This window comes from Pleurodeles waltl, chromosome 11 (genome assembly GCF_031143425.1).
Source record: "Pleurodeles waltl isolate 20211129_DDA chromosome 11, aPleWal1.hap1.20221129, whole genome shotgun sequence".
Taxonomy (NCBI): Eukaryota; Metazoa; Chordata; class Amphibia; order Caudata; family Salamandridae; genus Pleurodeles; species Pleurodeles waltl.
The window spans coordinates 794,294,170-794,438,348 of NC_090450.1; positions in this window are offsets into that span (position 1 = coordinate 794,294,170).

Here is a 144,179-nt window from a genome sequence, read left to right on the forward strand (position 1 = left end):
CCCTCGACCCATCACCTCCCAGAACTGGGTTAAAGGACCATTCAGCAGTGCCAAATTCTCTGTGTTCTTGGTTGTTCCATACCTGACCTGGATCATTCTCAGCTGAGTCTCCAATGTGCGCATTTGATTTATGATGAATTTGATTTAAAGACCCCATCCTTCTAAGTGACTGAGACAACACAAATAGAAACCTTAAAAGCTTTCCAGACTGTAAGGTACAAGGATATGAAGCCCACATTTATGTTAAAAACTTATTTGATTGCTGACGTCATACCAGCTCTAAATACAGAATCCTCCAGAGATGCAGAGGTCAAGCCCCAGGGCTTCTGAGCATGTTGTGGTTCCGGTAGTGCAAATTTCAGTTTCACTGGTAAATAGTCCAAGAGTGCTCAGAATAAGTAGTCAATAGGCTGCACCCAGAGAATTGTGTCAGGTAATTGCAACCAGAAGTCAATACAAGAGTGTGTTGTGACCCGAGGAGTAAAAAGAGTAAAATGGGTCACTGCCATAGGCTGAGGCAACTATCAAACATGTGATTTGAGTTAAAGGTTATATGGAGGGCTTCACAGCATTAGGGTTACAAACCCGGCATGGTCTGTGCAATTCAGGGTAGGGTCAAGTGCAGAGTTAAAGTCATCTCCCCATAAAATAATGCCACTCCGTTGGTTTTGATAATTTTGTGCTCTATTTTCAATTAAACCTGGAAAGTCCATGGTTGGTGAGTAAGAATTAATGAGGGTCAAAGGGGTGTTCTACAAAGACCCCCTGGGTATCCCTCCTCAAAGAATCCAAAAGGACAAATTCAACTCAAAAACACAGGGATTTCTGAATCAGCATTGCAAAACCTGCCATGCAGGCACTGTATGAGGTAAAGTAATTTGTGTGACTTCAACAACATGCAGATGTAAGGGCTTATCTTGGGAGGGTCGGTGTGCACCTCCTGCAAAATGTCGATCTCCACCTGGTGTCTTGAGGCATGTCATGACCATTTGTTATTTCTTAGGGTTCCCTAGTCCTCTGATATTCCAGGTAGCTATTTTAACGGTGTGCAGCAACAGATGCAGAGAAGCACGGTTGTGATAAGCAAGCAATCATGTTCAAATGCACTCACCAGTATATATAAGATACTACTAGCTTCAAATACCCAAAAGTAAGTCGTAAGTATAAGAAAAGGGAAATAATAAAATAAGAAATTGGAACACATGCTTCCTCCACACACAACACCCAGTGAAAAACCTCCATTACTCCAACAAATTTAAACCTGTGTCAAGCACAAAAGGGGCTGGAATCATTGCCAACTACCACAGCCCAAGATCAAATGATTGAATACACCTTTCAGGTACATCTTATCTCTAGAATCTCAGTTTGAGCCACCAGTAAGCAAAGGCATTATGTGCAGTAGTGACATCCCCGGTCACCTGTGAAGAAAACAACCACCATCTGCATCATCCTCATATAGGGAATGTAAAAATGTCACAGGAGGCAAATTTGCAGGGAAACCCTTCTACTACCACTTGTTATGTTACTACTATGTTTATTGAACATCACTGAGTAGGTCCTCTGAAGTAGCATCTAATTTATCCCCTTTATTTTTGAGTTCTTAAGCTATGTGTCTTTATGTTTCATTGCATCTTTTGGGGGAAGTGAAGAATATAATTCAACCCTCCAGTTCGACTCCAAGCTCAGCTCGGTAGATCATTGTATAAGGAATGCCATTAGCTCTGAAAATGTTCTTGAATTCTGTGAACCCTCATCTGGATTCTTGTACCATGACTGTCAAGTTCAGGTACATGGAAAACCCATGCCCTGGAATGATAATTGACCCTTTTCTCTAGAGAGGTGCAGGGTATTATCAGTCCTGGTAGTTCAAGAGTTTTGGAATGGTGGTGTGAGGAGGTGTGTCCGGTGGGGGTCTGGGTCCAAGCGATCTGTGGGCTTTCTTGACTATGAGGCATTATGAAAAGTTTTCCTTACCCAGTGTGTCTGTAAGCAATCACACAAAGGTCTCCATCTTTTCCATGTCTGTGGATTCTACAATGCTGACTATGTAAATGCTACTATGCCTAGACAGGACTCAGAGGGGGTCATTACAACATTGGCGGTAAAAGCCGCTTACCGCCGTGCAGAAGACCACCAATACACCGCCACGGCCGCGGAATTCCGCCACAGCTATTATGACACACATCTCGGAATCCGCCGAAACTCAGACACCCACACAACTCCGCCACACCAAAGGTCAGTGTTAAACTGGCGAAAACAAAACCTCCACCTCCACGGCAACAGAAACACGCCCATGCTATTACGACCCACGAATCCACGCGGCAGTCTTTCAACCGCTGTATTCCATTGGCGGTACACACCGCCGCCCTCAAAATACACACACATCTCCAAAACACCGCCACATTGGACAATTCAAAATACACACACCTGATACACATACACACACCACTCCCACACACCCAACACAATATAAAACACACACCCACATCACCCACAAACCCCTACGACCAAAAATACAGAAAGAAGGCCAGAGAGAGAGCACAGAATAGACAATACCACCACACAGAGGCACACAACACCATCACCCACACAACATCCACGCACAAAACACCACACACCACTACACATCACTACACTCATCACCACATACACCACCTCACACATCACACACACCACCCCATGGCACGCCAAAGACACCCCCGGTTTTCCGACGAGGAGCTCAGGGTCATGGTGAAGGAAATCCTACGGGTAGAGCCACAGCTATTTGGCTCACAGGTGCAGCACACCTCCATAGCCAGGAAGATGGAGCTATGGCGCAGAATAGTCGACAGGGTCAATGCAGTGGGACAACACCCAAGAAATCGGGAGGACATCAGGAAGAGGTAGAACGACCTACGGGGGAAGGTGCGTTCAGCGGTCTCCAGGCACAACATCACGGTACAGCGGACTGGCGGCGGACCCCCACCTCCTCCCCCACAACTAACAACATGGGAGGAGCAAGTCTTGACCATCATGCATACAGAGGGCCTCGGAGGAGTCGGTGGAGGAATGGACACTGGTAAGTCAAATCTTAACTATCAGATCCCCCACCCTACCTGCATGCTATCACACACCCCCACCCTCACACCCTCCCCTATCACACCAACTCCACATTAATGTACTAAGAACACAAACCACACATCCCAACAACAAGCCCTGCATGAAACAACTAAGCATGGTCACCCCTCACCAAAGCATGCTCACTGCACATACCCAGAACAACCCCCTAACCATCATCACACTCATCACACAAGCCCCCACACAGGAATGCTAGCACTGGGGTACACGCTCACCCACCCATTGCACACCATGACACACACACATGCAATAATCATGCTCTTATGCCCCTGCAGGATCACGAAGGACCGTCACCACACCGGAGGGTCCAGACATCTCCACTCCACCCACAGAAGAGGCCCACAGTGACGATAGCAGCTCTGCCCTACTGGAGCCTGATGACCAGCCTGGACCATCGTGGGCCTCGGGACAGTCGGTTCCCCTTGCACAGGCACAGCCCAACACTGACCTTCCACCCTCTGGTAACACCAGCACAGCACCCACCCAGCGGGCCCAAACCTCCGTACCCAGGACAGGTCAATCAGCTGTGTGTCCACCACTACAGGGAACCCAGGATAACCCACCATCCCAACAACAACAGGGACCTGGGGGCAGTGGTAGTGGGTGCACGGTCCAGGGGACGGAGGCACAGGAACACAGGGGAACTGGGAGGGCTGCCGTGCAACAGGGGGCGGACAGGCCCAGGGAACCCACTCTCCACGAGGCCCTCTCCTCCATCATGGGAGCATACCACCACTCCCAAGAGATGATGGCGACGGTCCTGGTCAAGTTTCAGGAGACCCAGCGCCTGCAGGAGGAACAGTATTTGGGCTTCAGGGAGGAGCTCAGGACCATCAGCTCCGCCTTGGGCACCATCGTAGGGGTGCTGAAGGACATACAGCAGACCTTGAGGGACACCGTGGCAATCCAAGGGGCCCCTGACACTAGCCAGGACGATGAACTGCCCACCACCGCCGCCGGTGCTAGTGGACAGGACGCCCTGCCACAGGACCACCACACCAGCACCCCACCCCCTGCAGACGGACAACCACCACGCAAGCGGTCCCTGAGATCCAGGAACAGGACAGAGCAAGATGGCAAGACACCCGCCAGCAAATGAGACCACCCTGATTGTCCCCCCACCGTCCCACTTTGTTAGCCTGTCCATACTTAAACTGCCCCAGCTCCACTTCCTATGCCCAGATGGGCAGTGCACCTGTGAGACTAATAGACTGGACACTGCCATGGACATTCCTCCACCATCACCCATCACCATTTTACAACCCCCCTCCATCTTTGAGCACTTAACCGCTTCTATGCCTTGGACGAGATGATCTCGTCCAAGGCTGCAGTTCCCCTGTGCCTTGGACGAGATCACCTCGTCCAAGGCACAGGGGAACTTGGGGGAGCGCTAGCGCGCCCCCCGTGCACCCCTCTCCCCCCCAAGGCGGGGATGGAAGGGGAAGACCTTCCCCTTCCACCCCCGCCCCCCCGTGATGTCAGCGCACGAGCACGCGCTGATTTGTCACAGGGGCCTCCCCCATCGCGCTGGAAGCTCTGCCTATTTTGATGAGGCCAATCTGCCCCCAAGGGGGGCAGAAATCACTAGACACCAGGGAGTTTTTTCTTTGCGTGAATTTCACGCAAGGGGAGCGACCCATCAGGCAAGGGTCACTCCTCTGGGGGGCAAACTGTATTTAGACCATTTCTGCCCCCCTGGGGGCAGATTGGCCGAGTTTAGGTCAATCTGCCCCCAAGGGGGCAGAAACCTCTAGGCGCCAGGGGAATGTATTTTTTTGTGTTTTTTTTTTTTTTTTTTTAGAGATGGGGAGCGACCCATCAGGCAAGGGTCGCTCCCCTGGGGGGTAAATTGTATTTAGGCCATTTCTGCCCCCCTTGGGGGCAGATTGGCCGATTTTAGGTCAATCTGGGCAGAAACCCCTAGGTACCAGGGATTTGTTTTTTGGCGCCAATGTCACGCAGGGGGAGCGACCCCGTATGCAAGGGTCGCTCCCGGGGGGTGGGGGTTGGGAGGGAATTTATTTTAGGCCATTTCTGCCCCCGGGGGGTGGGGAGGCAGAAACCTCTAGGCGCAAAGGGCAAATTTTGTTTTGTGTTTTTTTTTTTTTTTTTTTTTTTTTTAGAGATGGGTAGCGACCCATCAGGCAAGGGTCGCTGCCCTGGGGGGCAAATTGTATTTAGACCATTTCTGCCCCCCCTTGGGGGCAGATTGGGCGATTTTAGGTCAATCTGTCCCCAAGGGGGCAGAAACCACTAGGCACCTGGGATTTGTTTTTTGGCGCCAATGTCACGCAGGGGGAGCGACCCCGTAGGCAAGGGTCGCTCCCGGGGGGGGTGGGGGTTGGGGGGGCAAATTTATTTTAGGCCATTTCTGCCCCCCGGGGGCAGAAACCTCTAGGCGCCAGGGCAAATGTTTTTTGTGTGTTTTTTTTTTTTGTTTGTTTGTTTTTTTAGAGATGGGTAGTGACCCATCAGGCAAGGGTCGCTGCCCTGGGGGGCAAATTGTATTTAGACCATTTCTGCCCCCCCTTGGGGGCAGATTGGGCGATCTTAGGTCAATCTGCCCCCAAGGGGGCAGAAACCACTAGGCACCTGGGATTTGTTTTTTGGCGCCAATGTCATGAAGGGGGAGCGACCCCGTAGGCAAGGGTCGCTCCCAGGGGGGGGTGGGGGTTGGGGGGGCAAATTTATTTTAGGCCATTTCTGCCCCCAGGGGAGGGCAGAAACCTCTAGGCGCCAGGGCAAATTGTTTTTTTTTTTTTTTTTTTTAGAGATGGGTAGCGACCCATCAGGCAAGGGTCGCTCCCCTGGGGGGCAAATTGTATTTAGACCATTTCTGCCTCCCTTGGGGGCAGATTGTGCGATTTTAGGTCAATCTGCCCCCAAGGGGGCAGAAACCACTAGGCACCTGGGATTTGTTTTTTGGCGCCAATGTCACGCAGGGGGAGCGACCCCGTAGGCAAGGGCCTCTCCTGGGGGTTTGGTAGGTTTCCCTAGGTGCCGGCTGAGCTACAGGCCAAACTCCACAGGTAGGCACCTTGCAAAAAACACCTCTGTTTTCTGTGAAAAAATATGTTGTGTCCACGTTGTGTTTTGGGCCATTTCCTTTCGTGGGCGCTAGGCCTACCCACAGAAGTGAGGTACCATTTTTATCGAGAGACTTAGGGGAACGCTGGGTGGAAGGAAATTTGTGGCTCCTCTCAGATTCCAGAACTTTCTGTCACCGAAATGAGAGGAAAAAGTGTTTTTTTGGCCAAATTTTGATGTTTGCAAAGGATTCTGGGTAACATAACCTGGTCAGAGCCCCGCAAGTCACGCCATCTTGGATTCCCCTGGGTTTCTAGTTTACAAAAATGCGCTGGTTTGCTAGGTTTCCCAAGGTGCCGGCTGAGCTACAGGCCAAAATCCACAGGTAGGCACTGCTTTTTATAAAAAAATGTGATGTGTCCACGTTGTGTTTTGGGCCATTTCCTTTCGTGGGCGCTAGTCCTACCCACACAAGTGAGGTATCATTTTTATCGGGAGACTTGGGGGAACGCTGGGTGGAAAGAAATTTGTGGCTCCTCTCAGATTCCAGAACTTTCTGCCACAGAAATGTGAGGAACATGTGTTTTTTTAGCCAAATATTGAGGTTTGCAAAGGATTCTGGGTAACAGAACCTGGTCCGAGCCCCGCAAGTCACCCCATCTTGGATTCCCCTAGGTCTCTAGTTTTCAGAAATGCACAGGTTTGGTAGGTTTCCCTAGGTGCCGGCTGAGCTAGAGGCCAAAATCTACAGGTAGGCACTTCGCAAAAATCATCTCTGTTTTCTTTCAAAAAATTGGATGTGTCCACGTTGCGCTTTGGGGCGTTTCCTGTCGCGGGCGCTAGGCCTACCCACACAAGTGAGGTATCATTTTTATCGGGAGAATTGGGGGAACGCTGGGTGGAAGGAAATTTGTGGCTCCTCTCAGATTCCAGAACTTTCTGCCACAGTAATGTGAGGAACATGTGTTTTTTTAGCCAAATTTTGAGGTTTGCAAAGGATTCTGGGTAACAGAACCTGGTCCGAGCCCCACAAGTCACCCCATCTTGGATTCCCCTAGGTCTCTAGTTTTCAGAAATGCACAGGTTTGGTAAGTTTCCCTAGGTGCTGGCTGAGCTAGAGGCCAAAATCTACAGGTAGGCACTTCGCAAAAATCACCTCTGTTTTCTTTTAAAAAATTGGATGTGTCCACGTTGCGCTTTGGGACGTTTCCTGTCGCGGGCGCTAGGGCTACCCACACAAGTGAGGTATAATTTTTATCGGGAGACTTGGGGGAACGCTGGGTGGAAGGAAATTTGTGGCTCCTCTCAGATTCCAGAACTTTCTGCCACAGAAATGTGAGAAACATGTGTTTTTTTAGCCAAATTTTGAGGTTTGCAAAGGATTCTGGGTAACAGAACCTGGTCCGAGCCCCACAAGTCACCCCATCTTGGATTCCCCTAGGTCTCTAGTTTTCAGAAATGCACAGGTTTGGTAAGTTTCCCTAGGTGCTGGCTGAGCTAGAGGCCACAATCTACAGGTAGGCACTTCGCAAAAATCACCTCTGTTTTCTTTAAAAAAATTGGATGTGTCCACGTTGCGCTTTGGGGCGTTTCCTGTTGCGGGCGCTAGGCCTACCCACACAAGTGAGGTATCATTTGTATCGGGAGACTTAGGGGAACGCTGGGTGGAAGGAAATTTGTGGCTCCTCTCAGATTCCAGAACTTTCTGCCACAGAAATGTGAGGAACATGTGTTTTTTTAGGCAAATCTTGAGGTTTGCAAAGGATTCTGGGTAACAGAACCTGGTCCGAGCCCCACAAGTCACCCCATCTTGGATTCCCCTAGGTCTCTAGTTTTCAGAAATGCACAGGTTTGGTAGGTTTCCCTAAGTGCCGGCTGAGCTAGAGGCCATAATCTACAGGTAGGCACTTTGCAAAAAACACCTCTGTTTTCTTTAAAAAAAATGGGATGTGTCCACGTTGCGTTTTGGGGCATCTCCTGTCGCGGGCGCTAGGCCTACCCACACAAGTGAGGTATCATTTTTATCGGGATACTTGGGGGAACATAGATTAGCAAAACAAGTGTTATTGCCCCTTGTCTTTCTCTATATTTTTTCCTTCCAAATATAGGATAGTGTGTAAAAAAGACATCAATTTGAGAAATGCCCTGTAATTCACATGCTAGTATGGTCACCCCGGAATTCAGAGATGTGCAAATAACCACTTCTCCTCAACACCTTATCTTGTGCCGTTTTTGGAAATACAAAGGTTTTCTTGATAGCAATTGTTTACTCTTTATATTTCAGCAAATTAATTGCTGTATACCCGGTATAGAATGAAAACACACTGCAGGGTGCAGCTCATTTATTGTCTCTGGGTTCCTCGGGTTCTTGATGAACCTACAAGCCCTATATATCCCTGCAACCAGAGGAGTCCAGCAGACGTAACGGTATATTGCTTTCGATAATCTGACATTGCAGGGAAAAGTTACAGAGTAAAACATAGAGAAAAATTGATGTTTTATCCATCTCAATTTCAATACTTTTCTTTTTCAGTTGTTATTTTCTGTAGGAAACCCTTGTAGGATCTACACAAATGACCCCTTGCTGAATTCAGAATTTGGTCTACTTTTCAGAAATGTTTAGGTTGCTGGGATCCAGCATTGGTTTCATGCCCATTTCTGTCACTGACCGGAAGGAGGCTGAAAGCACAAACAATTGCAAAAATGGGGTATATCCCAGTAAAATGCCAAAATTGTGTTGAAAAATTGGGTTTTCTGATTCAAGACTGCCTGTTCCTGAAAACTGGGAAGCTGCTGAGTTTAGCACCGCAAACCCTTTGTTGATGCCATTTTCAGGGGAAAAACCACAAGCAGCCACTTTTTCCAATTGTTTTGAAAAAAACGAAATTTTCACTGTATTTTGGCTAATTTCTTGTCCTCCTTCAAGGGAACCCACAAAGTCTGGGTACCTCTAGAATCCCTAGGATGTTGGAAAAAAAGGACGCAAATTTGACTTGGTTAGCTTATGTGGACAAAAAGTTATGAGGGCCTAAGCGCGAACTGCCCCAAATAGGCAAAAAAAGGCCTGGCACAGGAGGGGGAAAAGGCCTGGCAGCGAAGGGGTTAAATAAACACCCTGGAACCACAAAATATTCTGGAGTCAGTCTATGATTTTGTAAAATGTATGATCAATGACAGTGTCAAAATGCTTTTTTAGTTGTTAAGGCAACATACCAATGTCACACATCACAAGTCCTTGAATGATGCATGCAGATGACCCACGTTGGTATCCACACCTGTGAAACCGTAATGGAAAGGAACAACTCAGTTACCAAATAATCCCATTAAATTACACACTGGATAGAGTAAGACGTGTGACAGTGAATGTAATGTTAAAAATGAAAATGTTCTCACCTGTGTGTCACTGCAAATATTGCTGTATGACTGACTCCCTGTTGTCGCTGTCTTCTTCATCCTCATCACTGTCCACAGGCTCCACAGGCTCCACAGCTGCCACAACACCGTCATCTGGACCATCCACCTGCAGAAAAGGTACCTGGCGTCACAAAGCAAGATTGTGAAGCATCGAGCAGGTGATGATGATCTGGCACACCTTCTTCGGTGAGTAGAATATGGAACCACCTGTCATATGGAGGCACCTGAACCTGGCCTTCAGGAGGCCGAAGGTGCGTTCGATCACCCTCCTAGCCCGCCCCTGGGCCTCATTGTAGCGTTCCTCTGCCCTGGTCCTGGGATTCCTCACTGGGGTCAATAGCCAGGACAGGTTGGGGTAACCAGAGTCCCCTAATAGCCACACACGGTGCCTCTGGAGTTGACCCATCACATCAGGGATGGTGCTATTCCGCAGGATGTATGCGTCATGCACTGAGCCAGGGAACATAGCATTTACCTGCGAAATTTACTGGTCTGCCAAACAGACCATCTGTACATTCATGGAATGATAACTCTTCCGGTTCCTGTACACCTGTTCACTCCTGTGGGGGGGGGACCAAAGCCACAAGGGTCCCATCAATAGCACCTAGGGCATAGAAGTCACCTTTCACTGTAGCCAAATCTTCCACCTCAGGGAATTTGATGTATCTCCTTACGTGTTTCAGCAGGGCAGACAACACTCTGGACAACACGTTGGAAAACATAGGCTGGGACATCCCTGATGCCATGGCCACTGTTGTCTGAAAAGACCCACTTGCAAGGAAATGGAGCACTGACAGCACCTGCACGTCAGGGGGGATTCCAGTGGGATGGTGGATTGGTGACATCAGGTCTGGCTCCAACTGGGTACATAGTTCCTGGATAGTGGCACGGTCAAACCTGGAGGTGACGATTAAATGTCGCTCATCCATTGTCAACAGGTCCACCAGCGGTCGGTACACTGGAAGATTCCGCCATCTTCTCAATTGTCCCAGCTGACGGCGCCTAGGAAGGACAACAGCGAGGATCGAGTCAACTTTTTACCAGGTATGTACCCACAGTTACACAGAACACGACACCAAACACAAAACCCTTCTTGTATGTGTGTTGAGTGTAGGCCTAACTATGTGTGACGCAGAAGTAAATGGAGCCATGTGGGACCCTGAAATGGCGGCTGCCTGACCTCTAAACAGGGACAATGTGATTGTGGGGTAACTGCGTTGGCGTTGCACACCGTCGCGGTCGTAGACCGCGGCGCAATGCTGCATTGGTTAACATTGGACCCTAGGAGTCCCAGGAGCCAATGAGGAAGTGCGCCGGCAGTGATGATACGCACCGCCGCGGACGTCACCGCCATTTTCTATCTGTTCAATCACTAGATACCTGATCTTTGACAGGAGGGGACCTACACTGCAAGTGCTGCTGTGACCTCGGTCTGGAAGCGACGATGGCTGTTGCGTCTGGAGAAAAGGGCCCCTGCCTTCACTGCTCAGGAGTTGGAGACACTGGTAGACGGGGTCCTCCCACAGTACACACTACTCTACGGTCCTCCAGACCAACAGGTAAGTACACTGGGAGCACATTGTATGGGCTAGGCCTGGGTGGAGAGGGCTGGTTGGAAGAGGGAAGGGGGCAGAGTTCAGGGAACATTAATGCATGTGAATGAATGTGCCACATGGCTAGGGTAGTGAGGGGGGCCACGCACATTGACGGTGCGGTTGTTAATGACTTCACTTCTTCCCTTGTGCATGTCATGTAGGTCAGCGCCCACCAGAAGAAGGACATTTGGCGTGCCATCGCCAAGGACGTCCGGACCCTGGGGTTCCACCAGAGACGGGGCACCCACTGCCGTAAACGATGGGAGCACATTCGCCGCTTGAGCAAGAAGATGGCGGAGGCTCAGCTGGGGATGGCCTCCCAACGTGGGAGGGGTGCCCGTTGCCCCATGACCCCCCTGATGTTCCGGATCCTGGCGGTGGCCTACACTGAGTTGGCGCTTGAGGGCATCACAGCAGACACAAGGGGGTGGGTACAACATCATTCTGCGGACTTTGCGCGCAGTGGAGGGGTCTGGGTGGGGGAGGAGTCCTGTGGGTGTACCTAGGCCAGGCAGACATAGGTAGACTAGGCCCCTCTGTAATGCAGGCCATGTGGCTCCCTACCCCGCCGCAGTAGAGTGCCAAGTACAGGTATAGATGCCCCTGTGGCATCCATGTGTGCAGAGGTCCACCATAGCCATGTAGGCCAGATCCCAGGAATTGCATCTGTAGAGGCCAGGAGCACGGCGTAGTGCAGGGGGCTGCTGTGTCTGTAGTGTCCGCCAACGGTCGCGGTATGCCATGCACTCAATCTGTCTTTCTTCTGTCTTTCCCCCCCTTTTTGTGCTCTCCATGTTCTTTTGTGCATCAGCATCATCAGGCGGAGGTACAGTGGCACCGGAGCACGAGGGAGCTGCATCCCACATGGCCTTGGAGGGCCACACCACGGACTCTGAATGCACCAGTGGGACGGAGGGCGAGGGGAGCTTCACGTCGGCCACCGGATCACCAACCAGCGACACGGACTCATCCGATGATGGGAGCTCCCTTGTGGTGGCGGCACCATCTGTGCGCCCCACTTCTACAGGTACAGCTGCCACCTCCCCTACCAGCACCGCCCTCCAAGCAGCCCCTCAACGTTCGCCCCGTGCCCGCTCACCCAGGAGAGTGGGCATCACCTTCGCCCCAGGCACCTCAGGCCCTGCCCCAGTCACCCCTGCTGCCCTCAGTGAGGAGGCCATTGACCTCCTCAGGTCCCTCACTGTTGGGCAGTCTACCATTGTGAATGCCATCCAGGGTGTAGAAAGGGAGTTGCAACACGGTAATGCATTCCTGGAGGGCATTCATTCTGGTCAGGCTGCCCTTCAGCGAACCCTGCAATCTCTGGCCTCAGCACTGATGGCAGCCATTGTCCCTGTGTCTAGCCTGCCCCCTCCAACCTCCTCCACCCAGACCCAATCCCCTGTACCCCAGCCTATCCCGAGCACACCATCAGACCAGCATGCACACACCTCTACACACAAAAGTAGCTCAGGCACACATAGGCACCACACAACCCACAGGCACACACGCAAGCATCACCCACGTGCGGACACAGCAACATCCACTGTGTCCCCCTCCTCGTCGTCTCCCTCCTCCCTCCCAGTCTCGTCTACACTCACACCTGCATGCACTACATCTACAGGCACCAGGACTCGCACCACAACACCCAGCACCACACCCTGCTCACCTGCACTCACCACCTCCACTCCCATTTACACGTCCCCTGTGTCCTCTCCCAGTGTGTTTGTGACGCCCCCTCCCAAAGTACACAAACGCGGGCACCCACACACCCAACATCCATCCACCTCACGACAGCCTCCAGTACCTGCACCTGCACCCAAAACACCTAAAGTGACACCTCCTACAACCACCTCCTCTTCCTCCACTCCCAGACCCCCTCCAACTACCCATCCCAGTGTTCGTCAGAAACTGTCCCTGTGTAAAGTTGACCTTTTTGCCCCCCCCTCCAATTCATCAGTCCCGTCGTAGAGCCTCAGCCAAAAAGCCTCCAATACCAGTAGTGCCTGTTCAAGGTGTGTGGAGTGCACCGGCCACCATGACTGGCAGTGTGACCCGGAGCCAAGGCACTGGCAGCCCACCCCCTGTAAAGGCTCTGAAATTGGAAAGTGGCCGACGGGACCCTGTGAAGACTCCTGGTGGCAAAACAACTCACAGGGGTTCCAGGTGGATTGCAGAGTCAGCTGTGACTCCTCCAAAGGTGGGGAAGGGCCAGAGGAAGTCTGCACAGCCTAGTGTGAGCAGCACGGCGAAGAAGGGCGGCATCCTTCCCGGCGGTAGGGACGCCACCGCCAGCACCGTCGTCACTGGTCAGGAGACCATCGCCAGAGTCAGTGCCCAGGAGGGCCCAAGTATCGTCACTGGTCAGGAGACCACCGCCAGAGTCAGTGCCCAGGAGGGCCCAAGTATTGTCACCGGTCAGGAGACCACCGCCAGAGTCAGTGCCCAGGAGGGCCCAAGTATCGTCACTGGTCAGGAGACCACCGCCACCGTCAGAGTCAGTGCCCAGGAGGGCCCAAGTATCATCACTGGTCAGGAGACCACCGCCGGAGTCACTGCCCAGGAGGGCCCAAGTATCGTCACTGGTCAGGAGACCACCGCCGGAGTCAGTGCCCAGGAGGGCCCAAGTATCATCACTGGTCAGGAGACCACCGCCAGAGTCAGTGCCCAGGAGGGCCCAAGTATTGTCACTGGTCAGGAGACCACCGCCACCGCCGGAGTCAGTGCCCAGGAGTGCCCAAGTATCGTCACTGGTCAGGAGACCACCACCACCGCCGGAGTCAGTGCCCAGGAGGGCCCCGGCTGCCACAGCCCCGCTGGGCAATGAGGGAACGTCATGCCACACACCAATGCCCAGTCCAGAGAACGTCATGCCACACACCAATGCCCAGTCCAGAACCGGCATGTTAAAGCACCGCTGAACAGTCCAGACACCGCCATGGCAAAGAACCGCTGAACAGGGCATGCACCGCCATGGCAAAGCACCGCTGAACAGTCCAGACACCGCCATGGCAAAGCACTGCTGAACAGTCCAGACACCGCCATGGCAAAGCACCGCTGAAGAGTCCAGAGACCTCCATGGCAAAGCACCGCTGAACAGTCCAGACACCGCCATGGCAAAGCACCGCTGAACAGGGCATGCACCGGGGAAGAATGAAATGTCCGCTACATCAAGCATCGTTATCCCATGTGCGGGTGGGACAGGGACGGTACAGGAACTTCCACGGGGAGACTAATCCAGTCTGGGCACCAGTCCCCCTCCAGAACCAGTGGAGGCTGTTATCTACTTTGGAAACTGTGGCTTTGCACTCCCCAGGATGGAATAGTGGGCAACCCACCCACTGTAGAGACTTGAGAGACTGTGGCTTTGCACTCCCCAGGATGGTACAGTGGGCAACCCACCCACTGTAGAGACTTGAGAGACTGTGGCTTTGCACTCCCCAGGATGGTTCAGTGGGCAAGCCACCCACTGTAGAGACTTGAGAGACTGTGGCTTTGCACTCCCCAGGATGGAACAGTGGGCATGGAGCCCCGTCGTGGATCTGGCTTTGCACTCCTCCGGCTGAGGTGCCCCCCCTTCCCTTCCCCCTGAGGTGCCTGTAGTATTTCTATCTGATGCCCCTGCAGTGTTCTCTCCGTGTGTGGACAGGTATCTTTTGTGGGCCTCGCTCATGCATTTTTGGACTAGTGGTGCACGGACATTTATATGTGCATATCTGCACTACTTCTCGGAATGTATATACTTTTGTATGGTTTGCTAATATATCTGTATATTTTTGTGGCATGTATATTGATACATTACAATGTTTGGACTGATTTCGTTTTGTCTTTGCTTTCTTCCGGGGGGGTTGTGGGTTGTTGATGTGATTTTTGTGAATGCTTTGGTGTGTGTGTTGTAATATGCAAGGGTGGGGTGGGAGTGTTGCGTGTGTGTGTCCCTAACTTTTGCCTATGTCATAGGTGCAGTACTCACCGTTGTCGTCGCCGGCGCTGGCCTTCGTAGATGAGTAGGAATACAAGGGCCGGTAGGATTTGGAGTTCCGGCTCCATGGAGTCCTCCTTCCTCGTGGGATGTGTTCAGGTGAGCGTTTTCCCCTTGCAGAAACTGTTTCCGCCGTGTTTTTATCCACGGAGAATCCGCCCCGGAAAAGGTGGCGTATTGGCAGGTTGTGATACTATGGGCGGTACATTGTCTTCCGCCTGTCGGTTGGCGGTGACCGCCGCGCTGCTTGTCTGTACTGCCGTCGCGGTCAGAGTGTTAAAGTGGCTATCTTTGTTGGCGGTTTCCGCCACAGTCATAATTCCAAATTTTTTACCACCGGCCTGTTTGCGGTCTTACCGCCGCTTTAACACCGTCCGCCAGGGTTGTAATGACCACCAGAGTCTTCATTCTTAGTAGCCACTTTGAAAACTTCTGTTTGTGACCTGAAACTCTGCATTCTGTCTCAGTAGAGAGGTCATCCTGATAATCGATACGTGACTTAAGGTGGCCTAAATGTATTGTAAGGATATTCAATTTGTCATGAGTTTGTTTAAGACTCCCCCACATCTCCAGAAGAAGCACGTTTACTTCATCAGTTTCCTACAGTACCTTGGCTGCATGTTCAGGTGTAGCACATGATCTGGCTCTACGAGGTATGAGAAATGTCAGCTTGTATTGTCTGGTGTCTGTCTTCCCCATCTCCTACAAATCCACAATCATCACTAATGATCACCACACTACACTTCCAATCACTTTCAATCAGTATAGGGCCATCAGGAGTAAATGTTTTATAGCCTATCAACTGTACTGGGAAGTGGATGCATGGGTCTGGGATGTTCAATAGTGCTCTGTCAGTTCCTGGGCATGTACCTAGACCCTGGGCTAGAAGACTATGCTGCCTTTTAAGTTAGCAAGTCATAAAGGAGAGCTTTGGTCACATTCTCATCTAGCAATCCTTAGTAACTGGAATAGAGTTAGTTGTTCAAGTAGAACTGAGGCATTCACTGCTTAGCATAGGTCCAGATTAGTAGGCTGAAAACAATCCAACATTCCTCCATGCCGCTGCACCAGATCTATTGTGGGCCCATCCTGCTGAAGGATATCTCAACCATTATAGCACTTTCCCTCCATTCTCACTAAGTCCGAGCTGTCCGCCTCAAGATGGAAAATCAGGTTCCCATACACACCCTGTGAATTTTTGAAGGGAATGCGGGGTGGTATCTTTTATTGTTTGATCTTGGGCGAGGCTTGTGGGCAAATGTGACTCAGCCATCCTAACGGTTTGCTGCCCTGGGCAACGCAACCGAGTTTATTGCACTCCTCCTACCAGGTCTAAGCGGTCCATCTAGGAAGTGGCAACCAGCACTCCGATGTGCATCCTAAAATGGGGGTATCAGCTAAGAAGTGTTTACCAAATCCAGCACAGCCATCCACCCCTCATTGCATCAGGCAACATACTGTCCTTTTGGGTACAAATATTCCATCAGATCTGCTCCGCAATCATCACAGAAGCTACCCAACTCCAATGCAGGCAGTATAGTACACCAATGTTGGCGATTCTGTAGGATACCAAATACCTTTATGGGGCAGAGAGTGGAGTCCCCCTTTCAGGCCATTCATCTCAGTCAGCAGATAACCATGCCCCTCCCTCAACAAACAGAACAACTGTTGGTTTCTTAGGGGTCTGTCAGTTCACTTTGTACACCACTGCTTGATTAAGAATCCTGAACATTATTCTTCTGCCCCACAACTGTTTCCCACAGTTATGCTGCCACCACAAAAAGAAAGAATCCCAGGAATGCAATACTACAGTGCTTCCTTTTCCATGTCTTCGGCAATGCATCTGCATGCCATCTCCCTTCACAATATATTCCAAACCCCCTAGTCCTGAAACATCTGAAACTGTTTCAAGAATTTAGTGTTATCTTGTATGGCTTATAATCCCATCAATATATCTAGAGGCAGGTGAGACTCCTTTGCTATTGAGTCAGCTCTTTACCCAAAAACATCAAGAAGGCAGAGGGCCCCTCAATATTTCTTTCAGCCAAAGGGATTCCAAAGTGTCTTGTCACTATTTTTGAATTTTGTAAACAGTTCAGCACTTCTTTCTGCTCTCCCACCTTCAAAAAGTCATCTATGTAGTGCAACAAATGCCCAGACCCCACCACTTCCAGTATTGGCCACTCAACAAATGGGCTGAACTTTTCAAAAGCTGTGCACACCACTGTAGATCCCATTGGTATGACCGTGAAAGTGTATTTTGTTCCCTGCAATTGTATGCCCAGTGGTGGCTTATTTTGTGGGTGAACTGTCAACATTCTAAATGTCAATTTGCTATTTGCCTTCATCATCTCAACTTCCATCCCACATTTCTGGACCATCCTGACTGCCTCATCTATGCTCACCAGACACTCTAGTTTTCCATATGGTCTATATGATCATTCATCAATGATCCTTCAGTCCACAGCAGGTGCTGTATCAGTTGCAAGTCTCCCTTGCTCTTTTTGGGACATAGGTCCTATTGGTGAAATCACCCAGTCACCAACTGGGAGACTGTAATTTGACCCCACATCCTTCCTACTGCCACTTCTTTTTCTAATTTGTCTTTTATTATAAATTCCCTTCTTCTGCATGACTTACGGTTTTCCTGCACACATCATCTCCCCACCCCCCTGGTATTCTGAATCCATTGGTAAAATTTAAATCCAGGCATATTGATGCCACCGGATCTGGGTACAACTTCAGCCATTTTAGCAATACCTATAATTTAATTTGCTCTACTACCTTTTCCTGTTATCCATTTTCAGTCTACACTTTCTCTGCCTCACTGGTAACTGACTTGACTGCTAGTGGGAATCTGCTGTTGCCCTTTTGGCATTTTTGTTGGAACTTACACAAATATATGTAACATGCCATATTGTAGCTAAAATAAGGACCCCTGGTGCCTAGTATCCCTGATTGTCTCCCCCCCACAACCACCCGGGTTGGTATGCCCTGGAAATTGCTAGAAGGGAATCTGCAACCTGCTCACCATGTGCAGTGGCACAAGTGGCCTGGTTGGAGTCATAAAGTACAACCATAATTTATAATGCACTTCTCTCCTTGCCTTGGCCGGGTTCTGGTGCCTGCAGGACCTGAACTTCTAATTTTACCTCAGACAAATCCTCAAGCATATACTCACTGACATTATCACATACATGTGTTTTAATAACCCAATACCACTTTCTGGTGTCTTCTCACATATGAGGTTTGCATAAATGGTGAACAAAGCAGTCCACCTTTTTATGTTTGTCAGCACTCTCGATATTTTTGCCAGTTCCTTCTCTTCTCCTTTGATCCTTCTTTGCATTTTATCTCCCTATACAGCAACTTGAATAAGCCCACATTTTCATTCTCCCATATCTTTTATTTCAGGCTCAGTAGATGACTTTCCAGGACATCCCTCACATCTATGTATGGGAGTCTCTTTCCTATGTTTCCTATGCCACTGTTGGTATCTTTATTTGTGTCAATTTTTCCTCTGTCACCTTTGTCCTGCCCATCACCTGTCCTGTAGGTCCCTTCGTTGCTCCTGCAGTCCCTTGTCTTTGAGTGTTCTGGTCCTTGTCTCCCTCTAACTCTCCAAACCCTGCTGGTTTTCATCACCCTTTCCCATACCACATCTTCTTTCTCACTCTAGCTTCCATATCAACCTTTTTTCTTCTCACACAGGCACTTTTTCCCATGTCTCCAGGGTGGTAGTCCCCCCTCCACGCAAGGTTGTATGGACAAAAAATCATGATGCAAAAATATTGTGTCAAAAATATTGTTTTAAATAATTTTGTTTGATTTAATGTTGTTTACTTAAATATAGTTGTAAAAATTATATTTTGTGTGTAATTTAATATGTATTAGTTATAATATTCAATTTAAGTGTTAGCACTGGTAGTATCATTGTTATTTATTTACTTTACTTTGTAATCTAAAATGCTCATTTTGTTTAAATTGGTTCTTAAAAATCTATAAAAGGAGAATACATATACAAACATATCACTCAATGCAGGATGAAAATGTAGGTGCAATTTCATCAGACATCTAAAAAGATCAAAAAGTGTCAGCATGCATCTAAAATGTAGGCAGAAAAATAGACACTTGCTTTAAAACCTGACATGGTTAATTAATTCATTCCTTTGTCTTTGACACTCTTGGTTAAATAATAAAACACAGTCATTAAAGCTTGGCATAGACACAGGGTCGAAATACTTTCCAAAATATTGTAACCTTTAGATCACTTGCACACCATGTTTCTCAATCTAATTCCACCCAAAAATATTTTTATAAACTGTAGGGAAATGCCTCTTTTTGCATGTTCATCCCCATATTTTCAGACTTATCCAGCTGGTTTTTTGGCTCCGAGTACACTGAGGTCTGCTAATCAGACCTCCTGGCCAGTGTTCTGACCCCATGCAAAGTATATGTCGAATTGGACACACCCAATTGGCAAGGCCGTCTTACTTATAAGTCCATAGTATATGGTACCCAGAACATGTACGGCAGAGTGTCCACTTAGGGCTGCAGCACTGTTTGAGCCACCTATCGTGTGACAAGTCTCAAAATGACTGCCAGCCTGACACTGAGGACTGGAAGGACAGCGTTATTACTGTCAGTTTGGCTTTGACATTTAAACTAATGACAAAGCCACCCTGCCCCTTTACAGTATACGTAAGACTCCCCTAAGGAGGGGCTAGTGAGCCCTATGGCAGGGACCTATATATTGTTAAGTGGGACATATGTATTTGGATATGTCTCGACAGCAACACTCCCAAATTGCTATTTTACTGTGGGTGAAGTTGGTAGCCCCATTGGCTAAAATGGGGTTACCAGGTGGCACCCCCCATCCGGCTATCTTTTGACTGGGACTACCAAACTGGGTCATGTGGGGTATCAAATTAATTGTGATATTAAATGTGATCCAATGCTCAGGTCGAAATTGATGTCACTATTAATGGTTGGTCACTTTTTGAAAAGTGACCACTCTGTGCTCTGCTCATAGAGTTACCTCATAGAGGTACACACACAGACAGCTTTCTGATCGCCTGGGGAGACATGTGAACAACTCTCAGGCTTGAGGACAAAGGCAGTGCCACAACATCGAGGTGTCATCTCTTCTACCAGGATGGCCCTCAGGCGATTAGCCTCAGGGCATGATTTAAAGGGGAAGCCACCTTTGATGGGCCACCTAGCCCCACACCCCTGGGGATGATGCCTTTTGTCTTTGTAGAAAGTATGGGGACAGGGCCAGAGGTGGGAAACTGATCCCAAAACCGGTTTTATCATGGGCGTGTTGTTCTCAGGTAGCCAAACATTTAGGGTGGGCTACCTTGCTCCTCACGACCAAGAAATGGTTGTGCCATCTTGAGGGTGAAGAATGTACCATTATGAGATAGCCAGTTGCCATACATCACAGGAACTTTGTCACTAGGCACAAAAGGACCCAGTAGCCCATTTTCTATGTCGCAGGACTCTTACCATGTTGCAAGAATGCTTGGTTTGGGCGGCAGTACCACTGCATGTGGGTGACTGAGTCAGTCCCACACAGACTGGAAGCTGTCAGCCTGACCTTCTCGGCTAGCTAGTAGCACCTCACCCAAACCTAAAAAGTAAAGGTGTTTTGTGGCAGCCTAAAAACATGACACTTTGACTCCTCTGCGAAGTTGTGCTGGAACAGATCTTCCCCCTTTCATTTGCACAAGTCTCACACATGCGAAGGTAGACAAAGAGATGCAGGATAAGTTTCAATCCATTTATTGAAGCAACTGCACTCTATGATAAAAAGGCATGAGCTCCAATTATTAGGAAGATGAAACATAAGACAGTGATGATTGTGGCCATTAGAGTAAAACAAATAAAGAGCACCAACATCCTAACATAATCACGAGCCAAGGAATTTCTACCAACACTTCTAGCATCTAACATGAGAGCACGGCAGTGTTAGCCCTTTTGCCTGTACTAGTCTATTGAAGGAACCCTTGACCCATACCTGAAAAGCAAGGGTCTGCCTGTTGTTCTGGTGGCAGTCCTCCTGGTTGGCTGGAAAGATAAAACCAAGATCAGTGCAGCTGTTGACAAAGTGGCACTCAGCGTAGGATGACTGGCTGGAATGTCTCCTTTACCCTTCTTCAGCCTAGGCAGTGTTTATATTACAAAATGTGTTTTGCTCTGAGAGCAGGCTCGACCCGATAACATGTCTATAGAGAGAAGGTTGATTCCTGAACTCTTGGACTGGCAATACCAAGTATGCTATGGTGTGCAATGACAGCCTAGAGTAGAGCACAGAATGAAATGTCATGCAAAGGAACTAATATCAATGTTTTCACAGAAAGGCAGCAGATTAGAATATAAAAACAACCTTGCTGAAAACAAAACTGTGCTAAAATATAATGAAATGAATAAACAAATAACAATGTGCATGAAGGTAAAATGGCACAGACCCCAGGCCTGAAGCTAAAATAAAGATGCTCAATCTAAGCGCTAAAAGGAACCCACGACACCCTTCCCATTGATGGTATAAGAGTGCATTGTCCAAGACCTAAAATGAACTACACTAAAACTAACTACTTAAAAGCAAGCTAAAACATACATAAAAGAGATACAAAATGTCCAAGTTGGCAAGCAGGCCAGGCCAAGATGTGCGACCAAACTCAAAACAGGACAATTTAAGAATTTTAGAAAAAATAACAGTAATCACGATCTTCCATGAAGTCTTCAAGCATATTGACGGAAAGGGAATCCAAGATGGAACCTCACTTAGGAAGGCGATAAATCCAGCAGCTCGTCAGATAAATGGTGGAAGGAGCACACATGTTCAATTGCCTCAGCCACAAGTCCGGCCAAGGAAGTAGCATTTTGTGCAATGCCTGATATTGAAGCACCAGGAGCCAGCAAAGCCACAAAGGCCTGTTCATAAAAGGCATCCTGCAGCAACTGTATTCTCATCGGACAGTTCTGGCAATTAACCCACATCGAGAACATCATCAGATTCACGTCCATAAATGGTACATATTGTAAGGCAAGACATACCTCTAGTGCAGTTTCAAAAGTGCACCACAAGCAGCAAAAGACACTCCACACACAAATAAGAACGGGTTGAAATGACAGCGACCAGTTCCGATCTAGTTCTTCCAAGAGTGGTGCTCCAAAGTACTGCATCATGCGTTCACAACACAGGTTGGCTAGTGGGAGCTCCATCATGACTCATTGTTCAGATGGGGCAGCCATTGCGAATCAAAAATAGCAACAACAAGATACTGCCAACTAATACAAATGCAATTGGAAATCTTCCAAAAACACCCAAAACAAATGAGTGGATGGCTGACGGTATTATTCCAAAGATGGTCTGGAAAGTGCTGACAAGATCAGAACTTGCAACCTTAAAGTGTACAATCCCAGAGGTGTTAAGGATGCGACTCATTCATTTAACAAAATGTTTAGAAAAGTTGGTATTTAAAAGAGACTGTGGGGGTCATTCTGACCCTGGCGGTCATGGACCGCCAGGGCCAACGACCGCGGAAGCAACGCCAACAGGCTGGCGGTGCTTCTGGGGCCATTCTGACCGCGGCGGTACAGCCGCGGTCAGAAAAGGGAAACCGGCGGTTTCCCGCCGGTTTCCCGCCGGTTTCCCGTGGCCCCAGGGAATCCTCCAAGGCGGCGCTGCAAGCAGCGCCGCCATGGGGATTCCAACCCCCTTCCCGCCATCCTGTTTCTGGCGGTTTTCACCGCCAGAAACAGAATGGCGGGAACGGGTGTCGTGGGGCCCCTGGGGGCCCCTGCAGTGCCCATGATTTTCAGTGTCTGCTTGGCAGACACTGAAAATCGCGATGGGTGCAACTGCACCCGTCGCACACCAGCAACTCCGCCGGCTCCATTCGGAGCCGGCATCCTCGTTGCTGGGGCTTTCCCGCTGGGCGGGCGGGCGGCCTTTTGGCGGTCACCCGCCAGCCCAGTGGGAAAGTCAGAATGACCGCCGCGGTCTTTTGACCGCGGTACGGTCTTCTGGCGGTTCCCGCCAGGCGGGCGGCTTCCGCCGCCCACAGGGGTCAGAATGACCCACTGTATCTCTGCAGAGGACGATGCCGCTTAGAGGTCATATGTTACACGGGCTGATGTAAGAGCCACATGTTTTTGAAACAAAAAAGCCTTCAGTCTGCTCAGCTTAAAGAAAGTTGCATTATAAGTGGAAATGTGAGGCCATACACCTGTTACCTTTATCTCAGGATTGGTGGGAAGAAGGTATGTTTCTGCAATAAGTCCCTACTTTAGAGACCAAAATTACATTAGGGAATACCTGGTCTCACCTCACAACAGCCTTGATCACTCAACATTAAGTAACTCCCATTAGAAAGCAACTGAAATACTGGGTGAATCAAAGGGACAGGCATACCCTTCAGATAACAAGTTTGCAATGGAAGCATTGCATGCTCCATGCAAGGAGACTAGTTTACAAATCACAGAATGGCGCTCAGAAGTCTTGCATTTGCTACCACTAAGAAAGACCTGTTTCTCACTGTTGAAACATTTGCATCGAAAGGTAACTCCTACACCATATGAAAGTAACTGTCTCCTAGGTGTTCAGATGAGCCTACAAGAAAATGTTTAAACATGAAGGGAACTCAAATGTTGAAATGGGCAGTTTAATCACTCCGGGGGTCATTCCGACCCCGGCGGTCCGGGGTCGGCGGGAGCACCGCCAACAGGCTGGCGGTGCTCCGCTGGGCATTCTGACCGTGGCGGTACAGCCGCGGCCAGAAACGGAAAGTCGGCGGTGTACCGCCGACTTTCCGCTGCCCATGGGAATCCTCCATGGCGGCGCAGCTTGCTGCGCCGCCATGGGGATTCCGACCCCCTCACCGCCATCCTGTTCCTGGCGGTTTCGACCGCCAGGAACAGGATGGTGGTGAGGGGAGTCGTGGGGCCCCTGGGGGCCCCTGCAGTGCCCATGCCAATGGCATGGGCACTGCAGGGGCCCCCGTAAGAGGGCCCCACTTTGAATTTCAGTGTCTGCTCAGCAGACACTGAAATTCGCAACGGGTGCTACTGCACCCGTCGCACACCTTCCACTCCGCCGGCTCCATTCGGAGCCGGCTTCATCGTGGAAGGGTGTTTCCCGCTGGGCTGGCGGGCGGCCTTTTGGCGGTCGCTCGCCAGCCCAGTGGGAAACCCAAAATGACCGCCGCGGTCTTTTGACCGCGGTACGGTCTTCTGGCGGTCCCAGCCAGGCCGGCGGCTACCGCCGCCGGCCGGGGTCAGAATGACCCCCTCCATGTATTACTCACACTAACAATGGTATTTCTGCCAAAGTGAAAGGCAACTTTTCGATGTTAAGCATGATGTAACTAGCTTCTTTCTTAGCCATTACCTGTTGTTTCCATGTCAAATTAAATGAAGCAATATAACTACTTAGAGTTAACGTGCTTCCAAGGCACACAGTCATTTTTAGGCACTTGTAACATCCAACTCAACTGCATAATGGACCGGTTGACTCTGTCCATGGTGTAAAAGTTGCATGTCATTTTGAAACAATGTTCTTTATCGTATAAATGCAGTTGGACATCTTTTCATACCATTATTAACAACAGCTAGAGCTTTCTCCAAAATGTTCTTATCTATTTGCCTTAAACGGGCAGCAGCTTCCATTTGCAAAAGCTTCCTAAATTCATTGCATATTGTATATAGGAAACGTTTTGAGCCTGGGTTTCTAGGACCTAACAAGAAATCTTGTAAGTCTACATCTTCAGAAGGAAACTAAGTTGTTCTTTTACAGCTGCTAATGTAGAAGATTTTAACCATTGTTGACAAAGTTTGCCCACACTGTATGTTGTCAAAATACCAGAGTGTTGTGTGGTGATGTAATGAGGGTCACGTCTGCTCACTCTAAAACCATGTGTGGAGTTAACAAAATGCACATGACAACCGTTTGTGTCCACTGGCCACGATAACCACTGGCTGGGATTTGAATTGAAAGCGTTGAATTAAAGGTGCTGTTCTTCAGTGAGATTTAAAATATTTTACTAGTTGACAAATTTAGCTGGTGAGGGAATACTGGGTGCATTCATTACTTTTATTTTTTCCAAGCCTAATCAAATTGTTTGTTGTATGGTGTAATTAAGAAATATAATTTGTAACGGAATAAGGCAAGCTCTAAACAAGCTCCTACCCTGTATTTGCTGATCTCGTGTTCCCCACACACTCTTTAAGTCAATCGTCTTCATCCAATACTCATAGCCCTCTGTAGCCAACTAGGAAACAAAGGAATCTGAATACATCAATTTGCTGTCTATTAGCAAAATTGTCCTTGCTTTTGTAGGGGGTAATTTCAAATATTAAGACTCAGCATCTTTAACATAATGCCCAGTAAAATAAAATACTTTTCTTCATATGTTTTTGAACTCCCCACTGGATGAGTTGGACAATGTTCCCATTGTGTATAGTTATAAACTATTCTTGGAGTACCAGCTTGGTGCAGAAAATGTTGTCCATAATAATTTTAACAGAACATTTCCCCATAATTTGCAGGGTTCACATAGACATCCTCACTTTCAAATACAGTATAATATTGAAACTCAGAAAGCATAGATTAACCAAAAACAATTCCCAGTGTAATAATATCATTCATTCATACTTTAAAGACATAAGGAATTTGAAAAATGCATGTAGAGCTGAAGGTATCAAACAGTACTTTATGCCAAACAATCCCTTCAGGATCTGAAACAGCTGAAATGTTCACAAGGGACAAGTCTGTTTGGTTCCTATATGAGGATAGGTTGGCTTTTAAAACCTCATCCACCAGTTCAACAGCAGAATGTTTAGGAAGATAAGAACCATGTATCTGCAAAAAGAAAACAAAACCAAAACCAATCCAAAGCAGAAAGTCAAGCAAAGTCATAAGTATCCACAGATAATACCATGGATGAACCAAATAGCCATGTTTAAGCCACATGTAGAGCTTACATGCTTTTGATACAGGTATTGTAGAGGTTCCTTAAGAATTGGAAAAAAAAGTCATCAATGCTGGCAATGTAACCAGAAGCAGTCGGTGAAAAAACTGGAGCAGGTGCAGAAGAAAGGGAAGTGGTAAATGTATCAACTGGTGGTTCCTAATAAACAATTCCATCCCTTTGTGATGCATTTGAAGGGTGCAAATTAAAATTTCTGACGTTTATTATCGATGATGTGGTGCAAGTAATCAACGAAAGTTCATCCTCTGTCCTCCCTATGCTTGAGGAAATAATTTCAGCATTGTTGAGTGATTGAAGAGATAACTCCTGGATAGTAGTGAGAGGGGAACGGGAACTACCCAGGAGTACTTGTGGTCTATTGTGCAGGACTCGCCACATGGTGCGATTTGTGGTTGCCAATTGAAACAAAGCTGTTTTCTTTAGAACCAGAGAATGGTGATGGGATGAGAGTTCTGGTACTGAGTATTCCAAAAACTGGAGCCAGTGCTCTGTAGGATGGGTCAAACTCCTTCTTCACAGGTATCTTTTCACTTAGTAGATCCCCAACTTCAGGAATACAGCCTGTAGTTGTTGGCAAATCCCTAATTCCCAAAGCAGCAGAGGCATGTGTAGATTCATTTTCAACACAGAACTGTTGTAATTCCTGCAAGACAATGACACGTTGATTTTTGTCAAAAGTTATTTCTACCACCACCGCACCTAGGCCCTCAAGATCTGGGACATACATAGGTATGCCAAACAGGACTTCATAAGGTGTACATCCTCCCAAAAACCTCCTGGGCAGATTATTTATTGTTCCCTGAACTCCATACAGGCGATGAAGCAACTACAACCTGAACCTAATATTCTAGCTATTAAGGATTGCCTTAACCTTTGGTTTTTCCGCTCCACAATTGTTTCCCTTGGAATGATAGGGAGAAGAGAAAAACCAATCATTGTCATGGTGTCTCTGAATACCCTGGAGGCAAAGGCAGGGCACTGGTCCGAATGGAATGCTAAAACTGCATATGTCCCTATGAAGACTTGCAAATCTTTCATAACAGTTTGAGCATCAGCCGATCTTTGTGGCCATACTCATAGAAATCTGAAGCAAGAATCAACAGTAGCAAGGATATATTTGTGTGCACTATCTGGTTGTAAGGGACCACAATGGCCCAGGTACGCACATTGTAATGTTTTGTTTGAAACTAAGAGAGGTGTCTGTGGTGGGTGTTTTATGGTTGAGCCTTTAGTTGTTGGAAAATGTTGCAACTAAGCACATTCTCCTTGGTCTGTTTGTATAGACCAGGCCACCAATAGGGTTTTTGTAACAGGGAGATGGTAGCTGAAGGATATTCTTTTGGTAAGGACTTGCCATCAGCCGAAGCTTTCACCACAGCCAATGTTTCATCATCCAGCTTTGTATGGGAATGAGTAATCGCATCAACAGAAGCCATAGTTACTGCAGGTTTGATGGCTTTGTCAGCCAAAGTATTTCCTACAACATATATTCCAACATGCTGGTGACCAAATGTAAGTACTACATGAGCCAGTGGCAGCTTGTATTTGAGATCTACCTTCCACCACAAGTATTTGTGTTTTATGGTGTTTCCTTTGGAGTGTCTGAATCCATTTAGGCACCAGTATTGTAAGTATTCATTACAGGACTGGACACAATAGCACAGATCACACCCAATCAAGGTAGAAAGTTCAGGGTCCATGTGTTCCAGTGTCAAAATGAAAGCCTTAAGCTCTGCAAGTTCTGCTGTGCAGTCCCCTTTGTGTCTGCATGTAGGAGTGTTAAGGCTGGAATTGACCAAACCCCCATTACTTCGCAAACAGCTGCTCAAGCTGCAGAGTATTGATGTTTGGTACCTACAGCTGATTGAGCTGAACCATCAGTGTAAATGATGATTCTGTATTGTTCAAGAAGCAAAATGTTGATGGACATGGGGTATTCAAGTTCATATTGAAGGAATTCTTGGGTCTGGTGATGTGGCTCAAAAACGCGATCGATATTAGGCCTGGGCAGAGTTTGTAGAGTTCCACTACGCTGAACTCCACGAAGTGACCAAAAAACTCTGCTAGGCTATGTGGCGTTCCACAAGCGTTGGGTGCATTAGGTTGCGCTATTTGTGCTGATTTTTAGAGGTGGGTGTTTGTCCTGCACTGTAAAATCAGCCTAAACGGCACCCCATGCCGAATAAAAGGTCATGTCTTCTTTTCTGCCGCTCATGTAGATTTTCTAATTCAGCGAGTTTCCTCAACATGAACAAAAGATTTCTCGAGGTAAGTGGCAGCAACCATCCGCGACCACCTGTGTTGAGAAATCTCGTCAGGAGGTGGTCCAGGTTAAGACTTCCCTCGCTCACAGTCACCAGCTTAACGTTGGCGAGGGTGAACAAGGAAAAAAACTCTGTGAGCAGAGCGGAGTTCACCGCCTACCCCTAATCAACTTCAGTGGCAGCCAGGGAGGTAGACCATTAAATCCAACGTGGATGTAATGCTTTTACATTTGGGAAGTTTGCTTTGGTAATAACCTCAAGGGCTGGTATTAGGGTAAGGACAATAATGTTTCCTTTGAGCTAGTGGTCTCTCCTTTATGACAGCCATTTGGACAGCAGTCAGTATTTTTTCTTGTGGGTGCAAAACACTGTTCAGCTTTGGAGTACAAATGTGATTTATATGCTACGTGTACAGTGTCACCTTCATTGAATGTAACATATCTGAACTGATAACACCAGGAATTGTCTGGATTACCAAATTTGTTTATTCTCACATGTGTGAAAGTGTTTTGCTTCAAGCATGTCCATCTGTAATGCTCTGAGAATTTATGTGTTTGGGTGTCCAATGTATGCTTGTGAAATTTGGACAAATTAAATCATAAAGTGGTTTTATACGTTATGCATATTCTGGAATGTAGGTTCTGCCAAACCTGAAGAAACCCAGCAATAACTGTAGCGTATTGATGGTATTTGGTGGTTGTAATTGTGTGCATTTCTCTTGGAATTGTGGTGCCAGGCTCTTTCCCTCACTTGATAGTTAATAACCTAAAAATAGGACAATTAGAAAAGCAACTTTTGTTTTCTTGAAATTGAATTTGTAGCCCTGTGTGGCAAATACCAAAATGGTGCAATTCACCCTGGCCACATGTGCTTTGAGATCATCATCTGTCAGACAGATGTCATCAACATAGGACATAGGACAATGCCCCAGGATCAATATTGTGCAATATTGATGTTACACGGGCTGAGAACAATCCTGGACTGTTCTGATACCCTTGAGGGAGCCAACAAATTTTTCTTTGAGAGCTGAGCACTGTGAAGGCACTTAGGGCCAGATGTAGCAAAGCTTTAGCGACTCACATCGGCGAAAATCGCCGTTTGCGAGTCGCTAAAGACACTTTGCTATGTGAAATGCATTTTGCGAGTCGGAACCGACTCGCAAAATGCATTTCCGAGTCGCAAATAGGAAGGGGTATTCCCTTCCTATTTGCGAGTCGCACTGGTATGCAATTTCATTTGCGACCGCGATTGCGGTCGCAAATGAAAGCGCAGTTACCATCCACTTGAAGTGGATGGTAACCCAGTCGCAAACGGGAAGGGGTCCCCACTACCTGTCCTGAAAAATACCGAAACAAAAGGTTGCGGTTTATTTTTCAAAGTGCAGCGCGTTTTCCTTTAAGGAAAACGGGTTGCACTTTGAAAAAAAATAAAACTGCTTTATTTAAAAGCAGTCACGGACATGGAGGTCTGCTGACTACAGCAGGCCTCCATCCCCGTGAGTGCCCTGAATCGCTATGGGGTCGCAAATTACGACCCACCTCATTAAAATTAATGAGGTGGGTCTTTGCGACCCCATAGCGACTCGCAGAAGGTGTCTGAGACACCTTTCTGCATCCTAAATTGCGACTTGCAATTTGTGAGTCGCAGGGACTCGCAAATTGCAAGTCGCAATTTGGGAATTTGCTACATCTGGCCCTTAAATCCCTGCTTTTAGGGGCTAGGTTTTGCCAGAAAAAAATATTGAAACTATGTAAGGTTGTTTGTATTTTTTGCACACTATGTTGTTGAGAAGTGCTGTGCTAGGTGAATTTTGTGTTGCAAATGTCTGTGCATGACTGTTTAAGGGTCTATAATCTAAGACTATTCAGGCTTATCCATAGGAAACAAAGGGTTGTTCATAGGAGAGACATTGGGTTCAATTACATCCTGGTACTCGAGTCTTGAGAGAATTTCCCTCATTGGTGCATTAACCTCATGTTTATTAGGATGTTGTAATTGTATTTGTGGAGTAGATCTTGTTGGTATAATGTCTCACTCCACAAGATTGCGGTACAGAGCTGGTGCTTGCACCAATGCCCAATCTCTAGTGTAAGCAACTCAACCCTCTTTGGACATGTTGAAGATGGCTAAATTCTTTGGCCACACTAAAGATGGGCTCTGAGGGCTAGGGATGTGTGTGAAGGGTGTACTATGGTAACCCTGGAGTCCTCCCACATCTAACACCAAAACCCAGTTTTAGGCAGTCCCTTTACCCACAACAGCCTCAGAGACAGACGTCTGCTAGAATAAAGCTGGGTTTTCAGCAAGCAGACACAGGATTCACAAAAATTGTTTTTGCCTCCAGCCTTTGCCCTTTGAAATGCACCCCAAATGTTATATTTAAACCCAGAAAGCCTGTCAAACAGGCTGTGACACTGTAATGTAAAAAAAGGCCCACTGTAATTGGGGGCCTGGGTGGTTGAGGGGACAAAAGTAGGGGCCTGCCCAAGTGGCAGCTAACATTTGCGTGTAGCAGGAGAGGCAATTTTGAAGTGCTTCCCAAGTGTCATGTGAAAAGCCCAGTACACCTGTCAAGCAGGATGTGATCTTCAAGTAGGATGTGCCACTTTAATGTCAAAATAGATCCTCCCCGCCCCCTTGCATATTATACCAGGTTAAGATAGGTCACCTCTGCCCATTCAGGTCAGCCTATCCGTGGGAGTACGTTCATATCCCATTCATGCCTATTTAAAAATTACTGGCTGGCTGAAGTGGAAGAGCAAAATGCAGATTTAGCTTTCAGGGACTTCAGGCTGAGTGAGTTTATAAAAGTTATTTTGTGTAATATTTAGAAAAATCTGAATTATCCATTGAAATGGATTTATAATAACTATTCAGAATAATTGTTTAATTATTTTTGAAAGTAGTCTCATTCCAGAGATACAGAATTAGTATTTAATATTCTTTCCCAGTGATTTTCTATTACAGACTTCCTATAATGAAAATAGCTTTGAGGGGCTATTTACTGTAAGAACATGTTTAACATTAAAGATTTGCATGTCCTACTTTTAAGTACAATGCACTCTACTTAATGGGTGATAAGGCCTATTTAGAGGTGAGTTAAAAATAATTAAAAGAAGGGTTTTGATTTGTCAAAAGGGGTTATTTTGACAGGTCGAATTTGAAGTTTAAAACGGCAGTGTCTAGTTAAAAAGGTAGGCCTGGAAATAGGTTTTACAGGGTTTCTGCAATTGGTGGCACAATGAGTGCTGCAGCCCACTGGTAGCATTTAATTTACTGACACTTGGAACCATATACTAGGGGCTTATAAGCAATTAAGAAAACCAATAAGGGGCATACTGAAGTTACCATGTTGAAAGGAGGAGCACAAGCGCCATACAACTTGTCAGTAGAGTTTAAGGGCACAGAATTCTACAGCCAGCAAAAATGGGGTTCTGCAAAAAAAGGCAAAATTAAATGTGGGGTGACCCAGCAGAAAGTTCAAATTTCCAACAGAACGTATAAATGACTCAAAGTCGGGGCGTGGCCAAGATGGCGGCGAGTGCAGTCGCTTGAATCAGAGCTCCGCACACGGCCTAAAATGATCCTGTAATCCCTCTGTACCCAGGTGTTAAAAACCACTAAACCTGCGTGTCTGGTACACCTCACTCTCCCGGGACCCCGAAGATTGGACCCGACTGCCGCCGCGGCTCGTTTGAGGCCCGGGCGGAGACAGGGGCGCCGACCTGGCGCGGAACCAAGCAGCCCGGTGGTCGGAGCTGCCGATCCCTGCGAGCAGGTACGGAGAAACTCCCCCGCAGTGGGCGGTGCCGACAGAGAGCTGCGGGGGCGTCCCAGGGGAGCCGTCCCTTGCGGAGACGCGTGTTGGTGGCGCCCAACCTGGCGGGAAGTTCGTGGGCCCAGTCAGTGGAAGATAGGGCCCGATTGCCGAGCGCATGCCCGCCGGCGTGGCCTGGTTTCGATCCAGCTGAGGACGAGGAGGGGGTCGCAGTGCGGGCCTGACGCGGACCGGTGTGTCTTACCGCTTGGAGCTGATACACAACAACATTAAACACCTGCGTGCCGTCGCACTCGGAAGCGATGCGGAGATGGATCCAGCAGTGCGGGACAAAGGACTCGGTCCCCGCTGGAGTGCACGGTTGGGCCGTCGGGCCTAGGACGAGTTATGGGGTCCTGCAAAGTGGGAAGCGCTAAGCGATAACTAATCCTTGCATAAAAAATACACCGGAGATCAGAGGTGGACTCAAACTACGCTGCGCTCTTTTAACGAAGTGACTTGGGGTGCCCCTGGGCTCAGGAATCAAGCAATGCGTGTTCTACTTACCCTGAGAGTTAATCACCATACCCATCAGCGAAGAAAGACTCAATGACACTTCTCCTTTTATATAATGATTAAGAGCAACGCTGATTCTATCCCTGCATAAAGTACACAGACGCGAGCGCTATAACGCGCAATTACCAATTGCAAATATCCGGCGCACGACTCATAATAATCGCTATACAGATGAAACAGCGCAGCGGGGAAAGTTGAGAAATGGACTAACTGCAATACACAAAGACCTCCCCCCGAAACCTCGAAATCAAAGCAAAACACAAATATTGGAACTGTATAAATCATCCACCTAAATCACTACTCAACGCAAAGTGCGTTCAAAGTGCGCGCCACAATGGTGAAGCCGAAACCACCGAGGGGTCATGTGGAGACCAGATTTGAGGACCCCCTACTGGTAGAGGGCACGGACTCACACTCCGCTGCCCGGCATAAAGTGACTGAAATGCTGGCTGCTCACTCTATACAAAGTGACAAGGTACTACAGGCGATATTAGATACTAAAACATCCCTAGAAGGAAAGATTGGTGCGATGGCAGTGGAAGTCACTATACTACGCACTGAACACCGAAAACTAGCGGACAGAGTCACCACCGTCGAATCAACTCTAGAAATGTCTCAAGCTAATAGCAAGGATATGAAAACCCGAATCCAACAACAGGAATCTGAGATAATACAGCTCCAAAAACGAGCGGAGGATGCGGAGGGCCGCTCACGCCTTAATAACATTGGATTTCTGAAATTCCCAGAGCGAATTGAACTCCCTAACGCAGAGTTATTCCTAGAGCGCTGGCTAAAAGATCACATATTGAAACAGGAGGCCTCCCCTCTCCTCTCAGTGGAGCGAGCGCACCGGATTCTGGGCGGACCCGCACATCCGGGGGTCCCCCCTCGTCCATTAATAGCTAGGCTATTGAATTACCATAATAGAGATCAAATACTAAAGGGCTTCCGTGCGCTGGGTCCTATTGATACTGAAAACGCAAAAGTCACGGCCTACCCGGATTATACAGATGAGGTCCAATGCAAACGTGCCACATTCGCCAAAGCAAAACAGGTACTACGCGACAAGAACTTTTCATACTCCCTCATATACCCCGCCAGACTACGCGTAGTGGATGGCGACAGGGCCCACGTCTTCCCGTCCTCAGAAGATGCCGGGACTTGGATCTACGCCAAGGGTTTAGCAGATCCCACTGATGAACATTTGGAGCAAAAGGAATGGTTACACAACAGACGCACAAGAAAAGTAAATCGAAACCCAGAACTGGGTCGCGTCTCACTGAAAAACAAGCAGCGGACGGGCAAGCCCAAGCTCTAAAGGACATCAACATGTTCTTGAACTCACAAATGCAACACAGCCGCGAATCTTGTACCACGGACTCAGACTCAGCAGGGACCCAGCGAGTTCTATCTAAAGACGAGTACCGCTTAGCAGTATGACCACTAAATGTTTCAATGTCATATAACATTGTAACCTGGAATGTAAGGGGCCTGGCAAATCCTACTAAAAGACGCAGGGTACACGCCTACCTCAGACGCCACAAGGCGCATATAGCTATACTCCAGGAGACCCATGCCACTGCACAAGAACTAGGGGAAATTAATAAGAGTTGGCCGGGCACTGTATATGGCACTAAAGTCTCAACATATGCGAAGGGAGTATTAATTTGGATCGCTTCAGGGGTCCCCTACCCGGTCCAAAACACATATATAGACACAGATGGCAGGTATGTCTGCCTCACTGGAGAGCTGGATGGTAGACAATTAATTATAGCCGGTATATATGCACCAAATATGGGACAAGGGGAGTTCCTGCGGGACATGTCTGCACAGATCTCGCAAGACCCGTCCATACCAATTATCTGGGGTGGTGATTTCAACAGTGTAATGGACATCTCAATGGACAAATCACACCCACCAATGGCAAGCGCCCCTAGCAGACGGGTATTTGAGATGCTAAGGTCTTGGATAACAGAATAGAGGCTACACGATGCATGGAGAAGTCTCCATCCCATTGACAAAGAATACTCTTTTTATTCACCGGTACACAACCTTCACACACAGATTGATTTACTTCTATGCTCAGCTACGATAACACACTCAATACACAGCGCCAAAACCCTATCGGATCACTGTCCTTTAATCGCCACACTGAGATGGGGCACTCAGTTATCATGAACTCCTTCATGGCGCTTACAACCCACCTTACTGTGCGACCCGCCCTTCCGGGAACAACTAGCTGACACCATAGCGTCCTACTTTACAATTAATAACCAGACAGCCACAATGCGCGCAATCGAGTGGGACGGACATAAGGTGGTAATCAGAGGCATGTGTATTGGGGCTGCAGGAGGTATTCAACACACTTTAGTCTTAGAGCTACATGACACTGAAGAGAAATTACGGAAGGCGGAATGTGAAGCAGCCTCAAACAGCGCTGCTAGCAATGCCACGATCCAACTAAAAAAACAATGGGGTGACATTGAAACCCGTTTGCGAAAATTCAACTATCGACACTTCACGGCGCGCCTACACGCCGAGGGTGATCGATCCAGCCGCATGCTGGCTTGGCTAGCGAAAGGGTCTCAGCGACACACTCCTATAAATGCCATTCGCCTAGATATAGGTGTGATCGTGAATACACAATCAGAAATAAATGACGCATTTAAGCAATACTATGCAACATTTTATCAGGCTGAACCCCCGCTCACAACACAATTAGAAGATTTTTTTCAGGACCTCCCATGTGAATCGCCTACCGGCAGCATAAGCCCTGGAACTAGACAAACCCATAGAAAGTGACGAAATAAAGCAAGCATTGCAACAACTAGCCCACAATAAGGCTCCAGGGGGAGACGGACTACCGATCGAGTACTACCAGACTTTCTCATCACAAATGCTCATCCGTATCTGACTATGTTACAGGAGGCACATGAAACAGGTCGTCTATCAGATTCACAATGTGAAACAACAATAGTAGTCCTCCATAAAAAGGGTTGTGACCCACTAGACGTACGCTCTTACCGTCCCCTGTCACTACTAAATACGGACTGTAAAATATTGGGCAAGGTACTGGAAAACCGTCTTCTCCCAATAATCTCCTCCCTGATACACCCAGATCAATCCGGATTCATACCCGGACGCAGCACTTCCATCAACATCAGGAACCTGTTGCGTTTGATAGCTGAAACCCCTGACGCAGATTATTCTAGAGTGGTGGTTTCACTAGATGTCGAAAAAACATTCAACACACTAGGATGGCCCTTCCTGATAGCCACTCTGCAGCTAATGGGATTTGACACAGTGTTCACACGATGGATATCTATCCTATACTCCGGCCCAATGGCACAAGTTAAGACTGGTACCATCATCTCGGAAAAATTCGAGATCGGCAGAGGCATGCGCCAGGGATGCCCCCTATCACCACTCCTGTTAGCATTAGCCATCGAACCCCATTGTGGCTAAATTGCGCAATGAAGCCACAAGATGGGGCATACAGGACGGCACGGAATACTGCATCATCTCCTTATATGCAGACGATGCATTAACATACCTACGCAACCACTCCAAATCCCTACCAAATTTGTTGCAACTGCTGAATTCTTTCAGAGACATATCCGGCCTACGCATCAATTGGGCTAAATCATGTCTATTCCCCATGCGCCGATTACCCGAACCACAAGCCCATATACCCACAGAGCACAACTTACAATGGACTTATATCACTTTTAAATACCTAGGTGTGCACATATATCATGATGAATCTGACCTTAAGGAGGGCAACTTGGACTGGGCGATTAGATCAATAAAAGGATCGTTACCCTTCTGGTGTGCATTACCATTATCACCCATGGGTAGAGTGGCGTTAATTAAAATTATCATACTTCCTCAGCTACTATATTATTTCACTGCCCTACCACTCTGGCTCCCTAGCACTTTTTTTGCACAGCTGAATAAGCTATTGATTGAATTAATATGGAGCACCGGATGCAGTCGTATGGCCTTGGCTCAGATCCGTCTACCGATGGACAGGGGCGGGATGGGAGTACCACAATTTAAACTTTATTACGCAGCAGTTCAGTTACACTGGATCCTGTTTGGCTACAAGATCCCAATCATCCTGAAAGCCACACTGTGGGCGTACAACTGGGCAGTTTAAATACACTGGAATGGCTTATAGGACGCGTTGTCCTCCCACGCCACTGTGATATTCTGATAAAAGTGACTGACTGTGTGTGGCGGCGCTACGTGACCAGGGGGTCCGGAAAGCCACCATACTCGCCCAAGATCCCATTACTCGCCATCCCAGGTATACACAAACTACATGGCCGATCGTGCCTTACTAATTGGGCCACTAAAGGTCTTGAAACAGTAGGAGAACTATTTGCAGAGGGCCGATTTATCTCCTATGAAGCACTTGCGACGATGTATACTCTAGGGCAGGGCGGTTTCATCATGTACGGAGCACTGCAATCTTTAATATGTAACACTTGGGGATACGGCAGCAGGGAATCACAGTCATCACCTATTCTACACGAATTGCTACTGGGTACCGGTATACAAACACAAATTTCATGGATCCACAACACACTACGGGCTGATCCAGAAGAGGTACAGCTGCAAGCCAAGCATAGATGGGAAAAGGCTCTACACACACCCTTTACAACACAAACATGGTCCATGGCTCTCACAACCACGTGCGAGGTATCACGCAATACCCGTTTTAGATATACCCAACTCAACTACCTACATCAGACATACTTGACTCCATACCACATCCATCGCATGTACCCACAGGCCAGCCCTGACTGCCCAAGGTGTGGCAATACAGAAGCTGATTTCTTACATGTGACTTGGAACTGCCCACCACTACTCCGCGTGTGGCAAGACATCACACAACAAACTGCTATATGGCTGGGAATACCTCTGGCACCCTCCCCTGACTCCTGCCTATTGGGCATTCGGCATAGACGTAGCAGAGATAAACAAAAACATAGATGCGCAGATCTGGCATTCGTTATCCTCAAACGACTCACTGCCACGCAGTGGAAATCGCCTAGCGCCCCAGACACCCGCCACTGGATAACTGACTTACAGAGATGGGCCAACGCAGAAATACAGGTACTGCATACATTGCGCGACATCGGGTGGTAGTCAAGAGCGCAGACATATGGGATTCCTTCGCAGACCAACTAAAGGAAAAAGACGATACCCGACCTCCTTAGACTGCTGGAATAATGGTTACCCAAGACATTACAACCGACACATACCGAACGCACGACTGCTTAGCTACGAATCTTAATTTGAACGTAGACAATAAGCATGCAAGCATAAACCCAAGATGAATTGCTGCGAAGCAACACCCGCGGTGGTACATTCCTCCCATGACAAACACACCCTACTCGAAATTAATAACTCACATCCTGCTCGCCTCTCCTCCGTGCCCCTTCCCGGCTGCCTTACCCCCCACCCTCCGGGCCACCAAACACTAGACCCGCGATCTTTCACCAAGCAAACTTCAAACTTCATACCCCCACTATCTATTTTAATTTCCTATTCTGCTTCTATCTCTTCTAAGTATTTCAGTTGTACTGTTCAAATTGATGCATTTTTGTTTATGTCATAAACACAATAAACAGATTTTTTTTAAAAAGTGACTCAAAGTCATATCACTTGAGAACAAAGGGACAAGCTAGGCTAGACATGTTTCATAGACTAAAGTTGTGCAAATATCTTTCAAGAGCTATTGCTTTGGTAATATACTTATGCAAGAGCGGGAGAGGCAAAAAGTGCAGCCATGCAAAGTCTCATTGCGGGTTCAGTTGCAATTATTGAAATTTGGGTGGAATTTGGAGTTTTATCAGAATCAGAACTGCAGGTTTTACGGGAAATCCTACAAATCAAGCAATTTTACCAGATACAGCTTGTCGAAATACAAATGGAAAAATCTGCCAGTAATGACGGAGAAAACTGCCGATACCACTGAGAAAGCACCACTTTCCACGAGTATTCCTCTTTCCAAGAGTCAAAGCCTTTAATGAGTTGATGGTCTCAAACAAAGTGGATACCAGTTACCAGAGCTGCGGTGTTGAGGACACTCCCTCCTTCTCTTTTGCTTCAAGACTAAAGAAGTGATTAGCTGATAAAAATGATTGTATTGTTGGGAATAGTGTAAAAAATGTTGGAACAAAATAAAGTAGCTTGTGAAAGCCCTGACCACCTTAACCTCTGAAAGTGTGCTGCTAAATGGAGTGTGACTAGCACAATAACAATGTGAATTGGAATGGAATGTGGCATCATTTTCCTCTAAGTTTCCACAACTTCCTTTGTCTGGAGGACTCCGAACTAGCCTTCACATTTTTTTAAATCCAACTAGGTTCCGACCACTGTGACAGGCTTACTATTGTGTAAATACACACGTCATCTCCTTATCAGTGAAAAGAAAAACAGAAATTCAAATAGTACCTGCTCTACTGGCCCAATTTGTATTCAAATGCAACTCTTGCCATTCGATCTGCTAAGTTTTTCTGAGAGAGAGTCCCATGAAACCTCGAAAAGGCTACTAAATCCTGTTTTGTTGAAACCATTTTCACTGCCACAGTGCATTTAAAAACGTGCTGTTCGCATGTTGCCCAGACAAACGAAACCTCCTATTACTCATTCTGACACAACAGGATATGATCCCTACAGGTAATTTTAATATGGACTCTACAGAGGTCTCCTCTACCATTGTACCAATTGATGTTCTGTACCCCCGGGTTTGGGTCTATTTTGTCTCTTACTCCCACTATTAACCAGAGAGAAACGTTTTGCAATTTTACTGGGTAACCGGTCTTATTTTTAGTTATAACATGCCATTGCTTGGGGCAGATGGGCATAATACGGGGGATATTGAATGTATGATCTTAGTGTGTCCATAGAAGTGAGCTCTTGCACATTCTGCCTGGTAGACAAGCTTGTGCATGAGTGATACATTAAGAGTGCAGGAGTGCCTAGTCATAGGGTTCGCAAACAGCTGAATATGTGTTTCTACTGTTAGTTTAACTGCTTAAATGCAGTTGATGAAACATCTCCATCATATACACTAACTTGATAGTGCACATGAATAGAACATCTCATCATGTTTCGGGGCACAAGAGAAACTGTGTCGATTACATCACCATGTAGTATGGCATGCTGACATCATTTACTCAAAAGTGTTAGAGTAAATTACCCATGTATATCACTCAAATGTGTTACTTACCTTTGTGAATAGCCCCTGTAGTAGGTCCTTAAATTTTGAGACATGTAAGTGTCACTTTCAGATTACATTTACTCTCAGATTTTGGGAAAGTAAAAAATAATAAACTTACTCAAAAGTATAAATTACTCAGAAGTGGAAGTTACCTTTTTGAGTCAGGCCCTGTGTCTTTACTGACTCTAAAAAATAGATACATATTGGTCTTGCTTATGGCCTTCTTGCAGCCTTCATCCTGTGCTGAAGCGCTCCGGATGGTCCATCCCACGTATCACAAGTGCATTACAGTCAATGTACTGCACATACCATAAATGGGACATGCACGACTTTTCGACTAGGGGTGGGCGGAACTCACTGAGTTTCACTCTGTGGAATTCAGTGGAGTTCTGCGAACTGGTAGCAAAAGGCATGGCGTGCTGCTTGCTCTGATTTTCAGACCTGAGAGCACATTCTGAGCTGAAAAATTGGTGCATACAGCACCACACGGAGCACCAGAGGACTCTGCTATTTAAGTTGATTTTGTTGCTGCTCATACAGATTTTCTACTTGAACAGCAGTTTTTTGACGGTGACTGCCCACAACCACCTGTGTTGGGGAAATATCACTGGTGCCCCCTTAGTGATCGAAAATCATGCTAGAGGACACCAAATCTCGCTTGTGCTCAAAATTATGTTGGCAAGCCACACACAAGAAAAAACTCTGTCATGCAGCTGTTGGCGGAATCTGTCTGGAACTGGAGTGGACAAATTTCCACCAACTCCACCGGCACCCACAGGAATTTAACACCCACCCCTACTTTTTACAGAAAATTCTCATCTGCAAACTTTAAGACCCACAGACTTTCTGGAAGTCCTTTTTAGGGAACTTAAGAGAGCCTGACCCAGCATGGTTGCCTACCTACCTAGATATGCTTAAACTGTCTGAGGAATGGGCCAAGGAAGACAGGTAGGCAAAGCTTAGCCCAGGATTATTTTCATAGACACCTTGTCAGAGTAAAAGGCAGATGGTCAAGGTAGGAGTGACACGCACATCACTACACTCATTCTTTATCACATAGGTAATACTTGTGGCCTACTTGACAATTTCATCCTCAGTTGAAATGTTTCATCCGCCAAAATACAAGTGTATTACAGTCAATGCACTGCACATATCAGTGATGGGACATCTACCACAATTTGACTGAATACCCTATACGCTAAACCTTGAGGCCCTTATTCTTTCTGGAAGTGATCTAAGAGGAAGATACAGTAGTCTGACTGAGCCTGTTTACCACAGTGTTCAAAAGAAAATATGCTGACACTGTTTGAGGAAAGGTCCACATGTGCATCCTCATACACCCCCAACTTCCACATAGTGGATGGAGTTGGATTTAGTGATATGAGGGTGCTGGAGGAGGATGAAAAACAAGTCTTCCTGAGATGAGCCTAAACAGGCTACCACTGGGAGCCATTATTAAAAGTCCACCTGGCACGCCTGGGGTATTAGTCAGGACTCTGAATGTGACCAAAACATGAACAGGTAGTTCAAACTTAGCCTAGGCTTGCTTTCAAAAAATTCCAGTGTAGGTTCAAGGCAGATGGTCAAGGTAGGAGTGCCATGCAGAAGAAATTATCAACTGCAGCATTTGGCAGTATATGTGTAGTCACAATGGTGTAGCTGTTGGTTGCCATTATCTGTGGATATTAGCTGCTGGCATGAGTGGCTGTTTGGCAGTGTGTATGGGAGTTGACTGGTGGTATGTGTGGATGATAGCTTGGCAATGTGTGTAGTGACTTGCTGGAGGTGTGTTTACTTGTAAGTTGACTGTTGACTGATGACTGGGTGAACGGTGGTGTGATTGGTGTTTGTCATTTAGGCTTACAAACTTGATTGGTAAAATGGTTGCTGGCTTGACATGGATTTATTGCTCACTACCAATAAGCCATTGGCTCACTATTTTGAACCTACTACCACCAGTAGTGCCAAAACCAACCTGATATGAGTCTGTATTTGAGCAGGGCATGGGCTGTGGTGGAACAATACTAATCCATAACATTTCTGAAAGCTGAACACCCAGAGGGCTCCAGAGTAGGTTTAACTTGCATAAATTCCATCCAATGTTTTTATCCACAGTGGAGACTTCCCGAATCTGCAGGGATTCACAAATTCCTACCACTCAGCTTTCCCACACTTTTTCTGATGAAAACTGTACCACACTTGTGTGGCAGGGCCTAGCACCCACAATGGGCATAAATTAAAATTGTGATCCATAATTGGTCTGTGTATGTTACAGTAGTTAGACACATTAAGACAAGTGAGAGACTGTTTTTATCAGGGGAAGTTTAGAAACACATGGTGGTAGGAATTTTGTGGATCCTGCTGATTCTGGAAGTTTCTGTCACGGATATATGAGGGAAATGCACAATTTTAGCCAAGTTTGAGGTTAGAAGGGGATTGTGGGTTTAAAAAGCAAGTCAGACCACCATGGATTCCCCTGAATGTTTAGTTTTTGAAAATGCCTGTCTTTGGTAGGTTTTCTCAGGAGTTGGCCAAGCCAGAGTCTAAATACCTCAGCTACCACAATCCCAAAAGCAGCTCATTTTCTGACAGGAAATGTTGACGTTTCCATGTTGCATTTTGAGGCCTTTTGTGACACGGCGCTAGGCCAAGGCACACAAATGGTGTCCTGCTTTTATCAGAAAAAGTGTGGGAACACAGAATAGGATATAATTAGTTAATATAAATTGAATTACCTACATTGTTAGCCAGTGTGCAAAAAAACACATTTTGAAAACTGCCCTCTGAATTTCAAGGTAGCGTGCGTAACCCCAAATTCAGAGCTGTGCAGATAACTGCCCTTCCTAAAATTAGCATGTAGGGTAAATATAAAATATACATAGCTTTCCTTCTGAACCAATTTTCATTAATTAGATTTTACCATATGAATTTCTGTGTGGTCAGTACACAATACAAAATTATAAGCTGCAGCTTAGTTGTTAGCTCTGGGTATTGCATGTTTTTGGACAATCAACAAACACTATGGCTCTCATTATGCCTTTGGCTGTTTATTCCGTAGACTGCCGAAGTCACCGCTGCCATATGACCGCCAACCCTTCATGACTAAAAACATTTGGTTTCATGTGCTGAGATACAAAAATGTCTAAAAAGGAATTCCTGTTAATTCACATTTTAAGTGTTACTACTTTCATAGTCAAAAGTCTGAAGACCGCCATATTATGGCTGCTCTCTGCCACTATTTGGCGGAGAAGCCGCCAGCAGCCATTCTGGCGGTTGGCAGCCTAGTGGAGCTTGCTCTGCCTCCACATCACCACAACACCGCCCGCTCATTACAACATTGTAAACGGGTGGCAGTGTTGTGTCGGCGAGGCGCGGGAGGCAGAGCAAGCGCCAAGGACCCCGCTTCCTCCCAGGTGACCACCGCAACCACCAGGTAAGGTGATCATCCGACAGGGGAGGGGGAGTGCTGAGTGTTGTGTGCGTGAATGGGGGGTGTTTGTGTGAATGGAGGGGGGTGTTGTGGTGTTGTGGTGTGAATGCCTGTATGCAGGGGACAGGGGGGTGTCGTGGTCGTGTGTGCATGTGTGTGTGAATGAGTGAGCATGGATGTGTGCGTGTATGTATGTAAGTGTGGTGTGTGCATGCATGGATCAGGGGTAAGTACCGTGATCGGGGGTTGGGGAGACAGTTCAGGGACCCGGGGGAATGGGAGCAGTCACTGCTTGGGGGGCTTCTGATGGGGTCAGGGAGTGGGGGGATTTCCTACATGGAGGGGGGATTGGGGAGTCCTGTTGTGGCAACAGGAATTAGTATTCCTGTTGCCTGTATCCTTACCGCCAGGGATTTTGTGGTGGGGCTGTCACCACGAAATCCCTAGCGGAAAGGATACCAATAATACTGCGGGCAGTGTTAGGTGGACTGGGTCGAAGGTGGTCAACCTTCGGCCAGACGGTCTCGCTGCCCTGGTGGTACAGGTGGTGAACTGGCTGCAGGGCAGCCAGTTCACTGCCACAGTCGTAATTTGACGGTCCTGCACCGCCACGCTGTCAGCGGTCTGACCGCAACCGCAGGCATGGCGGGGCAGGACCACCAAGGTCATAATGACCGCCTATATATCCCTGTGACCAGAAGGCTCTGACAGATGTACCAATAAATTGCCTTTATAAATCAGTCTTTAGGGCAATAAACTATAGATGAAAATGTTGTAGAATATGTCTGTTTTTTCCTATTATTTTTTTACATTGTTTTTGAGTTCAATGATTAGATTCTTGCTGAATACAAAATTATATCTAGTTGTGAGAAATATATAGCTTTATAGATTTCCCACCCGTTTCTACCACAAACTGAAAGTAGGTTGAATCCACAAAAAATAGGAACATTGAACTGTTCCATAGGAAAATTAAACGTGATCCGTTTTTTTTTTACAACTCTGCTAGTTCCTGAAAGCTGGGAAATTGGTGATCTTAGTGCTGCAAATCTTTTGCTCATGCCATTTAATTAAAAATCCAAAGCAAATGTAACTATGTGTTGGCTTTTGTTCTGGGTTCCCTCAGAGGAAATCCACAAACACTGGGTACCTTTACAATCCCCATGATGTCGGAGAAAATAGGACATTTCTGAAGGCTTAACCTGAAAGATCCCCAAACATCAAAAAAGGTTTAACACTGGGCTGGAAAAGCCTCAGCAGCTAACAGGTTAAGAACATTGAAGAAAATAAATGTTCATTAGAAGTGGGGATGCAGGAAGAGGAATGAAACTAGGGACTGCAAGTTATTACAGCGGTCTAGCTGTAATTAGACTACAGAACATCATCTCTTTCTGCTAAGCTCGTTTCTTTGATGAATGCAATGATTTATCGCCGAGCACTGACGTGGCTCTTTGAAAGCGTCTTGTTGATGGCTATAAATTTAATATATGTAAAATGTTTTCTACCTTCCAGCAGTAGCCAAGCAAACTGGAATCTGAGATTGAAAACATATCCATGTACTTGCCACTAGCACACATTAATTGTAATTGCATTCTTGCAATGTATGTCTTTTGTGAAAACGTTTTAGAATAGGTATGTAACCAAAGTGCTCCTGGCTCCACCCAAATAAGTACTGTTCTCGATTCTCTTCTCAGACACAGGAGTTAGTTAGAAACGAACTCATTACATTGCAACCTATCCTATAAACCACAGAGGTCATTTTAGGCCAGTTCTTACTTAGCAGCTCCTGCTCCAATACTTTAACTTTTAATTAACTGAGGGCTTGATTTAGAGTTTGACAGAGAAGGTACTCGTCGAAAATGTGAGGGAGTACCCCGCTGACAAACTGAAGTTCTGCCTGCCTCATTTATCATTTAGAGTTGAGTGGGCCTTTGTTATGTCAGCAGCAGGGACTACTCCATATCTGCTGCTGACATACACCTCCGATTGTACAATGGAGCAAAGGCTGTTGGAGGTTTGGCCATTTAACCACCTGCCCGATTTAGAGTCTGATTCATAATCTACACTTTGTAGTACACTCTATAGTACAACCTTAGTATTACAAATCATACCACAAAGTGCTATTAAAAAATGTACTTTTGAAGTACCTTACACTTTTGAATACATTTACTACTTTTCGGTATTCACAAATTGCACATTTGGTATTAACTTATCCTTCGGCAGTACGTCCCTACTCCATTATTTTCAATGGCAGTATGTTGCAGTACATGTTGTTGCCCATGTGTAGGACTGGCCGTACTACAAAAGTGTAAGTTATAAAAAAAAGTGTAATGTACTACAAAAGTGCAGCTTGTGAATAACAAAAAGTAGTAAACTTACCCAAAGATGTACATTTACTCCGAAGTGTAAGTTACCTTTGAGAATCAGGCCCATAGAGTGGTCAGTCAAATGGTCAGTTTTCTCTGTCCATCACTGCCAGGTAAAACCTGGTGGTAAGGGTCAGTGAAAGCTTCACGCCATGCCCCCCCCCCCCCCCCAACTCCCATGGTGTGGGAGTCATCAAACTGTCAAACTTTTACCTTTTTTTTCTCAAGTACAACATCTCAAAGTTGGACTTAGAGGGTGCAGTTATGTTGACGGAGCCATCTGTCAATGTTTTAATAGAATGACAGGAACCACCATTCAGAAGGTTTCTACCAATATCAGATGTCCCCTGGAGGAGGTGAGCATCTTTAGATTTGGATGACAGGTACTCCAAACTGTGAATTAGCCCCCAAATGTGTTAGTGTGGTACAATTATCTCTCATATTAAACTGTCGTAATTCAATTCAGGTTTAATAGGGTTGATCATACCATCTCAGTGGTTTTTCAGAAAGACAACTGGGCCCAAGTCGAAATTGTCCTTGATGGCTAACTATTGCAATGCACTCAAATTAGCAGATATCTTAAACAGATGTGTGCTTTGCCACCCTCCTTATTTGCCTTTTGTCTTGATGACCTTCCTAAATAAGATTTTATAACAATGGATTATTTTTATAAACTATCCTGTCTTGAAAAGTATTGTGAATCGAACAAATTACAGAGAAAACAAAAACATAACTTTTTCCTCCAAAACCACAAATGTTTTCATGGTGATTAGGAAGAACAAAATTGGAATAAGTGCCTGAATATAAATACAATGGCATTGTATTTTCGTATAATTGGAAGTAGACTGGACAAAGGCCCGCACTATATTTAATTCTTCGTTCAAATGCTAATGCCTTCTTTCCACAGACTACCAAATTTGGAGGCCTCTCTGGTGAACCACTTCCTATAGCTTTCAGAGCAAAAGAAGTTGCTCTGGCCATTCATCGATCTGAGTTACTTTGCAATGACAATTTGGTTTAGTCTTGAAAGGAATTATGCCAAACAAGATGTTATTAACTCCTTCATGTACTATAAGAGAAGCTCTATCTATGAGTGGATTTAGGGCTAACGTTATGTAAACTGTTAACAAAGGCTAGTTTTTAAACGTATGTTTATCACTTGTGTTTTCAAGGAAAAAAGTCCTCTTATTGCTGGAAGCATTAATGGAGGGGGTTAGGGGTACTGAGTTTGACCGCAAAGGTAGGCCTTGATGGGAAATGGCTTGGAACTTTTCTTCTCTGGTTTCTATTAATGAAGGAATTTTTCTCACGGCCCTGATGAAATTTATACAGATTTCGGCCCATCTCTTGTCTTCCGACAGGTGGTACCTGATGGATCAACCTTCTATTTCAATAACTTAACAATGGCTATTGAGCAAAGTCTCATATTCATTCGGGTTGAACTTGGCTGATCCCAAATATTGGAATTAGGTCTTTCAAATAAGGATGGGTACCACTACTATTTGTTCATTGCATGGATTCGCTCCACAGATCAGAGCTCGTATTGCACAAGTTACTACTCTTTGTACCCTTTGTAATGCTCTTTATAGTGGGTACTCTATCTAACTGAAGACACCTCTACTTAGAATACTCCCGATGCACCAGATTGAATCCAGAAAGCATTTCTCCATAGGAGTATTAAGATAGGAATACTGCCATGAGCTACTTCAGAACACACAGCACTTAAAATATGAACAGTCCATTTAATAGTAACCAGTACCCTTCTGCAGAAAAGCCCATCCTTCACATTCATCATCACCCAGCTGTAATACTTGTACCACTTTAGAGTCCTCTCATCTCAGGGGTAAGCCCTAACGCACGTTTCATCCAATAGAGCATACATGTATCCATTCTACATTTTATAGAAATTTGTATGTGCAGATCCTCCCTGAGTATAATATTACTATTTACCACAACCTGGTGACTCCTAGTTCCTCTTACACCATGCTTACACATTGGTCCAGCTTATTGTTCTAATTGAAGGCTTGAGGGTTGAAACATCGCTGACAGCAAATAACAAACACATGATCCAACTCAATTAATTCAATGGACTATTCATATTTTAAGTGATGTTTGTTGTGAACACACAATTTTGAGCTAGTTTCAATTATAATACTCTTATAATAGTCTTTTCTGCTTGTGGTTCTTCTCACTCTGAGGGACACATTGCACTAAAGTAGACCTTTGTGTTTTTGTGTCTGTACCTTTAAGATTTCTTCAGTTTTTTGTTGTTGTTGATGTGCTTTGGAAAGTGAAACTTGTTTCTTTACCCCATTGATGTCGGTGTGTTTCGTATATGTGGGAAGGTAGCCTCTTTCTAGCCTTGTTACCCCCACTTTGGGCCTGTTTGTGAGTATATGTCAGGGTGTTTTTGCTGTCTCACTGGGATCCTGCTAGCCAGGACCCCAGTGCTCATAGTGGAAACCCTATTTGTCAGTGTGTTTTACATGTCTCACTGGGACCCTGCGAGCCAGGGCCCCAGTGCTCATAGGTTGTGGCCTGAATGTGTTCCCTGTGTGGTGCCTAACTGTGTCACTGAGGCTCTGCTAAGCAGAACCTCAGTGCTTATGCTCAGTGCTTTTAAAATTGTCACTGCAGGCTAGTGACCATATTCACCAATTCTGATTGGCACACTGGAACGCCCTTATAATTCCCTAGTATATGGTACCTAGGTACCCAGGGTATTGGGGTTCCAGGAGATCCCTATGGGTTGCACCATTTCTTTTGCCACCCATAGGGAGCTCAGACAATTGTTACACAGGACTGCCACTGCAGCCTGAGTGAAATAATGTCCACGTTATTTCACAGCCATTTTACACTGCACTTAAGTAACTTTTAAGTCACCTATATGTCTAACCATCACTTAGTGAAGGTTAGGTGCAAAGTTACTCAGTGTGAGGGCACCCTGGCACTAGCAAAGGTGTCCCCACATTGTTCAGGGCAATTTCCCCAGACTTTGTGAGTGCGGGGACACCATTACACTCATGCACTACATATAGGTCAATACCTATATGTAGCTTCACAATGGTAACTCTGAACATGGCCATGTAACATGTCTAAGATCATGCAATTGCCCCCCCATGCCAAATCTGGTATTTGGGTGCCAATCCCATGCATCACCGGGGCTCTAGCATGGACCCCCGGTACTGCCAAACTAGCTCTTTGGGGTTTTCACTGCAGCTACCACTGCTGCCAACCCACAGACAGGCTTCTGCCCTCCTGGGGTCTTGGCAGCCTTGGCTGGGGGGAGGAGTATCCTCCCCCAGCCTCTGGAAATGCTTTGAAGGGCACAGATGGTGCCCTCCTTGCATAAGCCAGTCTACACCGTTTCAGGGATCCCCCAGCCCCTGCTCTGGCGCGAAATTGGACAAAGGAAAGGGGAGTGACCACTCCCCTGTCCATCGCCACCCCAGGGGTGGTGCCCAGAGCTCCTCCAGTGTGTCCCAGACCTTTGCCATCTTGAATGCAGAGGTGTGAGGGCACAATGGAGGCCTCTGAGTGGCCAGTGCCAGCAGGTGACGTCAGAGACCCCTCCTGATAGGTGGTTACCTGGTTAGGCCCTGGTTAGGGCTATTTAGAGTCTCTCCTGTGGGTTTCTCATCAGATAATGAATGCAAAAGCTCACCAGAGTTCCTCTGCATCTCCCTCTTCGACTTCTGCCAAGGATAGACCACTAACTGCTCCAGGACACCTGCAAAACCACAACAAAGTAGCAAGACGACTACCAGCAACATTGCAGTGCCTAATCCTGCCGGCTTTCTCAACTGTTTCCTGGTGGTGCATGCTCTGAGGGCTGTCTGCCTTCACCCTACACTGGAAGCCAAGAAGAAATCTCCAGTGGTTCGACTGAATCTTCCCCCTGCTAACGCAGGCACCAAACAACTGCATCACCGGTCCTCTGGGTCCCCTCTCGTCTTGACGAGCATGGTCCCTGGAACACAGGAGCTGGATCCAAGTGACCCCGAAAGTCCAGTGGTCCTTCTGTCCAAATTTGGTGGGGGTAAGTCCTTGCCTCCCCACGCCAGACAGTAATCCTGTGTACTGCGTGATCCACAGCTGCAGGTCCCCAGCACTCCGTCCTGCATTGCTCAACTCGCTGAGTTGACCACCGGCTTTGTGGGACGCTCCTTTGTAGTGTTGAGATGATTGCTGTGCTCAGATTTCTTGAACGCCTGTTCAAGTGCTTCTGCAGGTGCTGCCTGCTTCTGCGTGGGCTCTCAGTACTGCTGAGCGCCCCCTCTGTCTCCTCCTCCAAGGGGCAACCTCCTGGTCCTTCCTAGGCCCGGGCAACACCCATTTTCTTCAACCGTGACCTAGCAAGGCTTGTTTGCGGTCTCTCTGCATGGAAACAACTCTGCATCCTCCAGCAGGCCGAGGGACATCTTCTGTACAAAGGAAAAGTTCCTGGCATCTTCCGTTGTTGCAGAATCTTCAGCTTCTTCCACCAAGAGGCAGCCCTTTTGCACCTTCATCAGGGGTTTAGTGGGCTCCTGCCCCCCCTGGACACTTTCGTGACTCTTGGACTTGGCCCCCTTCCTTTACAGGTCCTCAGGTCCAGGAATCCGTCTTCAGTGCTTTGCAGTCAGTTGTTGTCCTTGCAGAATCTCCTATCACGACTTTAGTGTATTTCTGGAGAAGTAGGGTCACTTTACTCCTACTTTTCAGGGTCTTGGGGTGAGTTATCTTGGACACCCTTAGTGTTTTCTTACACTCTCAGTGACCCTCTACACACTACACTAGGCCTGGGGTCCATTTGTGGTTCGCATTCCACTTTTAGAGTATATGGTTTGTGTTGACCCTAGGCTTATTGCATCCTATTGTATTCTAAAGTGTTTGCACTACTTTTCTAACTGTTTACTTACCTGATTTTGTGTTGTGTGTATATTTTGTGTATTTTACTTACCTCCAAAGGGGGCATGTCCTCGGAGATATCTCTGACACAGTCACTAAAATAAAGTACCTTTATTTTTAGTAACTCTGAGTATTGTGATTCTTATGATATAGTGCTATATGATATAAGTGGTATAGTAGGAGCTTTGCATGTCTCCTAGTTCAGCCTAAGCTGCTCTGCTATAGCTACCTCTATCAGCCAAAGCTGCTAGAACACTACTAATCTACTAATAAGGGATAACTGGACCTGGCACTTGGTGTAAGTATCATCAGGTACCCACTATAAGCCAGGCCAGCCTCTTAAAGTATATTTCAAACCAGTAGCATTAAATCTGTATTGTGATGTCACTGATTTCTGTAAACTGCATAAATGATACCAATGAGACTCACCATTTGAAAATAGTACAATTTACCCAGGGTCCCATGGGTTTAAGGGTCACCCTTTCATATAAAGATACAATGAGCCACTAGGTGGCATGTAAGTGCCACCCCTGCCTGCTGATTTCAATTGCTTGTCTCTGTGCCTTATCCCACCCTCAGATGCGGAGTGTGACCAATTGTTTTAATCAGTGTGCTGATTGCAAACTTAGGATCTATTTAGATTTCTGCAGTTAGATAGAATAGTCACCAGAAAGAGCGATACCGAATGTAAGGAACTTGCTCTTCCAATGGATACTTCTATCTGCAGATCCCTCACATCAGAATACGTACTAAAGAGGTACCTCCACAGGCAGAGGGTTTGTGGAGTGGACTCAAACCTGAAAGTACTGCAGGACAGACCTGGTGAAATGCTATTTGCCCTTCCAACCAGACTTGGTTGTCAAGGTAGTAGCGCTTCACTGAGTCCTAGGCCACAGTCTGGCAGATGTCTAGGACAGACACTAGCCCTCATTGGATTGAGACCCCCGGCACCGCCAGGCCGTCGGCCGGCAAAAAAGTGGTGGTGCCGGCAGTCCGAGCGTGGACGGTTCACCATGGTCATAATATGGAGGCCAGACCACTGCTTTGGCGGCGTCCCGGCCGCCACTGCAAAACCTCCAGACTCGTAATGAGGGCCTCCATGTTTCAATGCAGTGGTATCAGCTAAAGCGTAGGTGACTGGATTATCGGACCTTGCAGAAACTACTGACGGGCCCGTGCTCGGCAAATCTTAGTGCAGAGGACTATCCACCCCGGCCAGGTCCTCTTCTGCACAACTTCCTCTTCTTTGCTTTGGAAAACCTGGCAAGCAGTTGATTGACCACTTAATGGTTCCTGGTACAATTAATGCAAAAGCTTAAAGCTCTTTTGGGGTCTATTCGAAGGAGCCTTTCCTCCTTTTTTAAGTTAGGAGAAGCAAAGAATGCTGGCAGAGTGGTGGATTGCCCAACATGGAAGGGAGTCATAACTTTTGGTAAGAATGCTGCTTGAGTCCTAAGCAACAATATGCGTGGGGGGAAAAAAGTAGTGTTGGGCAGGTGCATCGAAAGTGGCTGAAGTTTTTTCACACAGTGAGCTGACATACTCACAATTCAGGAGATGCAGCCAGCAACCATGCATCAGCTCAAAGGGCATGCACATGTGAAAAAGACAAGACCAGGTTAAGGTCCCACTTTGGCATCACAGTTTGGGAGGAAACATATGTTAAACCTTTAATAAATGTAATCATAGCAGGTGGTCTCAGAAATGAAAAATGTGAAATTTGCCAACAATTAATCTTTAATAATGCCCACTGCAAGACCTTGCTGGGCCAAAGATAAAACAAACAAAACAATGTCCAAAAGCTTCCACTGAAAGGAATTAGTCTTGCAACTCCCAGAGCCTGACATAAATTCATTTCAGGGAAGGGCATCAGGTGGCAAGTATCGTATCTGCCACTTCGGGGGAAAGATCAAATGGATCAGTTTCCACTGCTCAATCTCCACACATGCAGATGTATTTTGCAAGTTCGGGCTGAAGACCCTGACGAGTTACTCAGACACTAGATCCTCTCGAAGTAGTAGCCTGAACAGAGGACAGATGTTTTATCCCAGAAGGTCTGAATAACACACTCTCTTGGTGCAACCAGGAGCCACTAAGATGACCTGGTACCAGTTGTTCCTGATCCAATACTTCTGGTTTGCAAAATAAGAAACACACTGACTTCTGGGTACAGGAGTCCAGGTTTCCATTCCAGCTAGAATGCATCTCCTAATGAGTGCTCTTGTGGAAACTTCAACACGCAAAACTTTCAACACTGCCTTATCAACAGTGGTGAAAAGATCTAGCAGGGGTACTCCCCTACTGAATACTTCCTGCACCAATTCAGAACGAAAACTCCACTCATGATCACCGGACACCCTCTCCTCAGGTCATATGCTCTGACATTCCGGGACTGTGTCAGGTGGTTTGCGATCAGGATAATACTCTGACATTCCAACCATCTTCAGAGGATCAGAGCCTCCTGACACATGACTCAGGACTCCACCCCATCCTGCTTCTTGCAGTACTACATGGCAGTTGTGTTGTTCATAAGAACCTGCACCAGTCTCACCTTGAAGAATGACATGCAGGCCTTTAGGGACAGATGACTGGCCCGCAACTCCAGCAAGTTAATGTGCAGCCACCCCCCTGCTGGAATCTAGAGTATCCGGATCCCTGTGTTCTCCAGATGACCTTCCCAGCCCAGCAGGTGTGCATCCTGTAAGAAACTAAATTATTATTTGGGGTAGGTGACTATCCACTTTGAAGAAAAAGAGAACACCGGTCAGATTAATCTGACCTAAAGCCCTGATAGCTATGGCACAGAGCAGGTAGGCTTATTTTAGACAAATAGGTAAACTGTTTATGCAACACTAAAACAGCAATCAAGTCAAAATGCAAAGCTATGCAAATTCTAAACCAAATTAGCAAAATAGAGTAAAATGTATTAATCAATGTGACCCCAAAATGACAAACACAAAATAAGAGGAAATTACAATATGAACTTTTAAAACTTTAAGTAGAAAAAGATCTAAAATGCACAAAGAGCCATTGATAGTCACCGGTCGCAGTAGACCCACAACTAAGCGCAGTTTGAGGCTGACTGCGACGGAGTGCGGGTTAGATATATCCACCAGGTTCATCCTCGTCAAAGATATTACATTCTAACTTAGGCCCGCATTATTACCCTGGTGGTGAGTGATAAAGTGGCGGTAATACCGCCAACAGGCTGGCAGTATGTATCGCCAAATTATGACCATGGCGGTGATAACTCCCATAGACAGCCAATGTACCACAGCAACCGCCAGGGCAGAAACAACCCTCACCACAGCAGTAGCCGCCAACAGCCAGGCAGAAGACAAAGTACAGGCCACCATACTAAGAAACATCACTCTGCCACCTTTCCTGGGGTGATACCAACACCATCAAAAGCCTGGCAGAAATGCATCACTGAAGAGAAAGGACTCACCATCGGAGACACAGGGAAGTACACCACCACCATGGAACCCGAACTGCAAGTCTTTCCAATGATTTTCTGCATAATGCTCCTCCAAAGACGACGACGGTGAGTACAGCTGCCTAGCACACAAGGGAGGGAGGGAGGAAAACAAGAGTGACACACACACGAGTGTCCCCGAAAAGCGGCAGAATAATGCAAGGACAACAGGAATGGACGAAAGTGATTGTAATCAGATTAACATCAAAATAACTAATTCGATTTATCAATGAAACAGATATGTACACATTTACACAAAGGGACACTGCCCAGTCCAATGTTCAAAGGGCCCACATGGCCACAGGGCACAGTGTAAGGCCCAACTCGAATCCTGACCACATCCGGATAGTACACTGCAGGGGCATCAGTTTGCAAATAGGCAGGCTCCTCAGGGGCATGGGGGCACCTCTGCCGGATGCGGGAACAAGCCCACTGGTTCTGGAGGGGGCTCCATGCCCATTGCTCTGACCTGGTGAGTGCAAGGCCACAGTCTCTCAGGTGGGTGATTTGCCCACGGGTTCTGGAGGGGGCTCCGTGCCCATTGCTCTGTACTGGGGAGTGCAAGGCCACAGTCTCTCAGGTGGGTGATTTGCCCACTGGTTCTAGAGGTGACAACTTGTCCATTGCTCTGTCCTGGGGAGTGCAATGCCACAGTCTCTGGAGTGGGTGACTTTCCCACTGGTTCTGGAGGTGGCAACGTGCCCATTGCTCTGTCCTGGGGAGTGCAAGGCCTCAGTCTCTGGAGTGGGTGACCTTCGCACTGGTTCTGGAGGGGGTAACATGCCCATTGCTCTGTCCTGGGGAGTGCAAGGCCACAGTCTCTCAGGTGGTTTTTTTTTCCCACTGGTTCTGGAGGGGGCAACTTGTCCGTTACTCTGTCCTGGGGAGTACAAGGCAACAGTCTCTGCAGTGGGTAACATTCCCTCTGGTTCTGGAGGGGGCTCCATGCCCATTGCTCTGTCCTGGGGAGTGCAAGGCCACAGTCTCTGGAGTGGGTGACTTTCTCACTGGTTCTGGAAGGGGCTCCATGCCAATTGCTCTGTCCTGGGAGTACAAGGCCAGTCTGTCAGGTGGGTGATTTGCCCACTGGTTCTGGAGGGGGCTCCATGCCCATTGCTCTGTCCTGGGGAGTGCAAGGCTACAGTCTCTCAATTGGATGATTTGCCCACTGTTTCTGGAGGGTGCTCCATGCCCATTGCTCTGTCCTGGGGGTGTAAGGCCACAGTCTCTGGAGTGGGTGACTTTCCCACTGGTTCTGGATGGGACAATTTGCCCACTGCTCTGTTCTGGGGAGTGCAAGGCCACAGTCTCTAGAGTGGGTGACTTTCCCACTGGTTCTGGAGGGGGCAACTCATACAGTAGACCCTGGAGTGTGACTTACATGGCGTACCCGGCTGTGATGGCTGCAGTGTGGTGGTGGATGGAGGAGCCTCCTGGGCCGCCTCTGCACTTTCTGATGGCTGCAGTGTGGTGGTGGATGGGAGAGCCTCCTGGGCAGCCTCTGCACTTTCTGATGGCTGCAGTGTGGTGGTGGACGGAGGAGCCTCCTGGGCATCCTCTGCACTTTCTGATGGCTGCAATTCATCAGCTGCTGGTGGGGCCCCGTGACAGCTGGTGGTGGTTTAGGTGTCACCCTAACAGCCTCCACCTGAATAGAGGGCTTTGTCTCCTCCAGTACATGGGGCATGGATCACTTACCCTTCCTGGCGGGGTGGATGGGTTCTTCCCCTTCCTGCTAGGTGGTGCAGGCTCCTTCCCCCTCCACGTCTGGTGTTGCAGTCTCCTTCCCCTTCTTGGCTGGTGGTGCAGGCTCCTTCCCCTTCTTGCCTGGTGGTGCTGGCTCCTTCCCCTTCTTCGATGGTGGTGTGGTATCCTTACCACCATGAGTAGGTGGTGCTACCACTGTCCCGTGGACTTTTTGGCTGAGGTTCTGGGCTGTGTCTTTGGTACCCTGCTCATACGGGCAGGACATGGGGGAAGGTGAAAGGAAAAGCTTTTTACAGACATTGGGGTAGGAGGAGTAATGGGAGTGGAGGTTGAGGGAGTGGTTGTTGGAGGTGTATGTCTGTTGGTTTTGGGTGCAGGTGCATGGGCTGTATGCTGTATGAGGTGGATGGCTGTTGAGTGTGTGAGTGCTTGCATTTGTGTCCTTTAGGAGGTGGGACAGACAGGGTGGGAGAGGACAGAGGGGACGTGTGCATGGCTGTTGTGGAGGTGTCTGCCAGTGAGGTGTGTGTTCTGCTTGGTGTGGTGATGCCGGTAGTGGATGTTGATGTAGTGCATGCAGGTGTGAGTGTGGACATGACTGGGAGGGAGGTGGTGGAGGAGGAGGAGGAGACAGTGGAGGCAGTGGAGGGAGGTGGTGGAGGAGGAGGAGGAGACAGTGGAGGCAGTGGATGTTATCATGTCTGCAACTGTATGGTGTTTGCATGAGTGCTTGTGGGATGAAGTGTGGTGCCTGTGTTTGCCTGTGCCACTCTTGGGTGTTGTCTTGTGTGTATTCTCGTCTGCATGTGTGCCTGGGATGGGTTGGGGTTGAGGAGAATGGGACTGGGAAGTGGTAGTTGGAGGGGGGATGGTAGAAACAGGGACAATGGCTGCCATCAGTGATGAGGCCAGAGCCTGAATCAATCTCTGTTGGGCCGCCAATCCACTGTGAATGCCCTCCAGGAATGTCTTGCATTGTTCCATCTGGGATGCCAGCCCCTGGATGGATTCACAATGGTTGATTAGCCTACAGATATGGATCTCAGGAGGTCAATAGCCTCCTCTCTCAGGGGAGCAGGGCTCACTAGGGCAGGCCCTGAGGTGCTTGGGGTGAAGAACATCAACATAAAAAAAACATCACCCCTCCTGTGGGTGGGTGGCCACGGGAAACTCGCTGAGAGGCAGCTGGGAGGATGGTTCTGGTACGGGGGTGGCTGATGTACCTTCAGCTGGGGTGGTCACAGAGGTGTCCGTCACCACCAGGGAGCTTCCATTGGAGGAGGTATCTAAGTCTGTGTTGTCTCCTCCAGTGTTTGCCATGGTGCTCCCCTTGCCCTCAATCCTGCTGGTTCCCTCGGCGTCGGTGGACTCTGCCTCCTGGGTCATGTGGGATGCAGCTCCCTCTCTCACTGGTGCCCCTGCTCCTCTGCCGGATTATGCTAATGCACACAAGGACAGGATGACAAAACAAGAAAAGGGGGAGAGAGACAAAGGATACACTGGGTCAATGACTGCACCAACACCACAGTTGACATACACATCACTGTCACACACAGGGAACAGGCTTAAGCACTATGCATTGCACTACCAGGGATATGGCTAGTCACTAAGGCAAGATGAGGACAACACCCCACCAACTGCAGCACTCCTGGGACCCACGATGCCCTGGCTGAAATGGACTGCTAACAAGCTAGGTCACCTGTATTTGCCATACACCCATTACCCTTCAGATGACCCATGCTGCAATGTCTGGCCTGGCCTTAGGGGCATCTACTAACACACATCCACCACCCAGATACCATCCCACCAGCCAAAATATGTATTGATACACTCTGTACTCACCCCCTTGTGGCTACTGTGATGTCCTCAAGTGCCCATCCAGCTCAGGGTAGGCCACTGCCAGTATTCGGGCCATCAGGGGGGTCAGGGTCCGACGGGCACCCCTTCCTCGCTGGGAGGCCATCCCCAGCTGGGCCTCCGCAGTCTTACGTGTCCAGAGCCTCAGGTCCTCCCATCGTTTCAGACAGTGGGTGATCTGCCTACAATAGAGGGTCTGCACATCCTTGGCGATGGCACGCCATAATCCCTTCTTTTGATGGGTGGTGACCTGCAGAGAGAATACAGACAGGAGAACCCCATTAAACACTGCTGAGAGAATACAGACAGGAGAACCTCATTAAACAAACAGTCCAGAGTGTCACACAAATGGCGCACCATACTCGTTTCAATTGCCATTAGCACACACATAGCCCAGGGCACAACGTGTACACCGCCAACAGAAAATCCCCACACCCCTCACCCACCCTTCCACAATGCTTACACACACATCTCCATGCATTCTTGCCACGTGTACCGTGGCCAAAGTGTACTCACCTATTGGTCTGGAGGCCCATACAGCTGTCCATACAGGATAGGACCCAATCCACCAGTCGCTCCAACTCCTCCGAAGTGAAGGCTGGGGCCCTTTCCCTGGTCACACGGGCCATGGTAGGTTCCAGGCACAGGTCACAGCAGCACATGCAGTGTAGGTCTTCTCCTGTTGAAGGTCAGGAAACAAGTGAGAATTGAGATAGAAAATGATGGTCACGTCCGCGGTGGTGAAGATCCCCATTGGCCTCTGTACTCCATAGATCCCCATATTATCCAATGAGGAATTGCATGGCGGTGCAAGACCGCCTCCGCCACGACGCCCAACGTCAGCAGAGTTACCTCACTTCCACCTGTCCCTGCATACAGGAAAGGTGGTCACCATTTCAGGCAGGGGGAGCAAGCATATCAACAAATGCTAGGTCACAGATTAGATTGGCACATACTTCGTCATTAACACTGTCCCAATACATAAGTAAACCATGTGGACTGCTGTTGTGGTTTTGTCATTCAAACTGTGACAGCCTACTCACTCTTGTGTCCCCCTACATACCGCTGCGGATAACTAGGAGGAGGAGACATACCCCTGTGTACAGACAACTGTGGACTTGGCTACTTTGGATGACAGGCACATAATACTCACCTATAGAATGGACAGGGCCACTATCACAGAGCTGTGTGCCCAGTTGGAGCCAGACCTGATCTCATCCATCCATCATCTGACTGGAATCCCCCCTCTTGTGCAGGTGCTATCAGTGCTTCATTTCCTGTCAACTGGTTCCTTCCAAGTGACAGTAGGCTTGGCAGCAGGAATGTCACAGCAAATGTTCTCAATCATGCTGGCAAGACAGCTGTCTGCCCTGGTAAACCACATTTGCAGGAACATGGCAACTGGTTCCTTCAAAGTGACAGTAGGCTTGGCAGGAGGAATGTCACAGCCAATGTTCTCAATCATGCTGGCAAGAGAGCTGTCTGCCCTGGTAAAACACATTTGCAGGAACCTGTCAACTGGTTTCTTCAAAGTGACAGTATGCTTGGCAGCAGGAATGTCCCAGCCAATTTCTCAATCATGCTGGCAAGAGAGCTGTCTGCCCTGGTAAAACACATTTGCAGCTACATTGCTTTCCCCCAGGTGGAAGATTTGGCCACTGTGAAGGCCGGATTCTATGCAATGGGACATATCAATAATATTATTGGGGCAATTGACAGGACACATATTGCGTTTGTCCCACCCGCCGAATGAGCAGGTGTACAGGAATCGTAAGAGGTTCCACTCCATGAATATGCAGATGGTGTGCCTGGCGGACCAGTACATCCCCAACGTCAATGCTAAGTATCCTGGGTCAAAGCATGATGCCTTTGTCCTGAAGAATAGAAGCATCCCAAATGTGATGGCCCAACTACAGAGGCACAGGGTGTGGCTAATAGGTGAGCCTGGGTCCCCAAACAGTGTATGTTATTGTATGCCTCTGGTGTTAACCTCATAGGATTGTGTGTGGCTAAATGTTGTTCCTCAATACCTGCAGGTGACTCTGGCTACCCAAACCTATCGTGGCTGCTGACACCTGTGAGGAATGCCAGGAGAAGAGCTGAAGAACGCTATAATGAGGCACATGGTAGAACCAGACAGATCATCGAAAGGACCTTCGGCCTCCTGAATGCCAGGTTCAGGTGCCTCCATCTGACAGGTGGATCCCTGTGCTACTTACCTGAGAAGGTCTGCCAGATAGTAGTGTCATGCTGCATGTTGCACAAACTGGCCCTCAGACACAATGTACCCTTTCTGCAGGAGGAGGAGACAAGAGATGCCCCTGTGGCAGCAGTAGACCCTGATGACAGTGAGGATGAAGAGGCTGAGGATGAGGACAACAGAACATTAGTTATCTGTCAGTACTTCCAATGACACACAGGTGAGACAGTGCAACTACACATTTCTATGACTATTGGTGTATACTGTGTGGCTGTAGCATGATGGTATTAACTTCATTTGATCTCTACTTACAGTCACCTATGGTTTATCATTTTACAGATGTTGGTGCTATGACAACTGTGTACTGGTATGCTGGCTACAGCCAGCTACAGTCATTATCTCTATGCTCTCACAATGTACAGTTCAATTGCAATGAAAGTAACTGTTTCCATAATTACACTTTTTCATCACATGACATACAAGTATCAAGTTGTGTTCAAGGGTGTTTATTTTAGTGCTAACAATTTGAGGGGAAAGTGCAATGGAATTGGGTGATGATGGAGGAAAGTCCAAGGTATTGTTCCAGTATGTCTGTAGCACAGGTGCAGTATCCAAGTGGCCATGGGAAGGGGAGCAACGGCAGTTCAAGGGGGATAAGGTGACTGAGTGGGACACAAGGGGGACAATCAGGAGAGTCTAATTTCTTGGCGGTGGTCTTGGCAAGTGTCTCTAGCTTTTGTCTGGGTCGCAGGGAACGTTTGTGCGGTGGTTCACCTTCTGCAGGGGGAGGGATGCTGGTGGCCTGTGGGTCATGTGGCGGGGCCTCCTGCCCACTAGCGGCAGTGGAAGTTGAGGGCTGGTAAATGGACTGGCTAGTGGTAGGGGCCCGATAGTGTGCTGTTGCCTCCCTCATGATGTTAGCCATGTCTGCCAGCACCCCTGCTATGGAGATCAGGGTGGTGTTAATGGCCTGCAAGTCCTCCCTGATCCTCTGATTCTGTCCCTCCTGCAGCCGCCCTCCTTTTGCTTGTGGATTGTGATGTATTGTGGGAATGTTAGTTTCCCTATGCTGTGCATGCTTTAGTGATGGGTGTTCATGCAAGGGTGGGAGGAGTGTCCATGCATTGGCATAGCATGCAGGACTTGGCATTGGGGTTAGTCACATGTGTAGGTGCAGTGTGTGGGATGAAGTGGAGCGATGGGAGTGAGGGTGGGGGTGTGAGATGGCATGGAGGTATCGGGGTGATAAGTAGTGAATATTGACTTACCAGTGTCCAGTCCTCCAGATACTCCAGTGAGTCCCTCGGGATGCAGTATTGCCAGTACTTGCTCCTCCCATGCTGTCAGCTGTGGGGGTCCACCACCAGTCCTCTGTAAGGCCAGCTGGTGCCTTGCTGCAATGGAACATACCTTTCCCCATAGGTCGTTCCACCTCTTCCTGATGTCGTCCCTTGTTCTTGGTGCACCTCCAGTGTTATACGCAAAACCAAGAAACAGAAGTCTGTTAGGGCAAAGCATACCCTGCGTCAACCAGACAGTTAATACACAAGAATTATCTTCACATCAAGTTCTTTGTCTTTTGAGCCAAAATGTATGGATCACCAGGCACTCTCAAACCATATGATGGGAGGAAAATCATGTGTATAATGGGCGAGGGGTTCTTTCTATTTTATGAAGCCATGCTGGATGAGGCGAAGCGTTGCAGTAATACCAGTTCTCTAGCAGTCATTTTTACCTCCTCCTTCAGGGAGCTTAGGTCCTCCTCCCATCTATCACTGAGGGTCTGTGTTAGACCTGACATCCTTAGTGTAGTTTTCCCCCTAACATTTTTTCTTCACCCCGCCTGTTTTGCTGCCTTTGTTTTTGTTTTGGGACTCTGCACACTTTACCACTGTTAAACAGTGCTAAAGTGCTTGTGCTCTCTCCTTAAAAAGTGGTAGAATTGGCATATACCCCAATGGTATATTTAATTTCCTTTCAAGTCCCTAGTAAAGTAGCACTACTTGTACCCAGGGCCTGCAAGTTAAATGTAGCTAGGAGGTCTGCAGCACTGATTGTGCCACCTAATTAGGTAGCAGCTTGGACATGTTGTAAACATGTCTCAGGTCTGCCATTGCTGCCTGTGTGTGCAGTTTTAAACTGCCATTTTGACCTGGTAAAATAAATATTTTGTAAGGTACAAACTTTTCGCTTTTAATACACATAAGTCAACATTAGGTAAGGCCCTGGACAGTCCAGGTGGTAGGGTGCAGTGTATTTGAAAAGTAGGACATGTACTTTTGAGTTTCACAAGTCCTGGTAGTGAAAAATTCTTAAATTCAGTATTCATTACTTCAAGGGTTAACTCTCCAATGGGCTAGCATTAATGTTACCTTATTACGTCTATTAAGTGATAATTTCCAATTGGGGGCAGGTAACCAATTCATATTTGGTGTCTTTGAAATTGTAATGAAAAATCCTCTCTCATGGTGAAGTCAGATTTCAAACTGCAATTTTGAAAATGGCACTTTTGGAAAGTGGGCCTTTTCCTGCCTTAGCCATTTAGGTGGTCATTCCGACCTAGGCGGGCGGCGGTTGCCGCCCGCCCGTCGGAATCCGCCTGAATACCGCCCCGCGGTCAATTGACCGCGAGGGGTATTCTGACTTTCCCGCTGGGCCGGCGGGCGATCTGATTCAGATCGCCCGCCGGCCCAGCGGGAAAGCGCCTTCCACAAGGAAGCCGGCTCGGAATCGAGCCGGCGGAGTGGAAGGCGTGCGACGGGTGCAGCAGCACCCGTCGCGCTTTTCAGTGTCTGCATCGCAGACACTGAAAAGCCTAGTTGGGCCCTGTTAGGGGGCCCCTGCCGTGCCCATGCCATGGGCATGGGCACGGCAGGGGCCCCCAGGGGCCCCGCGACCCCCCCTACCGCCATCCTGTTCATGGCGGCTTTCCCGCCATGAACAGGATGGCGGTAGGGGGGGGTCAGAATCCCCTCGGCGGCGCAGCGAGCTGCGCCGCCTTGGAGGATTCTAAGGGTCAGTGGAAAACCGGCGGGAGACCGCCGGTTTTCCCGTTCTGACCGCGGCCAAAGCGCCGCGGTCAGAATGACCAAGGGAGCACCGCCGGCCTGTCGGCGGTGCTCCCGCCCCCGTTGGCCCTGGCGGTAGGGAACCGCCAGGGTCAGAATGAGGGCCTTAGTGTCTGCAGCCTGTCTTTGAGTCACAAGACTGGGTGCAGTTAACAGTTGGGCTTTGTGTATTCCTCCTAGACAGCCACACACAAAAGAAAGCTTAGTTGTTCCAGGATGGGCCATCACTGGCAAGGTGGGAGGGCGGAGCTGGGCACATACTGATACTTGGATAGCTGTGTCTTGCCTCCACACAAAAAGGCTGCATACCCCCTATAGGTAGTCTGGAGCCAGGACAGTGAAGCCAGTATACATATGAACTTCAAAGGGAAACCTCTAGCATCTTCTCCCACTTCAGAGGATGGCCCAGGTACACATTTTGCACCCAGACACCAACTCCTCAGTACTCTGCTGGGCCTGCGGGTACTCTGCCAGAAAGATGGAGTGCTGTGCTGCCAAAAGGACTGCCGGTCTGCTGGACTGCTGTTCTGAAGTTATACTGCCATGCTGTGCTGACCTGCTGCCCTCTTGCCCGGGTGAGAAGCACTGGACCTCCACCTGTAGACCGCAGCATCCTAAAGTAACTCCAAGGGCTAGCTGGCTGGCTTCCTGACTAGAGATTAAGGGACAGATGCCTCCAACAACTTTGAACCCAGCACCTGGCCATCTGTGAGTTCTACCCTGCTATATGGTCCCACCCTAGTCCTGAACCCCTAAAAGTGGGCTTGAAGGTGCTTTTCCATCCCATCTGTGGACCCAGCAGAACCAACACATCACTTCCGCTGTGTGTCACAATCCTGAGCAGAACCAACACATCACCTCTGCTGCAAGGATTCTCCCAGTGATTTATCTCTGCATCAACCTCAGAACCTGCATCAGAAGTGCTGCAGTGCGAAGCTTCATGGCACAAGCCCTCACAACGCAAGTCTCTCTTTGAGAGCAGCCTTGATGATGACGCAGGATCTCGCATCACAGCTTTGAAGCTCTTTGGAACTGACGCATTGCTTCGACTGCATGACACATCCTTTAAGCAGACCTTTACATAACAAGCCCTCATTGACAAGATCCTCCACAATGATGCAATACCTTGCATCATAGCTTTGCATCCTCAATGTGGAATTGGCAATGCTCTGCAACCAGGATTTAAGGTACTCTTGTTCAAAGGGTCTAACTGTGATCCTGCAACTGGCCCATGCTCCATCACTGTCGGGCTGAACTTGTGTCTTTGTTTCAGTATGACACGACCAGATATCCACAGTTGACCCTTTGTGCTTCTTGGCACTATTTACACTAAAAAATTTAAAGTTGCTTATTTCCAGTTCTACTGATTTGATTTTTATCATTTTGGTGTTTATTTATTTACTCAAACTTACTCTATTGTTCTAATGTGTTGTGTTTTCACTTTATTACTGTTTGAAGTTCTGCATAAAAACTTTACACATTGTCTCAAAGTTAAGCCTGACTACTCTGTGCCAAGCTACTAGAAGGTTGAGCACAGGTTAATTTGGGGTTTGCTTGTACCTCACCCAGGCAATTATTGTGATTGCTTGCACCAATCAGTAATCCAATTTCTCACGGTCTGCATCGGATCAGGTATATTTACTACAGTATAAAAACATTAATTGTATAAACCAGATATAGCTTGTTTGCCTAAGTGTTCAGGAACCAGTTTAGACTCAAGTGGATTGAAGTATGGGGTGGTCAAGTGGCTCTCCCTGGAGGTCCAGAGTGTTTGTGTAATCTGGAGGTATCTGAGTGATTGTCACTTGTGTTTATCAAATTGCTCCTGCATTTGATCAAATTGTGTTGATACAGAAGGTACTCCAACTCGAAATTTGTAATAATATTGCATCCTAAAAAGCCAGGAAGTTGCTGCTTGTCCTGTAACCACCATCTGTGTCACAAGGAGGTCTCCGTTCCAATCTTACTTTGCCATTTCATCTCTCTCAGTGCCTGATGCCAACAGTTCAGAGTGATCATGGTAACCGAGATCAGTCCCTCAGATATTCTGTAGCCTCAAAGCTGTGGCGCAGGTGTAGTACAACCACAGTCTGAATCTCTAGTTTCACTGTGTGGTGTGCCCTATCGGTGAAGAGCCAGTCAGTTATTGAAAGTAGTTGAGCTGCCTGATAATAGCGTCTGATGTCTGTGAATCCCAGTACCCCAGTGTATGGTGACTGTGTGCACATGTTAAAGATCACCCTCTGTGTCTTTTAAACCCATAAGTAATTTGTGATTGACAACTGCAAAAGGGCGAAGAAATTCTTAGGGATGTGGTGAGAATAATTTTGGAAAGTATATTATAATTGTGGCAGTGCACTACTTTTGAATGGAGCCGCTCTGCTCATCATCAAAATCGGAAAGTCGCTCCATACTTCCAAATGCAACATCAGTTGGTGAATTAAGGGGCAATACTTAGTTCCCAGTGCAGCTTTGAATCTATGGTTATGTGCATACTATGATATTTAAAAGAGAGAATAAGTTTAGTTGGAGGCACCTCCTGTACGGGATGTAGTGTGAGTGCCCATTAGTGGGAATATTGGAAGTGGTTTCCCAGGTGACCTCTAGGCCGGAGTTATCCCCATACATTTAAAGATGTAATGGAGCGAGAGATAGAATATTCAGTACGCTGCACATACAGCATGACATCATAAGCAGAGAGGGCTATACCATCTTCGTGATTCCCCCACCCCCGTCATGCCCTAAATCTATGCAGCAGTCCTCACTCACACTGCCAGGGTCTCCATCACTATCGAATCGGAAAGGGAGCAGGTGAGGCTCCATTCACTCTCATTGTAGCTCAAAGGGAATTACACAGTAGTTTCATATAGGCCCCAATATTGGTCAAATTACATCTCTTCAAGGACCCTATGAAGGGAGGACCACTTCGCCAAAGTGAATGCTTTCTCAAAATCAATCGAGAGCAATACATTCTGGGCGGGTGACTGCTGTGCATAAGCTAATGCCACCTGAAGACCTCTGATGCTATGCCTCAAACGCCATTATGGGCATGAACCTATATATGAGGGTCTAGATCACCTCCACTAGTTGATTAGCAAGTATCTTTATTTTCGTTGCTGTTATAGCTGTCTCCCTTGCCCGTGGCGGCATGTCCTGTTCGGCATTCACTTTTTATGGGCGAGCGCAAAGCGCTGGTCCATAAAGTACTCTCTCATTGGGCTTCAAACTACGCCCAGGTCACGTCAGTTTCTTTCATTGGTTCCTGGACTTGCTCTTTAAATTCTACTTGCTTTCATTTGTGAAAGGCATGCTTAAGTCATGTCCTTTCCGGTGTTTAGCCCGCCTATACGGCACTTGTAAACTACTAGAAACATACGAGGCTCGATGTTTTGAGCCTGGTTTCTGGACTACTTTATCTGTTAATTTTCCCCGCAGTGCGATAGTGCTGGGGTTTACATAGCGCAATCGCACGCCATTGTGGTCCTGGGGGAGACCTGCCGAAGAATGAGGTACCCCCCCGGGTCTTTGGGGAGAGTGGTACGGCCCACTACAGCAGTTGGGCTCTGTTTGGGCATTTTTGGGGCTTAGGTGGGGGGGTATATAAGAGGCCATTTTGTTTGCCCGCCACCATTTTGTCAACAGGTGACACGGTGGCCGGCTCGTTTTTTGCGTTAAAGCATTTTTCGGGTTGGTGTGGATTTCGAGAGTTTATAAAAAAAAATAAAAAAAACGAAACAAGCTGAGATTATACCTAGACCTAGAGTGTAGCAACGGTTTTTAGGCGCGTACTCTGTCATACTTACCTGACCATAGTACTTTCGGAGACGCGGTCTCCCGGGTCCGTGGTGTTTTAATTTTTCTTGGGTCGTTTTTGTGAGCGCGAAGCTCCCCGTGAGTGCTATGGAGGGTGACTGCGTGGAGACGGCACTGGCGCTACTGAGGAAGGCCGGGCGCATGGACCTGGTTAATCAGGAGGCCCTCACCGCGTTGCACCCGGCCCGTAAAGCGGCACAGGGAGTCGTGGCCGTAGTGCTTACATGCTCGCCGCCGCGTTCCTCCATCAGGGCGGCACAGGTGAGGAGGCCGGGGCGGGCCATGGGTCGGGCTTCCACCGCAAAGGTGGGCCGCGTGGTCTCAATGGCTGCAGGCATTAAAAAAGGAGGCAGGGCCTTGCTGCGCGCTAGGAGGGGTGGGGCTGGTGGTGCGAGGGAACACAATAGGATGAGGAGGGAGCGGGGGAGGCCAGAGGGGGGCTTGGGGGCTCTGTCGGTGATCGGGGGGTTAGGTGGGTCCCAGTTCAGGCCAGTGTCAGGAGAGACGGTGGGAGAAGCACAGCAAGGGTGGGGGGTAGCAGTTCTAAGCTGGGGTTTTTGGCTGACGTGAGCCAGCAGCACTGCCCTTATAGCCCATCTAGTGAGGGTGAGAGGGGGGCACTGGACTGCGAGGGGGAGTTTGATCCTTTAATCCCCCTTTCTAAGAAGTAGCCTACTATGTTGGAGTGGAGTGCCACGGACAGTGAGGGTGAGGACCAGGTGGAGGATTGTGGGGCATGGGGGGAGGAATCCCCCTCACCTCCTCCCCGCTGTAGAGTTCCCCTGCGTGTACACTGGGACCAGGCACCCAAGGTACAAGGTAAGTTGACAGGAGTTGGGTTAAGGGAGCCGGGGAAGCACCGCGGGCCCCTGGGGGAAGGAGAGGGCAGTCAGGCGTCGGGTGGGCTTTTTGTCAGGGGCGATGTTCATGCTGGCACGCCTGACTTTTGTTGGCAGGAAGAATATCGTGCTCGGGAGGAGCCAGGTGAGCATCGAGCGGCTCTGATACCCTGCCGGGAAGAGCAGGCGGAGCCCAGGGCGGCTGGCCAGAGTTCATCAACAGCCAAACAGGTGAAGAGGAAGTTGGCTGCGCACGCTCCCGGGGGGGCGGTGTGGAGGTATGGGTTTTGCGCCCGCTGGCGCCACCGCCTCTGGGGAGCAGCATCCGGGACCATCAGGGATGCACGGAGGCCCGATCGCGTGGCTCGCCGACATGGAGCTAAGGGGTGAGTGGCAGCAAAAAGGGGCCCAGGCAGCAGAGCGTCAGAGGGAGGACCTATGGTGCGAGGAGGATTGTGTTTTGGATTTTGAGGAGCACAGCTTTGAGGAAGGTGAGCTGGTGGACGAAGGAAAGGAGGAGGGTTGGTGGGTGCACCGTGGCAGGTTTGAGAGTGGGGCCCGCTCATGTTCTTTCTCAGTCATTGCAGGGTTGTCGGCATGCGCAGGCGGGTTCGGTTGGAAGGGCATTGGACGGAGCCCAGATGGTGAGGCAGAAGGCACAGGAGTGGCCACCGTCGTTGACTGCAGGTGAGGAGGGGACCCTAGTTAGCAGGGTATCGGTAGGGGTGGAGGCGAACGAGTATGTGTGAAAGGGGTGGCGCATCTGGTAAAGGGAGTTTACGTGGCAGATGCGGGCGTCGGGACGAATGGGGCAACACCGCTGGATCACATCAAAGGGGAGACCGGGGCTTAGGCGGTAGCTGGTGGAGGGAGTTCAGGAGAACCGGGGGAGTTGAAGGGCGGCGACACCCAACAGGGGGATAAGGCGGAGCAGCCGGTCTCTAAGTGGGCGCGTTTGCCATACATGGGTACTGCTAAGCCTTTGGGGGCCCATTCAATGCAGTCCACGAAAGAAAAAAATTGGAAAGGTGAATATGTAGAGGTGCTTCTGCACAGGGAGGTGCGTGTGAAGGATTGTTCAAAGGAGGAAGAATTTGAGTTAGCTAAGCGGCCGAAATTGCCCATGAACATTGAGAACTGGACGGCGGCATTTCTAATTTTTGCCAGCGTCTATTGTGAGCGCTTTCCAGATAGGTCGGTTGCTCTGTTCATATACATGGATATAATACGGAAGGCACAACTCAACTATGGGGAATTTGCGTGGCGGCAATACGATGAGGAGTTCCGGGAACGTATGGCAGCGGACCCGGACGTAATATGGGGGGAAATAGATGCGGATCTCTGGCAGCACACCATGGGCCCGGCCAAATTTGGTAAGACCATCTTTACGGCTAGTGGGCTGCCCATCACTTATCGGCCATTTCGGGAGCGCCCCACCCAAGGGGTGGGGAATGGGGGCGTCAATCAAGCAGGGTCCAGCACATCGGGCAGTGGACGCACAGGAGCATGTTGGGACTACAACAAGGGGATCTGCTCCCGGGAATATTGCAAATTTCGGCATGAATGTTCAAAATGTTCAGGAAGGCATCTGCTTATTCACTGCTCTGGGAAAGTTTCCACTGGAGCTTCGACGGGACAGGGGCAGGGGACTTGGGGAGGGTAGCAGTCAGGAGCAAGCGGTCGGGAACAGAGGTTTAGGCAAGGACCTTCTGGAAAGGGCTCGTACTCCGGTTAAGATTGACAAACTGGCGTTGTGGTTACAGATTTACCCCAAAAAGAGGGATGCGGATTTGCTGCTTCAGGGTTTTTCACAAGGGTTCCGGTTGGGCTACACGGGTCCGCGAGAGCGTCGTTGGGTGGAAAATCTGCGGTCGCTGAGGGGCAAGGAGGATTTGGTCCGTGGCAAGTTGGAGAAGGAGGTGGCCGAGGGTCGGATGGCTGTCCCTTTTGCTCAGTGGTCTCTGCCAAACCTTATTGTATCCCCCATTGGCGTGGTGCCTAAGTGGGAAAGAGGGCAGTACCGTTTGATACAGCACTTGTCCTGGCCGGAGGACTCCTCGGTTAACGACTTTATCCCGGAGGAGTGCACGCAGGTGTTGCACGCATCAGTGGACGTGGCGATTAATATGGTGGCGATTAATATGGTGGATGAGTTGGGGCCGGGAGTGCTGATGGCGAAAACGGACATCAAGTCGTTTTTTTGTGTTGCAGTGTTTAAAAAATGACATCTTGTTTCACGCACGACATGTGCCGGGAGTGAACAATGACATTGCCGATGCTTTGTCTCGTTCACAGTGGGACAGATTCCATGGGTTGGTCACGGGCACGGCGTTGTGCATGACGGTGATGCCAGCAGCTCTCTGGAACAAAGGCACTCAAGGATGCTTCAGCTGGTAATAAATTCCCTGTTGCCTTCCACACGTCGGGCATACGCAAAGGCATGGGGGGAGTTCAGGCAGTGGGGGCCCGCAGGAGGATTCGCCCGAAGGTTTGCGGTAGAGGATGTAGTTCAATTCATATTGACTTTGATCGAAAAAGTCCAGTCGTGGGTCACTATAGCGGGTAAGCTCGCGGCTTTGGGTTTCATGGGCAAATGCTTTTGGGGTTACCAGCTGAGGGCAGGGGAATTGGGCCAGCGGATCTTGGAAAGTTGGGCGTGGGAGGGGGGCTCTTCGGGCCGTCGTCGGTGCCCTCTGTCTTTGCGTCTGTTAAAGGACTCATCAGAGATTCTGATAGAGGTCTGTTTTACAAGGGGAGAGGTTCTCTTGTTTCGGACCCTTATGTCTTGGATGTTTTTTGGCACCTTTCTGGTGTCCGAGTTGCTGGGGTCTCACCGCACGCCAGGTATTTGCTGGAAGGATGTTCAGCTGGGCGTCCGGGGTGTGGCATTGCATCTTCAGAGCTCAAAGACGGACCAGAGAGGATCCGGGGTGGTCATATTTCTCAGGCATTACACGTGACTTCTATATGCCCATTAGCTTTGGGGCAGCAGTGGAGACTACAGGCCAGTGAGCGGGAGGGCGTTTTTTAGGCATGCCGACGGGAGCAGGGCCACGTCAGCACAGTTGTTGGCAGTGATGCGTAAAGGGATGGAATCCCTGGGTCAGGACCCTCTCCAATTTGGCACCCACTCATTTAGAATCGGGGTGGCGACCGAAGCGGGACAGAAGGGTTGGACAAGGGAGGCTCTCATGTCTTTGGGGAGGTGGAAGTCAGACTGTTTCCGGAGATATGTCAGGGGGCGGGAAGCTACAGGGGGGAATGGGTGCTAATTGTCTGTTTTTCTTTTTCAGGCATGGTGGCAGGTCCAGAGGCGTAGTTCGTTCACATATGGGTTGTCGGCCACTCCATTGTAAAATGGGCTCAGCGGCAAGCTCGTCGGACGGCAATGGGGGAAAATTCGGGGTTAGATTTACATCGGTACCAGGTTTGTTGGTTTGGTAAGGGCAGCATGCGTTGGGAGGAACTCTTACTGCGTTTGCAGGGGGCTCGTGGTGGGGGCCCCTGCCCGGATGTTTTGTGTCTGCACTTGGGAGAGAACGACTTGGTCGTGAGAATGGGGCTGGATCTTTTGAAAGTTATGAAAAGGGACCTGCAGACTATTCTGTCACAGTGGAGTGGCTCGCACGTGTTGTTCACAGGATTTGTTCCGCGTCGGGTGTGGAGAGGGGCGAGAAAACCAGGGGCGGTAGAGAGAGCGAGGCATAAAATCAATAAGGAAATGAGAAGTTTCTGTCTCGTGAGGGGCACTACTTTCACGGGAACACAAGGACTTGCGTTTTGAAGTTGTCTAATTTTTCAGGGACGATGGGGTCCATTTGTCGTTTATGGGAACGGAACTTTACCTTTTGCAGTTGAAGGACAACTTGAGAATGATGTTCAGGGAGCCCTAACGAGTGGGGGGGCAGAAAAAGGCCATGGGCTTTTTCTGGTGGCACAAGGAAAGTTTGTAGCCAACAAAACATGTGCGGATGGGCAGGATGACAGGGCAATTTTGGATAGTGGAGGGGTACAGAAGCAGGTCGTGACGGGCAGGAAGGAAGATTGACAGTGTTCAGGAGGAGAACAAACGGGCATCATTGAGAACTAGCTAAAACAAGAGTCGAGAAGGGTGGCAGGAGAACATGGCTGGGAGGGGGGAGGTTGGGGTAGGGGAGGGGGAGGATTGTGTGGTTAGGTGGCTTGATGTCTAGTGAGGCTTAAGTTTTGTAAGGCAAAGGCCAAGGAATGTTGTTGTAAGTGCACCTGTTCCAATAAAGCGGGCTTTTACACACACAGCAACAGTGTCGTGGTTCCGTTCCCTCCTCCCCAATGGGGTCCCGGGGGGGACCTGCCGAAGTGCCGAAGAATGAGGTCTCCTCCCCGGGTCTTTGGGGAGGGTGGTACGGCCCACGACGGCCGTTGGACAGAGATCCAGTCTGCACTTCAGAGCTAGGCTCAAGCATGGGCATGCAGCCACTGCTGCAGGATTTCAATCCTGTACCCGAGGGCCACAGCCTGAAATTATGCACTGCAGTATTTGGCATCTAACATGGCAGTACCCCCTCTATCATAAAAGGTTGCTGGTAGGGCTCTAGGACACTCATTACAGCCATCAGCCCCCAGACTGGGAAAATCCTCTGGACCCTGCTCTCCAAGTTCTCGCTGATGCATCAGTCCAACCGCCATCACCCAGCCACACCTCAATGTGCCTCCTGCTCCAGGAACTTTGCTTCACAAGCCTGGTCGCCTCCTCCTTGTTCTCTGCAGATCCAGGTGGCAAGACGATGCAGGCCACACTGGGTGCAGGCAGGCATCCCAATCGCATCTCCTCCACAGTCACTGCCTTTCTCCGAATGTCAAGCTTGCACTACCAGTGCCACAGGGGGTTGCTCGCACAATTCCATCAACTCCAGTCTAGAGGTTATCTTTGATCCATGCCAACAGGGACCTAAGCATACCTGTATACTGGACTGCCACTACAGGATTACGAAACAGCCTTGGAGCTTCACCTTCACCATTTTGGACTTCCTAGTCCTTCCTCCCAAGGTAAAATCTATGGCCAGGGTGAACCAAGTTGGTGTATCCAGCCTGCTCTGACACTGTAGGAGTAATAGTGGACAGGACAGAAAGAAAATTAGAATATAGCTATTTTAAAGTATTTGTAAGACCCATGTGTCTGACATGATGGATCACCAGCCTAGTAGCATATGTCTAATCCTGCCTCCAACCAGTTAAGCATGCAGCACTAATGGCAAACTAAAATTATTTAGTGGAAGGTTGTGATAAGTGAAGAGGAATTTGAGTACTGATGCCCCTGCTGTCCACAGACCCACTTCCAATGCCTTGGAAGTATTGGGGTGCCTGTGACATTGGTTAGGAAGGCTGTCTTTGGCTATATGCTGGCCATCTGGTATAATCTCTAAACGTTCTGAACTGATGCAGGAATTGTTTATCGAGAGTCAAAAAGGTCTGGGCAGAGTTCGCAGAGTTCAGCTATGCGGAACTCTGTAAAGTGACCGATAAACCTCGACCGTGCTTTGCGGAGTTTCGCTAAACGGTGGAGTGTGTTAGATCTGGTTGTTCGCACTGATTTTTAGTGTGGGTGTTTGCCCCACACTGTAAAATCAGCGCAAGAGTGGGCTGCTTGTTTTCTGCTGCTCCTCAACGCGAACGGAAGGTTTCTCAATGCAAGTGGTAACAACCATTTTTGACCACCCGCATTGAGAAATGTCGCCGGGAGGTGGTCTGGAGTAAGATTTTCCCCGCTTGTGCTCGCAAACTTAATGTTGGCACAGGTGAGCGAGCGAGAAAAAAAAATCCGCTCTGCTGTGTTTTCCGGAATTCTGCACTCTAAGTGGAGAATGGAGTGGGAAAAACTGTGCAAACTCTGAAATCGGAGCAGAATTCACCACCCACCCCTAAGGGCAACAGCCCTTGAAAGTGCAGAGTTGCTCTACTGTTCTCAAAGCAATCTAATGCAGAGTCTACATTAAAAAAAAGTGGGACCCATCAGAGGCATATTCATGAGAACATCCTGTGGAACACATCCATGCATGCCAATGAAGTATCTATTGCCCTTCCCTGCAATCTGTAGTATCCAGCCCTGCAGGGATAATATATTTGACAACATCTTACCCATCATGAATCACCTGAGCTAAGATTGACCTGAGGTCTTTTGTGATTGCCAGCAAACTTTGGCCATGGCCCACAGTCCCACAACATATGTAATGACACAGCAAACAAAGAGTATTTACAGACTGTAATGCTAGACTGGGGGGAGAAAAACATGCATTTACCAAAAGCCTCAATCTGCTTGAATTCTCTGTCAAGAAGAGTAGTTTTAGATGAGTTAGGATTCACCTTACTGGTTGAGGCCTGCACAACAAGGCTGCCTGGGGTGGGTTTCTCTGTCAGGAAAGCCATGTCACCATGCACTGTTATGTGACGTGTGGCCACCTGCCTATTCACAGGCAGGCGTGATAAGGCTTCAATCAAGTAGTCATCGTAGTATCAGTGACAGCATTGTTAAAGGGAATCAAGGGCTCCGATGTAGCTGGCCCAGGCTTTGAGATCTCTGCAGTAGTATTCTAGTAGACAGCTGAGCCACTAGAATTACTGCTATTGAGACCACAAAATATGTCCTTAAAAATAAGGTACTCTCTTCAGTTGGTTGATGAAGCATTGTGTCAAGCTCTGTTTCAGGGAAGATGTTAAGCGCACTAGCATTCTGTAAATAAAGGTATGAGATATATCAGTATAGTGAGTGGGGAGCAAACCATGTCCATCATCTTTGCTGAACTGTTATAGCATTAGAGTCAGAACCAAAATGATAATGGAGCCTCTGTTGATAGATGCAGTGTGGCAGAAACACAGCATTAGAGTCAGGTTTCGTGATGACTGGTTGTTACTTTGTAGCACAACATCAGTTGGGCTGATGCCAAAGTCTGTTTGGATCAGACAGTGGCATGAACACGGGTCCTCATCTGACATGGCGAGTGGATCTTGGGCTGGGAATACAAGTCTGTTTCAAAGTTGGGACCAGATAACAGGTTCCAGGAGACAGATAGCACCATAGATAACCTGACTGGGTGCACTTGCAGCTCAATTGGGCTTCAAGGTGCGCCAGTGGGAGCCGGAAACACACTGAAAATGTCCAGCATGGCCTCCTTAAAGGTCTAAATCTGCTGTAAGGGTGACAACAGTCTGGAAATGTCGCGGTTCTCAATGGTCTTACCCTCGCAGCGGAGAGGTGTAGGGGAACGGTCCTTGTTCCGACGGGTTCTGCTCTGGCCGAGGTAGGGGCGACCCCTTCCGGTAGCCACGGTGCTGTTTGGTATGAGCGAACCACTACAGTCCGTGCCCTCCAGAAGGAGTCCCAGAGGAAAAACCCCAGTAGGGTAAAAAACCTCCACAGGAACTCCCTGAAACGAAAAGGAGGACACCAGGGTATTAGGACCGCAGTTCGGGAAGGCAGGAAAACAAGGCAGATCAGGAACAGACAGGATTCGCAGAAGGATATCAAATAGGAGCGTGACTATCACCAAGGAGTGGTGCAACGCAATGAACAGGCAGTTGGAATCCCCTTATATACCCCTGGACAGGAAACAGGAAACAGGAAGTAGAACACCGCCATCTTGGATTGGGGAAGAGATAACAATAGTGAATTAGGTATGTGCGTAAAACAATGCGTGCTGGGTAGAGAGGGAGTGGTCAGCATGCTGAGAGAAAAAGGACAAGTATAAAGTGCACCATGTGTAAGGGTTCTGTTTCGTTCCCAGGATATCGGTAAGTGTGATATAACATGCAAGAAACGCTAAAGCGCATCACGCGCTGTAAGCGGCCCTGCCGCGTCTGTGTCTATGGTAAAATGTATAATAGGGGAGGCGGCGAGTGCCGCGACCCTTAAACCGGCTCCTTGGAGCCTCCCTGGTGTTCGCCTGAGCCGCGGCATCCCCCGCGACCCAAGCGTCAACCGTGGTGGTCGTCGCAACTCGAGCGCCGGCCGCGGCGCTCCCCGCGACCGGGGCGTCGGCCGCGGCGAGATTGACGTGCCACGCCGCGGCAACCTGAGCCCGCGGCCGCGGCGAGCGCTGCGGTGAGAGCCGCAGCGTAACAGTATGCCCCCCCCCCGAGGCCCCGGGTTTGTGAGGGAAGAGCCGAAAAAAGCGGCGGATCAAGAGAGGAGCATGAACCGAAGAGGCATCCTCCCAGGAACACTCACTCATAGGGTATCCCTTCCAATGAAGAAGGTATTGGAGGCGCCCATGGAAAAACCGAGAGTCACAAACCTCCTGAACTTCGTACTCCGGTACATTGTCAACCAACAGAGGAGGGGGACAGGGTAACTGTCTATGAAAAAGATCAGGACGGTAAGGTTTCAACTGCGAGACATGAAATACCGGATGGATCTTCCATGTCCGAGGTAGGCGAAGACGCATAGATACTGGGTTGATTTTCTTGAGAATGAGAAAGGGACCATAAAAGCGGGGTTTGAATTTGTTTTGGGTGAGTCGGAGAGGTAGGAATCTAGAGGAGAGCCAGACCTATCATGGACCTGATATAGAGGAGCCGCACAGCGTCTCCTATCTGCTATTGTCTTCATGCGGGACTTGGTGGACACAAGGTTGGAATGGATAATTCGCTGTATACCCCGTAGCTGTCGAACGAAAGAGGAGATGGCGGGAAGGTTGGAGTTGTCTCTCAGGGGAGTTGGGAAGGCGCTGGGATGGAAACCATAGGAGCCATATAAAGGAGAGACTTTAGAGGCACTGTGTAGAGAGTTATTATAGGAGAATTCTGCAAGCGGTAAGTAGGGAGCCCAATTACTTTGTGTAGCGTTACAGAAGCTACGTAAGTACTGCTCGAGACCCTGATTGAGTCGTTCTGTTTGTCCATTGGTTTGAGGGTGGAACCCGGATGACAAGGCCACCTGGATCCCCAAGATCTTGCAGAATTGGTTCCAGAAACGGGAGATATATTGAGGACCCCTGTCTGATATAATAACTTGGGGTAGCCCATGTAGCCTGAAAATTTCTTGAGTAAAGACCTGACTTAACTCCTTTGCCGTAGGTAACTTTCTCAAGGCCGTGAAGTGGGCCATCTTGGTGAAGGAGTCCACAGTTACCATTATGACGTGGTTTCCCATTGAGGAAGGTAATGCGCACATAAAATCGGTGGATATGGTATGCCATGGGCCTGGGGGAACAGGTAATGGGCGGAGTAACCCCACAGGTCTGGTTCGGGGTGTCTTGGCTTGAGCACATGTAGGACAGGATAACACATATGCCTCAGTGTCAGCCTTGAGAGTTGGCCACCAGAAAGAGCGAAGCAAAAGATCTTGAGTCGCTTTCACTCCTCGATGACCTGCAGTAGGAGAATCATGGCACATGCGTAAAGCTTCGATTTGCACTGTTTTAGTGGGTAAAAACAGGGCCTTATCATGATAATAGTAGTCATGATCTATGTGCAGCTGTGGACGTAACCTTTTTAGTTCTGTTTCGTGTAGACGGGCATATTCAGACTTAACTTGATCTAAAAAGGTCTGTGCTACTCCTATGATTTTATTGTTGTCGAATAAGTTTTGAACCGCGGAATCACCGCACCCAGGATAACGTCGGGACAGGGCATCCGCCAGGATGTTCTGAGAACCAGGGATGTAGGTGATATAGAAATCATATTGGCTGAAGAAGAAGGCCCATCGAGCCTGCCGGCTATTTTGGCACTGGAAATTTCTTAAACACTGTAGATTTCTATGATCGGTCCGGGCTTCGAAGGGCTCCTTTGATCCCATCAAAAAGTGTCTCCATTCAGTGCACGCGACCTTTAAGGCGAGTAATTCGCGTTCTAGCACGGAATAGTTTCGCTCAGAATCACATAGAATGTGTGATAGATAGAATACAGGGTGTTCTAGGTCATCATCGTCTTGTCTTTGTAACAAGGCAGCCCCAATGGCTCTTTCTGAGGCGTCTGTGACAACAATGAATTGTTTGCTAGTGTCTGGGTGTCGAAGAATAGGGGCTTGACTAAAGGCTTTCTTTAAGTCCTGAAAAGCTGACTCGGCGCCTGGTGTCCAACAAAAACCTTTCTTTAGGTGTTCCTTTTTGAGGGTTTGAGTAATGAAGCTGGTTCTCTGGGCAAAGTCTGCTATGAACTGCCGGTAGAAGTTGGCTAGTCCCAGAAAACATTGAGTCTCCTTGATGGAAGAAGGAGATGGCCAGTTCAATATAGCCTGTACTTTGTCTGAGTCCATGGCAATTCTGGTTTGGTCTATACAGTATCCCAAATATTTCACTTCTATCTGATCAAATTCGCATTTTTCAGGCTTACAGAACAAATGATGTTGTCGGAGTCTTTCTAAGACTTGGCGGACGTGCTTGGAATGTTCCTCTGGATGAACCGAATAAATTAGGATATTGTCAAGATACACTACCACTGTTTGTTGCAAAAGATCAGAAAAGATAGAATCCATGAATCTTTGAAAGATGGACGGGGCATTAGTGAGTCCGAAGGGCATTACTCTATACTCGTAGTGACCAAAAGGTGTTCTAAAGGCGGTCTTCCACTCATCACCTTCTCTGATTCTTAGCAGATGATAGGCTCCTCGGAGATCCAGCTTGATGAATCTCTTGGCTCCTCTGACTGCTTCTAAGATGTCTTTGATGAGGGGTAACGGATACCGGTCTTTGATAGTGATCCTGTTTAACCCTCTGAAGTCGATACAGGGACGCAGATCTTTGGTTTTCTTTGGTACGAAGAAAAGAGGAACCCCGGCGGGTGAAGAGGAGGGAGTTATTAACCCACTTTGTAGATTCTCATCTAGGTACTCCTTCAGAATTTGTTTCTCTGGTTCGGGGAGGGAGTACATCCGCCCAAAAGGAACTATAGTGTCTGGCTCTAAAGAAATGGCACAGTCGTATTCCCTGTGGGGTGGCAATTCAGGTCTTTCTGGCTTCTGGAATACATCGATATAGTCCTGATACTGTCTGGGAACTCCCTGTAGAACATTAATGGATCCTCCCACCTGGGCAGGTGCTGTTGAGAGACTTTTTGGGGACCAATAATCCCCGGCCGGATAGCAATGGTGTTGACAAAAATGGGAGGATAACGAAATGGTTTTTGTTTCCCAGTTGATGTAAGGATTGTGCCGTGTAAGCCATGGAATTCCCAGGATCATGACATGGTGTGGTGATGAGATTAAGTCAAACAAGAGAATTTCCTGATGTTTACCGAACTGTAAACAGAAGGTAGGGGTGGTGTATTGTACAGGTCCAGAGGCCAAGAGCGACCCATCAACAGTATGTACCTGTTCTGGTATTTCTTTGGGTATTTGTGTTATCTGTTGTTCTTTAGCCCAGGTTTCATCTAAATATAGGCCACTGGCTCCGCAATCCAATAAAGCCAAAGTTCTTGCTTCGCGGCCATCAGTTAAATGGAGGGTAACTGGTAAGAGAAAAAGAGCAGTTCCTTCCTCCCTGGAAGAGCAAATAGAAGGTATTTCACGATATCCCGTCCTCACCCTTCTTACTGGGGGCGGGAGTTGGCGTTTCCCAAGGGCTTGGTTGGACGAATGGGGCAGGCGCGAATTAGGTGACCAGCTGCACCACAATATAGGCAAAGCCCCTTCCTTCGTCTATGTTCCCTTTCGCTGGCAGATAGAGGTCCGCGAGCTGTGTCAATCTGCATGGGCTCTTCCTCTGTATTCCCTTTGGATTCAGGGCGGGCTTCCTCGGAACGATGGGCGAAGGGACGAGATGGTACTGAGTGAGAAGGCAAACAACTCTTCTTTTTCTCCATTCGTCGTTCATTTAACCGATACTCTATCGTTAGTGCTTGGTCCATCAACCCTTTGAGGTTTTCTATCCTGGCAGAATGTACTAGTTCATCTTTGATGTCCTCTCTTAGACCTCTACGGAAGAGTGTCACCAAGGTACGTTCCACCCAGGTTGTTTCTGCAGCTAACTGTCTGAAACGGGTGATGTATTGTAATACATCCTGACTCCCTTGTTGGACTTCGCAAAGAGCCTCTTCTGCTGACGCCTCGAGTCCAGGGCGTTCAAACATCTGTTTAAAAGTAGTGATAAAGGTGGAATAATTAGATAGACAGGGATCGTTTCTGGTTACTAGAGGTGTGGCCCAGGCCAAGGCTGGTCCTGATAAGGCACTAATCAAATACCCCACCTTGGTCTTATCTTGTACAAATTGCGAGGGCCGAAAGGCAAAGTACACCGTTAAGGCATCCAGGAATTCTTTTAATGTGGTGGGATCCCCGGAAAATCGAGGTGTAGAGGCGGCTACTGCAGGGACATCTGTGGTCCTGGAGGCAAAGGCTTGTCGATAAACAGTATTCTCAGTACGTAATTGCTGGAGTTCTTGAGCCTGTTGTTGTATCGTCGCCAGTAGGTCCTGGTTAGTAGGTTACGTGTTTGCCACTGGGTTATCCATAGTTCCGGACTGCAACTGGAATTGTGGGCGTTGCAATCTGTTGCGGTTCTCAATGGTCTTACCCTCGCAGCGGAGAGGTGTAGGGGAACGGTCCTTGTTCCGACGGGTTCTGCTCTGGCCGAGGTAGGGGCGACCCCTTCCGGTATCCACGGTGCTGTTTGGTATGAGCGAACCACTACAGTCCATACCCTCCAGAAGGAGTCCCAGAGGAAAAACCCCAGTAGGGTAAAAAACCTCCACAGGAACTCCCTGAAACGAAAAGGAGGACACCAGGGTATTAGGACCGCAGTTCGGGAAGGCAGGAAAACAAGGCAGATCAGGAACAGACAGGATTCGCAGAAGGATATCAAATAGGAGCGTGACTATCACCAAGGAGTGGTGCAACGCAATGAACAGGCAGTTGGAATCCCCTTATATACCCCTGGACAGGAAACAGGAAACAGGAAGTAGAACACCGCCATCTTGGATTGGGGAAGAGATAACAATAGTGAATTAGGTATGTGCGTAAAACAATGCGTGCTGGGTAGAGAGGGAGTGGTCAGCATGCTGAGAGAAAAAGGACAAGTATAAAGTGCACCATGTGTAAGGGTTCTGTTTCGTTCCCAGGATATCGGTAAGTGTGATATAACATGCAAGAAACGCTAAAGCGCATCACGCGCTGTAAGCGGCCCTGCCGCGTCTGTGTCTATGGTAAAATGTATAATAGGGGAGGCGGCGAGACCCTTAAACCGGCTCCTTGGAGCCTCCCTGGTGTTCGCCTGAGCCGCGGCATCCCCCGCGACCCAAGCGTCAACCGTGGTGGTCGTCGCAACTCGAGCGCCGGCCGCGGCAACCTGAGCCCGCGGCCGCGGCGAGCGCCGCGGTGAGAGCCGCGGCGTAACAGGAAATCTTTGGATGTTTCAGCACCAGATGAGGAATTGGTTCCACTACCTGTGAATTCAAAGGAGTGCAACTAACACTGGGACACCCTCTCACCTTCTCTTTGGAGTCAGAGTGGCAGGAGGAGGTTGAGTTCTGCTTCCTCTTCTCATGCTAGCACTTGGATTTGGATTTACCAGTGAACTTCAAGTGTGAAGATGAGCAGTTGAGGGAACAGACTCGAAACTGGGTCCGTGCCCGCAACTTGGATTGAGAGTGGGTCCTATGAGAGTGGTGCACATTTTTCTACTGTTTGGCAACACAGAGATCACCTGCTAGCCTCAGATCACTTCTGGGCGCATGAGGGTGTACTAATCACATGACTTAGAGTTGTGACCTGAGCCCTGGCACCAAAGTCATACCTTGTGAGGGTCAGTGATCACCACTTGTTTCCTACAGTCGTGGCATAGCTTTAAACCTGGTGTTTGGGGTGGGGGCATTGTCCTTTAGCACACTGGTAAAACTGTTTAGAAGTTGTCAGAAAAACCAACACAGTTGAAAGCAGAGCTCCAAATTCCTGTGCACAAAAAAGGAACTGATGTTGTTCACAGTGTTGGTGCTTATAAGCAGCTCTGCTCTCTCACATCCAGAACAGCATGGGGTCAGGGTAGAGCTTCACAATACCGTCTAATGAGGCACAGCAGCACAGTTATGGAGAAAAGTTTTCCAGATCCAGTCTCCCACATGAGAGTATTCAAACCGTGAGGAATTTGAGGTTAAAAGTATCTATCAGAAAAGATCTATATTTGTGGATTAATTGTAAAGACTGGCCTCTGTCATATTTTATTGGGCAGTATTATGTTTTTACATTTATGGAGGAAATGATTCTGATCTGTATCTGTTAAGAATTCCATTGTTAATTATGAGCAGGTAAATGTTTCTGGGTCAACTGGAGTCTCTAGATATATTAGTAACACTAGGTCAGTTTTTGTTTTTATGATATTTAAAAAAAAAAAAGTTTTATAAATTGTTGAATGTATTGCTAAGGCATTGTTTTGTTTCATAATGGTTTATTGGAGAAAAATCACAAATGACATAATACCACTGATGGCAAAATAATAACATATGTTACAGCTTTTGAAGGAACAGCATCTACATTATATACATTAGACATACATATGTACATGGTTCTTTGGTGTACAAAAGAACACCCAACCCTCTGTACACTAACAAAAAAAAAAAAAAAAAACAGGCTACTCCTTCCCAGTGTGGTAACTTGGGGGAGTTGGACTAATGTGAGAAGGATCATATGTGAAAACGAGGATAAATCAACTCCTAGATTAGTCAGAGGAGCCCAGGTGCTTAGAGGGCGTGTATACTACTAGCTCAAAGCAGTTAAGGTGTAATGTATGTCAAAGGACGCCACATCCTAACAAGAAACCAAATAAGAGATCAAGACTGTGGTGCCAGGAAAAGACAATGCCTAGTGGAGGAAGGGGCAGGGAGGTAGGCTCCATTACCGCAGAAAGGCACGAGGGGGAAGTAACTTTGTGCTGTCACTGCTTGAGGGTTTGTTGCTGTGTTCAAAATCTATAGTATGTAATTTGTTGAGTTTATGTCACCATCCTTGAGGTTGCCAAAGGGTAATGATTGTAGAGGAGATAGGAAGACAGTGGCCCTCATTACAACATTGGCGGTAAATCCCGCTTACCGCCGTGCTGAAGACCGCCAACACACCGCCGCGGCCGCGGAATTCCGCCATAGCTATTACGACCCACAGCTCGGAATCCCCCAAAATCTAGACACCCACACAAGTCCGCCACACCAAAGGTCAGTGATAAACTGGCGATAACAAAACCTCCACCGTCACGCCAACAGGAATACGCCCACACTATCACGACCCACGAATCCACACAGCGGTCTTTCAACCGCGGTATTCCATTGGCGTTACACACCGCCGCTCTCAAAATACACACACATTTACAAAACACTACCACATTGGACAAATCGAAATACACACACCTGATACACATACACACACCACTCCCACAAACCCAATACAATATAAAACACACACCCACATTACCCACAAACCCTTACAATGAAAATTTTGGAAGAAGCAGAGAGACAGAAAAGCAAAGACCACACCAGCATACAGAGGCACACAACACCATCACTCATACACATCCACCCACAAAACACCACACACCCCTAAACATCACCCCACACATCACAACACACACCACCTCACACATCACCCACACCACCCTTAGTACCGCAAAGACACCCCAGGTTTTCTGAATAGGAGCTCAGGGTCATGGTGGAGGAAATCATCCGGGTAGAGCCACAGCTATTCGGATCACAGGTGCAGCACATCTCCATAGCTAGGAAGATGGAGCTATGGCACAGAATCGTGGACAGGGTCAACGCAGTGGGACAGCACCCAAGAACTAGGGATGACATTAGGAAGAGGTGGAACGACCTGGGGGGAAGATGCATTCCGTGGTCTCAAGACACCAGATTGCAGATCAGAGGACTGGTGGCGGACCCCCACAACTAACAACATGGGAGGAGCAGGTCTTGGCAATACTGCATCCTGAGGGCCTCGTAGGAGTAGCTAGAGGAATCAACTCTGGTAAGTCAAATCTTTAACTACCATATACCCCATCCTACCTGCATGCTATCACATACCCCCACCCTCACCCTCACCCTCACCCCCATCACTCCAACTCCTCACATATGTCCCACTATCACAAACCTCACATCCCAACACCAAGCCCTGGATGCAACAACAGAGCATGGACACCCATCACCAATGCATGTCTACTACACATACCCACACAGATCCCCAAAACCAAAAATCACACAAGGTCCTACACAAGAATGTAAGCACTGGGGTACAGGGCCACCCACCCATTGCACACCATGGCACACACAGATGCAATAATCATGCCTTTACACCCCTGCAGGACCCCTACCCAACGTCACCGGGCAAGAGGTTCCAGACATGTCCTCTCCCCCACAGAAGAGGCCCACAGTGATGACAGCAGCTCTGTCCAACTGGATCTAGATGATCAGCCCGGCCCATCTGGGACCTCGGGACAGTCGGTTCCCCTGACACAGTCACAGGCCACCACAGAGACTTCCCCCTCAGGAAACACCAGCACAGCACCCACCCAGTTGGCCCATACCTCTGTCTTCAGGACACGTCAAGCATCAGTGTGTCCACCACTACAGGGACCCCAGGCAAACCCACCACCCCAAGAACAGCAGGGACCTGGGGGCAGTGGGCACACGGTTCAGAGGACAGAGGCCCAGGAAAACTGGGGAACTGGGAGGTCTGCTGTGTGACAGGGGGAGGACAGGCCTAGGGAACCCATTCTCCACGAGGCCCTCTCCAACATCATGGGAGCGTACCATCATTCCCAGGAGACAATGGCAACGGTACTGGCCAAGTTTCAGGAGACCCAGCGGCTGCAGGAGGAACAGTATTTGGGGTTCAGTGAGGAACTCAAGTCCATCAACACCACCCTGGGCACCATTGTAGGGGTGATGAAGGACCTTGTGAACACCAGGAGGGACACTGTGGCACAACAAGGGGCCCCTGACACTAGCCTGGACGATGAACTGGCCACCACCTCTGCCGGCGCCAGTGGACAGGAGGCACCGCCACAGGACCACGACACCAGCACCCCACCCCCTGCAGATGGAGAACCACCCGCAAGCGGTCCTTGAGATCCAGGACAAAGACAGAGAACGATGCCAAGACCCCCACCAAGAAATGAGACCACCCTGATTGTCATCCTTCTGTCCCACTTTGTCACCCTGTCCATCCTTAAACTGCCCTAGCACCACTTCCTATGCCCCTTTGGGCAATGCACCTGTGAGACAAATAGACTGGACTCTGCCATAGACTTTCCTCCACCATCACCCCTGACCATTTTACAACCCCCTTCACTATTTTGCACTTAAATAAACACCCTTGAATCACAAAACAAGCTGGAGTCTGTCTGTGCTTTCACAATTGTGTATTTGCAATAACTGAGGAAAAACCCAATGTCCATTCTAATGTCTACATACCTATGTCACACAGCTCTAGTCCATGAGGCAACATAGCAGAGGTCACACAGTGGGACCCACATCTGTGAAATTGAAAGGCAAAGTGACAAATCAGGGTCCATATACTGGGTGAAAGTGACAGACAGATGATAGGTCTAACAATTTTATCAGATGTAGGAGGCAGTGATGTCTTCTTACCTGTGTCTCACTGGAAGTATTGCTGGATCACGGTGTTTCTGTTGTCTATGTCCTCTTCTTCTGCCTCCTCTTCTTCACTGACCACAGGCTCCACAGCTGCCACAAGACCTCCTTCTGGACCATCCTCCTGCAGAAAAGGCACCTGTCATCGCAAAGCCAAGTTGTGCAGCATACAGCAGGCCCTTGTCCTGGGATTTCTCACTCGGGTCAGTAGCCATGACAGGTTGGGGTACCCAGAGTCATCTGCAAATGTCGAGGGACAACTGTTAGACACACACTAACCCTTAGTGACAACCCCAGACCCACACAACTATTCACAATATATAGGGTCCTTGTCCTCGCCTAATAGCCACACACGGTGCCTCTGGAGTTGCCCCATCACATAAGGGATGCTGCTATTCCACAGAATGTAAGCGTCATGCACTGAGCCAGGAAACTTGGCGTTCACATGGGAGATGTACTGGTCAGCCAAACACACCATCTGCACATTCATAGAATGGTAGCTCTTCCGGTTTCTGTACACCTGTTCACTCCTGCGGGGGGTACCAAGTCCACATGTGTCCCATCAATGGCACCTATGATGTTAGGGATATGTCCCAGGGCATAGAAGTCACCTTTCCCTGTAGGCAAATCCTCCACCTGAGGGAACACGATGTAGCTGAGCATGTGTTTCAGCAGGGCAGACAACACTCCGGACAACACGTTGGAGAACATAGGCTGGGACATCCCTGATGCAATGGCCACTGTTGTTTGAAAAGACCCACTTGCCAGGAAATGGAGTACTGACAGGACCTGCAATAGAGGGGGGATTCCTGTGGGATGGCAGATTGCTGACATCAGGTCAGGCTCCAACTCGGCACACAGTTCCTGGATTGTGGCACAATCTAGTCTGTAGGTGACTATTACATGTCGCACTTCCATTGTTGAGATGTCCACCAGCGGTCTGTACACCGGAGGATGTCGCCATCTCCTCACCTGCCCCAGCGGACGTGCCCTATGGATGAGAACAGCGAGCACAGAGTCAGCCAACACTGAGGTAGGAAAAAAACAATAGTATTGCACAAATTTGTCAATACAGCATGTGCCTGTCTCTGTGTATATGCAAGGCCTATGTATGTGTGACGCATTAAAAAATAATGCCATTTGGCCACCTGAAATGGCGGCTGCCTGACCTGTAATGTGGGACAAGGGGATATGAGGTAACTGTGCTGGCGTTGTACACTGTCGCGGTAGGCGGTTGAAGAGCGCGGTGCAATCCTGCATTGGTTAACATTGGGCCCTATGGGTCCCAGGAGCCAATGACAATGTACGCCGGTGGTGACGGTACGCACCGCCACGGACATGACTGCCATTTTCTCTCTGTTCACTCACTTGATACCTGATCTTCGACAGGAGGGGACCTACTCTGCAAGTGCTGCTGTGATCTCAGTCTGGAAGCGACAATGGCTCATGTTTCTGGGGAAAGGGCCCCTGCCTTCACATCGGGGGATTTGGACAAACTACTGGATGGGGTCCTCCCCAGTACACGCTACTCTACGGTCCTCCAGACAAACAGGTGAGTACACTGTGAGCATGCTGTATGGGCAATGCCTGTTTGGAGTGGTGTGGATGGAAGATACGGGGGGAGATGAGGCCTGCATTATCGGTCAGTGAGTGTATGTGCGTTATGGCAAGGGTGGGAATGTGGGACAATGACTGTGACGGTCCGGACGGTAAAAGTGTTACATTTTCCCCTGTACTATTCCTCTAGGTCAGCGCCCACCAGAAGAAGGATATTTGGCATGCCATTGCCAAGGACGTCCGGACCCTGGGGGTCCACCACAGACGGAGCACCCACTGCCGTAAAAGATGGTAGGACCTTCGCCGCTGGAGCAAGAAGACGGCGGAGGCCCAGCTGGGGATGGCCTCCCAACGTGGGAGGGGTTCCCTTCACACCATGACCCCCCTGATGTTCCGGATCCTGGCGGTGGCGTATCCGGAGATGGATGGGCGCTTGAGGGCATCACAGCAGCCACAAGGGGGTGAGTACACTCACAATCAGCTGACTGTGCATGCATTGGAGGTGTCTAGGTGGGGGGGGGGGGCAGTGGGTTCCCCTAGGCTAGGGCATGCTTTGTAGGCAAGGACCCTTTGTGAGGCAGGCTAAGTGGCACCCCGTCCCCATCAGTGGTAAGAGCCATCTCCACCTAGTCAGGCTCCTGTGACTTCCATGTGTGCAGCAATCGGGCATAGGCCATGTACCCCATGTCCCTGTGATTAATTAGGGAACTCCAAGTGCATGGCGTAGTGCAGAGGGCTGCTGTGTCTGTAGTGTCCGCCAACGGTAGCGGTATTGTATGCACTGAACATGTCTTTCTTCTTTCTTCCCCCCCTTTTTGTGGTCTCCCTGTTCTTATGTGCATTAGCATCATCAGGCGGAGGAGCTGTGCCACCAGAGCAGGAGGGAGCTGCATCCCACATGGCCCTGGAGGGCCAGACAACGGAGTCTGAATTCACCAGTGGGACGGAGGGCGAGGGGAGCTCCACGGCGGGGACAGGAGCTGAAACCAGCGACACAGACTCTTCATCTGATGGGAGCTCCCTTGGGGTGGGAGGCCCCTCTGTGCCCACCACATCTACAGGTACAGCCGCCACCCCCCCTACCAGCACAGCCCTCCCAGCAGCCCCTCAGCGTGTGTCCCGTGGCCGCTCATCCAGGAGGGTGGGCATCTCCTTTCCCCCAGGCACCTCAGGCCCTTTCCCAGTCAGCCCTGCTACCCTCAGTGAGGAGGCTATTGACCTCCTGAGATCCCTCACTGTTGGGAAGTCTACCATTCTGAATGCCATCCAGGGTGTAGAGAGGCAGTTGCAACAGACAAATGCATACATGGAGGGCATTCATTCTGGCCAGGCAGCCCAACAGAGAGCATTTCAGGCTCTGGCCTCTGCACTGATGGCAGCCATTGTCCCTGTGTCTAGCCTCCCCCCCTCCAACTTCCTCCACCCAGACCCAATCCCCAGTACCTCAGCCCATCCCAAGCACACCATCAGACCAGCATGCACACACCTCAACACACAAGGGTGGCTCTGGCAAACATAAGCACCACACATCTCACAAGTACTCACACAAGCATCATACCCATGCACACATACCAACATCCACTGCCTCCACTGTGTCCCCCTCCTCCACGTCTCCCTCCTCCCTCCCTGTCACGTCTCCACTCACACCTGCATGCACTACATCTTCAGCCACTACGTCCATCACCAGCACGCCCATCACCACACACCACTCACGTGCACTCACCACCCCCACTACCATTCAAACATCCCCAGCATCCTCTCCCAGTGTGTCTGTGAGCCCTCCTCCCAAAACACACAAACGCAGTCACACACCCACCCAACAGCCATCCACCTCACAACAGCCTCCAGCCCATAGACCTTCACCCAAAGTCAGCAAACGAACACTTCCTACAACCACTACCTCTTCCTCCACTCCCAAACCACCTCCATCTACCCGTACCACTGTGTCAAAAAAACTTTTCCTCTTAAATGTTGACCTCTTCCCTACACCTCCCCCCCCGTCTGTCCCCTAGGGCCCGCCTTTCCAGGTCCCAACCCAGCACCTCAGCCACCACATCACCGGGCACAGTGGTGCCAGCAATACCCGTTTTTGGGGTGCACCAAGCAACAGGGCTGCCAGTGTCCCAAGGAACGAGGCCAAGGACATTCCCCCACCTCCAAAACAGAAGAAGTTGCCCACATCCCAGAGGGAGAAGGCCAAAACACCTGCCACCAAGGGCTCAGCCAAGACAAGTGTGGGGAGTGGCAAGACAGCTGCGCCAGAATCCAAGGTGGGGAAGGGCCTGAAGCAGAAAGGCAAGTCAACGTCGCTTCCAACCTGCATGGCGGACAAGACCGCCACCGGCACCGCCACATGCACCGCCGCCAAGGACATCGCCACCAGCAGCCCAGATACAGAGCCAGATACAGAAACAGTGAGCCAGCCACCAGCACCGCCATTACAGACACCACCACCAGTACCGCGGTCAGTGACTCAGCCACCAGCACCGCCATTACAGACACCGCTGCCAGCACCACGGTCAGTGAGCCAGCCACCAGCACTGCCATTACAGACACCGCCGCCAGCACCGCGTCATTGAGCCAGCCACCAGCACCGCCGCCACTATGACCACCGCAAGCACCGCCGCCACAAAAACCGCTGCAAGCACCGCCGCTAATGACACTGCCATCAGCCCCGCCAGCAGCCCGCGACAACCTGAGCCAGTGGCACCACTGCAGACATGGCTGCCATCCCCAGTGGTCATCCGTACGTGTCTGGTGGTCAGTTCCAGGGGCCTGGGCAGCTTCCATGTTGCCCCACCGTCAGTGGAGTATCACATCCACTACCTTTGTCCTTGGCAGGATGAAGCACTCTGGGCACAAAGCCCCCTCCAGAACCAGTGGAGAATCACATCCACTACCTCAGTCCTTGGCACGATGAAGCACTCTGGGCACAAAGCCCCCTCCAGAACCAGTGGAGAAAGGCATCCACTACCTCTGTCCTTGGCAGGATGAAGCACTCTGGGCACAATGCCCCCTCCAGAACCAGTGGAGAAAGGCATCCACTACCTCTGTCCTTGGCAGGATGAGGCACTCTGGGCACAAAGCCCCCAACCAGTGGAGAAAGGCATCCACTACCTCTGTCCTTGGCAGGATGAAGCACTCTGGGCACAAAGCCCCCTCCAGAACCAGTGGAGAAAGGCATCCACTACCTCTGTCCTTGGCAGGATGAAACACTCTGGGCACAAAGCCCCCTCCAGAACCAGTGGAGACTGTTATCCACTTGAGGGACTGTGGCTTTGCACTCCCCAGAATAAAGCAGTGGGCAAACCACTCACTGGAAAGACTTGAGAGACTGTGGCTTTGCACTCCCCAGGATAAAGCAGTGGGCAAGCCATCCACTGGAGAGACGTGAGAGACTGTGGTTTTGCACTCTCCAGGATAAAGCAGTGGGCAAAAAACCCACTGGAGAGACATGAGAGACTGTGGCTTTGCACTCCTCAGGATAAAGCAGTGGGCAACCCACCCACTGGAGAGACTTGAGAGACTGTGGCTTTGTACTCCCCAGGATACAGCAATGGGCATGGAGCCCCCTCATGGAGCTGGCGTCGTGCAGTCATCAGGCTGAGGTGCCCCCCACTTCTCTCCCCCCTGAGGTGTCTATTTTATTTCAATCTGATGCCCCTGCAGTGTTCTCTCCGTTTTGATCTGGTATCTTGTGTGGGCCCCGCCCATGCATTTTGGGCCCAGTGGTCAATGGACTATATAGGTGCAGTACCTGGACTTGAATTCTTGATGTAGATATTTGTTTATAGTGTATATACATTTTTGACTAATGGATGTTTATTGATTACAATGGTTACAATAATTTCCTTTTGTCCTTGCGTTCTTCCAGGGGGGTTTGGGGGCTGTAAATGTAATGTTTCAGCATGTTTTGGTGTATGTGTTGTAGGTGAGGGTGGGGGTGGGGGTGTTGCGCGTTGCCTGTGTGTGTCACTCTCTTTTCCCTTCCCCCATCCCCTGTGTCGTAGGTGCTGTACTCACCGTGGTCTTCGCCGCTGTCGGTCGTGCTCCTGGTAGAGGAGCAGGAAGACAATCGCAGGGAGTATTTGGAGTTCAGGCTCCATGGCGTCCTGGTTCCTCATGGAATGTGTAGAGGTGAGTGTTTTCCCTTCCAAGTCCTGTTTCTGCCATGTTTTTGTTCGTGTTGAATCCGCCCCGGAAAAGGTGGCGGATTGGCCTGTCATATTAGTGTGGGCGGTACATTGTTTTCCGCCTATCTGTTGGTGGTGACCGCCATGCTGTTTGTTTGTACCGCCGTGGCGGTCAGAGTGTTAAAGTGGCTGTCAATGTTTTTTTTAACCGCCGGCCTGTTGGCGGTATTACCGCCGCTTTACCACCGACTGCCAGGGTTGTAATGAGGGCCAGTATGTGTGGCAGCAGATAACATGATCCCACTGTAAGAAATACATAGCCCTAGCGTCCTAGATATGTCAAGATTGTGATTGGGAAAAAGAAAGAACAAAACAAAAAAAGAGAAAAATAGTGGCTGGTGACATAGGTGAGGGTAAGGAAAGAAAAGGGCTTGTGGCAGGAGAAGACAAGGACAGGAATAGCGTTAAAGCGAATGGAGATGCCTAATGAGGGGAGGTTAGCTGTTGAAGCCGCTAGGAGGGGAGGATCGGTAGAGATTTCAGATGGGTTGGGTTGGAGCGTGGCCGAGGGGGGTAATAGAAGGGGAGGGTAGGGCCTCAAGGAGGTAACAAGATGGGGGGAGAGGGTCACAGGTAAAGGCAAGGAAGAAACAACTATTGATGCAAGAACTAGTGTATCACTGGGTGGCCACCTCAGGCTAAACGAAGGGGGCCCAAGTGTTGGAGAATAGGTCAGCCTGATCCTGTAGATTGTAAATAACCTGCTCATATGACGCTGTTTGATACATTGCCAACAGCCATTCTTCGTGTGTGGGGAGTGTGGTAGATCTCTAATGTTGGAGGATGCAGAGTTTGGCAAGTGCAGTATGAAGGAGACACGTTTGGGGGCGCATCAGATCTGGAGAACCTGTAAAGCCATGAAGAAATATTAGCGAGCGTGGTAGCAGGTTCAGGTTCACAGTGTGTCCTACCACCACCCAGTAGGTGGTAATCGATGGGCAGTCACAGAGGATATGGAGGAGATTGCAGTGGGTGTGGGGGCAGCACCAGCAGTGTGCAAGAGGCAGGAGTCCTTCTGTCTTTAATTTAACAGGCATCCAATACCAGTCGCAGAGCGTTTTAAAGAGGCAGAACTTCATCTGAGTTTCCCTTGCTCCTTGGTCACGGGCTTCTATCACATCTGCCCAGTCTTCCTGGTCAAATTATATTCGGAGCTTTAACTGCCAGGAGGTGTTGAGAAAGGATATGGAATAAAAGTGTCAGATCAAGAGAGCATGTATGCCGGACATCACGCCGTTGTAGTGTCCATGTGTGCAAAGATAGGAAGCCAGCGGTGAGGATGGTAAGAACCAGGGGCGCAGACCCAGGCTACCAGCGAGGCAGTGTCGGAGTTGAGCATATTACATCAAGCTTGTTGGGTGGGGAGATTGAATTCCTCTTGAAGCATGGTAAAGGGCTTCAAATCTTCATCTGTCAGGACCTGTCCTATGTGTGTGATGCCAACCATCCACCATACACTCCAGTCCAACATCTTCCCTCCTATTCCTAGCTTTGTGTTACTCCTTAAGGGGGCATGTTCATGGAGATAAGCATCAACCCCAAATAGTTTGTGGGCGCGCTTCCAAGAATGTATCATGGCTTGCACCATGGGGTTTCAGGAACTTGTCACAGATTTTCCATCCCCGTTGAGGGTGCTTGTTCCCCTCGGGCAGTGTAACAAAGCCTGCTCTGTTTGCACCCATTGTGGTGGGTCTTTCATCCCAGGAAGCACGCAAGCCAGTTGGGAAAGGTGCAGCGAGAGCTCGTACATCTGTAGGGTAAGCCTAATCCACTACAATATTGATGGGCCAATAATTTGTCCTTGGTTAGAAGTGGGCAGGCAGATCTCCAGATGAAAGAGAGTATGATTTTGTCTATCGAATGCAGTAGAGGTAGGGGTGTCAGCAAGGGCAGCATACCTAGAACATAGGTAAAGTGGGGTAGTGTTACCATGCATACTGCCTGAACCTGCCCCCACAGGGATAGACCGAGATTGGGCCACTTGACAAAGTCTAGTCATGTTCATGCTAGCAAAGGCTCAATATTTTCCAAGATCATATATTCCAGGCCTTTGCTGATATAAATCCCGAAATACTTAAGATGAGAGGGTGTCCAACGGATTGGTAGAACTGCAATGACAGACTTGGTGGTGAACTAGGAGACTGGTAATGTATCGCTTTTGTCCCAGTTTACTTTATAGCCTGATAGGGCTGCAAATTCTGTGCGGATATCTTGTAAGCTTGGGAGGGAATGTGGAAGATTTGTAAGTGTAAGGAGGATGTCATCCGCATATAGATATAGCGTGAAAGTACCGCCTGGGATCACGATTCCCAATATCTCAGGGTTTTGACGAATCTTGGCAGCTAAGAGTTGCATGGCCAGGAGAACAATAAGGGCAACAGCAGGCAGCCCTGAAGGGTCCCGTGTTTGATGGGAAACGGCTCCAATAAGAAACCCCCACAGTTCACCTGCACGGTGGATGAGTCGTAGAGCCATCTAACCTTGGAAATAAAATCATCTCCCAGACCGCAACGTTTATGGTCTTCAAAGAGATACCACCATTCAATTTTATCGAATGCTTTTTCTCCATCCAAGGATAGGGCAAGGGCCTCTTCCTGAAGCTCCTTGAATGACCATAAGTTATGTGCCAATGTGCAGAGGTGGTTACGGGATGAACGACTGGGTACAAATCCCATTTGAGTGTGATGGGTAGGGGAGGGAAGGACTTTGCCTAATCGAACTGCAAATACTCCCACCAGGATCTTGATATCACCATTCAAGAGGGAGATGGGCCGATAGCTGCCTCAAAGCAAGGGATTTTCCCCTGTTTCGGAGGGACGGTTATGGAAGCCTTGTTGGAGATGGGGCCCAAGGTACCAGTATTTGTCATATTCTTGAAGGCTTCATACAAGGATGTGACTACATCCTCTCCCGTCCACTTGTAAAATTCCACGGGGAATCCACCTTCACCTGGGGTTTTATGGTAGGATAGTCTATAGATCACCTGGGGAATCTCATCCTTGCTTATTTCACCCTCCAGTAAGCTCCTGCCATCGTCATTAAGACTGGGTATAGGGACATCTGTTAAAAAGGTGGATAAGCGTGCTGGAACTACTGTGGTTTTAGGTGTAAATAGAGAGCGGTAGAAGGTTGCAGAGCATATGGCCGGTATGGCTAAAATAGCCTCCTGCTACCGCAACTTAGCTGCCATAAGGCAGCCTGCCTTCTCCCCTTGCTCGTAGGTTGCTGAGAGCATACAGCATACTCTGCCTTGGAGGTAAAGAGAGTGTTAATTTACATTTTGGCCTTTTCGAGTCGACAGCGTAGAGCAGGGGGTCATAGCATATTGTTGCGTGAGGGTCAATATCGCCTTCTCTAACTCTGTTTGTTGGGTGTGTCTTTTAGAATTTGCTATGGTAGCATTTTTAATCAGCTGACTCCAAATAGTCGCCTTGGCTGCAGACCACAAGACCCTTCCTGAGGTGGACTGAGCCTCTGCTGTGTTCCAAATAAGTGGCAATATGGGTTCTAAGATGTTCTTTGCCCTGAGGTATGTGGTAGCGTGAGATATTAGGACGCCACGACTTGCGTCCTGGGTTGGCTAGCCCCAGGTTAAAGGTGAGGAGGACAGACTAATGGTCGGATAGTGCAGCCACCAAAATACGAGAGTCAGGAATTTGTATCATGGACTGGAGACAGAAAGGTGTATTCCCGCTCTGCTGGATGTGCAAGGCCCCAATGATCCTGAAGCCATGATCCAGAATTATATCAGTCATTAGGGCCCTATTAGCTGCATTACAATGGTCTAAGGGACCCATTCGATCCATGATTGGGTCACACACCGCATTCCAGTTGCCTCCCAGCAGGAGATGTACAGACCAAATTTCTGTAAGGAGTCGATTGACTTGTAGGAAGAAGGACCGTTTAGTCCCTACCAGGGCATAAACAGATCCAACACATAACATATGATTACCAATCTTTAGTTCAACAAGTGCATAGCGACCATTCGGATCCATCCAAGTTTTTAGGATGGTAAAGGGTAGGGACCTGCATATGAGGATCGCCACGCCACATTTCCGGGACACCTGAGTTTGGGGTTAAAATTGTTGGCCCACCCAATCATGTTGCAACTTGCTAAGGCATGTTTTAAAAGACTTGGGGCCAGATGTAGGTACAAACCAATTTGCGACTCGCAAATTGCAACTCGCAAACTGGTATGCAGAAAGGTGTCTCAGACACCTTCTGCGACTTGCTATGGGGTTGCAAAGACCCACCTCATGAATATTTATGAGGTGGGTCGCAGTTTGCGACCCCATAGCGAGTCTAGGCACTCACGGGGATGGTGGCCTGCTGGAGACAGCAGACCACCATGTCCGTGACTGCTTTTAAATAAAGCAGTTTTTTTTTTCTCTTTGCCACCCGTTTTCCTTAAAGGAAAACGAGCTGCAAAAAGAAAAAATACCGAAACCTTTTTGTTTCGTTTTTTTCCATAGGACCACTGCCTGCTCTGAAAAATATTTTTGTGAGCATTCACAAAGGGGAAGGGGTCCCATGGGGACCCCTTCCCTTTTGCGAATGAGTTACCATCCACTTCAAGTGGATGGTAACTGCGAGTTGATTTGCAACACAAATCAACTCTACATCGCGATGCGGTCGCAAATAGGAAGGGAACACCCCTTCCTATTTGCAAGTTGGAATCACATTTTGCGAGTCGGTACCGACTCGCAAAATGTGATTCTGCATCACGTTCAGCCTTTTTCGACCCGCAAACTGCGTTTTTAGCAGTTTGCGAGGTGCAAAAGGCTTCCTACATCTGGCCTTTGCTGTCTTAATTTCATTTTAATAATAAAAAAATAGCTACCCAAAAGGCAAAAAAAAGCTTTATTTTCTGATGCTTTCCAAACGTATCCATTTCTAGATAACACACATATAAAGATGGACTCAAAGACTGCCTCTTTGAAACCCCACTTGTGGTGTGATATGTACAACTCTTTGGGCTGTTTTCTCTCAGTTTGAGTAACCCTGCCATGTATATCAGAACAAAGTAATATATAGAAATGATCCAGTCCCAAAGTTTACAGTATCATCTGCTATGAGTCTTGTGAGTGCTCGCCTGCTTTATGATATAGAAGACAGTCTGGTGCTGTGAGTGTGTAGCATGACTATCTTGGGCCTATCCAGGGGAAGTAAAGTATTTGAGCCCAGAAGGTCTATAATCATCACCGGAATACCTCATTTCACAGTTAATGTATGTGATCTGTGTGATGAGAGCACACACCATATGCTGGACAAATTGACTGTACGACGAAACAACGACTGCAAAAACAACTACTGCCTTAACAACGAGGTCGGAACACCGACCTCGTTGCTACTACTAATGATTTTACCACGAATGCCTTAACAACGATATTTTGTTGTAAAGGCATTCCTGATAAAATCATTAGCAATAGGCACCATTCACCCTACATCCCTCACCCCACCCCCCAACCCCACTCCAAAACCTAAAACCCCCTGACCCCCCACCCACTCCCCCAAACCAAAAACGCCCCACCCCCCCAAACCCACCCCAAAACCTAAAACCCCCTGACCCCCCACCCACTCCCCAAAACCAAAAACGCCCCACCCCCCCAAACCCCACCCTAAAACCTAAAACCCCCTGACCCCCCACCCACTCCCCAAAACCAAAAACGTCCCACCCCCCAACCCCACCCCAAAACCTAAAACCCCCTGACCCCCCACCCACTCCCCAAAACCAAAAACGCCCCACCCCAAAACCTAAAACCCCCTGACCCCCCACCCCCTCCCCAAAACCTAAACCCACACTTACCTTCGCCAAGTCCCTTCTTTGTACCTTAACCACGCATGTTCGTTGTTCAGAACATACGTAGTTAAGGCACAAAAAACCGAAGTCGTGGTTAAAAAAAGCGTTGTTGCGCTTTCGTTAACCACGACCTTCGGAAAAAAAAAGTCGTAAAAAAGGATGTTTCCCGGACAAATTGAATGCTCTTTAATGATACATTGCATTTTTCACAAATGGTGTTTTCCTGCATCTGCATTAAAGTAATTTAGACTTCCTTGTCCCTTGGGCAGCCTTGGGTGCATACATGTTGGAGAACCTATCAGAGGTTTATTCCTTCGGTTTCTGTGTTGCAATCCATATTCAGCAAAGAGACCTGCCTAGAACAAAGCAATATCCTGGTTTTTATGCAACTATCATCGCAAATCTACAAAAATCAACCCAAATTGGAATGCTGTGATATTCCCACACATCTTGGAAAACCATTTGTCCTCCATTCTACAGTCAGCATAGGACACCTACTCTGGTTGTCTTTGGTTACAATTTATTACCTCCGAACAATTTATACCTGGCCCTGGCTTTGCTCTAGTGCCCATCATTTTGCCATAAATAGTGTCATCCCAGACCTGGCAATTTGTCTTTGTTTTGAGTTCAGAATAAGGTCAGCAGCACTAGCAGAGTGGTGAATTAAAACATTTATTACAGTAATTGTCTTGCTTCTGTCATGCTGAATGAAGCTGGTTGGACTTAAGTTAGGAGACGTGCATTAACTTGCTCTTCTGCCTAATGATTGTGATGACACCACCACAATCGAGGGACCTGCCTCCTGGAAACCTTGTACTGCTATTTACTTGATGCCAGCTTTGACTTGAGAGAAAACCTAGCACAACTCAGGGAGAAGCAGCCAGAGAAAGGATATAATGAAGTATGTTCACGTCCTGGACCCCTCTGGCATTCCATACTTAGGGGCCGATGATGAGTTTGGTGGTTAAACTGCCTGAACTCCAATACAGCAGAGGGAGGTGGCCTTCAAGCCGGCTGCCTCACCACTGTTGTATTACGATGTTTATCAGACCAACCAATGGAAACTTTGCATTATGACATTCCCAACGGTCTGACCTTCAGAAACAGTATGGCAGCATTGGCCTCTGCTCCCATAGGGAGCCGAGGGAGCCGAGGCCAATACTGTCGCACACAGCACCCGTGGAATGCACACTGTCACCAACAAGGAAAGTAAAAAATACTCAATTCAACACAAAAATTAATTACACCACATAAGCCAAATAATACTATATAGCAATCACATAATACTTTTACAAACATTATAAAATGACAGTTCCCACTAAAAGAGAATTAAATAAATAAAACTTACTATTCTGTACCTGCAGATATTTCTCTTTATCCACATAATTAAAAAAATAGTAAGAGACCTAAAATCGAAAAATATTGTCTAAATAGCCCAAAACAAAATATGGAAAAATTAAACGAATCCAATACTAATCCCTCAAAACAATCCAAATTATGTAGAAACCATAAAAAGCCACTAAAAGTGATTTATAAAATAATAAATATTCCAGGAAAACTGAAAAAAGGAAATCAAATAAAAAAGCAATGGTTTATGAGGAAACAAAAATGATTTCCTTAAAAAAAGGCAACTCCCAATGCCTATAAGACACATTCATAGACAAAAACCTGCAAAGTGAATAAAAAACTCACATGCAAAACACATTACACTCCCAAAATAAATATATGTAACAGTTCATTATCAAAATATTGCAAACATAATTTTACATAAGATAGCAACACTTTACTAAAATAGTGTACAAAAATGCAAAACGAAAAACTAGTGACTAACACTAGCACATCTAAATATACAAAAAACCACAATCAACACTATGAGCCTCATTATGTGCTTGGCGGTCAAACCTCCTGATCGCCATGTTGGCAGTTTTTCAGACCACCCTGTTACAAGTTATACAGGCAGGACCACCAACCAAAAAAGGCAGACTGCTACAGGTGCAGGGGCCTGGAAATAGGTGGTCCGACCTCCAGGGCCGACAGCACCACGACCGAACCACGGCAGTCAGCACAGTCATACACAATTACACATTGGATGAATACACACTGGACACTATAAAACACACCCCTTCACACACCACAATCCTTTGTATCTTCACTGGAAGACAACAAAGCCTGAGCATATTATTTTGTAGAGTACATAGATTAGGCACCCCTTTTTTTCAACATCTCATTGAACACCCTGCACACACTTTTGACCATTCACATCCTATTTCACTTCCCCTGTTTAGTAACTGTCATCCATTTTTTTTTCTCAATGTCACGTTTCAAAAGTCCCCGTTTTTCTGAAGATGAGTTAAGAGTCATGGTTGATGAAATCATAAGAGTAGAGGCATAATTGTTAAAGCACAAGTCCAGCATACTCCTCTTAGTAGGAAAAGGGAAATGTAGGGCAGGATCATTAGAGTGAATGCATGCTGTAGGCACCACCCTGCACACAAGGGAGGACATCAGGAAGAAGTGGAACGAGCTTAGGCGTAAGGTCTGTTTCCTGATCTCTAGGCACCAGCTGCAGACCAAAAAGACTGTTGATGGCCCTCCCAGTGCCCCATTACATTTCTCTTTTCCTGAAAGTAGAAGGTCTGGGCTATCCTGCATCCTGAGGGCTTGATAGGAATTCCTTGGGGAGTGGAGCCTGGCAAGTCACAATATGTCACAAAAATGCAAAGTCATGCATGCTCATAGCTCACCTTTTGCCTCATTTACTGTTACTCCACTCACGAGCCCAGTGTTAACCTGTCCAAAGACCTCCATTGTGCAACTCACAATTGAAATATTCTCCCCTGGATGAGATGACATTTGTATAGTGTGTTTTTAGTACAGGGACTGACATGACTCCAACTCCCAGCAGGCACTGTTTCTATAATTCCGAACATCAGACCAGTGTTCACTTGTCCAAATAACCCTGTTTGTTATCTATCAATTTAAGGGTACACTCCTGGTGAGATAACATTTGTCAAGTGTGTCTAGTACAGGGACTTACATAACTACAGCTCCCAGCAGGCACTGTTCTTGTAACCACAAACACTAGTACAGTGGCCACATGCTACAAAACATCGATTAGTGAACTCTCACTTGCAGTGTAATCACCTGGGGGAAGAACATTGGTCAAGTGTGTATAGTAGAAAGAGTGACCTGACTGCAACTCACAGGAGGTACTGTTCCTCTAACCCCTAACACCAGCACAGTGGTCACATGCCCCAATACATCTGTTTCACAATTATCAATTGCAGCGTACTCACCTGGGGGGATAATATATGTATAGTGTGTGTAGAAGGGCTAGTGGCATGACTGCAACTCCCATGAAGCATTGTTATATAACCCCAAACACCAGTACAGAGTTCCCTTGTCCAAAGACTCCTGTATGTCAACTTTCAAATTAAGTTTACTCACCTGGGGAAATAACATTGGTCAAGTGTGTGAAGTACATGGAATAACCTGAAAGCAACTCACAGGAGGCACGGTTTCTCTGATTACAAACAGCAGAACAGTGTTCATTCATCAAAGGACCCCTGTTTGGCTATTCTCTATTTAGGTTTACTCAGCTGGGAGGATACCATTTGTATAGTGTTTATAGTAAAGGGAGTGACATGACTCCTACGGCCAGGACGCTCTGTTTCCCTAACTCCAAACACAAGCTCAGTGTTCATGTGCCCAAATACCCATGTCTGTTAGCTCACAATTGAAGTTTACTCACCTGGGGTGATAATATTAGTATAGTGTGGGTAGTACAGGGACTGGCATGACTAACTCCCAGGCTCTGTTACTATCACTCCGACAACCAGTCCAGTGTTCTCTTCTCCACATACCCTTGTTTGGTAACTCACAAATCAAGTGTACTCCCCTGAGGGGATGACATTTATCAAGTTTATGAAGTAGAGGGAGTGACATAGCTCCTAAGGCGGCTCTGTCAGTGTTACTCCACTCACCAGTCCAGTGTCCTCTTCTCCAAAGACTCCTGTTTCATAACTTACCCATGAAGTGTACTCACAAGCGGGGGCAATATTTGTACAGTGCATGTAGTAAAGGGACTGACATGACTGTAATTCCCAGGAGGCTCTGTATTATCACTCCAACCACCAGTCCAGTTTTCTCTTCTCCACATACCATTGTTGCGTAACTCACAAATTAAGTGTACTCACCTGGGGGATGACATTTATCAAGTGTATGAAGCAGATGGAGTGACATGACTGCTAAGGCCAGGAGGCTCCCTTTCTCTAACTTTAAACAAAAGCCCAGTGTTCACATGTCCAAAAACCCATGTCTGTTAACTCTCAATTGACGTTTACTCACATATTTGTATAGTGGTGGGAAGTAGAGGGAGTGACCGGATTGCAAAGCCCACAGACCCCGTTTCTCTAAATATAGCCAAAAAACTAGCGTTCACTTGTCCAAATCCATCTATTTGAGATCTCTCAAATTAATTTTACTTCTTGTGGGAGGATAACATTTGTCAAGTGTGTGTAGTGTGGAGAGTGATATGACTGCAACTCCCAGGAGGCACTGTTTCTATAACTCCAAACATCAGACCAGTGGTCACTTGTCCAAAGACCCTTGCTTGCTTACTCTCAATTAAAGTTTGCTGACCTGGGAGTGACAAAGATACAGAGCATGCTCAAATCTGAGATGTGTCTGGCTAACCAGCTACATCTTGACCTGCTAACCTAAGATGAAACTATTGAGGGCAGGAAAGACAGCTAACCCAGGGTGCAAGACAATGAACCCAAAGGCATCAAGATGCAAAACCAGAATGATATTTGCAGCAGCTATATTCGAACTGCGCTGACCACATGATGACTCCAGTCACATATACAACAAACTCCTGGGTTTACCTGCATCACAATTAGACCTCAAAATGGCATAGGATATATCTTACCTAGCCACTGTTTTGCCTGGACTGGTGATAAGATGTAATTTTCAGGCCATCCTCCCAAGAGCTAATCATCTGCATATTTCAGAACTGTTTTGGTTAAAAAGGTCTGTCATCCTCCACAAATGTCATGTTAATATAACCAATACCATGGGCACTTGCCACAATAGGATTAACTGCAACGTAGCGTTGCATAAGGTCTCTGCTTAATGTAACACTAAAGTGTTGGAGGTAGATGTCACAATACAACCAGTAACATTGCATCTTTCACATCAACAGGTTGAGTTGCCACTGGCAACACACACAAGCCACAGAACAGACTACCACTACCCACCTGGATGAAGCCCTCAGTGAAGGTGACACTCCTGGACGTGAAGGACAGTTCTGGGTAACCTGGTCAGACACCAACAGCGAGTCTCACTATAGCCACATCGACACCTCACCGCCTGGTTGCCCCAACATCACAGGCAACCATTTGCCACCAACCTGTGTATCAAGCACAGTGTCTACCATCTGGTGCCCCCAGTTCAGGATCCTGAGTTGCAGCGCAACACTTCGAACAATGAGATTCCAGGACCCAGGGGGAGAGGGCACTCTGTGGCAAGGGTCAGGGCTGTGGGGTAGGATGCATGGGAGGGATGCTGTGGGCCAGCGGGTGAGGCCACTGGGGCTGCTCCTGGCCAGGATACCATCAGCCACTTCATGGGGGTCTATTAGGAGTCCCAAGGTGTGATAGACTAGGTTTCGACCGAACTCTGGGAAAACAAGACCCGACATGCATAGGGACATGCGAGAACAGATGGAGGACCACAATACCAACATGGCTTCTCTATCAGTGGTGATGAGGGACATACACACAGTCCTAAGCAGGGCTTTTCAAAACCAGTCTTCCCCTTCCTTTGGCTCATCAACACCAGGCACATCCACATCGGTGGCAGCCACTGGAAGGGATTCCATGCCAGAGGAAGAACCTGACCTAGACACCCCTGCCTCTGTAGCAGCAGATCCCCCCGCCCCATGTAAGCGGGGGCATCCAGCAAAGAATCCAGGAGGTGTGGATGGCAAGACACCCACCACTGCCAGCAAGTAACCTCTTTCTAAAGGACCTCCTCTGTGTGCCATACATTCACTCTTTTGACTGATCCTGAACTACCTACCAGTTCCAATGGGAAGAATACTCTGGACTTTGGACTTCCAGTTGAGTGAAATCTACTCCAATGATTTAATTCACCATGACTGACACCTTCACTTTAACATTTTGATCATTTCTGCCCAGATTTTTTTTCTGCATCAGCATTGTAATAAATTCACCCATCACATACTCATTTTAACTCATTTTCTGCTGGCTTAATTTCCACATTTTGCTATGTAGAGATGTAAGACCATGTGAACCATATGATAAAGACACAAGCTACTTGTGCAGGGAGGGATATGTTTTAGGCACACAGAGTCCTGCTCAGGATTACAACCTTTGCACTCAAACACATTAGTTCACGTGTCTGGTCACATCAAACATTTTATTCCAGTGTACATCACATAGGCTATCCATATGTCTGGACTTTTTGAAACAAGAAGGTGTGACTCATACTGAGGTACAGCCCCCCCAGACAATGGAGGGAAGGATTTTGTTAGATATTGTCCTGTAGAATAAACAAACATTAAAGTGGATGATGTTACCAGCTTGAGTCTTATCACATACCACACCAAAGTAATCCAACATCACATAATCTAAGATACAGACAGGTGGCAGAACAGCAGTCCCTGATCAGAGGGACATCATAATCCATTGTCCATGCATCTGGTGGTATGACACAAGCATATGCCAGTGTTGTGGCACAGGCACTGTGGCCTGCAATGATATACTCATCCACAGCTGCACACAGGTCATACAAGAATAGTGCTTAGCCAATGTGAAGGGACAATGACTTGGCTGCAATCCATGACTACATATGTCATGCCCACATGATGACACACATGATGCAATCGGCTCACCACAGCACACAATACAAGTCCATTGTGCAGTTCTGACCTTCCACCCAAATATTATGCAAGCTGTCTTGGCACAGGTCTCATACAGCCCAAATCTGTGACCTACATTATCTGGAACAATCCATTTCAACTTTGTAGGTCAAAGCAGCACCAGATACCTGCCAATCTCACAACTCTGAAATCCTCAAATGAGAATGCCATGGTGAAAGTACCTGTGCAAAGATCAAACAAGGTATGCTTGAAAACAGACCTATTACACAAATCACATAGCACATCTCTGGAAATAATATTACATTGCAAGGTAACTGACACAAAGCAAACAACATCATCAAGATGGGGATATGTCAAAAGCTAACTCATCAAGCATCCTTTAGCTGAATATTGTAGAGTAGCAGCTTCCTAGTTGTTTCTAAAACACTCAACTCCACACATTCTCACATGACATACTTGCACTCATGAAAAGTAGCTGTTGATGAGATCTCCCCGCAAGTCAGCTGCTTCCTCTTCACCACTGTCATCCTCGCTTAGCATTTTATGAGTCACACTCGGTGGCACTGCAGGCTGCTTCTCCTCTGGAATGTACAGGATGTTCCTCCGCAGGGTGATGTGGAGCATGCAGCATGCCACAGCAATCTGACACACTTTACCAGATGAGTTTAGGAGGGCTCCACCAGTCCTGTCCAGACATCTAAATCTAGCCTTCAGGAGCCCAAAAGCCCGCTCCACTACCTGCTGTGTTCTTCCATAAGCCTCATTGAAGTGGACTTCCCCTGGCGTAGTTGGATACTTTAGTGGCGTCAGCAGCAAAGGATGGTTCAGATATGCAGAGTCTCCTGTTAAGGATTGAGACTTAAGTGCAACAATGAGTTACTCAGTTCATGATTGTAGCATCTGACTTTGCACACACACAATCAGGACAGATGTGACTTACCAATCAGCCAGGTCCTCTTTGGACCCAGTTGTGACATCAGCTGGGGTATGGAGCTGTTCTGCATAATGAAGGAATCATGGGCCGAACCCGGATAACGGGCACAGACAACTTTCACATTGATGGAATGGAAATTATTTCTGTTATGATAAACTTGTTCATTGGGAGGCGTGCAAAACCATAAAAAACACAGCCTTCACCTTGGCTAAATCCTCACGTCGGGAAAACTGGATAAAGCTGTCAAGGTGGTTCAATGTTCCTGAGAGTACATCCTTCAACACCAGACTGAAAATAGGTTAGAACATACCAGCAGATAGGGCCACTGTATGTTAGAAGGACCTTGTGGTTAGGAAGTGCAATAATGACATGACGTGTACAACAGGTGGTATGCTGCTTGGATAACTAATAGCTGGCATCAGATCTGGTCCAATTGACTGCATTATTCCACTATTGTTTGCCTATCAATGCAGTAGTACATGATAATGTGCCTTTGCTCCATGGTCTGAAGGTCTGGCAGTGGACGGAAGACAGGAGGTGTTTGCATTCTCCCTCTCCCATGGAACCTATGTATGTGTTTTGCTTTTCACTAATGACCGAGCTGAAACACTCATGCACTGACACAAATCTCAGAAATGTGCTTCTTAGTCCAAAGAAGACATTTATTATTTCACTACACAAGGTTCCTAATAGGAGATTAGCATGTTGAAAGCACACGTTTAAAAATGGTCACAGCAATAATGTACAAATGATTCTCCACTGCAATATACACAGCAAATATATATATATATATTATAATGCAAAGAAAATAATGAATTAAAAAGTATGCATCACCATGAGGCAAGGGCAACCCTCTTTCATCTCTCTCCTTAATCAGCATCAAATCACCAGTTCCCAGAATCGGTCGAGGAGAGAGAGATCAATTATCCTCACTTGAAGGGTGACACACTCCAGCGTCCGGGATGCGCCCGAGATCTGCTCTGTCCCCGGTCCATCTGGTCTCGGCCTCTTATACTTTGAACAAACAAGGGAGGAAAATTCCAGACTTCCCACTTCCTGCGGAAGTTTAGTTATAAAAAAAAAATGCTGATTGCCTTCGGTTAGCTTTGAAAATGACACGATAGGATATGGCCACAATCCCAAGGTGCCAACCCCAAAAAAGGTTGTTCCCTGCCGTCTGGGTATATTCTTATCAACCAAAGCCCTTGGTGGGAAAAAATATGAAAACAAGACAGAATGCACGTTGTACAACGTGGAAAATCACTTGCAGCTTTTAACGTGGCAGTGAAGTTAAGGCTAAGCTGAATACAAAATGGAGTTTGTAACTGGTGACCACTAATATGATGGTGGACAGCTAAGGCAGGTACAAAGTGGTGCAACACGAACTCAGTGGTCAAAACACACATATCACTACAGTATGACAAGACATAATTTCTATCATTAGTCAGTGTGTCCACAGCAGCATACATGATGCACATCAATGATATCATGTGACAAAGCATTTCTGACTGTATGACACACAGCTGCCAACTACACAGGGTCACATGTCACCCCTTAGTTTTCCACACATGTGTCCACAACATGGATTAGGACGAAACTCAAAGATGTGCAACCCAATTGCCCCTTGAAGCGTGACTGCATATCCTGACTGCCAAAATGACTGTCTGCGGTGGTGGACTGTGCCCCACTGTTAAATGCCATCAGAGTCATGGAACATACTACAATGGTGGTTGAGTAGTAGGATCTACGTGACAAGACAGGATAAGGATGTTTGTGAGGTAAAAAACATGTTTTGTCAGTGTGACGCAGTTCAAAATGTCCAATACAGCACAGGCTGCCAAAATGGTAGATGCCTGACCTACTCCATGGGACATTAGGAACCACCTGCGACTGCCAGTGGAGGTTGTCATGGCAGTTGCTAATGCAGCGGGCACAGCCATAGGTTAACGTTGTTGCCAGTGGCAGTCGCGGCCCAATGGCTGTGTCTGCCAACTGTGACGACTTCATAAGTGCCGGACGTGATCACCATGTTCTGCAGATTGACTCACTTGGCTCCTGACACTGCTGCCAGCAACACCTCCACAACCTGAGCTGCTGTATGCCGCCTCTTTGAGCAATCATGCACGTACAGCAGGTGATAGGGCCCCTGCCTTCTCCCCAAAGGAGCTGGAGAGGCTTGGGAATGAGGTACTTCCCCTGCATGGAAAGGTCTGTGGCTCACCAGAGGAGCATGTCAGTACCTCATGTGCACAATTGACTCTGTTCAACACCATCCTTCCCTCCTCACAGGCTACAATGTGGCCCTATGTGCCAGTTAGACATCTTGTGTGCCTGTTGCTGTAGTCTGTGTGGCATCAATGGGATGTACATGGTGCAGGTATTGGTGAAAAGCACTAAGGCGGTCATTCCAACATTGGCGGGCGGCGGTTGCCGCCCGCCAGACGGGAACCGCCATTTGGCCGCTACACGGTCAAAAGACCGCTGCCGGCATTTCAACCTTCCCGCCGGCCCAGTGGGAAGGAGGCCTGCAACACACAAGCCGGCTCCGAATGGAGCCGGCGGTGTTGCGGGCGTGCGACGGGTGCAGTTGCACCCATCGCGATTTTCACTGTCTGCAAAGCAGACAGTGAAAAGCTTCATGGGGCCCTGTTAGGGGGCCCCTGCACTGCCCATTCCTGGACACAGGTGAAAACCGCCAGAAACAGGCTGGCGGGAAGGGGGTCAGAATCCCTAGGGCAGCGCTGCCCTGGCGGATTCGCCCAGCTGGGGGAAAACCGGCGGGAAACCGCCGGTCCCGGTTTTCTGACCGCGGCTTACCGCCGCGGTCAGAATGGGCTTGGAAGCACCGCCAGCCTCTTGGTGGTGCTTCCGTCATTCGCGACCCTGGTGGTCTTGGACCGCCAGGGTCAGAATGACCCCCTATATGTTGTGTTCATTAACATTGTGTTGAGTGATGTTTTTTGGGGTCCTAGATCCTCCTTGTGATGGATGCACATAACTATGCAAAGATACTTTAATACCATCCAAAGACATTTCTTTCTTCATGATTGTTGTAACTGTTGGACAACATGTATGTGCATAGTAGCATGAGCTGTGTAAGCATCTTGAATGAGTCATTTGAGAATCATGTGAGCAATGTGTATAGTGCCACAGATCTTTCAAACCACATCTGGCCTTGCTAAACTGTTTTGTGGAAGGCATATCATGACTCACTGTGCCCTTCAGGTTGCTACACACACCACATGCCAAATTGCTGATGGCCACATTATATACTGTCCTTCATGGAAGTGATGGAAATGGAGTGTCATATATGTTCTGTTTGGTCTCCCTGCAAAGACCAGGGCTTGTCAAATGTATCTCCCAATAAGGGACCTAGTCCAGGCAGTAGGAGTGTCACCAAGGCTATGCAACTGTGGCACTGAGCCCACTCCCTGTACCCCAGCAAATCTTGGCATGTGGCCAAAATGATACTCTAATGGCAAAACCTGCCCTGAATGCCTCATTCCTTTGACTAGATTAGGAATGGGTACAGAGGTAAATCATTCATCTAGTCCACATGCGCATTTTGCATCATTGTCAATGTGTGTTGTTGATCCATGACAGGTCCCTTACTCCCACAGCTCTGTTGTCACCTTCACACAGGTGACATTTGTCCTCTATAGGCTTATTCTATAAATGACAGTCCCATGGTGCAGACAGTGTGTTGATTCGTGCACATCCATAATATGGGACTCAGTAGCTTGGTTACATAGCAGAAACTGTACAATGCATACCCTTGTATGTTGGATGCCATCTCTGTAGGACAGACACATATGTCCAAAGGACTGTTATGTGGTACAGGTACATACCACAGAACCCACCCGCTGAAGCGGCATAAGTTTGCATCTGTTATTGCACATGTCCACACAAGGAAAAGGTACCCACCATGCCAGCCCCTTGATTGAAAATCAAGTGCAATGGTGAAGTTTGTATTATGGCAGTTGCTTGTAGGGACTGTATGTAGTGAGTTAATCTCACAGAGTGTAAATGTGTTGATGAATTCAGGCCCAAGGACTTTACATTTAGAGAAGCCACATAGATGTGTAGTTTTTTGTTGTGGCTCATATCACAGTACAGGTTGTTGGAGTAGGGGCTACCGGATGTCAGCAAGCTTGCTTAGTCATTGTAGGCCATGAGCAGGGTAGTGGGTTAGTCTTCAGATGCAAATACATATGTCTGTAGTCATGGCCCTGTACTTAAGGGCTTGTCTGTCTCACTCTTGTGGAGTGTTGACAAATTGAAACGTTCTAGCTTGGTGTTTCTGACATGTATGTGACTCAACCAATTGTGACAAAACTTATGATTGTAAGCTTTTAATTTGTCTTTTAGCATCCATGCAGGTCAACCTGTAGAAGCCTAATTATTCAGCACCCATTCAGGATACAAACGACCGTTAGCCAGCTCTTCTAGATAAACATATAGGATTTATTAGAGATAGAAATAGAAAGACATGTACATGGAGGATGCTCTGTACTAGTGTACACGAACAGCCTAATACAAGGAAGTAATAGAAGTGTCTTTTAGCATCCATGCAGGTCAACCCTCATCAGAAAAGGGAGCTACAGACAGCCATCGTTAAGAAGGGGCAAACCCTGGGGGTCCACAGTCGACAGAGTGCCCACTGTCAGAAGAGGTGGGAGGACCTGGGACGCTGGGCCTGGAGATCACTAAGGTCCACCTAGGTATGTCCTCCCAACGTGTGTGGGGTGCCCGTCGGATCATGACCTCCCTAATGGTCCGCATTCTGTTGGTGGCCGACTCAGACCTTGATGGGTGTTTGAGGACAGCACAGCAGCCACAAGGGGGTGAGGACAGGACATATTCCAGCCTGTCACATTGCCAAGTGAAAATGTTGGGTTTTGACAGCTCCTCCTGGCAATTAGGGATGAGCCATGTGTAACACAGTAGATGAGTGACTGTTTGTGTAGACATGTCATGTTTTGCATGTATGCATTTCCTATTGGCTCAGGGTCCTAGGACACAACTGTGTACAATCCACAAACAATTTGCTCTCCTGGGACAACATATGGCTGTGCACATTGATCAATCAAGTGTTGTTTGTTGTTGTAATGGATGTAAGTTCTATACAACAGACCATTACTCCTCAGTGTTTCAGGCCAAAAGAAAGGTAGTGATGGATCACTGTCCTCAACTATGTGTCTGGTGAAAGGAGTATATTGGCCTCTGCCACCCAGAGACTACTTGTCTTCAGTGTATGGAGGGTGCTGGTGCGCCTCACTACTGTCTGTAATGTGAAGATGGGCATTATACATGTGACAGTGCATTCATTTTTTTAGCGTGCAGCAACTGATCAATATTTTCGCTTGGTAAGTGGGGAATGTCCATTGACATAATTTATATGCCATCAGTGTTGCCAACATTCCTTGTGACTACATGTCAGCATGTGTCCCTTTCTCATTAGAAAAACATTAGTAAGCTGCTATTTCATGCATGGTCTACCTGTGTTGAGGGGATAACTTCTGTATTCCCTCACATAAATGTGCATGCCAACCTGTGTGGAATAGAACATTTACAATGGGGTTTCATTTCATGCTTTGCCACAGACAGGAGTGTGTCACCACTGAAAATTGGCTGACACATACCCTCACTTGTCATAGCATGTCATTTGGCATGTACAACTGCAGTAGCAATGGGGAACATGGGGGGTAGGCCCGGAGGTTTATGCCACAATGTGCATTTCCATGCTATTGATGCAGAATCATGCAGCAAAGTGTTTGCACATGAGAAATCTGGAAGGTTTCTAACCTGACCGTTGGCATGCACCATGGAGTGATTTGCAGTTATGTTGGAAATACATATGCTTGGGTACAAGCATTCATCCGCAGACATCTAGGTTTGCATGAACTAAATGGAGACAATGAGGTAGCTTCCAATTGGGCAATATGTTGAGGGCCTTATACAAGTACTTGCAAATCTCTGGGTCTTTCCAACTTCCAAAGGACTGAATCAGTTTTTATAATCAATCAATCAGTTTTTATAAAGTGCAACTACTCACCCGTTAGGGTCTCAAGGCGCTGGTGGTGGGTCTGGGCCTCATTTGAAGAACTATGTTTTTAGGTTCTTCTTGAAGATGTTGAAAGATGGGCTTTGTCTGAGTTACGTGGGCAGGTTCTTCCAGCTCTTAGCTGTGAGGTATACAAAAGATCTTCTTCTGACAGTAGTTTTCCAGATGTGTGGGATGGAAGCTAGCGCCTACTGGGCGGAGTGGAGGGGTCTGGCGGGGTTATGGAAAGAGATGAGATGGTTCAGGTAGGCCGATCCGATGTTGTGAAGGGCCTTGTAGGTGTGAGTGAGTAGTATGAAGACGATTTGTTTCTCTACTGGGAGCCAATAGAGGTTCTGGGAGATGTGTTCTTGGTGGGGGAGGTTCAGGACGAGTCTGGAGGTGGCTTGTTGGATGAGTTGTAGTTTCCTGATGTTCTTTGTTGTGGTGCCAGTGTAGAGTGCATTGCCGTAGTAGAGCTTGCTTGCGACTAGGGCGTGGGTGATTATTTTGCAGCAGTCAACCGGGATCCATTTGAAGATTGTGCGGAGTTGGCAGAGGGTGTGCCAGCAGGAAGAGGTGACTGCATTTACCTGTCGGGTCATTGATAGGGAAGAGTCAAGGATGATTCCTAGGTTGCGGGCATGGTAAGTTGGAGTAGATGGTGCGCTGAGTGATGTGGGCCACCATGAGTCATCCCAGGCTGAGGTGGAGTTTCCGAAGATGATGAGCTCGGTCTTGTCCGGGTTGAGCTTGAGGCAGCTCTCCCTCATTTAGGCAGTGATGGCTTTCATCTCGATGTGAAAGTTCCTATCAGCTTTGCCCAGGTCTTCAGTGAGGGATATGATGAGTTGTGTGTCATTGGCGTATGACACAATGTTCATTTCATGGTCTATGATGATGGCTTCAAGCAGGGCCATGTATATGCATGTGTTGAAGAGCGTTAGGCTCAGGTAGGGTTCCTGAGGGACTCCGCAGCTGACTTCGGTTCTGACTCTCTGTGTTCTTCCGGTGAGGAAGGAGTGGATCCATTGCAAGGCTTTTCCATGGATTACTGTCCGTGGAGTCTGGTACATAAGGTGCTGTGGGAGACTGTATCGAAGGCTGCTGAGAGGTCGAAGAATATGAATGCTGCGGTGTGTCAGCAGTTGAGGAGTGTGCGGATTTCATCGTGGCAGCAAAAAGAGCTGTCTCCGTGCTGTGGTTGCTGCAGAATCGAGACTGAGAGATCTATTTCCAGTGTGACATGAGTATTTCAATGTCAGCTTCTCCAGGCTATTGTACTGTTGTCAGCAACATGGCATATTCTGGGAGCATCATTTCTTGTTGTTGTGCTATTGTATATGTGACAAATATGTGCTTGCATGACCTTGTGTGGGATCTGTGGGAATGCAGTTGGCATTGGCATACTATTGTATGACAACAAGTAAGTGATGTGTGCTCCATGAGGCAAAGTTTTGAAGGTGATGTGGTCTCCTACTTGTTCAATGGTTACTGTGATTGCACAACTTCAGCCATGCAATTGTAGTTGTCTGAGATCCTGATTTTCTGGTGGGAAACTGTTGACAGATCATATGGCATTCATGCACATGGTATGGTATATGTAGGGTCCATTTAGGTGGAGTTTGTAGGTGGGGCCTACTTGACATCATGGTAATGTTTGCTAATTACAACTGTTGTTCAAGTGTGATCATGGACATATGATGACCCTATTTCTCTTTGTATGTGCAGCATCAGCCTAGGGAAGTGAAGGAGACAGGGCACAGCAGAGTGCGGAAGCATCTGGCCACGGGGCCTCGGGTCAAGACACCACCAACACAGAGGGACCCAGTGGCCCGGAGAGTGAGGGGTGTGCCATGGGGGAGACCAGATAGACATCCTCGTCATCATCAGATTCTTCCTCCGATGCACTCCCTAGTGGTGGAAGACCCATCGGGATGTACTCCTGTACCATCTTTGTCCTCCACTCCTAGTTCTATTGCCAACCTACCTGTTGCTCCCCACCCAGCACACCGTGCCCGCACACCCAAAAGGGTGGGAGTCTCTTTTGCCGCAGGCACCTGCGTCCCAGCCTGTTACCCCTGCTGCCCTCAGTGAGGAGGCTACTGACCTCCTGAGGAGTATCTCTCTGGATAGGTAGCGATTGTGAATGCCATCTAGGGGTTGTCCATTCAACTTGATTCCTTCAAAGCATTCATAGTGCCACGTCTGGCCTACAGAGATCATTTCAGGCTTTGGCCTCCTCACTGATGGCACCCATTCACCCCCACCTTCCATCCCTCAACCTCCCTCTTTCTAATCTAAATCCCCCATTCCCTTAACTTTCCCAAGCACACAGAGTGATGAGCACACACCCACCTCAACACACAACAGTAGCACACAAATACAAATCCCACAAGAAACACCGGCACACGAGCACTCAACAGACACCCACACACACAAATCAGCCACCACTTCACCAGTCACCCCCACGACTCTCACCGTACCACACACCACATCAAGCATAACCACAGGCACCACCACAACAGTCAGCTACACACCCACAACATCCACCATACCCACAGATACCACCCCAACAGACACAGGGGGGGTCATTCTGACCCCCGCCGGCGGCGGTAGCCGCCGGCCTGGCTGGGACCGCCAGAAGACCGTCCCGCGGTCAGAAGACCGTCCCGCGGTCAGACGACCGCGGCGGTCATTCTGGGTTTCCCACTGGGCTGGCGGGCGACCGCCAAAAGGCTGCCTGCCAGCCCAGTGGGAAACACCCTTCCACGAGGAAGCCGGCTCCGAATGGAGCCGGCGGAGTGGAAGGTGTGTGACGGGTGCAGTGGCACCCATCGCGAATTTCAATGTCTGCAAAGCAGACACTGAAATTCAAAGTGGGGCCCCCGACACCCCTCACCGCCATCCTGTTCCTGGCGGTCGGAACCGCCAGGAACAGGATGGCGGTGAGGGGGTTGGAATCCCCCATGGCGGCGCAGCCAGCTGCGCCGCCATGGGGGATTCCCAGGGCAGCGGAAAACCGGCGGGACACCGTCGGTTTTCCTGTTCTGACCGCGGCCAAACCGCCGCGGTCAGAATGCCCTGCGGGGCACCGCCAGCCTGTTGGCGGTGCTCCCGCCGACCCCGGCCCCGGCGGTCCTTGACCGCCGGGGTCGGAATGACCCCCATAGTCATCCACCACATCCACCATACATGCAGCCTGCAGACACCACTGCAACAGACACACACACACAACCACCACTCCACCACCTCCACCTCTCAGTCCCCCAAGACACACAAGCACCCACATTCACATATGCAACAGGCACCACCCAAACATAAGCATACTTATGACATACACACACCCAAGATATCCACCACAACACTGCAGATAACCACTCTCTCGACCTCTAAATCCCCACCCCTTCTGCTGACCGTCCCTGTGTTTCTAAGCAAGATGTTTTGTTTGAACTTGTACTTTCCCCTGTTCCCTCCACCCTGACCCAAACCCAAGCGGCCCCAACCCACCTCCCTACCTATCCCTTCCACCTCCAAGTCCTCCCTGGTCACTCCTGCCATCCTTGCAAGCACCGATACCCCTCCCCCCCAAGAAGAAGCCCACCCTCCAAAGAAGCAGTCCACTCCTCCCAAACGCACCCATCCCAAATTCGACCACCCCAATGATAATCTCTAAAGTGCCTGCCTGCCCACTTGATGCCCCTTCCTGTGGTGGTTCCCTGGCAATAATAGAAGTCAAGTGTTGGCACAATACTATGCTATGAATGACTATCATATTGACTGGACTATTGCCTTGGGCAGTTTATAACTGGTTGGCAATAAGTTGTCTTTTTTGGGTACACATTTGTCGTGCTCTTCCTTTTCTACCTTTATGTTTCTCCTGATTAATTGCTCTGCCTACAGTTGTGTGTTTCAGCCTGCTTGTTGATCAATTTGCTGTTGTTTGCAATATCTGACTTTGTAAGTATTGCTGGTGTCACCAAAGACAAAGGTAGCTGTTGGATGCATGGATATGTGGGTGTAAATGCAATTGTGGTGTCATAGTATTGTGTACTGTTTGGTATAGTACGTATTTCATCTTGTGTTGTCCAATGTGAGCATGTATGTTGTTAGACTTTGTTAGAAATACGGTCTCTGGTTGGCAGTCAGTTTGCACTCCATCTAAGCAGGGACCCTCACTCTAGTCAGGGTAGGGAGATTCACACTTAGGAAAACCCCTGCTCACCCCCTTGATAGCTGGGCACAAGCAGTCAGGCTTATCTCAGAGGCAATGTTTAAAGTATTTGTACCAACACACACAATAACACAGTGATAATACCACAAGAGGACTCCACACCAGTTTAGAAAAATAGCCGATATTTATCTAAATTATACAAGACCAAAACAAAAACATCCAACATACACAATCAAATATATGAATTTTTAAAGTAAAAAGAGTCTTAATCCATAAAAATCAATGGGTGTGTTGATTCAGCACAAAGTACCTGGTATGCATAAAAAATAAACCTGCATGGGCGAGCGTGCACCGGAAAGGCAGCGTTGCGTTGATTCCTTATTCGCAAGTGAGAGAGGCATCGATTTCTGGACAAGCAGCCTCGGGTCAGTGCAGTAATGTTGCAGGTTTTGAGGCCCAGGGGTGAAGCCTGGAAAATCCAGATGCACAGCATAAATGAATCCTTGCTGAGCTGGCGATGCTTTGATTTTACCAGAGATGCATCAATTTATCAGCCGCTGTGCAGGCACTGCATCGATTTTTCTGCCACTCGGCTCTGGTGTGTGGATTTTCTCTTTGGGTTTACCAGCTTCTCCTTTCAAGGGCCCAGGGACTCGATGTGGCACAACTTGGTAGGGTAGGGGTCTCAGCAAGAGATCCCAGGTGCTGGCAGATGAAGTCTTTGATGCCCATTGGAGAATCTTCACAAGTAGGATACACAGCAAAGTCCAGTGTTTGTCCTCTTTAAGGCAGAAGCTGGAACTGCAGGTCTATCCAGCAAAGCACACACAACAAAGGGACAATACTCCTCCTCTAGCTCATCTCCTTGGCAGAGGTTCCTCTTGATCCAGAAGTATTCTAAATGTCTGGGGTTTTGGGCCCACTACTTATACTTATTTCTGAAGTAGGCAAACGTCTAAGGAAAGTCTCTGTTGTTCACAAGATTCTGCTGGCCCCATACACAGACCGGGGGTTGGAGACTGCATTGTGTGAGGACAGGCACAGCCCTTTCAGGTGTAAGTGGCAGCTCCTCCCTCCCCACACTAGCTCTGGAGACTCATCAGGATATGCAGGACACTTCTCAGCTCTCTTTTTGTCACTGTCTAGAGGGAATTCATAACAGCCCAACTGTCAGTTTGACCCAGACATGGCTTCCACAGGCAGGCAGAGGCACAGAATGGTTAAGCAAGAAAAGGCCCACTTTCTAAACGTGGCATTTTCCAATGACAATCCAAAAATCAACTTTAACCAAAAGATGTATTTTAAAATTATGAGTTCCGAGACCTCAAACTCAAAATCTCTATTGTCTCCCAATGGGAACTGCACTTAAAAGATATTTAAAGGCAGTTCCTATGTTAACCTATGGAAGAGATAGGCCTTGCAATACTGAAAACCAAATTTGGCAGTATTTCACTATCAGGACATGTAAACACACACCATGTCCTTCCTTTTAGATACCCTGCATCCTTTACATGGGGCTAACTAAGGCCTACCTTAGGGGTGACTTACACTTGCCAGGTCGAATTGGCAGCGTAAAATGCACACACAGGCAATGCAGTGGCAGGTCTGACACATGTTTACAGGGCTACTCGTGGGTGGCACAATCAGTACTACAGGAGCACGAGTAGCATTTGATGTACAGGCCCTTGGCACCTCTGGTGCACTTTACTACCAGTACCAGTAAATCAAATATGCCAATCATGGATAACCAATCAAAATCACAATTTACACATGGCGCACTTGTATGTTAGCACTGGTCAGCAATGGTAAAGTGCCCAGAGTACCAAAAACCAGCAAAACAAAGTCAAGCACACAGTCAAAAACACAGGAAGCAGAAGCAAAAAGACAGCTGAAACCACGCCAATGATTCCAGGTTTAACAGACATGTCCCCCTGCTCTGGACTGTAGATTCATCTCAAGTGTGGCAGCTTGAGTTTTGTTTGTCCAGACATGGAAGGTGTTCAAATGTGCCAGCTTCCTTTGCTTTTGACTGTTCATGTGTGCATTTAGCTGTGTGTACCTTGCAGCTACTTCATGTGGACGTATGTGCCATGCAGTTAGAGTTGTCTCTGCTTTGTTGGCATGCACTTCCACATTGTGAAGATTGACATGTCACTTGACTCTAGCATTATTTTATTGGACATCACTAATCAACTACCATTTTGTCATTAAGGGCATAGCCCAACTGTCTTTCACATACTGTTATATTTAAGTTTTATATTTAAAAATACAACATATCAGAGCAGAATTCCGCCATATGTAAAATTTCCACAGAGGAAAATGCTCTGTGTGTCCTTGTGGAATTTGTTGTTACTTTGTTGAATGTAGCAGTGTTAATGGTGGCCTTTGCCTAAAGTTTAAAAGGCGGATTCTGTTTAAGAAGTTGGGCTCCATATACATTTAAACCTTCTTGGCAAAGCTGTGAGAAATTTTAGACTGACAATCAAATGTCAAACACATAACTTACCGGATGTTTTGTGTTGATTCTTTGAATAACGCAAAATAAATTAACAATTTAAAAATGGCATAGCCAGTGCGAATATTATGCTATGAGAGAGAGAGTGTATGTGTTTGTGTGTGGGTGTATATGTGAGTGCGTGTCTCTGTGTGTACGCCTGGTACATCACTTCTCTTAGAGCCAGCTAAGGGGCCAGCCAGATCACGAAGATTAATCATGTGATTATCTATCAAGGTGGCACCATGTGAAATGACACCAGTAAGTGCCACAGACGTTATTGAGATGAACCTTTTGTGTGTATGTGAGAAAGATGCAGGAATTAAAGGGTGAGAGGCTTCATCTAAACTCAAAACTTTTCACACATTAATTTCAGTGCGTCTTCACTGCACTTCATTACCATTAAGCCAAGGAGAGTGCTTGCTTTTATGTAACACATATGACTGCAGTCATGTAAACCATCATGGTTACACTGGTGATTTTTCCACAGGGCATTAAACCTTCAGCCCAATTGTACTGTTGCAGCTACAAGCATGGGTGCCTCTGCCTACAAGGAAAATACTCAGCTGCAAGATGGTGCTTTGGGAAGGCTTTCATCTTGGGATTTATCATGTTCAAGCTTGAGTATTGTTTTCTTTCTCTCATTGGTCATACTACAACATGCCTTTGAACCCAGTTCTACACAAAAGAAGGACTGGGTGGCGGCATTCCGCCATACATGGAACTCTACAGAATTTCACTGAGTTTTTAGATAACTTCAATGAATTCCATGAAGTAGAACTCCGTGAGCTCTGCCCACCCCTAGTTTTAAGTTACAATTACCCAGACACCAAACATGACATTTCTACCTGTTCACAAACATAAATGATCAATTATTAAATGCAGTGTGTTAATATTATCCTATGGGAGAGGTAGGCCTCACAGTAGTTAAAAAATTTTAGCGTATGCCACTATCAGGTCATGGAAATTTAAAAGTGCATGACCAACTTTTTAAATACAATCCACCCTGCCCTATGAGCTGTTTAGGGCCTACCTTAGGGGTACTTAGATGTATTAATAAAGGAAGGTTTAGGCCTGACAAAATGTTTATTTTGCCAGGTTGAAATGGTAGATTAAATTGCATACAGGCTGTGATGGCAGGCGTGAGACATGTTTGCAAGGGCTACTTAAGTGGGTGGCACAATAAGTAGTGCAGGGTCACTAGTAGCATTTAATCTACAGGCCCAGGGTACCTGTAATACCACTTTACTAACTACTTATAAGTATATTAAATATGCCAACTGGGTAGGAGAGAGTACACGCACTTTAGTCTGGTTAGCAGTGGTAAAGTGCACAAGAGTCCTAAAAGACAACAAAAGCAGGCTCAGAAAACAGGAGGGGTGAAGGCAAAAGGTTTGGGGGCGACCCTGCAGAGAGGGCCAGGTCCAACAGGTACCACTTTCTTTCTTTTCTACAGCCTTATTACAGTTCCCACACTTAATGGCTGTATAAGTGGTTGTTGCTATGGATCGTTTAACCTTAATGGGTTGTATTGCTAATTAATAGAACTGAGGATTGGGTACAGCAGAAAGATTCAACATTAGGCCCTGTTTTACAACAGGTTTCTTAACATCTCCCTGCTTGTGTACTTCATGAAAGCCCTCCTGTACGTTTAATGCTTTTTCTCATCAGAATTCCTTAATCCTTTAGATCTAAAAGCACCAGTGCCATTTATGATTAAAGATGGTTCTATGATAATCAAGTTTGTTTGAATGTCAGTTTGATCATCTCCTGGCCCTGTACCTGTGCTGCCTCGTTAAGTGTCTCTCTCAGCTTTTGCAATATTGCCACTACATCAGTAGAGGGCTCCTCCATAGTCAGTGTCCTTCTCACTGCCATTGTGTCGGAACTGTCTTTGATTCTGCTGAGCTCCATTTCCCCTTGGTGCTCTGTGCTGTAGAGGAGCCTGAAGCAGTGAAAGTTGTGACCCTACTGGTGCTGGAGCTGAAAGAAGCAGCTGCTCCCCTTTTGCCTGCTTTACCTGAGGGTGATGTAAAAGATCAGGATTTGGTGTCCTTTAACTGGTTTTGACATGCCCCTATGGTTGCTGATGCATCACTTGATTGGGAAGAAGAACCCAAGATTTGAGCTACATCCTGTAGATTCCATTTCAAGAAGAGCCCTCAGCCAACCAATACAGCATCTGACAGAGCCTACAGTATATAACCAGGTAAAGTACAACGAAGCACACCAGGATACAGAGATATGTTATGCAAGTGCCTTGTAGTGAAAAGTTTAACATTTTAGTCAGAGAGTGAAGATTGCTTTTTTGGTGGGCTTCGTAAGGGGCGGTGTTACTGGTTTCAGTTCAGTAAATTGATTTCTTATACAAGTCGGGAGAAGCTCCAAAACATAGCCTCTGAGTTTCTAGTCTGTCACCATCTTCCCAGGTACCCTCTCCAGCCTCCCCCGATACATTTCATGTATGCATGTATCTGCACATTTTTCAGTTATAAACGTGCTGCATTTAGTGTTGACAGCACATGTACAACATCTAACATCTGCTATATTATTGTTTGATAGTGTGTGAGCCACTCATATATATGTATTAATAATGTGATCTATAATGTGTGATAGAATTTAGTGAAGGTGCGACATAATTAAAATGTTAATAGTTGCATTCTACATCAGTTACATGAAGTTTGCTGTTTTCAAAATAATCAGAAAAATGTATTTAAGCCTGGTAAAGACATGTATTAGAGAAGAATCTTCAGTTAAATTTCTGGGGGCTTGTGCAAGCTGAGCTGCAAACATCCCTAGCTAAGGCCATGGACTCTTCTGAGCCAACATGGCTTTATCAGCTGTGGAACGTCATAACTGAGACAGTGGTGTGCAGCTAAGCTATATGGGCTAGACGCCATGTGAAGAAACTCAAAAAAGCATCTTTAATGCTAAGACAACGTAGCTAAGGACTAGAAAGGAAGGGTTCGTTAAAAGAAAGCTGGTTTCATCATTAGATGCAATGGCTTACTAAAATATTACAGCGTGCAATTCTTTTTAGTCTTTTTCTTATTATTTGTATGGGTGGGCAGCAAACTCCACTCTGCCAGTGGAGTTTTTGGTACTCCACCCTCCGCTTGGAGTTCGGCAAAAAACTCCACCTAACATCGGCAGCATGGAGTGTATTGGTGCGCTCACACTCACCCCTACCTATGACCACATATGAAGAAAACATTTACTGAACTTGGTAAAAAGCGCCACAATTACTGCACAGGAAGGGACTGCACCAGTGCTCCGGAAGTAATCATCCACCCTCCAATTGGTCGGTGCTCCAGACAGTGTGCAGATAAGGATTCTTATGATTATGATGATACAATCTGCCAAGCTCACCAGGCACCCGCGGCTATTGTTGTAAGAGCCCATGGCCACATTTCTGTTCTGGCAGTTGCTACAAATAACACACAGATTTGTATTTCCTAGGAAAGAGAAACAGTAGAACACAATCATTTTCAATGTAACGAGTCTCGCATTTGCTAGTTTAGAGCTATTAGCGTTGTAAAGAAAAAAAACGCAGCGCGATCGCACTATGTAAAATGCAGCGCGATAACGCTACATGGAACATAAGCAGATAAAGTAGTCAGGACCCCAGGCTGAAAACATCGAGCGTCGTATGTTTTTAGTAGTTTACCGTGCTGCGTGGGTGGGCTAAACACGTATAAGGCATGAAGTATGCATGCCTTTCACAAATGAAAGCAATCGGATTTTAAAAGGCAAGCCCACGAACCAATGTAAGTGAGGGACATGGGCATGGTTTGAAGCCGAAGAGAGATTACAGAATGGATAGATCGCTTTGCGCTGGCCCATAAAAAACTGCGACTGCACAGCTTGGTAGAATGCAAAATAAACTTCAGCTGAGGAAAATAAAATTCACTGGAGTGTGAATAAATTGGCAAACAAACATGCAAGTGGCAGCCAGCCTGGAAGCAATTGTTCAAAGGAAGAGGTGTGTGTGAAAACAACACATGGGTGCAAAGCTTTTATCTAAAGATACAAGTGGATAAGCAATGTGCATGAACATCTGCTGTCATTAGCACTAGGTGTCTTTATGGTTACATCAACACACAATACATACACTAGGCTGCAACATTCATTTTAATAAAGTGTTTAAAATATATGGTTTGAATTTCTTGTGTGTGTTCATCCATGGGGAAAGAAGTTTCAGAACAGACTTAATAACAAATAATTCTGTAGTCTCACAGGACTGAATGTTGTCCAGAAGAACACCATCCTCATGTAGTGCATAGTTGGTCTTTGAGTTACAGTTCACCAGGTTCACAGTCTCAGGTTGGTAAGATGATATGAGGCTGATGCCATAGGAGGTTGTTGGGAGTGGAGGGTAATCATAAAAGTGTGACGGTAAAGTGCTAAAATAGTAAACTAAAGAGAGAACGATGATGTCAGTGAAGGGTGATGTCAAGTCACGGTGATCAAAGAGGAGGGTGATGGCAGAGAAGGTGGAGGCAGATGAGGCAGAAGATGAGGGCCATGCCAATGGCATAGAACAGTGATGGCAAGAGAGTGTGGGTGAGAGCAATTGTAGAAGAGGTGAACACAGAGAAGGAGGAGGATGATGATGACGACAGGGTGAGGGTCATTGAAGAAGAGTGTGATAATGTGAGATTGATGGTACAGGAGGTTGAGGTTTATGGCCGTGGATGGGGAGGGAGATGGTAGATGAATGCACAGGAACAGAGGAGAGTGATGCAAAGGAGGCAATGTTGATGGCAATGGCAGGGGATGGTGATAAGGGGTTTCCAGATAATGTTGATAGGAGGAGGGGAGGAACTAATGGGCTGTTAACTATTATAAACAAACACATTTCAGTAAAATAAAGTGCTGCAAGAAGACAATTATGTACTGCAGTTTTCATTTTGGTGCTGCAAATTCGGTGCAGCCGTATCATGGGGGTTCTGTATAGTATCAAGACTAGAGCATACAGTAGCTGATAACTTGTTGACTCAGAAGAAACCTAGATCCAGAGAAAAATGCCTAGATGCTGAAATTAGCTTGAAAGAAGAGCTGTACTACAGTTCGTGAAGAGTATACCCTGATCCTGAGGTCCAGCCCAAAACTCTGCCTCTAGAGATTTCAGTGAAAACCACTGTAAAAGAGTCCATGCAGGAGCCATTGGAACTTGCATCTCAGTTGATCTGGATAACCCGAAACACGTCTGAGACATCTGCATCACAAGTGGGATGAATATGTGCCAAGGGCACTGCAGGACTTTGCCCCCTGGTAATTCTGAACTTAGGGCATGATTACAAGTTTGGCTGTCATACTGCCATCCCACTGCGGTGGTAGTTCCAAGTACTCTGTTAAGTCAGCAGTCTTTCGCCCACCCTGTTATGATACATGCAGCCTGAACCACTGACCGAGTTGACGAAGTATCCCCCGTCTGTGAAGCGATGGACTGCAATGTTGGCCGTACTGTCAAGGCTGTGGGTTCCCCTCGAGCAGATTCTGAAAACACACCTGCACTTGTGGTCCCCTTGCAGTGGTTCCCTGACGGAGGTAGGTTGTTATGCTACATGCTCCGAAAAAGCACCATAACTGTGGCCATTGGATGGATACAAATACCACACACCTGATGTCCATTGGCAGGTGGATACATCTGAAAACCACACTATAAAACACACCCCATTCCAGACCATGATGCTTTGCCAAACCACTGTAGCACAGCAATTCAGACACAACATTTTGGTGAGAGAAGAAAGGTCTTTTTTTCCCCATTCCTTTTACCACTCTCCACACACTTTGCCAGCATATTTTCTTATCATCCTTTTGTGTATTTTTTGTTCCACTGTCACTGACTTTAATTTGGGGTTATATCATGGCCAAAAAATCCAAGTTTTTCAGAGGCAGAGTTGACAGTCATGGTGGATGAAATCATAAGAGTAGAGCTACAATTGTTTGGAGCCTACGTCCAACCACGATTAGTCAGAAAAGGGACATGTGGTCCATACAAGCAGACAAAGTGAATGTTGTAGGTACCACTCTGTGCACACAGAGGAAGAAATTAGGAAGAGGTTGAACAAGCTGAGGAGGAAGGCGCATTCCCTGGATGCCAATAGGACTGGTGGCGATCCTCCCAGCACCCCAATCAAGTGGTTTCCATGGGAGGGGGAGGTCTTGCAGATCCTACAGCCTAAGGGCTTGACAGGAATTCTTGGAGTAGTAGATTCTTGTAAGATACATTTCACTGTCATAATACCTCAATATCCTGTTTTCTCCCAATTCAGCTTTTGCCATTGTGTTGTCTATCTAATTTTCAATCATGCAATCCCCAAAGTATCAGAGATGTAGATTTTTCTGTGTCAACGTGTTTTGGTGCATATCAGATCACATGTATCAATCTCCATCACATGCCACACACTTTAATGGTGTCTGTAAGTATAGTCCTACAAAAATATAATTTCATGACCCAAGATGTGTGTCAATATGTAAATATATAGTCCAGCCCAACTGCATTTTGTAACAGGTATGTTACACTACCTCATTTTGTAAGTGTTGGCAATTAGAGATTGACATTACTACAACTACCATGAGTCCCTGTTCCTGCAACTCAAAACAAAACAAAATTGTGATTTTGCTGATTCTCACTTTTCTGACATCTCACAACTGATGCTAATTTCTCATGGATTGAGCAATCTAAAAACAATGCTCTACCCAAGGACATTTCAGCCTTGCTTTGCTTCAATCTTTCCTGGTCTCCTTAACTGAAACAATTGATGGAATGAGAGTCACCATACCAAGTGTGTGCCCAAATATTTGCAAGGCATGAAGTTAACTCACCAGATTAGAAGTTGCAGGTGACTAATTGACTCTGCACTGCTCACATGATAACTAATGCAAAATATATAACAAAGTTGTGTGATCGCCTCTTTTGTACACAGCTAGGGCTTGGAACATAGCTAGGGGTTGGAATACACATGTTAACTCTCCACTGTGTATTCTTGAATGTTTGGGAGATGTCATGTTTATCCCTTCAATAAAAAAAAACAACCTCTCAGGAGATCTAATCGGCTGCTTAACTCAAGTATATGTATTTAATGTCTACAAATGTCTTGTCTACAAGTTTAATACCACTGAAATATACCACAATAGTAATCTCTACCTATTTTGTCTTTTTGTGGGTTTCTACTTACTGTGTCACAAAAGATTAGGATGAAGATACCACACTTCCCCCAATAACAATGTTCTCTATTTCACAACAGGCCTATATATTAGAGCACCTGCCCAGAGCTTGGACATAGAAGAGACACCCACTCTGCCACAGGGCCAAGTCTTCAGGGTTGACAACACTGTGGGTGATCTGGATGAGGACGATGGTGCTGGTCCATCTGGTCAGCCTGGGCAGACAGCAACAGTGAGTGTCATTAGGCCGACAACAACACCTCCCACCCCAGCTACAACAACTCAGCTAAGATCAGTCACCCGAACCTGTGTACCTAGCAGAGTCACGACCATCGTGTGCTCCCCTGTGCTGGATCCTGATGTGACACTCACTACCCCAGTTACAGAGGAGCCAGGGACCAGTGGGAGTAGGCACCCTGGTCCAAGGGGTCGTGGGAGGGTAACTGTGGGCCAGCAGAGTGAGGTTACTTGGGCCACTCACACCCAGGACACCATCAACCAAGTCTTGGGAGCCTATCATGAGTCCCAAGGCATGATGGGCCAGGCACTCACTGAAGTCCAGGAGATGAAGCAGCTGCAGAGGGACATACACCATCCGATGGAGGCCCATAGCTCTCTAATCGGGGTGCTGTTGGACATTCACACACACCTGTGCAGGGATTTTCCAGCACCATCTACCACTTCCTGTGGTCCAATTACCTCATGCCCATCAACATCTGCTGTAGTGACAGGAAGAGAACCCCTGCCTAAGAAAGACACACCTCTCCCTGGAGCTGTGGATCCCCTTGCACTGGCAAGCAGGGAAGTCTACACAAATTACCAGGTGGTGTGGATGGCAAGACCTCCACCACACCAGCAAGAAATCCCAAACCTAATTTCCTCCAGTGTGTGTAACAGATTCACTCTGTGGACTATTTCCATCATTAATAACACCAATTGACAAACACATGACAGTAGTACATTTTCTGATCACAGGACCATTCCAAAGTACTTTTCTAATATCTAGTGGAATGTCACCGACAAATATCTGTGTTGTGCCACAAGCACTTTGCCCTACAATGAGGAGAAACATCAACAGCTATATATACTTTACACACAATGAGGATTTAGCCAATGTGAAGGGAGAATAGCATAATTTGGCTCGACAACAACATTTTGTTGGGGACATGATGGCACACATTTTGCATTTGGCCACCACATGACAAGGAACAAATCCAATGGAGTCCTTATAACTTCCATCCTACACTGTGCAAGATGTCTAGGTACAGGACTTGTACACCGAAAGTCTATCTGTAATACCCAGGATCAACCCATGTCCCCATTGTATTTCCAAACACCATCATATACTCACAAATGTCACAACTCTAAAATGTCCAAATGATGATGCCATGGTGAAGGTACCTAAAACAGACAAAAAGAAGAAAACTAGCTATCAAACCATACATTTAAGACAATTCACAGTCATCTCCTGGAGGACACAGCTCATGACAAAAATCTGAGCAAAACATAGCAACACAAGCAAAATTGGCGTGTGTCATAACCTTGTTCAATAAACACCTTTCACCTGGATTACCCAGAGCTTGCCATCCCTGATGTTTTCCCCAAACATACTCTACCCATAATCGCAACAACAGTTGCTGTAACAGGCAAAGTTATGACATGTGACAAAAATACTTACACTCAGTGGTTGATGAGATCTTGATGCAAGTCAGCTCCTTCCTCTTCATCATTATCATCATTATTTGGCACTTTATCCTCTGCAATATAAGGGGTGTTACTAGGTTCGGAGCATGAAGCAGGTCATGGTGATCCGACACACCTTCCCTGGTGAGTAGAGGAGGGCTTCCCCAGTTTTGTCCAGACATCTAAATCTGGCCTTCAGGAGTTCAAAAGCCCGCTCCACTGGCTGCCTTGTCCTTCCACGGGCCTCCTTGAAGTGGACTTTCCCTGGCGTTTTTGGATTCCTCAGCATGGCCAACAACCATGGCCGGTAGGGATAGGCTGAGTCTCCTAGATGAAAGACAGACATAAGTGCAACAATAAGTTACATGCTTCCTGATTATACTACCTGACATTACCCACACACCGTCAGAACAGATCATAATTACCAACATGCCAGGCCCTCTCTGGTAGCAGTTGTGACATCAGCTGAGGTACGGTGCTGTTCTGCATTATGAAGGCATCATGGGCTGATCCAGGGAACCCGGCACAGATGTTTGAGATATTCAAATCGGGTAAGCAGACAACTTGGACATTGATAGAATGAAGTTCTTCCTTCTATGGTACACTTTTTCCCTGGCTTGCAGTTGTACTAAGGCAATATGAGATTTATTAGTGGCTCCAACAACATGTGATAGCCAAGCAAATCCATAGAATCCACCCTTTACATTGGCTAAATCCTCACACCTGTGAACTGGATCTAGCTGTCCATGTGTCTCATCATTACCGAAAGCACATCTTTTAGTACATGATAGAACATTGGTTGTGACATACCACCACATATTGCCAATTGTGTATTGAAAGGAACCCGTGGCCAGAAAATGCAATACTGCCATATCTTTCACAATTGGTGTGATACATGTGGGATTAGTGTTTTGAGGCTGATCAGGCTCCAACTGATGACATAGATCAAGTATGGTTTGCCTATTCAAATAAATCTTCAAATTATATCCCTTACTTCCAAGGTCTGGAAATGGGCAGTACACTGGAGACGGTCGTCTTCTTCCTCTCCTAGGGTACCGATGTGTGAGTTAAAAACAGTATATGAACGTTATTCACAAAATCCACAGTAAGAAATGCGAAGAGTAAGCCAAAACACATGTGACAGTACATAACTTTCATAAAGCAATATACCCATACCACTTTTAAGGACTGAATTGTGCAACATCCCTCACCAATCCCCCTTGTGGCGGCAATAAGTGTCTTGACCATTACTGTGTAAATAATACATCTCGGATGTATTATTGGCATCCCTTTTTTATAAACATTTGTTTTTGGCCAAAATACCATCCACGGCGGTGTACATTACACGTCGCTAATCTAGCCTATTTGCCACTAACGCATTAGACAAATGAAAAGTGGAGTAAAATGTAAATGTCACTGGAATTATACATATTTAAACACATGTAAAAAAAAACCTGTTTGGAGTGGTGGTGATGCAGTAAACAGTCACCAATACAGTACTTTCACCCACTAAAATGGAAGCTGTCTGACCTTGTATATTGGCCATTGTGTATCTGACACTGCCAGCGGAAGTGGACCGCGCAGTGAGCGATTGAGTCAATGACGGACACAGCCATAGGCTAACCTTGGTGAATGTGATGGTAGAGCACCAAAGGCTGCGTCGGTATAAGCTGATGACCACGTACACTGCATACATGTATGCTGTGGTTTAATAAATACATCACTTCCCTCCTGATACTGCTACTATCAACACCTCCTTCATTTTTAGCTGTTGTTTTCCACCTATGGGACCAATCATGGCAGGCCAAGCAGGTACGAGGGGCTGTGACTTCCCTACAGAGGAACTGGAGATGCTGGTTGATGAAGTCCTTTCCCTGTATGGCTAGCTCTATGGCTCACCAGAGATACAGGCAACAATCTTACATACATATGTTATTTTGTTTTACTCCATCAGTTCCATTCGCACAGCCTACAATGTGCCTCTGAGTTAAAGTGGTAAGTCTGATTACTGTTGTAATGTTTGCTGGTCCCTACATGGGACAATAATGTCAGGGTTTGTCCAACGCTATACAATGTCTACTTAACATCACCATTGGGATGTGTGAGGTGTGGAAAACCCTAGGTTCCATTTCACGTGTATGTAGACATATATACATGTATACATTTCATGGTACCTATGTTATATTTACTATTCAGATCATGCTAACTGTTCAAACACATGTATGGCCTTTGCAGCATGGGCTGTGAATGTATTCTGTACAAAGCAGTTGGGGATGATGTTAGGTAGGTGTAAATTCCCACATATCACTCAGCCTACGTCACAGCTCGGCAAACTGTTGTCTGTAAGCTACCAATAGCTCACAGACCTCCTTCAGAGCGCCACACAGCCTTGATCACATGTTTTGGATGCCCACACGCTGCAATTTAATATGTTGCACTGTTGGAAATGTGATGTTCAGGTGGGATTTCTATGCCCTGCCTGCAGAGAACAAGGCCTGACAATGAGTTGTGCACAGTCTGAACCATGGGCCAGACATTGTATTGCAGTACAACTGATGCACAGAGTAAAATCCTTGTAGACCTGTGGAACCTTGGATGATCACAAAAAGATTTTACATGGAATACATTTGGAATGGTAACTGAGGTAACCCCTTTGACCTGATGCTTCATTCCATTGACCCACATTGCCAATGTATGTCTTTTATTAATGACAGAACCCTTATGACTACTGGTCTTTTTACAATTTTCCATAAGTAGTGCTTGCTTTGCAAAGGACTATTTCACATGTGACATATCAACAGTGCAGATAGTTGGTTTCTTCAGAAGAGCTTTAATATATGAATCACCAGCTTTTTTACATTTAACCAAACAAGAAATACAATGGTATGTTGATGTCATTCCTGTAACAGTCCTACATATGGCAAAAGGTTTATCCTGTGATGCCAGTATATACCACACAATCTATCAGATGTAGCATGATATTACTTTAAGTTGTCGACACATCACCAGAGAGGAAGCTATAGCTGACACACATGACAGCCTTTTCATTGTGACCCAAGTCTTAGGGTAGAGTCTTAAAGTATGATGCCTGGCTTTATGGACCATATGCATCAAGTCAATGGGCATGGCTGTAAAGGTGTCTGTACAGTAAAGCACAAATAGTGTACTCTTCAAAAGCTCACAATGGTGTGTTGTGTTTCATAGTACCTCCCATCACAGTACATGTGTGATGGGCTAGGGCTACATGATGTTAGTGGGCTGGTTTAGTCAGTGTAGAACATGAACAGGGATGAGGATGGTCAGCAGATGACTACCTAAGTGTGTATTTGTGTCTTTGTAGTGCTCAGCATGTGAAAACTACACATCATGAGTGAACCTTTGATTTATGTTTGTGCTAGGTGTTGACAAATTGTGTGACACAAAATAGATATCCTATAAATTGCAGTGATATACAGTTTTTTTCCTCTCTTGTATCCATACAGGTCAATGCCATCAGAAGTGGGCCATTTGGAAGGCCATCGCCTGGAAGGTGCGGACCCTGGGAGGTATATCATTGGAGCAGCATCCATTGCATGAAAAGGTGGGGGGACCTGAGGCACTAGACCTGGAAGATCACAGAGGTCCAGCTGGGGAAGTTCTCAACGTGGGCAAGGTGCGCACCGCAAGATTACCTCCCCTAGTGGCCCTCCTCCTGGCAGTGGCATATCCAGAGATTGATGGGCAGTTGAGGGCCCAACAGTAGCTACAAGGGGGTGAGTCCTGGCTAGAATTGTACGTTACATTGCCAACTTTTTTTGTTACAGGCAGCCATTTCCCCATCAACACTGGGGTGTGCCATGTCCAACGCACAAGAAGAGTTCTGAATTGTGTAGGTCTGGTAGTAGGTGCATGATGGTGTTCTTTGCCTAATGTCTTTGTGACCAGGAACCCAGAAAATTCCAATCCATTATCAATTTGCTGTTTTGAGCAGACACATGTCTGAGTAAAGCCTTAATCACCTCATGTTGTTTGATGTGCTGGGTGAAGATTGTACCAAACAGGCCACTTGTCTTCATTGTGTCAGGACTGATGCTCCCTCACTACTGTGTCTCGTGTGATGGCAGCCCTATTACATGTGACATAGCATATAGTGCACTTTTGCTGCAGAGACTTGACAACACTTTTCAGTGATAAGTTGGGATTCTACAGTAACATGAGTGTTCAATCATCACTGGTGGCATCAGCATTAGTGCCTACATGCTGCCCGGTGTACCTTTACCTGTTGTAGTTCATCTGCAATACCGTTTAAATGTTCATTTACTGACAGATGACATGCATAAGGGAGTGAGGTGTAGAAATGTAGGAATCATACGTGAGTGTCTACACTCAGTTTTACAAAGCCATTGGTGTTTGCAATACTAAAATGGTGCTGTGATGTGCCATACCATTAGGACTGAAGTATTCACTTACACACAACAAACCTCAAAGGTGTATTGGCTTTTAGGAATGCAATCTAAGAATGGTGTTGTCACCAGTACAAAGCAGGATAGGGGATGTGCATAGGGCTATATGGACTAAGATGATGCAGTATACAGTATATCTCCGAGTACTTTGGCCCTGAATCTCCCCAGTTTACTTTTCTATGCTACATGTGATATGTAGCGGAGCTACCCCAGTACAGATTTCATTTTACTGTCTAGACAATGGACATATGAGGAAGTATCAAGAAAAAAATAACATCAGTGTGAAATGAGCCTTTGCATGTGACATGATTTCTGCTACAGCACTTATTGCAGCTACATTGCTGAATGACTTGCCCAGCATCACATCATGATGTTGTTTCGGTAAATGAGCATTTGCTGAATTCAGGGCCTTGTGTGAACACTGTGGAAATGTATTTTTGGTAGCCATCACATTTTGTGACATCAGTTCAGTATGGTATTCTACAAGAGCCAAAGTATACAAGGTGCTCAACTGTCCTAGTCTATACATGAGGGTTGAGTTTAGACAAGTTCCTTCACGGTATAGGAACCTTTTCGGGTTATGTCATCACTCTGACAAACAGTTTTCAGCTAATGTAGATTGCATGCACATGCTCATGCTAATGTTGATGCCCATATAGTGAACCATTAAACTGGGGTAATCTGTGCCCTTCTGTAATGTTTTGTATTTGAATCTGTTAATCAGGTGTGTTCACGCAGATGCAATCAATAATTTTTTATGTGTCACTTCAGAATCCTCCTGGGCAAGCGAACGAGACAGGGGCAAAACCGTTAGGGAAGCAACTGACAAAAGTCGTTCAGGTTATGAATACTGGTAGAGGAACACCGTGGCCGAGAGGGTGTGGGCAGTGCCATGGAGGACGCAAGCTCAATGTTATCATCTTCTGAGTTATCCTCCAGTGGACACTCCTTAGTTGGGGTGGACCCCAAAGGTGTCACGACCTACTTGTTGTCTGTGTCTGTGGCCCACTGGATATGTGGTGAGGTCTTGATTCCGATAGGTTCTGCCTTAACCCAAGTAGGGGTGACCCTTTCTGGTAGCCACAGTGCTGCTGACGGAGGGAACGCCAACGGCGGTCCGTGCCCTACAGAAGGAGTCCCCAAGGAAAAAACCCTTAAAGGGAAAAAACCTCAAACTGGAACTCCTGGAACAAAAACAAAAAGTGAAAGTAAATCTGAACAAAAGACAAAACATGACAAAGAAAAAAGCTGGAACAGGCTCAGAAAACATATAACTGACGCAGAAGAACAGGAGCGAAGATCACCACCCAAAGGAAGTGTTGCAGCGCAAAACATGAACATGAATCACACACCTTATATACCCAAAGAACAGGAAGTGACTGACAGGAAGTAAAGGACACCATATTGGATTGGTAACATAGCATAGAAACCTATAGAAAAAGTCACCATGTTAAGTAAGGTTCCAAGGGCATGCAGGGAGAAGGAAGGCATGCTGGGAAAGAGAAAGGATCATGGAAAGGAAAGAAAGGCATAAATGCAGGAAGAAATGAGGAAGACAGAAAAGAAAAAGAAAAAGAACGTAAGGGGGGGTGAAGGAGGGTGACCCTGGTACAAACTACATGTTAAGGCCCCAGGCCCAATTTGGGGCCTCAATAAAAATAAGAAATGTTTGGCTCGCGGCACGACAAAAGGATCTGTTCCTACTTTGTCCTTGTCCATCACCCCAGTTTCATCTACACCCTCCCTGTTGCTCCCCACCCAGTTGGCCGGAACCATACCCCTAAGAGACAAGCCATCTCCTTTGCTCCAGGCATCTCAGCCCCTGCCTCTGTCTACCCCACCGCACAGAGTGAGGAGACTATTGACCTCCTGAGAAACATCTCTGTGGGTCAGACTGCTATTCTGAATGCCATCTGCAGCAGATAGTGGCCTACCTGGAATGCATTCACAGTGCAATGTCTGGCCAACAGATCTGTTTAGGCTCTGGCCTCCTCCCTCAGCACAGCCTCCCATCCTCTCAACCGTGTGTCCCTCTTGACCACTCCTTCCCCATACCAATACCATATTTTCACCCCTATACAAAGCATATGCAGACATACACAACCACTCAAAAACCAAAGCACGATATCCACAAATAAGCACAAACACACAAAAAACAGACAAACATCCAAACAGACACCACACCCACCACCACATCCACAGACACTCCCACTGCCATCGCAACTACAACCACCAGTGACACCTCACCCACATACTCATACCACTCCCCATCAAATCACCACATGGCACAGATGACAGTACACCCACATGCACACACCACACTCCTACCCCCACATCAACAGCCAGCACAGACAACACCACACACACATGCACCCACCATCACATCCATTCACACACCACAAACAACCAAACCCACTGTCACCACCATATGAACATCCACATCACCCACACCCAGCACTTCCACTGCAGCAACATCCACAGATCCACTATTACATTTGTACACACCTAAGAAACAAAGACACACAAAATCAAGCACCCAACAGGCACTATGGATACAAGATACACCCATACACCTGGCACACATGCACCTGCACCCACAACCACAACAGACCCAAGTACATTAGAAACAGCCTCTCTCTCTCCCTCTAAGACCACAATACTTCCTATATCAACTTCTAAGTACCCTATTGAAGATTCTTCATTTTCCCTGGCCATAAACCCTCCAAAACCTCCAAACACCACTCCCAAGAAGCTTCCTACCCCTCTCACACCCACGACCACCTCTTCCACCTCCAAATCCACCCTATTGCCCACCCATCCACCCCTTCCGGGTCCCAAGGCACCCCTGCAAATGTTTTTCCACCCCCTTCCACTTCTCAAACCCCACTCATAAAAAGGGAGATGATGTGGTGTAACAGCCTGAGCTCTGATATTCTGCAATTCAAGGCAAATTACTCCCCGTGCCTAAAATTCAGTGCCTTGTGACCCTCATAGGCGATTTGCCTCGTTTTACAAACCACAGATTTATTTATTTATTTCAGTGTCAGTACTCCCATGTCTATGTCCTAGTGACTGTGTCATTACATCAGTGGTGCCCCTCTATCAGTATTCCAGTCTCATTTTTGGGAATCTTTGCAGTGTCCTAATGTCAATGTTTGTGACCTATTGCAATGTTGGCATTTTACCTTCACAAAACACAATACCCGAACAAAGTGACTCTCAAACTGTGAGAAGGAGAGAGAAGTTTGTAAGGATAAGGGATACAATCTCCCTGATTATTTGGCAACACCAAAAGGTATCCCATACCCAAGAGCCTCACATCTGGAAACTTTGCGGTCTACCAAAAAAATCTTTGGGCCTGATTTAGAAATTTGGTGGACATGTTCTCTGTCACAAGCGTGATGGATTTCCCACTCACCATATTACGATTTCCATAGAATATTATGGAATCATAATACTGCACACAGAATATCTGTCATGTTTGTGATGGGGTAACCTCCTCCGCCAAACTCTAAATCAGGCTCTTGGTGTTTTCTGATGTGAGGATTACATCCAATAGAATTGTGGTTATGTCAAAATGCTCATGTCAGTGCTGGTGCCCCGTATCTTTGCTCTAGTGTCTGTGTCCCAGGGGCACTATTTCAGAATCAGTGTCTCCATTTCAGTGTTTTTGTGTCAACACTCCATCTTAGTATCAACATAACAGGGCACCAATGTGTCTTCCTATAGTCAGTGTTGCTATTTAGTATCACTGTACTGGTATTTTGTCCCAGTGTCATTATCCTTGTGTCCTAGTGGCCCTGGCTCACTGTCCCAGTGAAACGCATCCATGCCAGTGTCCCAACATTCATATTTGTTTGTGTCCTCTGTCAGTGTTTCATTTTTACAGTTCCTATGTCAGTACTGATGTTCCCATTTCAGTTTCCACTGTGCTACAGACCTAGTCTTAATCAATCAATTAGGATTTATAAAGCACAGCCAATCACCCAATAGGGTATCAGGCATTTGCAGGTCTCTGAGACTTATTCAAACAGCCAGGTCTTGTGGGCCATTCATAATTCCAGAAATGAGGTGATGTCCAGAGGTGTGTGGGGAAGCTGTTCCAGGTTTTTGCTGCAATGTCAGAGAAGGAGCTTCCTCCACTTTTGCTTCAGTAGATGTAGGGAGTATGGGCAAGTGGAAGAAGGTTCAGGCAGTGTTAATGTACATGGGTCCTTGCATGTGTAGAGCCTTATGTGCATGGGTCAGCAGCTTGAATTGACATCTCTTCTGTACGGGGAGCCAGTGGAGTTGCCTGAGGTGGGGTGTGATGTGGGTTCATCAGGGAAGGCCCAGGAGAAGTCTTGCTGTTGCATTCTGCATGGTCTGAAGTCTCTTTTAGAAGTGTGTGGCGATTCCTATGTATACGGCATTGCCATAATCCAATCGGCTGGTGATGAAGGACACTGTCACAGTGTGTCTCATGTATAGAGGTAGCCACTTGAAGATTTACGTAGCATGCCCAAAGTGAGGAAGCAGGCGGAGGAGACTGCGTTGATCTGAGATTTCATGATAGCTTTTCTTCAATGATGATTCTGAGGGTTCTGGTATGGTCAGAGAGAGTGGGTTCAGGTCCTCGGTCTGATGGCCATCAGGAGTCATTCTATGTGCTGCTGCTGTTCAGAAAGACCAGTACTTCTGTTTTGACTATGTTTAACTGCAGGCAGTTGTTCTTCATCTAGTCAGCGACACTTTGCATCTGTGAAAGATGGTTCTGGTGGTGAAGGGGTCATCGGTGAGTGAGAGGATGAGTTGGGTGTTTTCTGCATAGAAAATTATGTTCAGATCGTGGGATCTGACAATGAGTGCCAGTGTTGATTTGCCTGCGTCATCCCAGTGACAGTGCCTATCTGGCAGTGAGCCTGTGGCAGTATTGGTGCCCCGTTGTTAGGACAGAGTGTCATTGTTGGTACAGATGTGTCAGTTTTTTGTGGTAAATCTGAGCACCAGGTGTCAGTGTACTAGTGTTAGAGTCACACATGATGACAATGGGGGTCATTACGACTGAGGCGGTCTACTGATCGCCAGATTTGTGGTGGCGTACAGACCACTGCCAAATGCAGCAGTCCGAACATCACATTATGACCGCAGTGGTTGTGCTGAAGTCAGACGGCCAGCACCGCCAGGATTAGTCATCCTGGCGGTCTGGCTGTCATGGTGGTCCTAATCCACCAGGGCAGCGCTGTAACTGTGCTGCCCTGGGGATTATGACTTCGTTCTCTGCCAGTGATTTCATGGGGGTTTCCTCGCCATGAAAAGGCTGGTGGAGATTGGGCGCAGGGTCAGGGGGGTACCCTGCATTGCCATGCACTTGGCATGGGCAGTGAAGGGGCCCTCCTGGCCAGCATCATTGCGCAGTACAACATTGCCGCTGGCTCTATTACGAGCTGGGGACAATGCTGTAGGCCATTTCCCGCTGGGCCAGCAGGCAGAAACTGAGGCTTCCACCGACTGATCCAGGGGAAACTCATAATGGGTTAGGCGAGGAGGCTGCCACAATGGCAGTAACCTACCCATTGGGATTTCGGCGGATGGGCTTTTCCGTCTGCCGAATCATAATCAGGCCCAATGTGTGCTTATAAAGTACTAATTCTATCCTAAGTCCATTCTGAAGCATTAAAGTGATAGATGAGCACTGGGTACTGACCATAAAGATGAAGGTCCCAATTCATAAACATTTCTACGGTATGTATAGTATTATTACAATAGTACTACTTATTGTAAAATGCAATTTACAAACCTACAAGTGAAAATATCACACCTATAAATTTATTACTTAGTAGTAAGTATAGGAAGGGCCAGAGAGAGTGGCTAAAAAAGGGACTACTTACCACAAAACGGGTGGGGATTTGACAGGAGTAAGGAGGGGTAGGGGAAGGGCTAAGACAGGATAAATGAAGGACATTCTTCGTTTTTTTGGGTGGGTGGCCATTCCATTTAACAAACTGCACCGGTAAATTTATTACAGCTAAAAAAAAATCTAAATGTATTACTGCTATAAAGAACCCAAATGAAGTAAATGTACTTCAGCACTGAAGGAAGTCCAGCACCACACATGGCCATCCACTGGTACTGCAACACACTCGCATAGAATATCATGAAGGTAGGTACTTAAAAAATGCCTGGGAAATACGAAATAATGTTAAATTTAATCAAATGTAATTAAACAATCTAAAAATGAAACCTATTTTTTTTTTAAACTTTCAATAACCTTTCATGAATGTAACATTTTAATAAAATATTTTTCATTCATTCTGTGCATCACTCTAAATAATGTCTTCGAGATAATTTTTTGTTACTCTAGGTGGGTATTTGCCTTATATTTTGAACTTCAGACACTTTTAATTTAAATTAATATATTCAAAATAATTACATTTCAAATTACAACATTTACACTGTAACATTTTATTTTGTTCTATATCTAAATAAATGTATGAAATTAATTTACAATAATATTAACAAAAATATTTTTGCTAACTTTTTTAAGTTTAATAAACATTTTTACTTTTTCCCGTGCTTTATAACATGGAGATCTTGATCACAGGGGAAATTAATATGAATTAATTTTATATATTTAATTTAAGTATAGAACAAAATTAAAAAAATGGTACAGCACTAAACTTAATTTTGAATTATATATGCCTTTGATTTCAATATCTTGAATTAAAACATTGTTTTATGATTTATTAAAAAATCCCACTTATTGTAAAATATGTTTATACATATTGTGGACCAAAATGTTTTTCAAAAAGTTATGAAAAGAATTAATTTAATTAATTTACTTTTGTTTACAATTAAAGTTATATTTTTTAAAAAGTAAAACGGTAAAAAAAATATTTTACCATAAAATAATATTTATTTGGTGGGGCATGGCCAGCTGTGTATGAGGCAGGATCCCCTGATCTGAGCTCCCGGCTGCGACCCATGGATTTCCTGTGTAAAACTAAACCTCCAGGCTGATGGGGGTATTCTACCAGGGCAGCGAGTGTCTCAACTACCAGAGCACCCACTACGACTTGTAGTACCTGATGGATGAGGTGATTGAGGCTGGATGGCTTCAGTAAGTCTGGCTGCATTTGGCCCTAAATCTAAGATGACTGTGGCAGCAATGCTTGCGCTCTTCACATGAAGGTAGCGGATGACTCCTGAAGTGAAGCAAGAGAAGGTTGGTGCTGTAGGTTGCCTGGAGAAGGCCCTGGTAGGAGACTGGTTGATGAGTGGCTAGTTTTGCCTTCTGTCTGCTCCCTCAAGTGACTCAGACCCAGGGTAGGGCTGTGTGTAGCGAGCCCTGTGGTAGCTTGGCATGGGCTGAGACTGGCAGTGCTGACACTGCAGAAGAGCCAACTATTTTGAGGAGGCTGGGCAGCCGTAGCTTAGGTGATTGGTGCTGCATTGTGGCAGAGGTGGAAGGTTGGAGGCTCTCCTGCACTAGAAGAACCTTTCTCCTCTATTAATAAGGTAGCTACTTGAGCTTTGTGACTATACACTAGGCGGAAGATGGGCTTAGTTCCTACTTCACTCTTTTGCAACCGGAAAAGTGAGCATTATTATTCTGTGGTCCCTATCATTAAAAATGCATCTATCACTTGTTAAGGCATGACGTATGCGTGCCTTCCACTAATGAAAGCAAGCAGATTTAACAGGCAAGCCCACAAACCAATGAACCAAGCCCTTTTCTAACTCCTAAAGCAAGCAGGCTCATGCGACGCAGGCTCGACCCTAAAAAGGGAGGCAAAAAGAAAAGGCAATTTCCCTACAATTAGATGTATATGATATTTGCGTAGCAACAGCAGTCCACACTTATTCACATGATAGAAAGTAGCAAGTCACAGTACTCACTCCAAAAGTCAATGGGTAAGATGCCACACCAGTAGCAAATGGGAGAAACTCAGTTAGGTAAAATCTCTCCCACATATAGGCCCTCATTATGACATTGGCGGCCAACTTACTGGATATCTGTTCACCATATTATGACACACACACACACCAATCCATCAGTATTCAGCCACACACACAAATCCGCCACACCAAAGGTCAGTGATAAACTGGCGGTATCCAAAACCACACAGTTACGCCAACAGAACTACACCCACCACATTATAACACACGAATCACCATGGCAGACATTCAACAGTGGTAAACCATTGGCGGTACATACCGCAGCGCTCAAAATTGACACACACATACAAAACAACACCACATTGGACAATTAAAAAAAGAACACATGACACCCATACACACACCACACTAACACACCCACACCACTATAAAACACACACCCACATTACCCACAACCCTTTACCATTACAGCCCATTGCCAGTAGAGAGACCTTAAGACCACAGACACAACCAGAGCCACACACTATACACACCTATACACCACTCATGCACTCCATATCACACATCCCAACACATTACCCAACACACCCTCACCTACATACCTCACACAACACCCATGGCATCACAAAGACGCCCCCGTTTCACAGAGGAAGAGCTAAGGCATGACATACCCCCACCCTCACCCTCACTCCCATCACTCCCCACTTCCCACCCACCCCACCATCACATCTCACTTATCCCAATGCCAAGCCCTGCATGCTGTACCAATGCATGGACACCATTCACAGCCCTGCATGGACACTCATCACTAAAGAATGCACGCCATAGAGAACTAACAATCCCACTATACACTAACATACACAAGTGAAAGCTGGCAGGGCAATTCCAACCACAGAGGGAAAGCCAGGGATGTACAATATGTCAGAAACAGAAACCATAACACATCATTTACATCCCCACAGGTATTCCAGCCAATTTCAGTGGAGAAGAGGTGCCAGCACTATCCGGTCCCCCAACTGAAGAGGCCCACAGTGATGACAGCAACTCTGGTCTTCAGGATCTGGATGACCAACCTGGCCCATCAGGGACCTCTGGACAGCTGGCTACCGAGGCCCAGTCACACACCACCACAGAGCCTCCCACATCAGGAAACACCCAAACAGCACCCATCCAGCGTACCCACACTCCTGTCCCCAGGACATGTCAATCAGCAGTGTGTCCACCTCAACAGGGACCCCAGGGCACACCTCATACTCAAGACAATCAGGGACCTGGGGTCAGTGGCAGTGGGCACACGGTTCAGGGGACAAAGGCACAGGCCAACATGGAAACTGGGAGGAGTGCTGTGCACCAGTGGGAGGAAAGGTCCACTTGCAGAGATCCTGGGAGCCCATCAGCATTCCCAGGACACGATGGGCCGGATCCTGGACAATGTGCAGGAGAACAGGCAGCTGCAGGAGGGACAGTACCAGAGGATCAAGGAGGACTTGCAGGCCATCAACATCACCCTGATCTCCATAGCAGGGGTGCTAGCAGACATGGCCAACATTATGAGGGAGGCAGTCACACAACAGTGGGCCCCTGCCACTAACCAGACATCTGAACAGCCTTCCACCTCTGCTACCGCTAGTGGCCAGGAGGCCCTGCCGCAGGACTCACAGGCCACCAACACCCCTCCCCCTGCAGAAGGAGAACCACCCCACAAACGTTCCCTGCAATCCAGACAGGAGCCAGAGAAACTTGCCCATACCCCCACCAGGAAATGAGACTCTCCAGACTGTCACCTTTCTGTCCCACTCTGTCACCCTGTCCACCTTGAACTGCCATTCCTCCCCTTCCTATGTCCCCTTGGACAATGCACCTGTGCTACAAACAGACTGGAACAATACCCTGGAATTTCCTCCATCATCACCCCAGCCCTTTGCACTTGCCCCTCAATATTTTAGCACTTCAATAAACACCCTTGGAAACAAAAGAAGTATGGAGTATGTCATGTTTTTTAATTATGCATTAATTGAAACAGGTACAAACATTGCAATTCAACTGTACACAAAATGAGCATAGATTAATGACCTGTAGTTGGCTGCAGTGATCACACCAGGAGTGTATGTGAGGTCATCAACATCTGCAAAATGATTTTCCAGAGGGAAGTAACACTGTCCTACCTGTGTGTCATTGGAAGTATTGTCTGATCACTGATGTTCTGTTGTCCTCATCCTCATCCTCTGCCTCCTCATCCTCACTGTCTAGAGGGTCCACTGCTGGCACACGGGCATCTCCAGCCTCCTCCTCCTACAGGAATGGGACATGGCGCCTGAGGGCCAGGTTATGCAACATGCAGCATGCCACCACTATCTGGAAGACCTTCTTGGGTGAGCAGCACAGGGATCCACCTGTCAGATGGAGGCACCTGAACCTGGCCTTCAGGAGGCCGAATGTTCTCACAATGATCCTTCTGGTTCACCCATGTGACTCATTATAACGTTCTTCTGCCCTTGTCCTGGCATTCCTCACAGGGGTCAGCAGCCATGACAGGTTGTGGTAACCAGAGTCACCTGCAAATATTTAGAGACAACATTTAGCCAACACACTATCCTATATGGCCCACACCATACCCATACATCAACATATACTGGATGGGAACCAGGGCTCACCTATTAGCCACACCCTGTGCCTCTGTAGTTGGCCCATCACATTTGGGATGCTGCTATTCCTCAGGACAAAGGCATCATGCACCGACCCTGGATACTTAGCATTGACGTGGGAGATGTACTGGTCTGCCAAGCACACCATCTGTACATTCATAGAGTGAAAAATCTCACAATTTCTGAACACCTGTTCATTCTGGCAGGGGGGGGGGGACAAATGCAGAATGTGTTCCATCAATCGCCCCAATTATGTTGGGGATATGTCCCATTGCATAGAACTCGGCCTTCACTGTGGCCAAATCTTCAAGCTGGGGGAAAACGATGTAGCTGCACGTGTGTTTAATCAGGACAGACAACACTCTTGTCAGCATGTTTGAGAACATTGGCTGTGACATTCCTGCTGCCAAGCCCGCTGTCACTTGGAAAGAACCAGTTGCCAGGAAATGGAGCACTGATAGAACTTGCACAAGAGGGCGGATCCCAGTGACAGATATCAGGTCAGGTCCCAATTGGGCACACAGCTCTGTGATTGTGGCCCTGTCAAGTCTATAAGTGAGGATAATGTGCCTGTCCTCCAGTGTTGCCAAGTCCACAAGGGGTCTGTACACGGGGGTATGTCTCCATCTCCTATTCATCCACAGTGGTAAGTATCTATGGAGCAAAAGAGTGAGGAGCCTGTCACAAACTGAATGACGGAGCTACAACAGAACTTTGCATGCTGTTAACTTGTAATGGGTCAGTGTGATTTTTCCAGTATATCCTAATTTCACCAGTGATGCAGCTATTTTCCAGGGCCTGCACCCCCATCTGAAATGGTGTCCACCTATCCTGTGTGGAGGGACAGATGGAAGTGAGGTAATTCCGCCGAAGTTTTGCGCCGTTGCAGGAGGCGGTCGGGATCCGCCATGCAATTCCTCATTGGTTAACATTGGGCCCTATGGGTTACAGTGGCCAATGGTGATCTACACCGGCGGTGACAGAATGCACTGCCACGGACGTGACCGCCATTTTCTATCTGATCCCTCACTTGCTACCTGATCTTCCGCAGGAAAGGACCTACACTGCATATGCTGCTGTGACCTGTGTCTGGAACCTACCATGGCCCACGTGACTGGGGAAAGGGCCCCAGCCTTCACTTTGGAGGAGTTGGAGAGACTGGTGGATGGGGTCTCCAGACCAACAGATGAGTACATTGTGGGCATCATGCATGTGGCAGGAATGCATGGAGTGGTGTGTGAGTAGGCCTCATGTAAGGGGGTGGGTGGATGTCCTCTGGGCGGCATATAGGTTGTGTGCTGGGCCATGTGTGTGTAAATGGTGATGTGAAGGGGTATGGTGGGCCATAAGTGTAACAGGCAGGACAGTTTGTCTAAGTCGATTTTCCTGTGTGTATTGCCTCTGCAGGTCAGCGCCCATCAAAAGAAGGGTATATGGTGTGCCAAGGAGTTGCGGACCTTGTGGTTCTATGGCAGGCAGAGCACCCACTGTCGCAAACGGTGGTAGGACCTGAGAAGCTGGGCACGGAAGACAGCAGAGGCCCAGCTGGGGATGGCCTCCCTACAAGGAAGGGGTGCCCATCGAACCCTGACCCCCATGATGGCCCACATACTGGTAGTGGCCTATCCAGAGCTAGAAGGGCGCTTGAGGGTATCACAGCAGCCACAAGGGGGTGAGTACAGTGCCCATCATTGCTACTTACGCATGGTAGTGTGGTAACTGGGTGGGGGATGCATGTTAGTGGATGCTCCTAGGCCAGGCCTGACATTGCAGCATAGGTCCCCTGGTGGCTAGGGTTCTGAAGGGATAATCCTTCTACCTAGCTCATAGGCATCCACTCCTGGTCAGGGCTGCCTGGGTCCCAGGTGTGCTGCATTTGGCATTGTGTGCCCCTCCCCATGCCTTGGTGGCAAGATATTTCTCTGCAAGTGCTCTGGCATATTGAGTTGGCCTGTTTCATGTGTGTGAGGGTGCTGTGTATGCCAACAGTCGTGTTGGTGCAGCCATTGACCCAGTGTATCCTTTGTCTCTCCTCCCCCTTTTGTTTTTTCATCCTGTCCTTATGTGTATTATCATCAACTGGTGGAGGAGCAGTGGCACCGGCGACGGAGGGAGCTGCATCCCACAGGACCCAGGAGGCGGAGTCTACCGATGCTGAGGGCACTAGTGGAACGGAGGGCGAGGGGAGCACCACAGCGGAGAGTGGAGGGGACAGTTCTGACACAGATGCCTCCTCCGATGTAAGCACCCTGGTGGTGGTGGACACTTCTGTGACCACCCCAGCTACAGGTACATCCGCCACCCCCGTATCACCGCCGCCTTCCCAGAAGCCCCTCATCGAGATGCCCGTGCCCGCTCACCCAGGAGGGTAGGCATCTCCTTCGCCCCAGGCACCTCAGGCCCTGCCGCAGTGAGCCCTGCTGCCCTGAGTGAGGAGGCTATTGACCACCTGAGATCCATCTCTGTAGGGCAGTCAACCTTTGTGAATGCCATCCAGGGGCTGTCAGCCCAGATGCAACAGACTAATGCATTCCTGGAGGGCATTCACACTGGATTGGCGGCCCAAACAGAGATCGATCCAGGCTCTGGCTTCCTCTCTGATGGCAGCCATTGTCCCTGTTTCTACCCCCCCCCCTCCAACTTCCTCTTCCCAGTCCCATTCTCCTCAACCCCAACCCATCCCAAGCATACAGCCAGACGAGCATGCACACAAGACAACACACAAGAGTGGTACATGCAAACACAAGCACCACACTTCATCCCACAGGCACTCACACAACCACCACCCAGATGCAGACACACATCCACTATTTCCACTGTCTCGCTCTCCTCCTCCTCCTCCACCTCCCTCCCAGTTCCGTCTATACTCACACCTGCATGCTCTACATCATCATCCACTACCAGCGGGATCACCACACCAAGTAGAACATATACCTCACTGGCAGACATCTCCACAACAGCCATGGGCACGTCCCCTGTGTCCTCTCCCACTGTGTCTGTCCCCCCCTTCCTAAGGTAAACAAACTAAACCAATCAGACACCCAAAAGCCATCCACCTCAGAGGCCACATGTCCTGATGGTGAAGGAGCCTGCACCAGGCAGCCTCAAGGAAAGGA